Source organism: Perissodus microlepis, chromosome 13 (genome assembly GCF_051167445.1).
Source record: "Perissodus microlepis isolate ML-2025 ecotype Zambia chromosome 13, ASM5116744v1, whole genome shotgun sequence".
Classification (NCBI taxonomy): domain Eukaryota; kingdom Metazoa; phylum Chordata; class Actinopteri; order Cichliformes; family Cichlidae; genus Perissodus; species Perissodus microlepis.
The window spans coordinates 23143650-23271719 of record NC_140473.1 but is presented as its reverse complement, the minus strand read 5'-3'; the positions used below and the strand labels follow the sequence as shown (position 1 = coordinate 23271719).

The following is a 128070-nucleotide window of genomic DNA, read 5'->3' as shown; positions in this document are numbered from 1 at the left end:
GTCAGAAATTGGATGCGGCTGGTCCTTACCATCGGTGACCCTGGCTGCTTAGGACTTTATTTTGGCCTCAAACAGCGCTGCCTTCTTCCTGTTTACCCGACGTCATCGGAGCACGCTCACCCGAGGCTGCTTTATTGGTCGCCATGCCGACGGGATACAAGGGGAGGTGGAGCAAATATGAACAACCTACAAATACTGCCTGCTACCACGGATGGACAGAGAGTTAAATTAGCTCTCTTAAACGCAAGATCTGTATTAAATAAAACTCATGTTCTTCGGGACTTTTTTGGTACTCATAAGCTGGCTGTCATGCTCCTAACTGAGACATGGCTGCGCGCTGGTGAAGTGGCACCCTTGCTGGAACTTTGCCCCACCGATGCCAGCTTCTTCAGCGCCCCCAGGTTGTGTGGGAGGGGAGGCGGGGTAGCCTCTATCATCAAAGACTGTTTTAAATGCAAACAGAAAGTCCTGGTGTTTTTACCTCATTTGAGTCCCAACTTCTGACTTTAGGCTGTCCCGTGGTTCTAATTATAGTCATCTATCGTCCACCTAAATATAATGACTTGTTTATTTCGGAATTTTCAGACTCCTTGACATGTTTTATCACTCACCATGAAAGGATTCTTATAGTGGGGGACTTTAATATTCATCTGTGTTGTGAGGATAAACCCCTGCTCAAAGATTTCTTAAATGTAATTGATTCCTTAAACTTCACACAATTTGTGTCTGGGCCAACACGCAAGGGACACACCCTAGACCTTGTCTTGGGCTACGGGCTGAATATATCAATTACTGCAAATTGTGTTTTACCTATTCTAGACCACTCCACAATTTTATTTGATATTTTAATCCCTAAATCTCCAGCTTCTGTGAGGGGAAAATTCCCCTCAGATCATCTCGTTATATTAGCCCTGAAGCATTGCTTGGAGTTAAATTACATCTACCTGATGTGTTGGACCCTATTTTTACCCAGGAGTTATGTGTGGACACCTGACTGCGAATCTTAATAATGCACTTCTTGAACTACTGGACTCTGTTGCTCCCGTAAGGAAGTTGAAATGTCAAAAAAGGAACCCTATGCCTTGGTTAAATGAGGAGCTCTTGAACTTGAGAAGAAATTGTAGAAAAGCAGAGCATCACTAGAGATCTTCCAGACTAGAAGTATTTCTCCAGGCTTGGAAGGACTCATTGTCTTCTCTTCAATCAGCGATGTCGACAGCGAAAGCAAATTATTTCTCAAATCTCATCATGAGCCATAAACATAACTCAAAACTCCTTTTCAACACACTGTCGCAACTTACAGAGAGTAAGTCAACTCTCTGCTGTTCTAATTTGATAGCTCATGACTTTCTTACATTTTTCAGAGACAGGGCTGAAACACTTAGAAATCATATTACTCCCTCCTCAAGCTGTTCACTAGACTACTCGGCTGCTTTGCCTGTTGGTGCTGATAAACTGTTCCGTGACTTCAAGGTTATTTCTCTGTCTGGATTAACTAAGGTTGTAAAAGCAGCTCGATGTACAACCTGTTCTTTGGATCCTCTACCAGCCTGGGTGTGGCGTGGGTGTGGTCTCAGGCCAGCTGCAGAGGACGGGTGACGCAGTGAGCTCCCGGGGTGGCGCAGGGGCGGGGTGAACAGGTGTGCTGGGATCTGACAGTGATTGTGTCTCTTTATATGTTGGCAGTGACAGTCGGAGGAGGAGAGCGGACGTGACAGCAGAGAGAGAGCGGGAGTGTCTGTGTCCCAGTAAACAAACCACAGTGTCGAATAAAAGTTCTGCTGTCATCATATTCGCTCCAGCGTATGTTTCTCGGGTCCAACATTACACTGGTGCCACGCAGGACCAACAGTTGGCGTTGCTTCGCCTGCAATCGGAGCAGCAGACCGCGGCTCTGGGGCAGCTGCTGGGGAATGATACGAGGGGAGGTGGAGCAAATATGAACAACCTACAAATACTGCCTGCTACCACGGATGGACCGAGAGTTAAATTAGCTCTCTTAAACGCAAGATCTGTATTAAATAAAACTCATGTTCTTCGGGACTTTTTTGGTACTCATAAGCTGGATTTCATGCTCCTAACTGAGACATGGCATGGGAGTGTCTGTGTCCCAGTAAACAAACCACAGTGTCGAATAAAAGTTCTGCTGTCATCATATTCGCTCCAGCGTATGTTTCTCGGGTCCAACATTACACTGGGTTATAAAGGAACTGTGGTCAGTATTAGGACCCTACATTCTGTTTCTTTTAAATACTTCATTGATGACTGGAGTCTTTCCTGAATGTTTTAAATCAGCTGTGGTAGTGCCGATCTTGAAAAAGCCTGGACTGGATGTTGACATGGTCGCAATCTATAGACCCATCTCACATCTGTCTTTTTTATCTAAAATCTTTGAAAAAGTGGTTTTTAAGCAGCTCACTGAGCATTTGTCAACAAGCAATCTGTATGAACCATTTCAGTCTGCTTTTAGACCAAATCACTCCACAGAAACAGCTTTAGTCAAAGTGGTAAATAATCTGCTGGTAAATGCAGACAATGATCGCACTTCAGTTTTATTTTGCTGGATCTAAGTGCTGCGTTTGACACTGTGGATCACTGCATTTTATTGGATAGGCTTGAACATTTTATTGGAATTACAGGAAAAGTTTTATCATGGCTGAGATCTTACCTGCTTGGGAGGTCTCAGACTGTTAGTTTTAAAAATGATCTCTCCGAGACTTGTGCAGTGAGGCATGGGGTCCCTCAGGGCTCCATACTTGGACCATTGCTGTTTTCTATGTACCTGCTGCCTCTTGGTGTTCTTTTACGTTCTTTTAATGTAACCTTTCATTGTTACGCTGATGACCTGCAGCTTTATGTTCCTTTAACCATTGGAAATTGTGCTGAAGTATCCAAAGTAGAATGTTGTTTATCTGCAATTAAGGGCTGGTTATCAGATAATTTCTTGCTCCTAAATACTGATAAGACAGAGTTGATGGTCATTGGGCCATACAAATTTCAGCACTTGTCCCAAAATTTCATCTTGAAAATTGATGACAGGGCCATAAATTGCAGGAACAAGGTAAAAAACTTGGGTGTGTGGTTCGATATGGTGCTCTCCTTTGAATCTCATGTAAAAGAGATAACAAAGACCGCCTTTTATCATTTGAGGAACATAGCCAGAATCAGACAAGTTTTGTCAAGCGACACTGCAGAGGTTCTTGTCCATGCATTTGTGTCTTCCCGTATTGATTATTGCAATGCTCTTCTTTCTGGCCTACCAAAGAAAAGTTTTAGAGGTCTACAGATGGTGAAAAATGCAGCTGCTCGCATTTAAACAAGAACTGGGAAATTTGAGCACATTACTCCTGTTCTGAGATCTCTGCATTGGCTACCTTGTCAGGTTCGAGCAGATTTTAAGGTCCTGCTGCTCACCTACAAGGCTTTAAACGGATTGGCACCTACATACCTCTCCGACCTTTTACACCTTTCTGTTCCATCTTGTGCTCTACGATCTCAGGACTCTGGCCTTCTAAAAGTTCCTAGAGCCAGAAAAAAGACAATTGGAGAGCGTGCTTTTTCTTTTCGTGCCCCGTTTCTGTGGAACAACCTCCCTCAAGATATTCGGCAGGCATGCTCTGTGGAGGTTTTTAAAACTAAGTTGAAGACACATTTGTTCACCTTATCCTTAATTCTATGGCTTTTAGTTTTTAAATTTTTATTGTTTTTTTAACTTGTATTGTGTCTCTTACCTGTATTGCTATGTATCGCTTTTATTTTATTTATCCCTTTAGTTGTACAGCACTTTGTTTGAAAGCGCTTTATAAATAAAGTTGTTGTTATTATTATTATTATTATTATTATTATTATTATTATAAAAACGCTGGTGTAAAGTTAGTGATATTGGTCACATGTATCAGTGTGCCAGGGGTAACTGCTTAGTAAATGCATGATCTATTTAACATTGGATTTATTAGTACTTTTACACACCTGTGGTGTTTATTCACTGACAAAAATGCAAAGAATTTAATGAAGTCGTTTATCTTAAAACTGTGGAATTGTAATTAGAATTTAAAATACAATTACACACACATACATCATTTGAGTATAAAGGTTTCAATTTCTTTTCAGTTTTATGAAAACCAGATTTCAGGCAAATTCTTCTCTGTGATATTATTTGTAAGGTTTATTTTCACAAATCTTTGTAGGAAAATTTCCATCTTTACAAAAAAGATAATTAATTTTATTTCCTTTTTTCACACCTTTATGGAAATGTGCTCACATTAATCCCTTCAGTACAGGTAGCTGCAGAGTTAGCAGCTCTAATATGTCTAATATTAGCAGCTCAATATGCCAATATTCCCAATTCTAGGAAGCAGCACTGTTCTTCCAGTTACAGTCTATTCTTTTTGTTTTACTGGTGGATGCATATATTTAAGTTTCCAATAATCAAGTCAATATATGTGAATCCCTGCAACGCCTAATATCGTTATTTCAGAAACAGCAGCTCCACCCACCTGCTGTTCAACTCTCGGCTTTGAGGGACAGCCAAGTAGAAGAAAGTTTGATAGGTGGAAGGTTTAGTATTATTGTTAGGATTTTGTTGCATTTAAGAATTCAATCAAACGATCTCAAAGACAGCATTCAGATTTATCTTGTGACTCTTTGGTGTGTCTCTATTTGGAGACTAAAGAATTAACTAGAAACCACCTGTACCGGTATAAATATTAGGCTATGTTAGACACTCCACACTGAGGGGATTTTTTTAATAGCATCAGTAAACTTTATGAGTACTGTTTCTTTAGTTTTCTGTGATGACTAATGAAAGGCTTGAGCTGGGTCTGACAGAGAAGAAGTTTCCTCCAGTCTTCCAGTTAGCATTCTGCTTACTTAGATTTTTGGGGATAAATTCAGTTTTGTGGAGGAGTATTGGTGAACTTTATGGTTTCCTTTTTGTCTACAACTGTGATATTGATGTTTTCTAGAATATTTTCCCACCACTTCATAAACCCTGCTCAATTACTTTAGGTGGACACATTAAGACAGACTTAAAAATGCTTCTGGTGACAACGTGCAAAGAGTGATGTCATGAAAGGTTACCTCACACCTGAAGGTGAAAGCTGGAGGTTTTCAGACTGGATGCCTAGAATGAAAACTAGCAGGGTTCCCTGCGCTGCAGAGACACTGTGGTCAAGGCTGTTTTGTGCTACACTAATTAAAAAGGTGGAAAACACAGGAGCAACCACTCCAGATTATCTTCTTATATTATTGTCAGTTACACTTTAACCCATCATGTAGCATCTGCAGGCTCTATGCCATGTATGCACACAAGATGAAAGTGTTTATGCTCACTGGCTCACCTTTGCTGCTGATAAATTCTCATTGGGGTGGGTAAATCAACCTGGTGTCAGTGGTTCCATTTAAAAGTAGATGCTTTCAAGGTCACTGTTTATTTAGTTACAACCTACTGCAATATTTTCTTAAAAGGTTGTGATAATCAGGTCACCTGCTGGCTCTGCCCCTAGATACTATTGGCACCGATGACTGATTGTGTAATACATCTTTTATAAAAAGTGTGTATCTGATGGGTCTTACAAAGGAAACTTTATAATGCAAACACACACGCACCCAAACACATCCAAGAACACCACAATGTTGAGCTCACCTGTATACTTCATAGCTTCAGGTGGTTTTCAGACAACAACATCAGTCAACTCAATTATTGTGCTGTATTCACGCCGCCAAGTTTAAGGTATAAAAATTAAATTACAAAAGATAACTCTAACTTCATTTTGTTTTTATGCCACTTTATTTCTTCAAATGATCACCGTCATTATTATTTGTGTACATTTAAGAAAACTCAGATTAAACATTCAACACAATAAAAATGAATTAAAATACATTTGATTTATCAACAAAGCAGCTGAAAAAAGAAATTACATGGTCAATGTCATCCTGGCAGCAGTTCCCTCACATTAAAGCAAAATCATAAAATAACATGTTTGATAGGATGGAGATGTTCCCTCTTAGACTACTTATTTCTGGGAACAAACTTGAGTTTTACAGGCTGAACTGGCTGAAACTTCCAGTCAAACCGAAGTGGAATCTAAAAAAAAGAAAAGAAATGGATGTAACATCAGTGACAGGACAGCAGAGTACCATGACAGTCTGAATGTGGAGGTTTGCTGCTCTCACCATTGTCTCTTTGCATGTTTCCAAAGTGTACTTCTGCAAGAGACGGACAATAATCATCTTCATGACAAGGAGGGCGTAGCGCATCCCAACGCAGTTACGAGGGCCGAGTCCAAATGGTATGTACGCGTATGGGTTCACCTCCTCCATGTTGTCTTTACTGAACCTGCAGATACAGATCAAACAAACTTGTAGATATGTAAAGTGAAATAATTATTTTTGTATTGAGCCATGATTTTTAGGCAGTCTGTAGACCTACAACGTAAAGAGTACGGGGGCATAGGTCAGGGCAAAAGTATTCTATTACTTCTAAAGCTTTGGTCAGGGATTAGGGACCCATTGGCCAGTCCCCTTACAGCAGGGAAAAACCTATGATCAAAGCAGTACTTAGGTGGAAGCTACACTAGATAAAAAGCATTGAAGAAAACCAGTCCCACAGTGCAGCACTCTCAGTCTCAGGGAACCAGCCAGCTTCCAGAATAATGACTCAAAACAGCTGCAGACAACACTGCAGAGGTTTTGGGATGCGTATCTGGCTGTCACTCAATTGAACCACTGAGAACATCAGTGAAGGGACCTACATATGGCACCTCATTGATCTACCAAAGATAAAGCAAAGCACAATGTCCCAGGTTTCACTAATTACAGGATGACCAGGTTCTTCATAACCTTGTGATGACACACCTACACGTACATTTACCTCTCTGGTCTGAAAAGCTCAGGTGAGTCCCAGTAGCGTGGGTCTTTGTGCAACACCCACGCAGGAATCCCAATTGTGGTTCCTTCAGGGATGGTGAGTCCATTCACTTGCACAGTTTTTTTGCACACCCTGTCAATTCGAGGGGCAGGGGGAATCAGTCGCATTGATTCAAGTATAACTTGGTCCAGGTACTGTAGACCGGTCAGCTCTTCATATGAAATGGGTGCCTAGGCAAAATATAAAGAAGAAGGCAAACATAAAAACAAAATATGCAAATGGTGTCCACCATTGAATCGAGAATGGCAACAAATTATGTGATGAATTACTGTACATCTTTCTTCAGCTTAGCATCAATTTCTTTGTGTAAGGTCTGCAACGCATCAGGGTTGGTGGCCAGATTATAAAGGATGTTAGTTAGAGTGGTACTGGTGGTCTCGTAGCCTCCAAAGATGAAGACCAAGGCCTGGGAAAGGATCTCATGTTCAGTCAAACCTATGGAAAGAACATTTCATGATCTTACTTAAGAGTAATCAGTAGCTAGTACTTATAACTTTCTTGCCCCTGTGGGTGGTCAAGCTCCATCAACCTCGGGTCCTCGTGTGTGTGTGTGTGGGTGGGGTGGGGTGGGGTGGGGGGTCCTACAGGGCTCAGTTCTAGGCCCCCTCCTCTACTCTTTATATCTGCTTCCTCTTGGTTCTATACTGAGAAAGCACGGCATTGCATTCCACTTTTATGCTGATGACTGTCAGATCTATGTCCCTCTAAAGAAAGAAGGCACATACTCCACACAGCCATAACTTCAGTGTCTTGATGACATTAAGGCTTGGATGTCTCTTAACTTTTTAAAATTCAATGATAAAAAGACTGAGGTCATGGTTTTTGGTACCCCCACTGAGACCCCCAATGTGTATTTAGATACCTTGGTCAAGTGTGTTAAACCAGCTGTCACAAACCTGGGGGTCAAAGTGGACTGTGATCTGAAGTTTGACAATTAGATTAAGGCAGTGGTAAAATCTAGCTTCTTTCAGCTTACTTCTGTGGTAAACACATACCTTTACTTGGCTGTTCTTCATCGTTCTTATACGTCTTTTCTGGGATCTCACTCTGGATCAACACCTGCAGGAAGTCTGCTCGAGCCTACATCAGAAAAGACAATATTCAAATGTGCTCACATGTGGATGATTGAGAGTCAACAGCAGAAGAAAATTATCAATAATGTTTGCAGTGTGCATAGACTGTATATAAAAGATGGCAAATGATTTCAGGGTTTGCCCTAAATTATTTTCCCGTAGCTTACAGGGAGCGAGTCCTGTGGTTTCAAAGCTAGATGTATATGGAAAACATATACATCTAGCTTTGTCTCTCATGTCTGTAAACATTTCTGATGAGCTGATGGCCTCTGTGACTAGTTTCATGTCCTTTTCAATCAACGATAGGTTTACTTTTTAAATTATGGTCCCCAATAGAGTTGTAAAGGAGGATAAAGCATGCTCTACTATGTGAATGACAGGTTGCCAGTGAACATGCAGTATCCCAAAAGCTGCTTCTGGCTTTAAAATAATCATGATAGAGACATCAAAAAGACAACAGGACGTGTATGGACACCACAATGTTGATGTTCCTTTATAAATTTAATACTTACAGATTTGTCTTCATGATGCTGGTTTTTAAATTTCTTGAGGAGGTTGTAGAAAAAGTCAACGCTGTCCTTGGGTATGATTTCCATGTTCAGGAACTTTGCCAGACGTCTACCAAACGGAACTGCCACTGAAAGGAGACCAGACCGAATACCGGTAAGCAAAATTTGACATCCTGCAGATACTATTGAGTTTGCTTTCTGAAAACAAAACATTAAATGAGTTTTTAAAAGTCAAAAGAAGGACATACTTATTAAAAAGAAAAGCCACATTTTTAATTTAATGAGCTTCTGCGCTTGAACATTAACTGGATCATTTGGATTGTTTATGGAGTCTGTCTCTACACTGAAAGAAGCACTGGTCACAGTGTCTAAACTGTAAGGAGCCACAAATCTATGAGAGTTGGAAAAGACAAGTGATCAGTGCATTATTTATTTTAGGATGAACAATTTAATATGTTTGCATATTTCTGATTAACAACATACTGTTTGACAGTGATGGGTTCATCCAAATTTGCTTCCTCAAGTTTTGCAACAAGTCGTTCTGCATAGCGAGCAACGAGGGGAAAAACCTTTTTTTTTATATAATGGAGACAAAATAAGAAAATTATGTTATTAATGTTCTCTATATGTTACATGTCTGTCAGAAATGTAGAAAGAAAACAGATCAAAACACACTGAAGATGTTGGTTCATTTTTTGTAAACTCGTTTTCTCTATTTTACAAACTTTAACAATGTCTGTGAAAAAAATAAGAAATTTTTTTTTGTACTTTGTATATAGTTTAATCACATTAGTGGTTATGTCTTGATGCATACTCAATTATCCAGGTAATGAAATCCAGAAAAGTTGATTCTGTTCGTCTGGACGTAGCGTTTTCAGTGGGGGAAATGTTTCATCACCTTTCACCCATTGAAAAAGAAACTTTTTGGGATATAAGTGGTTAATGAACTTAGATATATTAACCTGTTTCAGTCTTCCACTGGTGAAGCATGGAGACACGCTGTTGCGAATTCGTTTCCACCTTTCATCTTTGACTACTAAGACAGCGTCTTCCATAGGTCCAGTGAAAACACCAGTATCCTGTGAAAAGGAAATAATAACTCTCAATGTTTGCTTACATCTCCCTCATCAGTTTGCACATATAATGTAATGTAATTAGTATTTTCTCTGTGTTGGCTCTATGTTGAGTATTCATATAGAACAATCTTTGGATAGATCAACACACATGGGTACATGCAACAGTACAAAGTAAACAAACAACAAATACCAACATCACCATAAATAAGTACTACAGTGCAAAGAGGTTCGAGTAAAATGTAATCATTCACCCGTCATATTTATCCAGGTTTGTTTGATAATATAGATGCGGGGAAATATGTTTTGTTTTTTGTTAAAAATATCTTAACTACTACCAGTGCTTAATGATGATTGATTAAATAACATGTCAGAAAACTGCTTCAAAGTACACCACTCACTAGTACAATGCTGATAATTTATATATTCACCAACTCTTTTTAAACTCAGCTGTACAGGAAGCAGTCCCAGAAACAATAATGTGATGATTTGAATTGGTTTAAATACATAAAACCTTCATAAAATTACCTTTGATTCTGTTATACATAGTGAGATAGATCTTAAACATCTGTTTTTGTTCTCTAGTTTTTATGTGACACAGTGAAGTGTGTTTCCTGGTTTGCTTCATGTTCTTCAGCTGCTGTGTTGGCTGATGTAACCCTTGAGTAATAAAAGTGTAACTCTTTGTGTAAAGCACAGAGAACTACTGCAAGTTCAGCCTGTTGGATTTTAATATGACTTCATTTACATTTCATGTGGTAACAGTCTTTCCCTGTAGTGCTGCTGTTGTTTTCCTAAACACATCGGCCTGACACTATAAACTACAGCATTTCCCAAGTTGCTTTTGAAATCACTGCTAGCAATTTTGTTAAGGTAAAAAAGTGAAAAAGTATTTGTACCTATGTTTTGCTAACATTTTACGTTCTATGGGGAGTGGCAGGACGTCCAAAGGTTTCATGAAATAGAAAGAGGAGCTTCTTACCCTGCGGTTGGTGAACACAGAGTAGCACTCCTTCACCATCACGGTTTTAACAATCTCAGGGTCGGCCACCATTAACAACGGCATTCGTCCATCGTACAACCTGCAAAAAAGAAAACAGCCGTTTACAATAACACAATTCATGGCTAATTGTTTAAGGCATTTTTTTTTTTTTTTTTAGTTGCTTTAGGCCACAGCATTATTGACATGAATGAATTCAGAATTTTTGTATATTTATTCATTTTCTGTGTATGTGTGTGTGTGTGTGGGGGGGGGGGGATTGCATGGCTCACAAACATATTTTAACATGAGTGGACTTCCTGGTTGATGAAGTAAATACTCACCCCCAGACGTCCCCATACTTGGCATGGCACTCTAGGTCAAAACCAGGAAATCCCTGCAAGAAGTAAAATGTTTTTTTAGAGTCAATAAGCCACTGAGTAGGACATGTGTATTCAAAAACACACAGAAAGCTCAGGCAGGTCAGTGATAGTGACAATTGATAAGGACATTAAATATGTCCTTCTCACTTCTTAAATATCAAATCAGTCAGCTCCTCGTATCCCAGTCTCTAAGGTGAGTTTGGTTTCTGTGCGTACCTTTCTTATGCCCAGCATCGTTCCAATATAAGGCAGGGGCCTCGGTCCAGGTATCCCCAGCTTTTTGAAGAACCGATATGGCCATAATCCGTACCTGTGTCACAAAACAGAGAAAATCTGAAATCGTCAGTTGGACATTAAAACAAAAGGAATACAAGAGAAACAAAATTTCACGACGGGTGGCTGGACCGCGACATAAGATAAGGGCTCGATTGTCTTGCAAAACAGTAGTCGAGGAATACTCACAGTAATATCAGCGTGAAAAGCAGGACAAGCAAAGTCCAGGTGGTTGCTGAAAACAGGTGAGGAAGAAGGCTGGAAAATCTGTGTTTTTAAAGCATCTGCCTCTGTGTGGTGGGAGGAGTCTATGAGACAGAAATGTGATTATGTAATAAGCTCCATAAAGGGTCAGAGGCGGGTCAGAAGCTTTTAAACTTTTTTCTTCGCAATCTTACTGTGTTTGCGCAACAACTGAATGAGAAGAACACACACTTTAGCCTTCACACTGAACACCACTGCCTGCAACATATGGCTCTTCTCCAGAAAATCAAGCAAAATAAAACTAAGCTAAAACGTTTAATTTCTTTATTTCGTTTTTTCTTCTTTTTTTGTTTTGCTATTGTTCTTATTAAACGCATTTCTGATCGTTTTTCATCTTGTTGGGTTATAGAAGGTAAACTTGAACACAAAGGTGTGGTTATCGGTGTTATTTGTGCTGTGAGTGTGAAACGAGCCGCTCTCCTTGCTCTATAAATTAGCTTTCGTTTTGAACCATTTTAATATTTCTTCACGGTTATAATAAAGCTGTTAGAATCTGAAGTTCTTCATTATCCCCATAATAGTTATTTTTCCACCTTCCACAGCTGCTACGTGATTTAGTTGGTCCGTGACTGACTTTTGACATAAAAGTCTTGTTATCCGATCCTCTTTTTTTATGACGTTTGTGTGAAACTGTTACATCTGCGCATGCTCTGCAGTTTTGTGTAACCTTTCCCACAATAACAGAGGAAGAGCAAGGAGATAAAAACGCTGATGTAATGTTAGTGATATTGGTCACATGTATCAGTGTGCCAAGGGTAACTGCTTAGTAAATGCACGACCTATGTAACACTGGGTTTATTAGTACTTTTTGTCTTATTTGATTAGATTTAAACTGTGTAAATGTAATTAGAATTTAAAATACAATTACACACACATACATCATTTGAGTATAAAGGTTTCAATTTATTTTCAGTTGTATGAAAACCAGATTTCAGGCAAATTCTTCTCTGTAATATTATTTGTGAGGTTTATTTTCACAAATCAAAAAAGATCATTCATTTTATTTCCTTTTCTCGCACCTTTGTGCACCTTTGTGCGAGAAAAGCTTGGGAATGTTAGGCAGCTGAATAGTGTAGTGGTAAGAAGTGGTAAAACTATGCACCTTTGCACCGATAGTTGCAAGTTTGATTCCCCACCAAGTATCCAGCAAGGGTCCCCCCCATGCTAAAACCAAGCCCTGGGATGGCACTCCTATGTCTGAAGTTCGACTTCTTCAGACACAGCCGAATTTCACTACATGTTGTACTCTGCATAATTGTGTATGTGACAAATAAAGGTTGTTTGTGGAAATGCGCTCACAGTCATTCCTTCAGTACAGGCAGCTGAAGAGTTAGCTGGATTAATATGCCAGCATTCCCAATTCTAGGAAGCAGCACTGTTCTTCCTGTTACAGTCTATTCTTTCTCTTTTACTGGTGGATGCTTATATTTAACAGTTTCAAATAATCAAGTCAATATATGTGAAACCCAACAACGCCTAATAGAGTTATTTCAGAAACAGCAGCTCCACCCACCTGCTGTTCAACTCTCAGCTTTGAGGGACAGCCAAGTAGAAGACAGTTTGATAGGTGGAAGGTTTAGTATTATTGTTAGGATTTTGTTGCATTTAAGAATTCAATCAAAAGATCTCAAAGACAGCATTCAAATTTATCTCGTGACTCTTTGGTGTGTCTCTGTTCAGAGACTAAAGAATTGACTAGAAACCACCTGTACCTGTATAAATATTAGGTTATGTTAGACACTCCACACTGAGGGCCTTTTTTCATTTAATAGTATCAGCAAACTTTGCGAGTACTGTTTCTTTATTTTTCTGTGATGACTAATGAAAGGCTTGAGCTGGGTCTGACAGAAAAAATGTTTCCTCCAGTCTTCCAAGTAGCATTCTGCTTACTTAGATTTTTGAGGATAAATTCAGTTTTGTGCAGCAGTATTGGTGAACTTTATGGTTTCCTTTTTTGTCTACAACTGTGAAATTGATTTTCCCACCACTTTATAAATCATGCTCAATTACTTTGGACCCTTAGGTGGACACATTAAAACAGACTAAAAAATGCTTCTGGTGACAACGTGCAAAGAATAATGTCATTAAAGGTTTGCTCACACCTGAAGGTGGGGGCTGGAGGATGACTGGATGACTGGATGGCTAGAATGAAAACCAGCAGTGTTCCCTGCGCTGCAGAGACACTGTGGTTAAGGCTGTTTTGTGCTACACCAATTAAAAAGGTGGAAAATGGCAGAAACTTCCTGCCGGTTTCCTATTTCAGTGTCCTGCACACTGATATAAACACAGGAGCAACCACTCCAGATTATCTTCTTATATTACTGTCAGTTACACTTTAACCCATTATGTAGCATCTGCAGGCTCTATGCCATGTATGCCATGTGTCTATGCTCACTGTCTCACCTTTACTGCTGATAAATTCTCATTGGGGCAGGTAAATCAACCTGGTGTTAGTAGCTCCATTTAAGGACAAATGCTTTCTAGGTCACAGTTTATTTAGTTACAACCTACTGCAATATTTCCTTAAAAGGTTGTGATAATCAGGTCACCTGCTGGCTCTTCCCCTAGATACTATTGGCACTGATGACTGATTGTGTAATACAAAAGTTTGTTACCAATGGGTCTTAAAAAGCAAACTTTATAATGCAAACACACGCACACAAACACAACCAAGAATACTTTATACAGTTCTTGAGCTCACCTTTATACTTCATAGCTTCAGGTGGTTTTCAGACAACTACATCGGCCAACTCAATTATTGTGCTGTATTCACGTTGCCAAGTTTAAGGTATAAAAATTAAATTACCAAAGATAACTCTAAGTTCATTTTGTTTTTTATCCTTTTATGCCTTCAAATTATCACCATCATCATTATTTTTGTACATTTAATTTGTCAGAGTAGAAAATAGATCACATACAATTTTCACTTGAGTGACATTTTCACTTCATTTGCAAGTTATAATTTTAGACTGGGGAACTTCATTAATTGAAAATCTCAAAAAAGTGACTTCCGCTATTTCCGTTAGTTATCATTGTTAAAATAAATGTGTATAAATATAAATATATGTGACTCTGTTTATGTTGCATGACTGTTTGATTGTTTGGATAAATTAATTAAATGTTTATGATTGATTTTACTCCATTAATATAACTAATGACTCCTCCTGTCTGGAAGCAGAGGACTTATTCAAGATCTAAAACAATAGTACTACATTACGGGAAACGTGCTTATTCGTAGTCTTGCAAGTTACAAGAGAAGATACAACTCTTGTACTCATGGACTTATAAATTTATAAAGTCCTGTTAAAAAAATTGCCGTGCTCTGAAACAACTTAATTATTGTCTGTGTGTAACAGGTTTGTTTCAACCAGAGCTCACAAGAAAAGCATGTGGAACTTGCAAATATAATGTATTCAAATTGCCAACAGAAGCACTGAAGTTCAGGTTTAGGATTTTGTTCTGGAATTTGGTAAAAATAAATAAATAAATAAAATAAAAAGATTCAGTACATCAAGTATAAATTTATAATTCAAGTGTTTGGATTTAAGGACATATTGTAAGATTTCCTTTTGATATAATCAGCAGTGGACAGCTGTCAACGTTTAAAACAAATTATCAGTAGAAGCTGGTTGGCAGCTGTTGACGCTAGGTGGAGACAGATACCACCAATCAGTAGCGGTTTTTGATACGGGCGGTTGCCCGGGGCGGCATCACGGGCATCGGCAAAAAAATAAAATTGCTCGTACTCATGCTGCCCCAACATCATGCCAGCGCATATTGGGAATGGCATAGGCACCGATCGGTTTTCTATCGCCCATTTGCTGGGAGTAAGGGCGCCCTCCGTTTGCGAGGCGCGCCTGCTGCTTGCGGCTCAGGGAGGAGAGGGCGGGGCGGCGGGGGATTCTCTGGCTGGCTGGAGCAGCATCTAATAACCAACTCGCAAAATAAAACAAAATAAAAACAAACCAACAAACACGAAAACACCAGACATTGTGATACAGAATTATAATTTACACCGATGTTTTTTCGAAATTCTATACGCGAAAAGTGAGCGCGAGAGTGCATCTGCTTGCTGCTGAAGTCAAAGTAAACTTTATTGTCATCTCCGCTACATACAGTACAGTATCTAGAGAGACGAGGCTCCAGTTACAGCAGTGCAAGTAAACAAACAATATATATAGGAAGAGTAAGAAAATAAATATACACTTTAGGACCAGGGGTAAAGGGATCAATAACAATTTAAAATTTATAATTTACAGTTTGATGATTTAAAGTCTCACACACAACCCGTCGAAAGGGGAGGGGGCCGGCTGCTTCCAAATAGAGCATATTTCAATCATAATGCTGTAAATCCAAGCCCATTATGTATTCATGATTCGAATCCTGGATTGTGTGAAATCCCAGAAATAAACCCTAGACAAATCGAATCTGTGAACTAAGGTGTAGGTCTGTTAGGTTATGTTGTGGTGATCCTTGTGTTGGGGGATGGGTGTTCATACTGGAGTGCAAAATTAAAACCAATGGAAGATGGACAAGAAAAGTTCAAAGCCATCAGGTGCTCAGTTTATAAAAATGAGAAAAGAAGAGGAGGAGAAACGAGCAAAAGATACAGGTAAGCAGATGTGTCACTGGATAATGGCAGATCATCCTGAAACAATCAGAATCATAATCAGAATACTTTATTAATCCCTAAGGAAATTATGTGGGTTACAGTTGCTCCAAGAAGAAATGATAAAAATAGTAACAGTAACAGACCAAACTCCAAACAATACATTATGTTACAGATTTTAATATTAATTAGTCAGTGTCAATTGTTGATTTGTCGTGTTCTCATGGTATGACGAATTATGATGGCTGTTTGGTAACCGTTTGCATACTATGCATACTTTCTCTCTCTTCATATGTGTGTGTGTGGGGGGGGGGGCGCCAGAGGGAGTGTTCGCCCAGGGTGCCAAACAGGCTAGGACCGCCACTGCCACCAATAATAAGGCTACATGCATCAGGGAGATGTGTGCTCACTGCCAGCAGCTTATTTCATGGCCCTGACAGTCTCAAGACAGACTTTGACAAGACTCTGAAGTCTCTGAATTTCTAGTTGTAACTGTATTTATTGCATCATGAAGCTCATACATGAACGGACACCAATTTCTACCAAACTGACACACAAAAAAGAAACCAAACAAGGAAGAAATGCGACCCATAAAGCAGAAGTGTCAAAAGATAATATGGATGCTTGCACTTTTCAGAAGTCACAAGTCCAAGAATGTCATCAAGAAATTCATGCAATTAACCATAAAAGGAGAAATAGCAAAGGTAGATGTGTTTTTTGAACACAGAAAAGTCAGATTAAACATTCAACACAGTAAAAAAAAAGGGAATTAAAATACATTTGATTCATCAAAATAGCAGCTGAAAAAAGAAATTACATGAACAATGTCATCCTGGCAGCAGTTCCCTCACATTAAAGCAAAATCATAAAATAACATGTTTGATGGGATTTGGAGATGTTCCCTCTTAGATTACTGATTTCTGGGAACAATCTTGAGTTTTACAGGCTGAACTGGCTGAAACTTCCAGTCAAACTGAAGTGGAATCTAAAAAAGAGAAAAGAAATGGATGTAACATCGGGGACAGGACAGAAAAGTAGCATCATAGTCTGAATGTGGAGGAGTGTTGCTCTTACCATGGTCTCTTTGCATGTTTCCAAAGTGTACTTCTGCAAGAGACGGACAATAATCATCTTCATAACGAGGAGGGCGTAGCGCATCCCAACGCAGTTACGAGGGCCGAGTCCAAACGGCATGTACGCGTATGGGTTCACCTCCTCCCCGCTGTCTTTACTGAACCTGCAGATACAGATCAAATAAGCCTTTAAAATCATGGAGTTACTATGTAAAAAGAAAAGGCTCTGCATGCTGTTACAGAGGATGCAGTTAATCTAGCTACTCAAAACAGTAGCAAAAAATCCTCTGTTGAATTCTTTTTTTTTTTTTACATTAATTTCAGGTGTAGTATTCAGTAAGAATATTTGTAGTTTTAACTTCAGTGCTCTAACACAAAAACGAATACTGTTAATGCTCTACAGCACAGCGTGGCCCCTGGACTACAGAACGTTTTTGGGTGTCTATAATGAGATAAGATTCGGCGTCTCCTAAATCACATCCTGATGAAGCTTTAACACAGTCTTAAGACACCACTGGATAAGTCTCTGGCTATCCGTGACTAAAAGTAAAGGGACCTAAAACTTTTCATGAAGTCTGCTCAAGAGGATCTGTCAGGATAAATGGAATGAATGGCCCAAAATCCATGTGTGGAACCTGCTGCCAACGGGCCTGTTGCAAACTATCCAATTAAGAGACCCTGAGTGTTACAAATGAGAGATTCAAGTTTTTGATTTTCATTAAATTTTCAAAAATGTCAAAATATCATCACTTCATTACTTGAAATATTAAGAATAAACTGATGGGAACTATATTTTTTTATATATTTAAATAGAAGGAATTATGCAAATACAGAGAAATCTAAAAAAGATGAAAAGAAATTGAATCTTTTTATAAATGTATTTAAAATAAATCTATAACTAATTTCAATACAGCCTTGCTTTGTCTTGTTGTGATGATTGTGTAGATGTCTTTGAGTCACTTCTTGTCAGAAAACCCAACTGTATTTCAGCATTTATGTCAGATTTGTTTGTAAGGTTTACAAAGACAAAGTGATATGAGTGGCTTAGTCTATAGAAATAAACCTTGTAAAGCACCCTTTCTTTAGTAATAGTTTCCAAGATTTAACCAAGATTGGTTCTTGATAAGATTGCAGATTTACCTCTCTGGTCTGAAAAGCTCAGGTGAGTTCCAGTAGCGTGGGTCTTTGTGCAACAACCACACAGGAATCCCAATTACAGTTCCTTCAGGGATGGTGAGGCCATGCACCTGCACAGTTTTTTTGCATGTCCTGTCGAGCCGAGGGCCAGTGGGAATCAAACGCAACGACTCGAGTATAACATGGTCCAGGTATTGCAGGTCGGTCAGCTCCTCATAAGAAATGGGTGCCTAGGCAAAATATGAAAACACACAATCACAAAAAAGGAAAATGTGATAAGACTGTCTGCTACGGTAACAAGACAAATTATGTGAGAAATTACTGTACATCTTTCTTCAGGTTAGCATCAATTTCTTTGTGTAAGGTCTGCAACGCATCAGGGTTGGTGGCCAGATTATAAAGCATGTAAGTAAGAGTGGTACTGGTGGTCTCATAGCCTCCCAAGATGAAGACCAAGGCCTGGGAAAGGATCTCATGTTCAGTCAAACCTATCAAAAAGAGAAAAATCCTTGTCAGTTTCAGAATCATATTCAAAGCTAGTGTAGTCCTAATGTAATAACTGACTGGTATTGGTTAAACACTGATTTAAAGTCCAACCTTCCTGGTGTACATTTTTGATACTCATAGCCAGCCTGGCTGTCTCTAAATATTTGCAGGGATGTTATAGGGATATAATATCCCTGTTTATGGATTACCTCTCTGGTAAAACATACCTTTATTTGGCTGTTCTTCATCATTCTTATACTCCTTTTCTGGGATCTCACTCTGAATTAGCACCTGCAGGAAGTCTGCTCGGGCCTAGATCAAAAAGACAACATTCATTGACATTGTGTCAGCAACACATGCAAACTTGCTCAAAGTCTATTGACTCAAATATGGGTGACTGAAAGACAACAGCAGAAGAAAATTGAAAATTATATCTGTAGTATGGGTAGACTGTATGTAAAAGATGAACACAGTTTTCAATTGTTGACCAGCTAATAGTCAGGTTATTAAACCTGTGAAAAAAAAACAACACATTTCTCATCTTTAGTTTTGTTTTTTTTTAATACAAATTAAAATAAACCAGAACAAAAATTTGTAGATAAAGGATAGGCAGCTCATTTCCTGTTTTCAAGCTAATATAATGAGCTTGATTGCTGTGCTTCACAGACATTAATCTTTAAATATAATGTAACAAAATAGAAAGCCTTTGATTTTGTGAAATGTTGAACTTCTTTTATACATTTTATTCTTACAGATTCATCTCCACGATGCTGGGTTTTAAATCTCTTAATGATGTTGTAGAAAAAGTCAATGCTGTCTTTCGGCATGATTTCAATCTTCAGGAGCTCCAGCAGATGTTTACCAAAGGGAAAAACCACTGAAAGGAGACAAAAGAGCAATTGAACAAAAATTAAAAACCTAGCAATACTATATGAGCAAATGGAGTTTGAATAAGGGTCAAAAGGAGGTCATACTTAGGAAAAGTATAGGCCAAAATTTGAAGTTAAGGACCTTCTGGACCTGCACATTCACAGGATCATTTGGATTGTTTATGGAGTCTGTCTCCACGCTGAAAGAAGCACTGGTCACAGTGTCTAAACTGTAAGGAGCCACAAACCTGTGAGAATTGGAAAAGACAAGTCAGAGCATTATTTACTATAGGATGAACAATGCAATATGCTGGCATATTAAAGATTAACAACATACTGTTTGACATTGATGGGTTCATCCAAATTTGTTTCCTCAAGTTTAGCAACAAGTTGGTCTGCATAGCGAGCAACAAGGGGATAAACCTTAAAAAGGAGATAAAGTAGGAGAATTATATTATTTATGTTTTGTTTGGAATGCATGTCAGTGGGTTTACAGAGACAAAAAAATGTAGAATGTAGATACTATATACATCAATGTAACTAACGATGTTGGACCAGAAAGACAGAACTTTTCATAAGACATGAGAGAGAATTTCCTTAAGACAGATTAACAAAATTGGAGTTACAACATAACTGATACATGATATCAACCTGTTTCAGTCTTCCACTGGTGAAGCATGGGGACACGGTGTTCCGAATTCTTTTCCACCTTTCGTCTTTGACTACTGAAACTGCATCATCCAGAGGTCCATTCATAAAACCAGAATCCTGTGAAAATTAAATTACACTTAAAGCTTAAATTTAGCTTCCTCCAGCATCTCCATGTCCAACATCAACTTATGAACTTTGCTGAGATAATGTAATGCAACTGTAATGTCTTTACACCTTTATCTCTAGGTTGACTCTATGGTGTGCATATTATTATTATACATAGAAGAAAGTAAAAAAAAAATATTTTAAAATGTACATATAGAATACATATGGAAATGTATATTGTAATTTTTTTGTCAAATATATAACTATACAACAAGCTGCAACTTATCTTAATTTAGCACAAAGATTAATAACAAACTAGAATAACAAGCACTTCTGTTCTGTCTGTAATGCTGTTTTTTAAAATGTGCATAAGTGAGTACAAATGACAAATTTGAAGAAAAAAAATACGTTTCCCATGTTTCATTAGTACCCACCCGGCAAAACCAGGGAGGTTGTCAGGCAGTCAAACTATTCCTGCTACTGAATGACGGCTAAATTAACACATTCATGCAAATAAACCCGCAAAGGTCCCATTGCGTAGGTTTCACTTTGCTATGTGATACAAAGGGTCTCTTACCCTGCGGTTGGTAAACACAGTGTAGCACTCCTTCACAGTGACAGTTTTAATAATCTCAGGGTCAGCCACCATTAAAACCGGTGTTCTTGCATCGTACAACCTGCAAAAAGGAGGCATCTAGTCATTTGAGTTAACATTTTGGATCTTCATGCTTCAACCAAAAGAGATTTGCACTTTTTTAAAACTATTTCAGGTCCAAAGGAGGAACACCTTCATAAAAACAGGAAATATTCCCAATCTTAGTCACGTACAGCTTATTTAAAAGGCACGTAAGTGCAGCTAAGTGTACTTGGATACATGAGTTGAAAACATCTTTCACATGAAGCAACAACTCACCCCCAGATGTCCCCATACTTCGCATGGCACTCTTGGTCAAAAGCAAGAATTCCCTACAAGAAGATGCAGGAAACTGTGTTTTAGAATAGGATGTATGCATTCAAATTAAATAGAGAAGACAGGTACTCATTGTCAGTCATCAGACAGCTCCTTTTTACTGTAAGGTGAGGTGTATAACTATGTTGGTGTTTGGTTTCCTTACCTTTTTAAAGCCAAGTCCTGTTCCAACAAAAGGGAGAGGCGATGGTCCAGGTATCCCCAGCTTTTTGAAAAAACGATATGGCCAAATTCCATACCTGTGTTACAAAAAAAGAAGAAAAACTGAGATCGATATGACATCAGTTATTATAAACAAATAACTATCACAACTAATAACAAAGCTTGACACCCATTTGTTTCCTTCGCAGAATACTCACAGCAAAAGCAGGGTAAACACGATCGCCAGCAACGTCCAGGTGGTTGGTGAAAATAATGTGAAAAACATTTTAGACTTTCTTCCTGAAGGCGCTGGAAAAGGAACTGAGGAAACGCGCTGGGAGCCTGATCTTAAAGCCACTCCGTGATGGGAGGAGACTGACAAATTATCAGCTAGGCTGTAAAAAAAAAAAAAGAAAAGAAAAGAAAAAAAAGAGGTCAGTGGTGGGTCAGTTATCTTTAGTCACCACCTCTGACTCAGCGGGTTTTCCAGAATATCAAACAAAAAATTTGATCAGAAAAAAAGGTTTATATGAATTGAAGCATTTAAATTCACAATAAACAAACAACTTAAATAAAGTAGCAGTTTGGCGCAAAAACTGCTACTTTTTTAACGCTCAGATTCGTAAATTTGCAATGACACGACCTGATAAACAATTTAAATGTCAGAGTATGGTACTTTTTTCTAATGATTTCCTAATTACACATTTAAAAATAGTTTTAAGCCTTTCTTTAAAAACAAACAAACAAACGCGTATTTCGGAAGACTTTTGGGCCTTTTTAGGCCCCATAGTTTGCCCGGAAATACAACCAATGACCCGGGAAGTTAGCTGCGGATGCTAGTTATGCGGCTTGTTTTCTGCCTTTTTTGTTCTTTGTATTATAATCAAATATAGTGAACCTGTCTTCTGGTCAGAGATTCAGCTGCTTTTAACGCAGTCAGAAGGTAAGTTAAAGATTAGATGCGTGGTTTCCCATTGTATGCCTGCTGTGACTCTGAAATGATCCGTTTTTAAACTGTCCTTGTTCTGCAACGTGAAGCACGGTTGACATTAGCTTTCGTTTAGAGCTTCCATTTACAGCTTTGCATTTAAACCACGCTGAGGTATTTGCTTGTTCCATATTTTTAAATATTTTCCCACCTTTATAACAAAAAGGTTAGACTCTTAATACATTTTATGATTTTTTTCTTTTTATAACGGTTTCTGTGTTAAGGGCATTTACTTGTGGGGCGTCAAGTTTGTTTTTAGTCGATGAATCACATACAGCTTAATCTGACCTCAGTAAAACCGTTGGATAAAAACGTACCTTTTCTAAATGTTTGATAGTATAATTAACATTTGATATTGGTTCACGAAGCAGATAATTTAGGGGGCAAATGCAGGTTTTGCTAGAAATTTGTCCCATGCCACTCTATTCATGCACATCACCAGGCTCCTCATTTTGCATTATAACCCTAGTTGTTTCCTGTTATATCATATATAATATGATATTTTATATCCGAGTATCACTACACAATTAACATGACCCTCAAAATGTACTTTAAGGATGTCATTGCAATATTTATAGTGAATGTTGGAAATAATGAATAATTCAGATGTAAGTCAGATTTATTTTAATTAGCAAGAGGATTAGTATAGGATATTCATAGTGTGCATATTTTATTTATTTATTTATTTTTAATAACTCGCCATTAGTTATAATGGCGAGGTTAGACTCTTAGCAAGTTTTATGTCCACTATCCTCCTAATAATTATTTTCCACCTAATAATCCTTACTATATAACTCTGTTGATGTATAACCTAAACATCAAAGATATTTCCCAGATGGAAAAACGATTGCAGATATATTTTAAAAAAGTAAGTTGATGCAAGGTTAGCAGCTCCAAATATTTTGGAGTCCAGTGTAAACATTCCCAAGTCTAGGTAGCTACTCTGTTCTTTCCGTTTGGCCTTTTTAAAAGGAAAATCTGAATGAAGCATGATGGCTTGAATCTGGTCTTTTTATGTTTCATCATTTGCAGCATTTTTTTTTTCTTTTTTTACGGGCTGTGGCTCAGGAGGTAGAGTGGGTTGTCTACCAATCGGAAGGCTGGTGGCTTAATCTCTGGCTCTATTCTGCATGCCGAACTATCCTTGGGCAAGATACTGAACGCTGAATTGCTCCTGACGCATACTGAGTGTGGCTGTTAGATTAAAGTTAAAATAAAGTTTCCCCTAAAATAAAGTTTTATTGGTGAAATAGTGAAGTTTCTCAGTGTACAGTTGGATTCATAGCAGTATGTAGTTCGCATTATGGGAATTGTTTATTGTATGCTTTCTTTTCCTTTTTTTTAACAAAACTTGAAAATGCAAACATCTTAGAAAACTGGTTTGTCAAGCAATTGCCAGTCTGTCCCAACCTTCATTAGATTTAATGGCAGTATAACCTGACAGCTTTCCCTCAATGTACTTTTTATTTTTAGCCCTTTCTCAAAAGAAATCATTTTCATTTAAAATGTTCAAGTTTGTAATCACTTTGTCTTTTGGTTATTTTCTGCCAATTTTGAATGTGTCTCTGAAGCCCCGCTATATTTTCACCAAAGCCCTTTTGCTGTCATAAATTGTCACCACAGCAGTCCCTAATTTCAGCTGTTTTTGTCTTTCACAGAAATAATTTGCCATCATGTTCCTCACCCTCACCCTTCTGCGAAAAGGTATTCCTGGAAAGCAGTGGATCGGAAAGTATCGACGGCCTCGACAGATTACTTGGCAAATGAAACGCAACACACTGAAGCAGCTGGAGCGCGAGGCTGAGAACGAGTACTGGATCAGCCGGCCGTACATGACCCAGGAACAGGAGCACGGGCATGCAGCAGAACGCAGAGCCCAGAACTGGCTCAAGATCAAGGAGGCCAGCTTTGCGAATTTTCCTGAACACAAATGCATCACAGATCACCTGAGTCATCTGAGAATCACTAAGAACTGGTCAAGTTAACGTGTGAAGTGACATGCAAAGACTGTGTTTATAGTATAACAATCTAAAACAGTTAATTTGTCCAAAGAAGCCCTGTTTTTGTTTATTATGGCTTATTATTACTGAGTTTCTTGATGTCAACTGAGAAGCCACTTTGAAGTGTTCCCAAAAGACCGTTCTCACTCCCTCTGTTCGCAGATGTTTTGGGTTCGGCTGAAAATGTGACTGGCATTCTTCCTTTCGATGTAGCTTTCTTTGGATAAAATCCTCTTCAAAAGCCACGTTTTATCTGTGCGTCCTTAATTAAGAGCTTAACAACAAAATACACTTTTAAGTTCAGCCTCCCCACTGGTTACAAAAGCTCTTTAACTGAATGAGCTGCACAAGTGTATTCCATGAGGAAAACTGAGAAATTATATAGATTATCTGGGGCATTTAGGGCGCAATTATGTAACTTTAACAAACAATTGAACACATTTTAATTTGTTGTGACTGTAAAGCCTTTTTGACCCTTTGAAGTTTTATAAGAGTGGGAGGAATATTTTTTTTAATCTAAAGGAAATGCTTTGGTTTTATTCACTGATCCTTTTAAGGTATTGTGTTTGTAGGTAATGAGCCTTATTATTTTATCTACTGCTCTGTAGTCTTGTGATAAGATATGCTTTATGATTCCTGCTATTGCCACAAATCTAAGGCTCTCCAGAGACTCTGGATTATTGGCCCTCATGAAAACTCAGATGCAGCACAACACTGTTGTCTAACAGTGGTTATTGCCATCACATATCAGTAATATTGACAGAACCAATACGTATCTGGAGGAAGAACCTTTTAAGGACATGAAGGAAGGTGTGACCCAAACACAAACTCAAATTACATGCCCTTAAATGGAAACACAGACCTGAGGCAAATTTATCTGTAGTTTACTTTAAGACATCATTCAGCATTTCCAAGCAATAAAGCAGACAATGCATAACACATGCTTTATTGGCCGTGGATATAAGAAATAATTCACTGTATAGTATAAACACTTTTGTTAAAATTGTTTTACACAATGAGGGTTTAAAGAAGTGTCACAAACAATAGTATGAGATGCTGATATAGTTTGTTCTGCATAAATCTGTGTTTTAGTTAATTGATAGCACTAAAGAAGATACTGACTGTCAGTGAGAGCACAACCAATCTGCACACACGCAGCATTACACTGTTGTCTGATAACAGTTATTGCTTTTATGTAATAATTCATAATTATATCACCAGACAGGTGGAAAAGCCAGCAGGTGACCTGATTATTATCCTTTTAAGGAAAGACTGGAGTAAGTTGTGACCAAATAAAAAAAAAAAAGAAAGAAAAGCAAACACTGACTCGGAAATCATCTGCCCTTAAATGGAGCCATCAGGCTCATGTACCCACCCCAATGAGGGTTTATCGTCAATGACGTCCACATGGTGAGCATAAACACTTTGATTTTGTGTGCATAATGCCTGCAGATGCTACATGAGGGGTTAAAGCGTAACTGGCAATAATATAAGAAGATAATGTGCTCTGGTTGCTCCTCTCTTTCTATCAGTGTGTGCAGGACAGTGAAATAGCAAAACAGCAGGAAGATTCTGCCATTTTCCACCTTTTTAATTGGTGTAGCACAAAACAGCGGTAACCAGAGCTTCTCTGCAGCGCAGGCAGGTTGCTGGTTTCCATAGTAGCCATCCAGTCTGATTTAGACTTGCAACAACAGGCGAGCCCAAACTGTGAGGACAGAAAACCTGCAGCCCTCACCTGCAGGTATGAGGAAACCATTCATGACGTCATTCTTTCCACCTAAACTGTTTTAATTTCGATGGAAATGTCACTGCAGGATTTGTTTTCTTAGCCTGTCTTAGTGTGGCCAACTACGAGTCCAAAATAATTGAGCAAGATTTATGAGGTGATGAAAAAAATGTTCTAGAAAGAGCTCACGGCAGTAAACAAAGAGGAAACCACAAAGTTCAGCATTACTGTTCCTACAAATTAACTGACCAGAATTCTCCTGGGGAGATTTTAGGAAGGTTTTTTCTTAATTTAATAACACCTGCAAACTTATAAGAGAGGTTAAACCTCACTGTTTGAGATTTGACTTTTACAGCTAAAAAACCAAAAAAACTGAGGGTCGGGGCCCAACACAGAGACACGACTTAAATTTGAAGGATTGTGTGATGTTTAATGAAGAAGAAAACAGGTGCAAATGTAAGTTCTGCTGCAGAACTTATATCTGAAAATAAATAAAGTGAAGTAAAAAGTACAATTTCCACTGCAAAGTTCCATAGCATCTTGAAAGTATCTTGAATTTTTTTTCTCATGCAGCGGCCTCTTATTGATCTTCGAATAGTCCTTCATATTATTACACAGTTATGTGCTCTTATGAGTATTTTTTAATCACTCTACACATATTTTGGCTTGTTTTATGTCCTGTCGTCTTCCCCCCACTGTCAGAGTAAGGAGTCAAAGTAATTTTCTTTCTTTTTGTCTTTGTAGTGATTTGGAGAAGATTTGTCCTAATTCCCATGGTCTGTTGTTTTAGTCTTTGTAAGATTTTGTGTCTGTTAATGTATGTTTTAGGTATTTTGGTTCGTTTTTGTTTATCGGGGGGGTCCTATTTGGAGGTCATTTTCAGTTCTTTGAGGTTATTTTTGAGTCCCTTTGCAGTTGCCTTGGCCTCTGTGTGGATATTTTATTTATTTTCCAAAGAGAAATATGACTTCAAAACGTCTGTCCTAGGGGTTCCATTTCGCCTTTGGCCATCTGAGTTGTGCTTGTTGGGTTCTTTCATTTGCTAATCCCCGCGTGACTTAAACGCTCTTAGTTCCACAACTGCAGTTTGTTGAGAGCAGGAGCCACTGCGAACTTTCAGTGTACGCATAATTATGTCCAGCAGATGGAGCTCCAGGTCCTGTTAGTAACACCAGTCAATAACAGCTAACCCAGAGTCTCTCCTCTCCTCTCCTGGATGATGAGGTGCGTAAAGAGGCGCCAACGCACCACACCGGGCTTGGGAGGTAGCTAATGAGCACACCAGACAGCCAGCCCCTGTCCAAGAAATCCGCTCAGAGCCGGAGACACCATGAAAACAAACTGCAGATTGCGGAGTAACGATTCACCTGCAAACGACTGAGTGAAGCGGCAGGATGGCGGGGGGTCGGAGGGGACTTGTGGCCCCTCAGAATACTTTTTTGGAGAATATTGTCAGACGGTCGAACGGTAAGGATGATGCGATTTAAACATTAAAAATGAAATCTACTCTGTTTTGGAAAGCTAGACATAATAAATGCCTCGACACAGTCAACTAGTCTAATTAACTAAATAACGAGGAGGGCTAATTAATTAAGAATCCTTTATTGAGATTTTTTAAAGTAACATTTTTGTGATCTTTTTACCAGGAGGGGAAAAACTACTGGGTGTTAAACATTCTGATTAATGTTTCTAGTAGGACTGTCAATATCTCACTCATGTATTTAGAGTAAGCATATTCATCTTTAAAATTATTTCATTTTTTCACTTTCACTTTTTCACTGTGTGCATTACAAGCATTAAATGTACTACTGATTACATAAGACCATTGGAAATGTCCAAGGAAAGATTGTATGGCTCAGAAATGTCTGGCGTGATACTTATTTCTACAGTTTTCACATAAATAGATTATCAGTATAATATACAGAGTGAAAAGTCCTGCTTTTGATAGGATTCACTTTAATTTCCCTTTACAGGTCAGTTTGAAATTTAGCCGTGGGGATTTTATTATCAACATCTGAGGCATTATTATTTATTAAACTAAATCTAAAAATGTATCCAAAAGTAGTTGACATTTGTCCAAACATAATCCTAATAGTTATTTTTATCATGTTCACTTTTCTTCATGGAGTCTGGAAAGCCTTGCACCATGTTCTAACTGGTGCTATGAATCAGTTAATAAAGAGGATTTAGGCTTTCTGTTATACCATTTTGAGTTACATTTCACTGAAAGAAAACACACAGACCAGACTTCTCAGGAAAAACATATGAACTAAAATTAAGATTCTTTCTTTTTTAAACTTATAGAGACAAGTGGGATTTGTTAAGCCAACTGTTCTGGCTTCAGTAAAAACACAGAAAGTAGCTTTTCTGTGTTTTTTAGATCCAACAGGACGTGACAGCACGGACTGGAGAGTTGACAGCTGGCTGTGACAGAGAACCACCTGCGTTTGTTTCCTCTGTCATGAGACACATTTTGGGAAAATTACTGGATACGTACTATCTTTATGGGGGTTTTTTGTTTTTGTTTTTTTTAAATAGGGGTTCACACATGTGAAACCACCATGTTTCTGTGCATGAACTCTCCGCCTCACTGTCAGTCTGCTCCTGCTGCACATATCTACATTTAAATGTGTTATGACAAACAGGGAGCAGCCTGCTCAGAGACAGTGACAGCATCTCTTCACAGTGAGGCTGGCTTTACAGCGTGATGTCTGGATTCCTAAGCTGTATAATATATTTAAGAAAATCCACCCTTTAAAAACAAAAGCAGATACATATGTTTTTCTTATGACCTTAGGCAGCCCATGATGGATTAGTGAGTGGTAAATCTCTCCCAAGCTTGAAACAAAGGAGCCGAGACTATAATCTGCTGGATGCCACTGAGACAGTGGTGGGTGGGCATTCGCAAACAATGAAATATTCCTTTTATGTACCAGTCATTCATTTTTAAATAGCTAGCTTTGTGCTATATTTTGACGACAGTGTTCAAGACAACTTTTTGATTTTCGTGCCCAGCAGTTCACCACCTACTTTGACTTTTAAATTATGCAGATATCTTCTCTCACTATACTTACACTCCCCATTTAAACCTGTCAAACATTTTTCTCAGCACTTGTCTTAAAAGGAAACGAACAGTCACAAAGAACAGCACTGATGGCTCAATTACACATGTCAGTAACTTAAAAAGGTACATATTATGCTCATTTCCACCTCTGTATTTTTATTCTGGGATTCCACTAGATTAGCTTTGCATGTCTCAAAGTTTAAAAAACGTCTTCGATATACCTGTTTTATATGTTGCCCCTGAGTTTGTCCTCTTGTCCAAAACAATCCCTAGATTTCTTTACTAAAGTCTATTTTCCTCTGATCTCGAAGCCTGCCGAGGGGCAGCACTGACAGTTCTACGTGCTGCCCCTGTAGAAGACGACTGTATCGAAACATCACATGGAAAAAACAGACTGAAGCCTGAGATTCTGGCTCACAGAGATTAGAGATCATTGTTTGAAACTTTTTCTCCCAAAATTTGGTTCATAGTAACAACCTGCATACGTCTGTTTACTTGTCTTTTCAAATGACAGTATACTAACAAAAAAGTATAAGATAGGCACGGTTGAAGAAACAGCTGAAACAATGTCAGATTACATTGATATTAGTGTTATATTTAATACTGTAATATAATCTTACCTTGTCTTTTGTAGAACATAGTCATGTTAGCTATACATTTTATTTTGTATTTATGTTTTTCTGTAGCAGTGTTGTAGAAGAGTGTATGTAGTCCAGGCATTTTAAGAGCACTGAGCAACACTGATAATGTTACACTATATTTGCAACTCATCCAGTTATGTGCAAATGCAGTGCTGGCATTACTTTAGGTGCTTTTACGGTTGGTCCCACATAAAATAGGGTAAGGCATAACGGGTCGCTTTTATTTGTTTCGAGTAAAGGTGCCACGAAAGTGTCCTGGAAACCTCGAAAACTGTTACAATGCATCTCAGAAATTAGTATAATTATAACCAATCAACAAAAACAGAATGCTACCAGTTCAGGCCCAGCTGATGATCAGCTGTTAGAATGATTATTCAGCTGCTGGAACACCTGCTGTTGTTTATGGTAGTGCACTGTCAGGTTATGCAGTTGCCATTCTGTTACACATTTGCCACATTTTATCGAATTAAACCAAAATGCTTATTTTTAGGACCTCCATCAAGAGCTGCAGCACATTTGACTCTAACGACCTTACCACATTTAAAGTCACTTAAATTACCTTTCTTTCCCATTTCGATGTTCAGATTGAGCTTTGTCAGGTCATCTTGACCATGGCTGCATTCAAGTTGCTGCCGATTGGCTGATTAGATATTTATGTTAATGAGCAGTTGAACAAGTGTAGCTACTGAGCGGGGCAATGGGTGTATAAGTGAAGCTGATGTTAGCTGAAGAAAGCTGGATCCACTAGCAGCTAAAGTGGCAAATATTTCTCTCAGAAGTTATTAAAGATGAAATCAAAGCTTAAAAAATTGATCACAGGGTTATAAATGTGATTAAGTTTGCATGCTTGTTTCTGTTTTTATCTGCACTCATGTGGCCACTAATGTGTTAACTTAATCAGAATAGTTTTTTTCAGATAGTTGCTTTAAATGTCTATCAGCAGCTATTCAAGTTAAACACAAGCGTGTCTCTGTTTGTTTGACATTCAGTGCATGTTTCTCTCTGTAATCTGTTAACCCTCTTTTCTTTTCAAACATTTCAGTTTGGACACTGTCACATAGGCAGACAGGTACTATGAAGTTTAATTTGGCGTGCTGCTCATATTCCCCCGTCAGTGTCTCTCTTTTTGTAACGTAACACTTAATGTTCTAGACCAAATGCTGTTAATTTACAAAGCTCAGATCTGAAATGTTTGCTGCAACCCATTAGTGAGTTAACAGATGCCTCCTTTTATGCCTCCTTCCTCCCAGGATCCCAACATTAACATGTGTTCACTGCAAAATAACATGTTGGCATGAAATGTTCTGTGCATCGTCCCCATGCTTTTAGTGATTATTCATGTGTTTTTGTGTTTAGATGTGATATATAAACTGTGTTTTGTGACCCAGTGTTTTGAATTCCTTCCCTCCTGCTCCGTTACCTCAGTGTTGTGACATTGTTATAGTCTATGCCTGTATGTTTAGTTTTTCATGTTAGCTAAAATCACTATGTCCACTACTACATAGTATGTTTTATTTTATTATGTTATCCATAAAAATCACCAAAATCTTCCTTTGTTTTTGATCCCTGTAGAACATTGTGTCATTGTGTGAGCTAGCTTGCAGGCATTATATGCGTAATGTTTTGCGCATATTATATATCAAAATGTGCGTGTGCACAAGTTATTTCATTTGTCATTCAAATGCAAATGTTATTTGTAAAAGTGACACATATTCATGTTAAAATTTGTCTGAGTTTTTCAAAGTTTCCCAGAAAAACCGACTGCAGTCATTTGCACAATGTAGTACTTTATCTCGGTTTTTTAAAATGTCCCCTAAAATAAAAAAATAACAAATCTATCTGTTTATTTAATGTATTATGACATAAGTAACAGCTTGAGTATGCTAATTATATAACTGCTGACAGGTTGAAAAAAGGATGGAAGCAAGTACGCATGCGAGTCTGGTTATTTAAGCTTATTAACATTTAGCCACAAAAAAGCCTCTGAATAATTCAAAAATATGCCACATGATAACAAATGTGTTCTATTCTCCATAAAGGGTAGATACAGATATTTACAGTTTTCTATATCTATAAATTAATGGCAAACAAAACTACTTTTTCACACACACACACACACACACACACACATTAAGCAGCCAATTAGGCCTGTTACAAACTCTACATAGGTAAATATAAAAAAGCAATAAAAACCTGTTTTTGCACTGCCAAGAAGCAAGTTAATGAAGCAGATAGTTGGATGCTTTCTGCATAAGCAAAGAGTTTATGTTTGGTTACATTTGTTTACACTTGCCCTGAGTGTTTAATGAGCCGTAGGCGACCGTGGACTCTAATAAAAATCTTTAAACTGCTTTAAGTCACCAATCTTTTTAATGATAGATATTACTAAGATAAACATATGCTTATAAAATAGAAAGAGAGATATAGATATAGATGGATAGTGGTCAATAACTTTTTTACTTTTTCAGTTTAAGATACAGTTAGATACAGGTCTTTTCCCTTACCCTGTAGTTGAAGTATGTTACGCTACAATGCTATTTTTAGGAAATGCTGCGAGTTATTTGCCCTTTTTATTTCCTGTTCACTCTAAAACAGATACCAACTTTGTCCTGGGAAATGCTCAGATAGTGGATTGGCCCATCGTCTACAGCAATGATGGTTTCTGCAAGCTGTCGGGGTATCACAGAGCAGAGGTGATGCAGAAAAGCAGCACCTGCAGGTAGGCAAAAGGGAACTCTATCTATTAATATATTGTACGTTAAAAGCTAAAAACAAGAAACTGTCATACGTATTTACATTTATTAAGAGAATTTCAAGAACACATCACAACATAAACATTAGCTTTGTTCATTTTAACAATTATTTGTTAATTACAGAGAAGTAATGAACTAAAAACTAAAGGTTTAACATAGCCTGGCTCTGGGTTGGCAAAACCTAAAACTACATCATGTAAAAAGGAGGGCTTAACATGTAATTTGGCTATTTTTCAGCACATAATTGGTAGATTAATTAAGAGCTGTCTTCATTCAAAGACATCATTAGAATGAGTGCCAGGGATGTATAAACCAGTCGTAGAAATACGCCAAGAGAGCAGCTCTACACATTAGACTTACTTCAGACTTGATCTATTTGAATGTTATGGGCTACTATAAGTGCAGTTAGGTCCAGCAGTCAAACAACTAAACGTGTGCAAATTCCAGGGATACTTGATACTGTTTGCACTGCTGTGATTTCTTTCTTCTAACGTACAGCTCAAGAAGTTGCACGTAAAAATGTATTCCTTCAGCAGAATGTCTTTTTTTTTTTTTTACACTTACAGTACTGAAAATTCAAAGAATCAGTAAAAAAAATTGGAGCTTACAGACGATTTTAACCCAACACTGAACACGAACCTGGCCTAGAACAAGGTAATGTACTGTATTGTACTGTACTACTGAAAACTTTAAATTTAGACTCAAAATACTTCATTAAGCGCTCAAGCATTTAGTTGTTATGGCACTACCTTAATGTGAACTTTTTTTACAGCTGTTTCTCGTCAATAAATAAATAAGATTGTTCAGTGACACTCTGAGAACATGTTATGGCCGCTGCTGTCTCGATGAGCTCCTGGCAATGCTAAAATATTCACACTTTATGTTTAATCAAGTTCGTTTAAATTTCTCCATTAAAAAGAAATGTGTGGAGCCCTCACTTAGATCCTTTCATCACATAGGTATGGTATTACTTTGGGTCCTGTGATTAAAAGATCTGTATGGGGTTGGCACTGTTTGATCCGACATCAGACAGTTTAATATGTAGTTCTGTCACAATAGGAGCCATTTTTAGTTATGGATGCAGTTGCTGTGAATTCCTTTGTTTTTATGCATTTACACCTTCTACCACCAGGCAGAGCGCGCTGATGTTTTGAGGTGGGAAAGCCTTATTTAAGGAGGATAATGTAATCAGTAGTTGCTTGTGATCTGACAGATCTGCCTTTAATGAATATTTGGAGTTATTTTAATTGAAATGGAAAATATAGCCTATACTGCAAATAGTCCCTACATGCCACAACTGACTATATGTAGTGTTTTCAGATTGAACTTCTTTGCAAATTTGCTTGTTAATTACCAGAATAAGAGGGACATTCACCCATCAGCAGTACATGCAAATGTTTTTTCTGTTATTTGTTTAATGAAATAGCAAGAAGTGCTTCTGGTCAGGTGCAGCGTCTGCAGTAATGGGATTTGTTGTTCAGTACAGTGAAGTTGTACTTGAGGTACATTTACATATTCCAGATCATCTTATCACTTTAATTAAACCAAGATAACCCGAGTAAACACAAAGTGCACACTCTAAATGATATTTTCATTTATTAGGGGGTTAAAAAAAGCTATCCAAACCTGCCTGTGTGAAAATTTAACTGCTCTTTTAATAACTGGTTGTGCCATTTTTGACAACAAGAACTGCAATCAAGTGTTTGTGACTGGCCGTTTTTCACATTGCTTTGGAGAAATTTTTGCACATTGTTCTTTAGAGAATTGTTTTAATTCAGCCACATTGCAGGATTGTCAAGGTGGACTTTCTGGTGTTTTATGGATTATTGTCCTGCTGCATAATTCGAGTGTGCTTGAGCTTCAGAGCATGAACTGATGGCTGGACATTTTTGGCAAATGTGCGGCTCTTTGTTCTTTTTGGTCAGCCTTGGAGCTCTTCCATAGATGCTATTTTTGCCCAGTCTCTTTCTTATTGTTTAATCATGGACACTGATCCTAACTGAGGGTGAGGCCTGCAGTTATTTAGATATTCTGAGTTCTTTTGTGACCTCATGGATGAGTCGTCAGTGGGCTCTTGGAGTAATTTTGGTAGGCTGGTCTCTATGAAGTGTTCTCCAGTTGGGGATAATGGCTCTCACCATGTTTGCTTCCAGTCCCAAATCCTTAGAGATGGCTTTGTAACCCTTTCCAGACCAAGAGATTACAATGACTTTTATATTGAATTCCTTAAATTCTGGCATGATGTGTTGTGTTTTGAGATCTCTTAGTGTACTTCACTTTTAAGTTTTCTTGATTCAACAGGTCTGATAGTAATCAGTGCTGGGTGTTGCTAGTGAAACTGAACTTGTAATAATTTGTTGGATGGTCAGAAACAAAAGTGTGACAAACATGCAAAAACTACTACTGCTGTTCCTCCTGCATTATAATGGTTTTTTTACACACAGCCAGCACTCTACATCCTCTTTACACTGCCACACACTTGCCCAATTGTCAGTGTGACAGGAATGTCTAAACTTTGCCTAAGTGCTTGTCTAGGTGGAGATACATTTTATTTAATCATAAAAAGTATACATAAAGTAATGGACAAACTGACATTGAAGCAATAGTGCTACACAAAAGGTTAAAGGATCACCAGAGTTTATTTATGTTTAATTCGGTAGGCGACATGACCTAACACTCCCAAACATAAATGCCAACTTCAATGACACATTGTAGGAAAAGTCAGGGGATCAGACCAGATTTCATGGCAATATCGGTGGGATATTTCAGTCTGGGCCAAATTTCTGGGCTTGACATGGGATTGATAATGCTGTCTATAAAGCCGCGTCTCTAGCAGGGCTGAAGAGCCGAGTGATCAGTTTTTGATTTATTTGTCACAAATTCAAACCTAAAAATACAATTGTCAGCTTAAACCTAACAATTAAGATGTGGATACACAGTTATTAGTGACACTGTGGGGCTAACTTTGCTATGTCAAAGGCCTGGCTTTATACGAGACCCAACTGACAGGAGAATCAATTCTTTTTGCCAGAGCATCTCACCAGAGGAAGTTCAAATTACACAGACCACTCAATTAGATCTGATATGATATTCCCAGAGTTAAACACAGTCTAGCAGATTGTTTTGGGTTTTTTTGCACCGCCACAGAGCCGGAAACCAGACACAAATCTGTGATGTAATCAGCTTGTAACAGCTGAAACTGCCTTTGCATCACCGACTATAATGGTAAACCTGTAGATATACATAAACATAAAGGAATAAAAGGTTATTGGAGTGAGTAAATCATTTCAGGACTTGTGTTTGTTGTGCCTACAATAAGGATGCTACTAACCACCATATTAATAGGATCCCAGTGAAACAGTTGGTGCTGCCAAATCTGAAAAACGTGGGAGATTTCATCTGTTGCGGGAGATGGTGTTTGTTACAGCCAGCACTGCGGCTATTACTGATTTAGACCCTCGGGTGCCCAAACATAAGCTGCAGAGCACTCGCCAGTACAAATATTGAAGCCAATGTGTAATGGTTTGTTGTGGTTTAATATCAGGTCGGTAAATCAAGTGCAGGCTTCTGTTTGAAAGAGGAAGACAAACAAACTTAAAATCTCCCGAATGTCTTTGATGGAAAGCAGAAAACGAGTGAGGGAGGAAACCTGATAATTAATAAATCACTAATGCGTTATTTCTGCAATAGGTAGTAATGAATTGTAGGAGAACACACTGAGAGATATATTCATCACTAATTACTTAATTATTGTGGTGAAAAGATCATACTGAGCACTTACTATCAAACGGCTCACAAGAGTGAGGATGAGCGTAAAAAGAGGAACCAGTGATTAGTAGTTATCAGTGAACGAATTAATGAAACAAAACATTTCGGTATATAAACTTACATTTCTCTATTTCTGCATTTTATTGGTTATTCCTTTTTCTGTGTAGCTACACTTCTTCACACGTTTATTCCTGTATTTCTTTGTGGGGATTTCTACTATCTTAATTCTAAAGCAGGAGCTTGGTGAACTAAACAGAGGCAAATAATTGCTATTAAATATGTGTGACAAAAGCCAACTGCTGACCTATTAGCAACACCCAATAGGGGCTGTTTATAGGCCTTATAAAATCACAGGGTAAGCATTTTGTGAGGTAGTCTTGCTGTAGGGAGATGTTAGGAAAGCGGCACACACTAGCATCGCCTCCTTTCTTTGAGATTATTTTTTCGGTTATTATTATTTTATAGTTATCAATATTTAATTTATCCCGAGAGAAGGGATTTGAAACCTTGAGTAGTGGTGGAAATTTTGAAAAATATCATCAACTTTAATGCTTTTTTACAGTTTTTTGTGGCACAAACACTATTAGCGTGGGAAAAGGAGGAAGAAGAAGAAGAATAGATTTCCTGGTGCTTCACTGCTTTGTCAGAAGAATCTCTAAAAACGTCTAATTTTATCATGTTAAATGGGGCATTATTCTTACACAAAGAAATACTTTAAAAAGTTACATTAAACACATAGAATTAAGAAAAAAAGGTATTATTAAAAAACAAAAGACTTTCAGGTTGAAACTACAGTTTCTTGCGCCTACCTCTCTTAAATATATATATATATTAACTGGCATTGAAATACATAATTACAATACTCAAGCTGTATAAAAGGCTATTATGACCACAGTAATAAAGTGATTTTCCCATGGCAGTGACTGTGAAAGCAGAAATTTTAATATATCTCAGCCCTCAACATGGTCATAAAGGCTGAATCTGAGCCAAGCAAGAAGCAAAACAAAAATCAGCTATTTCATTAAAACCTGGCAGCGCTGGTGTTACTGCCAGTGTTTAACTGCTTATGGAAGATAACTATACAACACTGTCTTTTTATGCATTGCTGTATGTTAGGAATAGAGTCACTGGCTATACACTCAGCAGCTTACACAGTTCTCATGTTAATAATTCATATATGCTGCATTTCTTTACATGAGTCGATACTCTGGGGGGTTTTGGGTTTTTTTTTTTTAAGCTGTGCCCATTGGTTCTCTACTGGAAGATAACTTTCCAGATCAATTTTATTTTTTAATCTGAACCATTTAAAAAAAACAAAGTAATCCTGTGCCTTATTATGAGCTCATAAAACATTCACATTATGGATTTTTAATGTTTTTGAAGATGACTCAAATATAAGATGTATGCTCATTTCTCCAGAGTCTAATAACGAGCTCTTTTGCGCATCAGTTACATCCTTCTATAAACACACATGATGATGATGATGATGAAGTGATTTGAGGAATTGCTTTTACATATTCTTCTTTGAAGAATGTCATTCTCCTCCCCGCACAGGGGAAAGACGGGAGGTGTGAGATGAGGACATTCGTCACTGATGTTACATCAAGCGCTGGTCTGAAAAGTCTCTGCAGCATCAGAATTTCGTCTCATTAAATTTAGCCTTCCTTTTGTATTTCATAACAGACTATATTTAGATCACGCTGGAGCAGGCTGCTACTGAGGCTGGCACTAATAAGTAAAGTGAGATGAATGTCTCTGTAGTGTGCTTAAAAGTGTTCGTGGTTGCTTAACCCATCTTCAGGTTTAATTTGCATTTGGCCAATTAGCATCCAGGGCTGCATTTGTCTTTTTATGCTTTCAGGATACATTTATATGAATTTTAACCCACTTGATATTTTACACAGCTTGATCTGCTTAGTTTAGATATAATTTTTTATAACTGAGGTGAAACTGAGAGGAAATCCTGACCGAGTCATGATTTAAAGGTAAATGCAGTGACACAAAAAGTTGTCAAAGCAGTGCTTGATTTTAAGCCAACAGAACAAAATCTCACAAGGTAATCTAACACTAAAGATATTTTCCCATTCAAACCTTTCTCGCCACCCTTTTAGTAAAAGAGAGAAAGCTGCTTCTCTTTTAAGATTTGAAATTGTTATTTCCCTTTGTGTTTTCCAGCTTCATGTATGGGGAGCTCACAGACAAGGACACGACGGAAAAAATGCGACTAACATTTGAGAATTATGAGATGAACTCGTTTGAAATACTGATGTACAAGAAGAACAGTGAGTAGCGACTCCACATGCGAGAAAAGAGAAAACTTCCACCGTCTCCTCATCATGCAAATGTATTCAGAGCCTCTGTAACATACAGCAGAGTTCAAAGGCAGCCAAGAACATTTCTACCTCTAGAAATGTGCTAATTGGTTGAGAGCCAGACCAGAGGAGCCTTCCTTAGCAAAATGTGGGGTTGTTTGTTTCCTGTTGCTGGTGTAACATGCAAAGTTTTGAAAGGCCATCAAGATTCCTACTATGCTATATGCACACTCTGATTCTTTCCCTTTATAAGAAGCAGGTGATGAAGCTAAATGTGTGCTGTTCTTTGTACTTTCAGGGACGCCTGTTTGGTTTTTTGTGAAGATTGCTCCCATTCGTAATGAACAAGAAAAAGTGGTCCTGTTTCTCTGCACATTCAGCGACATCACAGCCTTTAAACAGCCTATTGAAGACGATTCTTCCAAAGGTTAGACTCTGGGCAAATTGAATTTGTTTAACTTCACATTTTTATCAGACAGGGTGAGAGGAGGTAAAATAGGGGAAAAAAAGAATGTACATCCATACTTGGGCGCCATATGAGTCTGTAAAATCCTGTTAGATCTATTTTTCCACTACACATGATAGACCCGTATGATCTACTTCTCATTCAGAGGTAGAAGTCAAATCAGTCTGCCTGCTTTCACCATTCACTAGTCAAATGTGCCTCATCTTCATAGTTATCAGTACACAGCACAAAAAAAGTTATTCACTGGACTGTATGAGTGTTAAAGACAGATAAAATAGAACATGAAATAGTGCAAGAGTGCATCCAGTGATAGGGGCAAAAACGGGGTTTGTCGTTAACATGAAACTGAAATTATAGTTCAGGCTTGAGCATCAACAGGTAGGATGAAAAGACATGTATGTTTGTGTTCCCTGCACTGATACTGGAGACTGTAGTAACATACTGCCAAAACAGCGTTTGGAGGGTTGATGGACAAATGCATTTCATCACTATAAAAAATAAATTTATGTGCACTATAGGGCACTAAACTAACTAGCAGTTGCCGGTTTCCACATGTAGCAGAGAGGGAGTGGTATTTTTAATAATTAGGATTCATCCTTTAATTCACCATTTAATTCATTGGACGTAGGTCCAATATTTCCACTCGTCTGTGCTCTATTTTTAGTTTTCACCAACTCTTTAGTGAAATTTATGATTCTGAATCCTCAACAGTGTACACCAGCCAGTGGCTAACTTTGTCTGTCTGCTGCTTGGTGTTCAGTAGGGGACGTGCACTGCTTTTGCTGAAAACAGCAGCCTGCTGTGACCATGAACAACATTAATGAGAGTGAACCAAAGCCACCCACGCAACTTTGTTGACCAAAAGATGCAGAAATCTAAACATTGTGTGATATGATCCATTTTTCGACCTGATAGATTTGTGGAAATAAAAACAAAACACACAATAAGTTGCACTGTGTATGTTTGTGCACAAATATCCCTTCTTAAAAATGTCTATCATGACTCTGATTTTTGTATGAGTACAGTAAGTATACCCTTACTGTTTTCACAGAAATTAAGACGGTGAGTAGCAGCCAGGTGCTGCTAATCAAATTCACTTGATTAATTGATCATCAGTAAGTGTGACCACCTCTATAACAGGAAACATTTTTTCTGGCCCGGAGCATTCAGCTTTGTGTGTACACAATGCCACAATCTTCCCATTAGCAGACGTACCTGCAAATTTACACAAGGTCAGACCGTGTAACGTTAAGAGAAACCTCAACAACCCAAGGGCTTCATCTTAGACTCTACAGGCCTCAGTTAGCATGTTAAATGTTAAACTTAGCGACTGCATAATTAGAAAAAGCCTGAACAAGTACAGGTTGTTTGGAAGTGTTGCCAGGAAAAAGCTTATTCTCTCTAAAAAGACACATGGCAGCACTGCTTAGGTTTTACAAACCTACATCTGAGCAAACTGCAGAAGTTCTCTAACAATGTCCGTTGACCATAATGCAATGTGCTACATTTGGTGAAAGCAAACATAGCATATCAGCATAGATACCTCATACCAAACAAGGTGATGGAGGGGTGATGATTTGGGCTTGTTTTGCAGCCACAGTAGCAGCTTGCTCAACCATGAACTCCTCATTATGCCAAAGTATTCTACTGTCAAATGTGAGAGCGTCTGTCAGACAGTAAAAGCGTAGTCAAAACTGGGTCATGCAACAGCACAGTGATCCCACTCATAGCAGCAAATTTACGACAAAATGCCATAGTCCAGTCGAAGGCCAGATTCAACCTGCCTAAAAAGCTGTGATGGGAACGTAACAGATCTGTGCAAATGCCCACAAACCTCAATGAACCGAAGCAACATTGTAAAGAGAAGTAGGTCAAAATTCCTCCACAAAGATGCGACTGACTGATCATACATTTCAAGTTATTGCTGCTAAAAGTGGTTCTCCAAGCTACTATATGATAATGTATGTTTCTAAGCATATGACAGAAGATATAAACAGACCTATACTCATGATCTCATGAGATCGTATATATGATCAGGTGGTCTGACAATGTCCATGAAGGTAACTTAAAAAATTAAACACAGGACTATAGAAAACCACATCCTGTCAGTGGTTGACTAACATTTTATGATGAACTTTTCTTTAATTCGCCTGGACCAAGAACTTAACAGTTTTTTAAAACCCAGAGGCTGTTATCATGTTCTGTCCTGTTTGGCTTATAAGACTTTTGGTGGGCAGTTTGTATCAGGAGCCTTGAAACCGTGTTTCTTGGCTTGGCCTTCTTCACCTGCACATGAATTTTTGTAAAAGTGAGGAATCATGAATTTATTCAAACTGAAATCTGAAGCTTGTTGAAGTTGTTGATGCCCTGCATACCCAGATAATAATCAAGCTTTAATATGCATACGTAGCAGATGCTGAGCAAATGTTCAATACTGAAAAAAGTGATTTCAGAGCCACAACTCTACAAGCAGCGAAAGCGTGTTGTAGCCCCCGGAAAAATCTGAAGTATCAAGACTCATATTGAAAATTTGCTTTCTGTTCGTGTTTAATGATCAGGCTGGGGAAAGTTCGCCCGGCTGACTCGTGCTCTAACAAGCAGCAGAGGAGTCTTACAACAGCTGCAGCCCACAGTTCACAAAGGAGAGAACGTCCACAAGCACTCCCGCCTCGCTGAGGTAAGGTTCGCTCATTGGATTTAATTTCAGATTTTTTTTTCCACTGTTGAAGTTAAACAGTGTTACATTCTGTAGGAAATAAAATGTCCACAGATGTGAGATGGTGCTTAAATGTCATTAGTAGGTGAAAATCTAATAAAAATATGAATATTGTGTATGAGAGGGAAAACGGAGTAAATGAACAAGGGAGTTTGTTACATAAGAGCTAACTTTGGACACATTTTTCATGAGCAGGTGAACTTCAGTCACTAAAAGGATTAGCAAACCTTAGCTGCAGCATTTTTGGCTCCCCATTGTGGCAATTTACCTGTCTGCGCTGAGCTTCACATATTTACTGGGGTTTTTTGTGCAGGTTCTGCAGCTCGGCTCAGATATCCTACCTCAGTACAAGCAGGAGACTCCCAAAACTCCTCCTCACATCATCCTGCACTACTGCCTCTTCAAGACCACATGGGACTGGGTTATCCTCATCCTCACCTTCTACACCGCCATCATGGTGCCCTACAATGTCTCCTTCAAGATGAAGCAGAACAACGTCACGTGGCTGGTGGTAGACAGCATTGTGGATGTCATTTTTTTGGTGGACATAGTTTTAAACTTCCACACCACATTTGTTGGACCTGCCGGTGAGGTCATCTCAGACCCCAAGCTGATTCGAATGAATTACCTGAAGACTTGGTTTGTTATTGACCTGCTGTCATGCCTGCCATATGATGTCATCAACGCCTTCGAGAATGTAGATGAGGTGAGTGCAGCACTGTGCGTATGGCTCAAATGATTTGTTGATTCAAAACCTGACTCCCAAATAATAGCAGTTGTTGTTTTTCTTTGCTTTGGCTCATAGTAAACAAAACCGTTGGACTGTCTTGACCTGGCAGAAACTGAATGTATTATTTTTAGGTATTTTTAAGTGGTTACTGGCTGTTTCCCCATTTTCTACTAATCAAGGAATATGAATGCATATCATTTTAATTTAATCCTTTAGACTGTTGGTCAGTCTAAATAACGTCTTGAAATACCTTGAAGTAACAAGCAAATTATTCTAAACTCGTGATAAAATAAAAAGCCATCAGCCATATGGACCTTTGGTGGTGTCCGTCATGTCTGGTACCTCAGAGGATGGTGCTTTAAGGGGTTTTGAAGTGATTAGCTTGTCACGCGTCACTTTGTAGGTGACATTTTGTCACTGGTGATCATTCCAGCCTCCGGTTGCCTAGGTAGTAGGCCCCTGATGTGTTTACCATGTGTCATCAGTAAATCAGCAGTATCCTTCGCTGTTGTATCCTTGTCTTAGAGCTGGTCTTTTTGCCCGTTGTTACACTTGAAGTCACTAATTGTCACTGAATTTCTGGCTGCCATGTCGATTCCTCTCTGGATGCCACCTTAGACTCTTTGTAGTGTTCCCCCAAGCTATTCCCGAACAGTGTTTGCTGCTAGAGGAGGACACAGCTGTCAGGGAGTGCCTTTATGCTAGACCTGCAAGAATGTTTTAAGATGGAAACAATCACATGAATGCCAGGATTTAAGGATTCTCAGCAGAATATTGAGTAGTAATGAGATGATGAATGTATCTTACTTCAGCTTTCAGTGGTTTTAATGTTGTGGTTAATTCTGATTCTCTTCAGTCAAACTGAATTCAGCATTTAACAGTGATGTTTGAAATACATGTTATCCACTGTTATTTTATTTTTTTAATTTCACTTTAAACAACATGGAAATACACAAATATATTAACATATTAAAGCATGAAATTAATTTTCCACTGTGTAATAACTGATCTCTAACAAAGTTTTTAAGCTTCCATGTCTTCTTATTAGTAGTTTGACATATGCATCTCTGCAGTAACGATGGGGGAAAGATAACATTGCATGAACCAGGCCTTTGTTTCTTTCCTATAGGGCAGCAAACACAATATAAAACATCTGGATAGGTGTTACTCTGAAATGTGTACACTAAATGGTTTATCGGAGTAGATTAAGCACTGATGCTGGCATGCGCTTCACAGCGACTGCAGCCGCTTATCATGTTCTCTTGCTGCAAACTTCCCACAAGAAGGGACTTAGATTACATACATGGTTCTTAAAGATGAAGGCTTTGCTGGTGATAAGTGCATCACTTTGCATCAGATTACTGCTGCATTCTCTGCTGCTTATTCTCTCATCAGTCACCCTGAGTACAGTGTATGTCGTTGTGCGGATAAACAAATGCTCGAGAATCTTAGTTGGATCTTAGTTATTGGATCTAAATATATCTAAATAAGTTTGTTGCTAAGCGATCATCACTACTCTTCAGCCAATGTAAAGATTTAACAATTAAAATGAACTTTAATCCAAAGTTTGTGAGATGATTGTGATATATTCTTTACGGCATGTGGTGCCAGCTCTATGACCCTCTCTAAAATGTGAAAATGCACTGTAAGCCCTCTAAACCAATCAGGACTTTTCTTACTTTGGTTTCTCAGAGCCATCAACAGCAACTTCACATTAAGATTAAACAACGGAAAAATAATTTTACTGTTAAATGCAAATTAAAATCCTGTAAATAACGATTTGATGGACAGGTTATTAGGTTACCATGCAGCCATTTAACCACATTATCAACTACTCTGTATCAGAACCTGTTCACTGGTTGTTATTTTGGGTAGGAACATTAAAAAACAAGTTTTAATGAACGGCTTAATAATATGCTTGTTTGTGAATAAATGTTCCACTATAGTGATGAGTGTTTGCTGGAGAGCCATCACAGGATCTCGAGATAATTGGCACATTTTAATTTGAGGAAGAAGCGTTAACACTGTTGAACTCGGCCACTCGCCAGTGCTCCACTGTGTCACTGATGCCCTAAAGCCATTAACACCTAATGACAGTTGACTAATCATGGGAAATTGTGCCATTCTACCAGACAAGCACTTTGAGGTAGTCCATTTTTAAGGGATAAATTTCAGTTTCATAATGTGATGAAGGAAGGTTTGCTAAAAGCCTAACTTTGGTTGGTTCTCTGAAGAAAAAAAGGTTATTTGGTCTATTACGTGATACCATTTCTCATCTGCATTTAGAATAAAGAGAAAAAATAACTTGAAGGAAGGTTTACATGTAAAATATTTTACATGTTTAGCTCTCTGTGATTAAAGATGTCCGAGGAGAAACCGCAGCTTCAGAATCTGGCGTAAATGTATCTGGAGATCTCCCCCCCCCCTCAAACAAACGTGTTGATTAGGCACTTTAAAGTCCTGCATTTGCCAGTATTCATTATATTAGTGTATCATTTTGTGTCTCGGTGTGTGTATATGTGCCACATCTCTTGGTGTGTATGTGTGTAAAACACTGTAATAGCAGTTTACGGCGCAGTTTCTCACTGCGCACTGTTGGGTGTCCCACACAGTATAAGATATGCAGTAGTAAAGCTGATTGGTGGACAGACAGCATTTAGTTGTGCTTGCAGATCAGGCATTTCAGCCTTTCTAGTATTTCATCGATTCAGCATTCTAAATGCTGACGAGTTCAGTTGACCGGAGCAGTCAGGGGTCAGTAGAAAGGAAAAGCAGCAACCTTTTTGTAGCTTGAATGCTGATGTTATTTGATCATGTGATGTTCATTAAAGAAAAACTAAACCAACCATGGACTGTCTGAATAGATTTTGTCATTGACAAAATCTTTTGAAAGTATATGAAAGAGCTACAGAGTTCTTCTTAGTTGATTTTTAAAAAAGACAGTTGATTATATAAATTGCTGCCAGGTTAAGTAAATGCATCATTAATTGTAGCTTTAAATTGTGAATATTGGCTGGTTTGACAGTAGATTGAAATGTCATTGGGATCAAATATGGATTGTGTTCTTTCACTGAGCATTGAGTTCAAACATTAGCTGGAGTGTTTGATTGTTTAGGTTTTCTTTGTATTATTATAGCGTCTCTACTGTCCAATATAAAATGCCTTAATGTGACTGCTGTTGTAATTTAGCACTATATAAATAAAATTGAATTGAATTGAATGTGTGTTGTATCCAAAATAAATTGGAGACTCATTTAGGCTGATTATACTCTCCTGAATACAAATGTAGCAGATAGCTCTGGAACTCAGAAGCGACTGTTTTTGGTGCATCAGTCAGAACTTGTGGTCACAGGAAATTGGAGAGCAAGCAGATTTTTGCAAGAGGCCTCTGATGATCAAATTTGCATAACGGAGACCCAAGAGGACCCGACATACTCAGGGAAGTGGAAGCATTGGGGTTATTTTATAACCGATGCACAGCACTACTAGGGATCAGAACTCCCTAGGCTACTAATTCAGCAACTGAACAAACACTGAAGTAATGGTTTTATAGATCCCTTAAAATTCACATGAAATTATCAGTTATTTTATAGTGTGCATTTCATGCAGGTTAATGCAATTTAAAATTCTTTACTGATTACTGAACATAAAGGAAATGATAAAATCATAAATAATACTAAAAACATGTAAAAGCTAATTTTATAGCTAGAAATAAATGTATGAGCCAGGCTACAAAGATGTGCTTTTAGTTTGGTTACATTTTGTCAGTCCTCAGTAACTTTAATAGTCGTCTTTCATGCACACATGTGTTTCAATTTCACCATATGGCATCCAGCAGTATCCAGTTGTCTAAGAAACAGAATCATTGCACAGTATAGTCAGTGCAGTATACTGTAAACGGAGCATGCTCGGTATGCACTTGAAAAGACGTCACTTGCTATTCCATTGACGTAGCTGGAATATTATATGATATGTAGCTTTGACAACTAAACATTGCTTGTCAGGTGTTGCTGGACTTATTCTGTAACATATGTTACTTTTATTTTTCACTCTTTCCATTTTAAAGTGATTATTTGCTTATTATGCTGCCATGGATACAGTGTCGCCTTCTGAAATAATTATCCATTTAGGTGATTGTCATCCATTTATAAGCTGTTTATCAAAACAATATGTCAGATATTCAAAGGTCAGTGGTTTTCTCAGTTGGATATAATTATAATTTTTTCATATAGATTTCAAAGCTAGTAAAAAAAAGAGCTATTTACTTGAACTTTCTTTTGAGATACTATTTTACAGACTTGACATTTACCACTTAATTCATAAAAACATCTGCAGCAGCGAAGATAATTATTTGATGCAGCCTAACACTTATGTATGCATCTGCTGTGAGTAAGAAATGTGATATGGCAATGGAGGTAATGGATGCATTGGCTGTAAACCGACATCAAAGCCATGACCGCAAACTCAGGATCATCTTCCATTGTGTCTCTGCGACAACTCAGTGACTCCAATTTGTTCCAAATTGCTTTGAGGCAATCCATGGCAAAGGTAAATGAGAGTGAGCAAACAATTGCCTGTGTTATTAAACCGGTATGGAAACATCTTGCTGCTGCAGCAGACCTTAACAGCTGACATGAATAACTTTGATGGCTGTTTTCCCCCAACAGGTTTCCGAATAGAAAAGAGAAGATCATTAACGGGGAGCCGCTGTCAAAGTTATTCTTGGCAATTTGAAACACTGACCGATTTGGTTTTTCACTCAGGGATAACCCAAAACTACAATAAATGGACCACCTCATGTTGCAAGTGGTTTGAAATAATAAAGCTTTGAGTGCGTGCTTTGCACTGTAAACACTTTCAAAACACAGATAAGAATGTTCTTTTGTGTTTCCTTTTGTTTGATTATTGAATGTTGATTTTTTTTAAACTGTGTTTATTCATCGCTTACCAATGATCAAGTATGTTTTCTCTTACTTGTGCTTCGTTTTTGTTTTCTTCTTTTTATCCCTCCATTCTGTTTGCATGGCCCCCCCCATCCTCTTCTGCCTGTGTTCATGCATGGAACGTGATGGGAAGAATTGGAACCACCGAGCTGTCACTCAAGTAGGCTTCAGTTTGATTAGAATATCATAGAATGTGTTTTTATTTTACTTGTAGACACACATTCACACATCGATCAGGCCTTAACAATTATAATAGGTGCACAATGTTCTCAACGAGGATATGGCAGTATAAATGCATGAACTGTCAAGATAAGATATGGGATTCTTGTTTTTTTTTTCTCTCTCTGCAAAGCTTTTTAATGCCAGGATTGTCTTATGCAATATTTAAAAATGAGGTTCATTAAAATTGCACAAGAGCAGATTGAGTCCTCACATCAGCAATCATTTATGACAAACTGACTACAGTTAAATTTTCAACAAGAGTCATTCTGGGATTAAAAATGTCTTTTAAGACAGTGTGTTTCTAATATAGAGTGGTATACATTATATAAGAACCACCTCTTGCTGTTAGCTCTCTCTGACGGCTTTCATTACTTAACTGGCTACCTTAGAGTTGAGTTAAAGGGCAAAGTTCTGAAATAGATCCAGTCTGTAGGTTAAGGTGGTCGTTAACCTGCACACTGTTAGGAAGTTAAATAAAAGGCTTTTTACTGAAACTTGCAGAATTATATTACAACAAAAGTTGCTGCAGGAAAATTCAGGAAACGGCAAAAGAGCAAAAGGACAAATACCAAATCTCCTAACAACTCCAGGTCAAGGAAGGCAATGCAGCCAAAAAATTGAGGGAGAGCAAAATATATAACCAGGTTCAGAGGCTAATGAGGCACAGGTGAGCTATGCCAAACTATAACAAGGGTGAGAAAAAAACACAGACAGGAAGTAAGCCACATGAGAAATAACCTTCATAATAAAACATGAAGCAGCTAAAAAGATATAAAACACACAGACACAGGAGACAGAGACACAAAAGACCGGCAGAGAAAGAAACTCCCCCAAAAAACTGAGGACTATGACAGTCAGAAACTAGAATTTTTACCACATATTTTAATATTGAACTTTTTAGTGTTGCTACAGCTGCCAAATTAATGTCATATGAAATTAATTATGTACCTGACATATGTGATGACCAAAACGATGTCAATTAAACGGTTACACGAGATAATAACAGTGTGCCTTTTTTTTTAAATGATAAGCTTAAATTTAAAAACAAAAACGGCTGTTATCTATTGGATAAAATGACATTCTACCATTGTTTTACACGTCTGAGATTTTTTAGAATTTATTATTATTAGTTTTATTAAGAGTAAACTTTATCTATAAAAAGCTTCTTATAAAGAAATTATTAGTGAAAAAAATATCTTATGTTACAGTTAAACTGTAGTGTTCTTGGCTCATCCCAGCAAACAAATTTTACTTTCAAATATTATATTATTAGGATTTTTTTCTTCAGTGATACCTGAACCGTTTGCCTTTATTTTGCATGATTTGGGACAAAGCAATCTCACGGCAATGTCCATTTAGTTTTACATAAAAATGTAAATACCACAGAATCCTAGTTGTGAGAGTAGATTGTATTAAAAAAGTTGCGTGGTTGTCAGGTGTGTAGGAAATTGAAGTATTTCAAATTCAGTTTTCAATTTTCAGACATTAAACTTAATTGAATTTCTAGTTTTTCTACATGATATCTTAAACTAAGCTGCACAACAAGAACCAAGTATACTCTAATCACTCTAATTTACTCAGTGCTATCTCCACTTGCACCAAACTGCAGTAGCATCAGCAACATGAGCATCCAATCACATTGTCCTTCAGCCCCCAGTAGGTTGGTATACATTTTATGAGGCAGTGTAAATCCATCATAAAATGTAATTACTCTGGGTAAAACCACAAATCAAATCTAACTGAAACAAACAAGATATTCTGTGATCATGGATGAGCTCTAATGCTGGCATGTGTGTTTTGGAATAACTGTGGCTCTACTGCCATATTTAGTGCACAGACACGATGATTTAATCTAAGTGCATCTCCACAAAAAGGCAAATAAGCACATCTACCAGCTTGTCCTTTGATTAAATCTCTCTCGTATCTCTTCACTGGCAAAGTTTTCTTCCAACTTGTGCTTGTAGAGTTTGCAGCAGAACTCCGAAGCACGATTGCACTGATAATTAAATCATGGCAGAGCTCAGAGCTGTAAAGTGATTTCAGAGAACCTGAGGTGTCTGGCAGGCAGCTAGATCAGATCAAGTGACAGCGAGCACTGCAGTTGTACTGGCATTGCAGACCACAGCACATTAGCAAAATCAATATCTTTGACTGAACGTGCACACAACACACACACACACTTGCATTATGACACTAGCACTGAACTGCAAAGGAGACTGATGCGATTGCAGTTGTCTGTCTGAATCACTGTGTTGGTGCTTCAGCATACAGTTAAGCTGAATAGACATTTAGCTGCCGGATATGTAAGTGAAGGAAGTTGCAAAATTTAATCTCATTTTACATAAATGTTTTCAAAATCAGCTGAGCAGGTGCTTGCAGTCTTTTGTTATTCCTCGTCTTATTTGTGTATTTTGTGTTTGCTGTTACGTTATGGTTCATAAACACTCATATTTATTCTTTAAAATGCATCTCAGGTTTTGTTTTTCACTCTGTGCATTCTGATATATCATTACATCATTACACAGTAGAACACTGAATCTTATTTCATTTTCGGATTTTGGATTTCCACTGCTACTTTTGCATGTTTGAAAGGATACAGATTAAAATATGTTTGTTAATTAGGATTTATTACCTTATACCACTGATTAACAAACAGTGGGTGGTGCATGCTGTTTGTGGGGAATATAGCCACTACTAGTGTGAAGTAGATGACCAAAGAAAAATATGTGTACATTTGGTGAACTTTTGTAAAGAAATTTTTAAAGAATTTGCTAATGCTATTGCTCTAACTATTATTCTGCTGAAATGTTACATGTTAAATAGCTTTTATAGCAAGCAGGGCTTTGCAGATTGTTTTTTTTTTTTTTTAACAATTTAAGAGTTTAAATAAATTTGGCTAAAACTTATAAATACATTATAATGTAGTTGTATAAATTATATCTCCAAAGTAGCAACAAATATTTAAATTAGATTAACACTTAAAGACAAATTACTTGGTAATTACCTGTTTTTTTTGTAACCACTACACTCTGTGGTACATTACCACCTCCACCTGACACATGTGAAATGTTGTGAGATGAGAGTAACCAAACAGGAACCTGCTCATCAAACCATTGGTTACTTTTTACTCTACAAGGTATCCATGGATGCCAACAAGAACACAGTGTAATATTATGTGTTTTAAATGTTTTTATAAACAGCGTTTCTAAAAGAAAAGCTTTGTATTAGTGCAGAACAATTATTGTAGATAAAGTCAAGTGCTGGATATTATTCACAAGAGCTTGACGTAAAATTATATCAGTTTGAAAGATCTTGAAATATAGTTTCTGATACCTGCCTTTGTTGTGTGTACTTTTCTCCTGTTTTAGGGCATTAGCAGTCTATTCAGCTCACTTAAGGTGGTTCGGCTTCTCCGGCTGGGTCGGGTAGCTCGTAAACTGGATCACTACATTGAGTACGGAGCAGCGGTCCTGGTGCTGCTGGTGTGTGTTTTTGGACTGGCTGCTCACTGGCTGGCCTGTATTTGGTATGTTCAAGTCACTTTATTAATAATAATACAGTTTTGTCTCATACAGTAAAACCAGAATTCTAGTTTAATTGCTAAAATCATCTTAACAGGTAATCATGTGACATTTGAGGTATTACTGTACTTTACTGTAGGTTTGAATTACATAGTATGTTTTGATTTTCTGCCACATTTGCAATAACAGCCCAGCTAATTAATAGAAACAAGGTCACTGATTAAGATAATGAGGTCATTAATTATCAGTTACTTTTTGTCAACATCCTTGTTCTCACACATTTTAAACTGCATGTTCTTCCACACTTTAAAGTCAAGAAAGCGTTATTGTAGTTTCAAGGGAATTCGTTTTTTTTCCCTTTCCATTAATATGCAAATTTATGGAGCAAAGGCCTCCAAAGTCTAATCAGATCTTCTGCTCTACAGGGGGCAAGTGTGGCAGAAGCATTAACTCTCCATTGTGTGTCGTGCTTGATTTATTATGTTTATAAGAATGTCTACACATGCAGAGTGACTGACAGAGCCCATCATGACGAGTTAATGTCCTGCATGCATAAAAACAGAGAATATGTTTGGCAGTTCATGATGAACATTTCTCCTTTGTAGATATTTTCTCATTTTCATAAGAGGTCTCGTGAAAAGCCCTCGTAACTACATTTAATTACACATATTAACATAGAAGATAGAAGATTTCAAACGGAGGCTGTAACCAGTGTCATAAAGATTGTTTTTGGATCCAGACAGTGTAATCAAACTTGATAGGCTGAAGCAGACTATAATACCGGTAAAAATAGCTCCTGTATCGTTTCCCTCCAAATGGTTTCTGTGGTTGCCATGGTCACATGCCGAACCGTGTCGCCGACTTGAGAAAAGTTAAACCATCATCAAGTGAGATGACAGGAGCAACAGCCGTAGCCTCCCTCTCTCCTTGTTGCTGTCACTGTTTTTATAATGAGGGAAAAAAATGGAGGTGGTTGCAGCATGACATGAACACCAAGGCTGTAAATAAGAAAGTCATAATCAGACCATGCAATAAAAACTATTGAGTTTTGCTTCCTCGGGGCTATATAAAAATATATTCAGATGATACAGTCAGACGAGGGGAAATGCATTCTGTAATTCTCCATAGAGAAACCCACAACAGAAAGAAGGAATGAAAACAGCGTTTGTTGCATTACTAGGGTTATTTTTTCATCTCCAGGGCTTTCTGCAAGAAACTAGGTATCTTCGAGCTTTTATATGTAAATAGTGAACTCAGGCAGATGTATTTTAAGCTGTGTGTCTTTTTCACTCAATCTGAAAAATTCAGAGGTCAGTTCCCTGAAATTAAAGTGAATTGGTGGATATTAATTTTTTTTGTCTTAAAACCAAAAAAACAGTCCCCCAATCACTGCCACTTTCCCTAAATAGATTAATAACTGTACATTCACTGGTCGTTTTGTTAGATACACTTGTTTGTTTGCTCATTAATGTAAATATCAAGTCAGTCATGTGGCATGATTGTTGGTGCCAGACAGGCTGGTTTGAGTATTTCAGAAAGTGCTGATCTGCTTGAATATATCGTGCTATGCATCAGCAGCTCAGTCTGGAGGATGTGCAATGGGATATTTTATTTTCACTTACCTCTTCCTCACCGTTTAAACATTGTTTCATAAAGCAGGACAGCAAACTGAAAACAAGTCAGTTTAAATATGTATGTACATTTCATCTCTATAGAAACTTCTGCAGTTGATGACTCATGGTTTGAGTCTTGAGTCTACACTGTTTGTGTGCAATGCATAACCATTAGCAGTCAATAGAAATTTCATTCTATAACTCAGAAGGACCTGTTGACATAGTATTTTTCATGTAGGCTCAGTAGAAAGTACTCGGCAATATTTTTTTATATGGAAAGTCATTGTTTTTATAGATTTTTGGAGCTAGAAAGCACACAGTGACATGGGGTAAGCTAAAAAATCATTATGGGTACCATTAAAAAGTTATAAATGTTACAGGCCCCACTATGATGGGCGCGTAGCCAGATTACGATCCTGTAAAACAGGAGAGAAAGTGAACACAGGAGACACGCTGCCGTTCGCCTGGTCAGTCTTGCCAGAATTTATTCATACAACACAAGCATATCTGCTCCACTCTTTTGTTAACTCAATTTCACAATAACTGCTCATTCCCTCACATGGCTTGTTTTCCACCAGTACATTTCAATATTAGTCCACACTACTGGCATAAAACAACAAAGGGTTTAAATGAATGAAACAAATGACAACTACACCTCTTTTCCCATAAATGAGATAAACAAAATAATTCACATCATCATGGTAGTGTCTCATCATAGAAAGGAAACTCTACTTTCAACATTACTGCACTACTTTCCTTGCCAGCATTTTTGTTGGCCGTACTCTTATTAGCTCTCTCGCTTCATATGTCTTTTTCAGACCAGTTAGATTCTAACACTGAAACAGCAAGTTTACACATGACTTCAGGCGGGCTCAGAACACTTTACACACACGTTATACAAAACATTTGTCATGAACACAAAGCTACAAGTTTATCAGGAACTGTAAACCCAACTGGGTTGGTGCTTCTTATTATTATATGGAGTATTATACGCAGTTGCAACAGCTTGCTAGCGTTACCCAGGCATACAGCCTAGCTATAACATCCTACAGAGCTAAAGTAGCTCACATAGCGACAGTGTAATACATCACATATCACAGACCCGTCTTATGTCATGAAAGTTTAAGTATCACAGTGTCCAGCTGTGTATTTCTTTATGTTTTTATGGTGGCCCCTAGAGACAAAGCACGTACAAACTCCAAAACACTTGCAAACTCCAAAACACATGCAAACTCCAAAACACATGCAAACTCCAAAACACTTGCAAACTCCAAAACACATGCAAACTCCAAAACACTTGCAAACTCCAAAACAGATGCAAACTCCAAAACACTTGCAAACTCCAAAACACATGCAAACTCCAAAACACTTGCAAACTCCAAAACACTTGCAAACTCCAAAACACTTGCAAACTCCAAAACACATGCAAACTCCAAAACACTTGCAAACTCCAAAACACTTGCAAACTCCAAAACACATGCAAACTCCAAAACACATGCAAACTCCAAAACACTTGCAAACTCCAAAACACTTGCAAACTCCAAAACACATGCAAACTCCAAAACACAACGGAAGTGCTCCAGGACGCTAGGGGCAGTGTTGAGCTCGATTTGCAAAATAAACGGCAAGTTTGTCTGTATGGGACGGTCTAGTCTCCATCTCGCTTCCCAGGTTGCCTAGCAACCATGATACTAACCGCTGGAAACGTGTCATACAACTTTGTTTGACAGAAATGAAGGAGAACATATTTTGTTAATTTGTTTGTTTGTTTCTACAAGAGCTTTGTGTGATTTGATAAGTATCTGAGGCTGAGACCACAGGACAGTAAAACATGATTTTTGGGCTTCTGTACTGAACAGTCATTTAAGATTAGTTAGTAAATAACAATTAGCTAATGTTGTTCATGAGACTAAAGTCATATCACTTTGGTAATGTAAATATAATATGGCCAATATTATAGTTATTATATTAATCATTATTAGCTATTACAGCAGTGAACATGAACTCTTTGTCAAATACTGAGCCTCAGTACAGATTCAAGTTGCAGTTATTTATATGTCTTATCACCTTAAATCTTCACTCAAAGACAAGTGTCTTTGACAGTGCATATATAGGTGTATCATATATAAGAGACAAATGTTGTTCCTTCAGTATGTTGGCATTACTAAATTTGGCTCATTGCTTACATATATTTATAAAAAGAAAATGTACAAGCTGTGATAACAGTTTCTGATAAAATGAAGAGTAGACTGATATATTGAATATTCCTTTATTGGGTGAGAAAATCAGACCATGTCATAACTGCTTTAAGTCATACAGAATAGATATCAGAGCCTTAAACAGGCTGACTTCTGCTAAATGGGTCAAACTGGGCAGAAAGTATACAAACACATAACATCCTTATAAAATATGATGTAACACTATAGATCAACTTACCTCAGAATATATAAAGCATATAAACAATTACAGCAATATGATGCAACAAACACAGCAGTGCTACTAATCCAAAATACTCAAAGCTTCATAGAACTGAAACAAACATTTATTTTTAGGTCCATTCTGCTGCTGATACATACTTTAGGTTTCTGAATGTTAAACTTGTTGCTGCCTTTCATAGTGTGTAACCTGAAGGCCCTGAGTACTTTCTCCCACACTGAAAACACTGGGAGGATAAAATTATTTGAACATTACCTGATAAGACTGATTCAGGACAGACAATTAGTGATTCTAAACTTTTCTAGCAGTCCTTCACAAACAGGGAACAGTCTGTCTATTCTCTCCATCTGTCAGCTGCTGCTGGCTCTTCCTCCTCCTCTTCCTCACACACTGCTGAGTTTGTCCTGGTGGATCATCAGAGATGCAAAGCCTCACAGATGATGTGCAGCAGTGGGTCCCTCAGTCTGTCCTCACTCTGGACACTTGCAGTTGTCACACATGGAAATCAAATGTGTGATAAGCTGCAGGATTCAAACACAAGTGTAACTTATAAATACATGTTCATACTTTTATTCCACAATCAGAGAGAAAGACAAAGAGAGAGAGTGCAGGACAGACAGACAGACAGACAGGTGACAGTCTCAGGTGTACACACTGCTACAAAACAGCACAAAAGAAGGAGGATTGTGTTATTACGAAACAAAAAGGAGTTCCAAGATGGTACAGTGGACACATGTGTGACTCCTGTGATTAAAGCATCTTTCTTTCAGCTTAATGAGTGAACCGTCAGCTCGTTCAAACACACGTTAAAGTCCGTTTGGCTCGACACCACCGAACAGAGGCAGCAATATAACATAGCTAACATTAACAGTGCAGTGAATCCTGCTTGTGCCGTGATATTCAGGACTGCAAACCGAGCAGCATCACTGACTTTCAGCTTGTTGTGTTTGTGGATATATGACTGACTTTAATTATCCATAAAATCATCACATTCTCTGTAAGATTAAAGTCAACTATTGAACGGCGTATATTTTGAAGTAAAGGCTTTAAAACCAAGTTAGTACAAACATCGCTAATGTCACATAACTTTCCCGACATGTGGCCAACAGTAATGTTTTAATGTTCTTCATTATAAAAACATTTGCGCATAAATAAGTGACATAATATTCAGTACTTACTTCTGAAAGTTTACTCTTCGGCGGCTCCGCTTCCGCCGTTTTTTTCGGCAAAATTATCCACACCACCGCCGCGCTATGAAATCTGGGATATGTTGGGCCCATCCTTAAAATTCAGGGAAATTAAAGACGCATTTGAGGGCCGCATTTCGAGCAGCCTTTGAATTGGGACAGCCTTCGTCGTGTCGCTGTGACGTAATCGGCCTTAAAATGCGGCCTTTAAGGCTGCAGACCCTGAATTGGGATACAGCCCAAATCCGGTCATTGGTACTTCCTGGCTTGTGTAGTTACTAGGTAACAAAAGCTCAACACTGCCCCTAGCGTCCTGGAGCACTTCCGTTGTGTTTTGGGGTTTGCATGTGTTTTGGGGTTTGGATGTGTTTTGGATTTTGCAAGTGTTTTGGAGTTTGCAAGTGTTTTGGAGTTTGTACGTGCTTTGTCTCTAGGGGCCACCGTATGTTTTTGACCACATTACTGACCTGTAAAACAGGAGAGAAAGTGAACACATGAGACACGCTGCCGTTCGCCTGGCCAGTCTTGCCAGAATGGAAAACTTACGGCAGCTATGCATCCGACTCAGTTCCCAACGCACGCTGCTGCCCCCTATTGTCCAAACTGTTATATACTCTCCTGGCAACAGGGAACTTACATGACATTGTGGATTTAAATTACACCAATAAACCAGCAAAATAAAACATGCATAATAATCTCCATATATCACAACACTTAACTCACAATTGTGATCACATTTCTGTGTGGATCACATAAACAGTGGGAGATTTTTTGAAATTCAAGCTGCTGTCTTGGAGATTTTGCTTTGGAAAGTGTGCCAAAAGAAAAAAAAAATAGACTCATAGTGTGAAGGCTTCTGTGTGTAGCGGTATATCGATAGAAGACGTCTATCTGTTCCATGTGATGGGCATCAGGAAGCATTTCTAGAAGCTTTTTTTTTAGGCCTTGTTTAAGACTCAAATTCTACTGGTAAGTAGATGTAATTATGAACTGAATATTAAGAATGAAATGGAATGTAAAATACATGATTGATTTTTGCACTTTGCAGGTACAGCATTGGTTATTATGAGATTATTGATGAGGAAACCAACATCATTCGGAAGGACAGCTGGCTCTACATCCTGGCTGAGACAGTGGGCACACCATACTACTACAACGACAGCTCAGGGAACTGGGATGGAGGGCCTAATAATGACTCTGTCTACATCACTTCTTTATATTTCACCATGACTAGCCTGACAAGTATAGGCTTTGGTAACATCGCCCCAACGACAGACGGAGAGAAAATCTTTGCTGTGGCCATGATGATGATTGGATGTGAGTAGAGGTGTTTTATCTTCCCTGGAATCTAGCACATACAAGATAAATGATAAGTCCAGCTATGCTCTTTAAAGCCACAATCCTCTGAGGTGGTGAATAAGTGAATTATAAATAGAGTTATTGAAATTCAGAAAATAACACACACGATTAGCTGAGCAGTCTTTCTACTTCTCTTGATACCTTGAATGTGTTGCTGAGGTTGATTATAGTTCACTGCCTGAACTACTGGCAGAATTCTTATTTAATTTACTGTATCATGATCCTGTATTGTATTTGAATGGTGCTTTTGCTGCCTAACGTGCAGTGTATATACAGCTTTGACAAAATGTCACACTATAAAACACTGGTTACATGGGTAATTCCAGTTCTCTAAAAACCATATTGCTAAAGGTTTTCACTCCCTTATCCAAATCATTGAATTTGCTCCAATCACTTCCATGGTCACAGGTGTATAAAATCAAACACCTAGCCACACAGACTGCCTCTAGAAACATTTGTGAAAGAATAGGACGATATTCAGATTTGTATGCATGCAAAGGCAGATGAGCAAATACTTTTGGCAGTATAGTTATAGTATGTGGGTTTTTAAGGTCTAAACATTAGCATCTTGGTCAGCACCATTTTAGTTATTTGGAGCTACAAGTTACAATATATTGGATAAGATGTAAATTTTAATGCTATAAAGCTGGGCATTTAAAAAGTGGCAAGTGGCCATTAGAGGAACTACAGTTATTGGCACTTCCAAACTCGCTTCATTGTTAGTGTGTATATATCAGTCTCCACCTTATTCATAAAGACATTTATCAGTAATGGTGAATTTGTAGTGGTCCATTCATATCCATTCATTTTAAATATGTGGAAACATACAGATGATACAGCCAAACCGAATTGGTCTCCTCTGGAATTATTCCAGTCGTTGTGGACTATTTCACTTTACTTGAGCAAGCTTCTTTTTTAGCCCTGATGAATTTCATTGCCACTTCTGATATGGCCGAGCTGTAATTTGCATAGGTCTTTTTCCAACTACCTGTACAGTTACTTTTTTAAAAAGAGAATTCTGTTGCTTTTTTCATGTGCACAGGAATCTCATTCTCAGTCATAGATGGAGTCAGGTCTCAGTCACACAGAGATAGCAACCAGCTGGTGAGCTGCTAGCAACTTCCAGTCACTTGGCAAAAATATCTATTACCTGACCAATTGTGAGTGGTTTCTGGTTGTTGCCAAGTGAAATTAGTAGAAAAGATTGTGTTGCACAAAAACCTACTTGGGACTGTTTTGGTCAATATCAGATTGCCACAGTAGCCCATAGTTTGCACACAAGACATTAACTTCCACTTTGCTGCATATAATACAACATTCACCTTCAAAGTAAAATTTTAAATAAGTTGCATTTTAGTTTTGCAACAAACACATTTGAAAAGGAGGAACTTTTACTTTATAAGCAATAAGCAAACAGATGTTTTGCGTTGCACTTTTCATAGTTTAACTACTTCTTGGCAAGTAGTTTACAAGTGTTTGCAGACAAGTTGGCATATTTCATGCAAACAGCTGACAATGTGCTCAGTCATAAGGAATATTATTGTAATGCAGCACTGTAAATCACTGTGTCCAATTTCAACCTCGATCAATCACTTGCCAACCAGCTGAGACAGATAGTTCAGAGACAGTCCAGCCAATTGGTCTCCAGGCCTGTGTGACTGAGGTCCAAGAAAAACTGGAAACCATATTACAAATATGATTTCCTTCATTTAAATGATAGATTGGTTTCTCCAGCTCTATGAGACAATATTTATCCACTTTGATATGGATCAATTTTTCATAATTTGCATACTATGAAGCAGTTTTTTGTTGGGTTTGTATTGCTCGTTTGCCAATTATTGAGTGTCTTAGGAAGAATAGTTTTTGGGCCACAGTGCGTCTTGTAACGAATGTGGGAAGTTGCACTAACAAGGTCTGGTCACCATGCCAAAATCACCTCACATTTCTGCTCTGTTCCCGGGTACTTGATCTCAGTCCTTCAGAGCTGTAATTGGCCCAGTTGTCAGTGAATTATGTGAATTGCTGAAAAGAATCAGAGATGTGGACAGGTTGAAATGGGCTTCTGCATGAGTGCTGTAACAGTCTTACACAACAGCTTCTTGTATAAGTAAATCTGAGCAAAACATATTGATACAGTGATTTTTTTAATATATGAGACAATGTAAGGCATATAAACTGAATCCTTTTTTCTTTCATTCCTATCCACACTTCTGTTAGCGTCAAGTGAAACTGTTTTAATGAACTGGCCTACATATATTTCAAGGTCTTGCCTGAGTGAGGCTTGTTACCTCAGTGTGCTATTCAGATGTTCTGAATTATTAAGAATTTCTGGAGCATATTTAAATGCCTTAGGGGGGAAAACCAAAATACATATCTATCTATCTATCTATCTATCTATCTATCTATCTGTATATATGTGTATATATATATATATGTTTTCCCCATCCTCTCTGTCTGACCCTACTTTTCATTACAGAAAACACCTTTACTAATCTCACAGAGCTTACAACCAGATTTGGGTTGCCCCACTCTCATTTCTTCCATTTCCTTCAAACCAGAGACTTTGTCAAATACATACCCTCATTTTCTTAATCATCCACCAGGGTCACTGCTGATTGACTCCTTGCTCACTCAGGAATCTGCTCAGAGACACTCTGTTTCCGTGATATCTAGCCTCATTGTTTCTCCTGATAGTGCTCGGATGGCTCATCCTAAGCGGACCAGGGAGGAGGAAATAGGGGTACTGATACCAGATAGTCAGTGAATCCTAATTTTTCATCCTCCATATGTTTCATGGTTTACTTCAATGTGAGTATTCTTTTTAAAGTACACTACACAAATGCTTGGCTTGCGAAAATTTATCCAACCGCCAGCGACAGTTGCAATAGATGTCAACAGTCTTCAACCAACCATACTCACATGTTTTGGTCCTGTCCAAGCCTCTCTAATTTTTGGAGCCAAATATTTGACACTCTTGCTACAGTGCTGAATGTAGAACTTGACCCCTCCTCAGCTCAATTTGGTATCCCCCCACTTAAACTGACTAATATCCCATCTATAAAGTGTAGTGTACTTTCCTTTTCAGCCCTATTACCCAGGTGTCTCAATCGACTCATAACAGCTGGCTCAGGGAAGTTTTGACTCAAATCAAACTTGAAAAAATTAGATACTCTCTTGCAGGTTCTTGCAAGACATTTAATAAGATCTGGCAACCCTTCTTAGAATATTTAGACAAAACAATTATCTATTCAGAAAGTGATTAGATGCCCCCCAGGTTGCTTACTTTCTTATTTTATGCAGGGTTATTTTTGTTGTCTTGTTAGGAAGGGAGGGGGTACAGCATAACTTAGGCTCTGTAGATATCATCACAAGTTCTGCTAGTTGTTTAGGTTGTTATTGATGTCAACGGATTTCTAGTATTGCAAATATCCCACTGCCTGTTAATCCAAGGACACCAATATGTTCTTTGTTCTGTATGTAAATAAAGAAAAAAAACAATCTTGCCTCTGCATTTTAACAAAACATGTAATATGCTAAATGAGGCAGGTTTTCACAGCATGCCCTTCTTTCCACGTCTCAATATTTATAAGCTATCTCGTGTTTGTGTGGCTCATAAAACACTGTATGCCACAGTGCGGTGCCATTATGTGTGACTGCACGCAGAGAGCAACACCTCGGAGCAATAACTGACACTGCCAGATCAATTTAGCGCAGTGCTCCCTCCGATCCCTCTGCAATCACTCCTCTCCTCCGCTGTACTTTTTTCAGCCACAATCTCAACCCTGAGACTTGGAGGAAGATTCGGCTCCCCCTTACTTTTTGGTTGTGCAGGTTTTATTAATACACTCTCTTGGGAACTGGCAAAACTCATCCGCACTTGTCTGTGTATAAATTTTTCATTGTGAGCTGCATATAATCTTAAAGCACAAATATCTAAAATCAGACAGCCTCGGGAGGATTCAGTAGTAGATGCAATCTAGTGTCGTCCATGGCTGTTCTCTATGAAATATAGATGCCCTGATACTGTTCTATTTTTACCAGCAGCACTGGATCGGTGCTGGCAGAAGAAGATCACAGTGTGACGAGGGATTGCGGGATGGCATGGGGAAAAGAAAGGGGGAGGCAGTGGGGGCACTATACATATGTCCTGTTTCTATAGCAACTGTTGGCCGGGGGCTTGAGTTTCTGACAACTGTCTTTTAACTACCTTCAAACAAGCCAGCTGTTGGACGGCGAGTGTCGTGTGATGAAGTTGCGTACGTCAGCAAGTAAAGAGCTGTTGGGAGCTAGATGAGGCTCCGCTCTGCAGGGATCGATTGAGTTTCCTTTGATACAGCATTCTCTGCTTATCAGAGACATCAGCATTGCCATCTGTGTTCAGGCTCCAGGAAGCAGCTACGCCAAACTTTTACAACTTCAAAAGAAATGGATTCTAAAATCATCATTTTACAAGGAGACGATTGTCATACTGTCTGTATATATACCTCGATGTGCTTCTTGCTTTTCCTATCTTCCTACATAGATTGTGCTTTCTGGTGTGGACTTTGCTTCACCGTAAATCATTGCCTTAGATCAGGGTTGTCAAACATGTGACCTGTGGACCAAAACCTGCCCACCAAAGAGACCAATTTGGTCAACTGGTCAATTGCAAATACACTCTGGATAGGCCGCCCGTCCATCATGGGGAAAATACAGTGAGACAAAAAAATCACTGCCCTAAAGCCAATTTAAAATTACAGATTAATCTAGCATGTATGTCTTTGCAAAAAACCAAAATAAAACATGCAGGAACAAGGAGAATATGAGCATATAGAAAGGCACCAGCTGGCCAGTAGCTTTACTGACACGAGATAACAAAATTAAGAGAATGTAAAGGTATTCCACCGAGTTTTGCTGGTCTGGCCCACTTGATATGACACCTCTGCTTAGACATTTAGCTGTCTGCCTGTAAATGTGCCAACCTATCATAGCCCCTGGCTTTGCCCCTCAATACTTGGATATTAAGCTTTCTTTCTGTCTTTTTGAGACTCATTTTTTGTTAACTTGTCTATCTCTAAATCCTGGTTCCTGAAATTTTTTTAACATACTCATAAAATCTTTCCATTATGTGGCTTCACTTCACGCTGGCAATCAACCAAAACGGTCACATGAAGGTGGTTATCAACCAACCAACTGGGTTAACCCAGGGTTCATCAATTGAGTTTTGCTCGCATAAAAGGGTTGGCCTTGGTAACATATGAACAATTGCAAACATGGCACCAGAGCAGCTCGTTTAACAATAACACACAAATATGAAGAGATTAAACACATAATACAGAGACACAACTGCTATAAAGCAGCAGTGCAAGTGTGTGTGAGAAGAAAAACAATGTAGTATAGTATTAGAAGCGCTACTTGAATGTGCGTACACTTTAAGTGCTGTGGTCAGTAAAGACCAGTTTAGCTAATTTAAGAATAAGAAGTGTCAAAGAGATTTTACACCCTGCTCTTTGAGCTGTAGTCCTGGTAAGGGTTAAGTGTCTGAAAGCAAGTGAAGAAATAATTTCTAATTCAAATGTAAGTTTTGAATTTGTACAAATTGAATACATACAAATAGATACCCCATTTTAGGGTCATATATAACAATACAATTGATGTGAAATTGTTTGGCGCAAAAAGGAAAAAGAAAAGCAAGGAATAAAATTCACTCCACACAGAGAGGTCTCCATCCCTGGAAGGAATACAATTTTTACAGATAGTTGATTAATCAGTAAATGAAGATTTCATACCGGGCATTTGCCCGGTGGGCCGATGGTGATTTTTCATTTTTATGGGCCAATGTTTTTTTTTGTTTGTTTTTTTGCAACAGTATAAACAATGAAAGGTGGTGCATTGGCCAGATGCTGGCAGATGTGTAAAAATAACTCAGTTGTTTGGTGCTGGCTATGGCGGAGCTTCCACAGAGGCCAGCAGGTGGATGAGGGAAAGGGGAGGCAGGAGGAGGAGAGACCCAAGGCGGCCGCCAGTCTGAGTGTCAGGTGAACTGAACTTCAGGTAAGAAGTTATGACCCGCAGTCTATCTGGGTCAGATATAAACCAAGTTTAGGTGTATTTTATTTTCGTTGTGCTGACTTTTTACAGTCGGTTACAATCACTCATACTGCGTACTAGCTAGCATGACAGAGTTTATATTACTGCTGGGTGGGTGCTATGATGTTACTGATAGTAAACTTTATTTTGTTCACAAGGTTAGTTAGTAGAGTTGCCAAAGGTCCCGTAAAAAACGGAATCGTCCCGTATTCAGAGAAAATATTACGTGTTTCGTATTGAGTTGAATAGGAACACAGTTTGTCCCGGACTTCAGCTAGAATGAAAAAGACACAAAGCTGGAGTTATTCTGTCTTTACGCTGCCAGCTGCCTCTTCTTCTCTCATTCTCTCCCCTCCCTCTGCTGTTGCTACTTCAATCATGAAACTGATCAATAATCAGCTGATCGGCTTTTCTCTCTTGCTTGTTTATCGCCCACTTTGCGCCAGAAAGAGGAAACCAGCGGATGTCGCGCTAAACAACAGCAGCACGTTAAAGCTTGATCAGCTGTTATTAGAATTTATTTAATATTAATTTCTAGTATCAGCTGATGTTGGAGCCACAGCTGTAAAAGCTGCTGGTCATGATATCGGTTTGGATGTCTGGTGAGAGGGAAACATGAAGATGAAACCAGGAGATGTCCTTACTGAGTCATCAGAGCTGTGATGGAGAAACAGGTTTACCTTTTAGGCGACATGAATGACTTGAAGGGAAGTTATGAACTGTTTCTGAGAGACAAATAACACCAGGATCCTTTTCTACGTAGCTGACAGCTGGTAACTGTGCAGGGGCGGGTCTAGCAAAGTTTTGCCAGGGGGCCAGGTAGGGCATTAACAGGGAGAGGGGGGCACAAAGAAATACTTTTCTTTCTTATTCACATTTAAAATGTCTAGCTTTTGTTAAATAATTTTTTTTACAACCAAAGTTTTTATCTGACATAAAATGTATAGAAATCATACGTATACCAACAAGACTGTACATCACTGTCACAACAGCATTTGTTTTCATTCAAAGGCTTTATGGCTTTTCCTATAATACCTGGTGGGCCGCTCTCTAGTCAAAGCTGATTTTTTTTTTTTTGTCCTAGTTCAGCCCTGGGCACAACACGCAGTGAATTAATCTAAGATCACATTAACATGTGTTTTAAACAAAATTTTGGGAAGAATTATTTATGCAAGATGGAGACAAAGAGATTAGGAAACTGATTTTTTTACTGATGTTTATGTCTTTAAAAAGCAACACCTATCCAAGGTGTACCTCGCTTCTCTTACTTTGATAAGTTTGATAAGCAGCTAACAAGGTATCAACTATAATGAACAACTGAGTGACAGTAATAAAAAGGTGAAGTTGTGGTTATCCTGAGCCTGAAGGAGTTTTGAATGCTTTTTAATTAGTATTATTCCCTGTGCAGTTTTTCACCCCTTTGATTGTACGCCGTGAAATAAACAAACGTACACAAACAATTGCACAGGTTACTGTCATCATCTGAGGATAATTGAAATGTGTGGCTGGCATGTTTCCTCTCCGTCCCTTCTAGCAGGGCTAATTAGGGCTCCACTGCCAGGAGAACAGTGCACACACTGAGCAGACATCTGATGGCTTTGATCCACACATACACGCCAGCTGTTGCACCAGTTCAACCACCCAACCACCTTGGAGATGCTCTGCACTTCTCTTTCTGTTGCTTTTCATTTAATTCATCTGTTACGAATTATGAAAACCATTATTTAGTGGGATGTAGCTGCATGGGGATGGATGGTTACACACAGTCACAATGAAGCTCTAATTATAGTTTTCCTTTCGGCAAGACTTTTGTTGATTATATTTGGAGGCAGTCATAGGTAGTAACAGTTAATTTCCCATGTGACAAATTCAAGCATAAACCACATAAAACAATATTAAGTCTTAAGGCACATTTGTTCAAAACTGAAATGTAAAAATAATTATAATCCTAAATTAAGCTTTTGGAAATTTTTATGTAATTGACAATGAATTTGTTGATTTGCCGCTTGTCTTCTTAAACCCCAATTGCTACTTTTTTGTCCTTGTAAACCAGGTTTTGGATGCTTTTAAGTCTTTTTATAATATTTTGACACTAACTACCATTTTTGTGTCCTTTTAAACAAGGAGAATTTTTTTAAAATTATTTGTATAAAAATATATTTTGTTACAGGTATATTTTTTGCTTTTTTAAACCAAATCTTAGATTTTTTAAAAAATATATTTTTTTCAGATCTATGAGGCTTTACTTATTTTTATATCCTGAATCTCTACAAATTGAGTTTTTTTAAAATCCAAAAACATATATATATATATTTTTTTACATCATTTTCAATGGCAAATAACTGCCCTCATCATCTTCAAAGCTAAAAACAAAATCTGTTATTTTAGATTTTCTCTTAACATCTTCCTTTGTATTTTCTCTATATTCCCCCAGCCCTTCTTTATGCCACCATTTTTGGTAACGTGACAACGATTTTTCAGCAGATGTACGCCAACACAAATCGTTATCACGAGATGCTCAACAGTGTCCGGGACTTCCTGAAGCTCTACCAAGTTCCCAAGGGCTTAAGTGAAAGAGTAATGGACTACATCGCCTCCACCTGGTCCATGTCACGGGGCATAGACACTGAAAAGGTATGTCAACATGCGCTCGCTGGCTATTTATTTTTTGTTTCTAATTAACAGATGACGTTTATTTGTTCTTGGTTGAAATGCAGAAATTTTAAATAATCTGCAAATAGCATATAGATGTTAAAAGCATAGGAACACAGGGTAAATTATATACTGTAAATAACCAGTGTTTTTGTCTGTGTGTTTTTATATATATATATATATATATATATATATATATATTATTTAGGCAAAATTTATGAGCTTGCTAAAAAGAGACACTGCTGTGGTGCTCATTCAGCCATCCTCCTGAATTAAAATGATGCTAAAACAATCTGAGTGTGTTCAAATTAAGCATTAAAATCTGGAAGCGGAGACACTGAAATAGTGCCACTCTGGTTAATCACGAGCCAAAAAGCATTCATATCACTGCATCCCATTTAAATCCACTTATTATATCATTTCACCTCCAATTAGGCTCATAACTACAATGACACAGGGATTTCATTACAGGGAACACCACCTCAGTGATTTAACTTTAATGATTCTTTTGCTCACTTATTTTGTTGTTCCTATGTTGAGGCTGAACTGCATGTATGGATCATCTATTTGTCTAGCTGAAGGCCACACTAAAGGGTCTAAAAATGGCACATAATCCCTTTCTGCTTGACATTCATCTTCAAAGAGATGTGTTTTAAAGGCAGAACCCTGCAATGGCCTGGCATCCTGTTGATTAGCTGTACTTGGAATGACATGCTGCCACTCAGTGACACTCAGCAGAGAGGTGGCTGGACTCTGCTGGTAGCAGCTTCCATGTTGCCCACATGTGAAACCTGACATATTTAGTGCCATTCGACAGATAAGTTGACCCCTAGTGCAGAAATTAGCTGGACACATATATTGTCTGTTTTATCGCACATCATTAAGAAGGGCCTGCATAATATTTGCTATGGATTTCACATTTAACAATAAGCTAATAAAAGGTTTATTTAAATGTATAACTTACTTTATATGTACTTTACTTTGTGTATATATATATATATATATGTATATATATATATATATATATATATATATATATATATATATATATATATATATATATATATATATATATATATGTATATATGTGTGTGTGTGTGTGTGTATATATATATATATATGTATATATATATATATATATATATGTATATATATATATATATATATATATATATATGTATATATGTGTGTGTGTGTGTGTGTTTATTTCTCTTTATGAATATGAAAAAGCTTCAGTCTTAAGGTACTTTACTTTTTTCAACTCCCATGAAATCTGCTGCACAGATATAAGACATCTGTTTATATACAGTTAACCACTGACCACCATTATAGATGGGTACATCTGTTTCTGATTTTAGTGTGTGCAATCTGTCTACATGAAAAACAGTTTGCTCATTAATGGATATTGAACAATTGCAGAATAGTTTAAAAATTCACATTTTAGTGGACTCAATTAAAACATATATGTATAGTATAATAAATACTCTGGTTTTTGCTGGAAGAAAATCGACAAAAATACCAGCCCACCTACACATTACATCTGCAAGAGCTGCTCAGCCATGGAAACCTGTGCCCTGAGGCTCCTGCTGCACAGTTTTGAGCAGTTCAGTTTTATTTATATTGCACCAAATCCTAACAGTCATCTCAAGGTGCTTTATACTGTAAGGTAAAGGCCCTAAAATAATACAGAGAATATACAAATAATCACACAAGCCCCCACGAGCAAGCACTTGGCAACAGTGGGAAGGTAAAAACTCCCTTTTAACAGGAAGAAACCTCCAGTAGAACCAGGCTGAGAGCAAGGGCTGCCTGCTGACATAACTGATGAATTATAACTGATGATTAAATGGTGTGAAAATGCATAGGGAGGGAAAAGTCGAATCTTAGAGGTAGAAAGGGTGTCTGTTTTGTGAATCCAAACTGGGAGCTGGTTCCATCAAAGACTGGCCCTGAAAGCTGAAGGCTCCGCCTCCCATTCTACATTTAAACACTGTATGAGCCATAAGTAAACCAACAGTCTGATGCTGAAGTGATAGAGTACTATGAGGTCTTTAAGATAAGATGTGGTCTGATTATTCAAGACCTAGTATGTGAAGGGAAGGGTTTTAAAATTCTGGATTTAGACGGGTAGCGAATGAAGAGAAGTCACAGTTCTTTTATCTAGTTTGATAAAAGTTTGACTACCACAATTTTGTAAAAAAGGAGGATAATAGGTGCTTTTCTGTCCACATCTGTTAACAAGGTAAAGCAACATGGGAAATTATCCTTTATATAATTTTAGTTATGCAGTCGCCACCTACTCTGTCAGGACCAAATGAATCACTGCCTCATATATAAGCCCACATGTAACAACCTTAATCACTTACTGATGATTAATGGTTTCAAATACCCTTTATGCATCAAGCCAGATAAACACCTGTATGTACGTCACACTAGTGAAATGAGGCAAGCTGTGACGGTGGTCTGTGTAATGTGCATTATAAGGTATTTTCTTTTATTTGTTTCCAGGTGCTACAGATTTGTCCGAAGGACATGAGAGCTGATATTTGTGTTCACCTCAATCGCAAAGTTTTTAAAGAGCATCCGGCTTTCCGACTGGCCAGTGATGGGTGTCTCCGAGCACTGGCCATGGAGTTTCAGACTATCCACTGCGCCCCTGGCGACCTGATCTATCACGCTGGTGAAAGTGTGGACAGCCTCTGTTTTGTGGTGTCAGGGTCACTGGAGGTCATTCAGGATGATGAGGTTGTTGCCATTTTAGGTGAGTAAAGCTCCTTTGTTTTACTTTAAAGAGAACTATGTGTAATTCCTAATTTTTACATTAGATTTGAATTGATCTTATTTTATTTTTTAAAATAAAATAAATGTCAGGTACTTATTTTTCATTACATTCTAAATTAACCAGATAACAGGAAATTGACCTAATTTTTAACCTTCTCTCTAATGTCCCTCATAGCTGTTTTGGGCTTTTTTTTCACTGCTCATACCGAGGCTGCTGCCTTGTGGCTAGCTCTGCACTCTAGCTAGCTTCAAATTTATCTACTTTTTCTTTATTAGCTTCATCAAACTAGGCATGTTTAGCTGGGTAAAGGTGACTCAAGTGTATCATTAGATTTGTTGTTACAAAGTAATCATGGTGATTCACCCATGGTTTACTTTGTCAAATGTTTTGTCTTTCTTTTCTCACTAATGCCTACAGCCACAAGCTAATGACATGTTCGAGTATGGCTGTGAGTGCCTGAGTGATTATTTGTCTTCACCATTGTGCACGTGTTGCGCATGCATGAAACAGACTGGCTCATAATTGGAAAAATGTGACTGACCAGCCGGTCACCGCTCCAGGCCGAGCATGCTGAAATTTCATTCTCTGATGAACTGATCAGTGCATTTCTACAAAAATAAAAACGTAGAAATTAGTAAAAAGTAATCTACCTCTAAAGAAACCTCATTCTATAATAATGGTAAATTTGCATCATGCTGAAAATATACAACATGTATAGTATAAATTTTCAGGCCATTTGAAGAAATATACTACTACTACATGCTTGATGAGGAAATTTGCATTTCCTCCATTGGAGAAGCATTATACCTCTTCATTTCCCCAGCTGTCGAAGGACCTGCTGCTGATCTCCTCGGTTGTTTCACAATATAAAGTTTTAGATTACTTAAACTGTGTGACTCAGATGCATTGACAATAGTGTCTCTAATCTGAATGTATTGTCTTGGAGGCACTTCAACACCAAAACACTGGTTGATAGCATAAAGGCTTTTAAGTCTAAGTGGCCTCTAGCTCTCTCTGAACATCATAGCAAGAAAATAATTTTGTTCGAGGACTTACTTAAATCCTCCCTTTTCTTTTTTGCCTAGCAGCACTTTGCAAACTGTCCCTGTCTGCAGTGTCAGCTGAGCTGTTTGGGGATCATTTTCTGCTGAGTGATGGATTCAGGATTTGGACGAGAATTTGTTTGTCAGTCCTCTCAGCAACAGTAAAGTCTGGTATTTTCAGTTTTATCTGAATCACATTAAGCCAGCTCACCTACTTTGGGCGCATATTGTAATAATCTCTAGTACATCAAATTTACTGCATTTTATTGGCTGTCCCCTTAAATATTGTCTGAGATCAATTAAAGATTTTAGCATTTTAAACAGTTGGAATGATAAAGATTTGCGGTGCTGTGAACAAACATTTTTTAAACTTCAGTTTTGCCTGTACGAATTCATCTGCGTGAACTCCAAGGGTATAAGTGAATTAAAATTTAAAAAAAGTTGTCGCCTCCCAGCTTCACTTACACCTCAATAGCCATAATCTCTATGAACAATTTCAATCTGGCTTTGTTAAGGATTACCAATGACCTTCTGATGGCAGCTGATTCTGGTCTCCTATCCATCCTCATCCTTCTTGATCTTAGTGCGGCGTTTGATACCATTTCTCACAATATTCTCCTGAACCGGTTAACATCCATTGGCATTAGTCATACCCCCCTTACCCAGTTCACCTCCTATCTCTCAGACCGCACTCAGTTTATCCAATTTAAATCCCATTCTTCAACTCTCCATCCTGTTTCTGCTGGTGTGCCCCAGGGTTCAGTATTAGGGCCTCTTTTATTCATTATTTACATGCTCCCTCTCGGTCATATATTCTGAAAATATAATATAAATTTTCACTGTTATGCCGATGACACCCAGCTCTACATTTCTTCTAAACCCAATTCATCCCTCCCACCTACCTCCCTCTCAAATTGTCTCCTCCAATTTTCTTAAACTAAACAGTAATAAAACAGAAGTTTTACTTGTTGGTACACCATCTATCTTATCCAAATCCCACAGTTTTTCCATTAACATTGAACGTTCTCCCACCCTTCCCTCCGCTCAGGTTAAGAGTTTGGGTGTCATACTTGATAATACTCGCTCATTCCAGCCCCACATTAATTACGTAACCCGGTCTGCTTACTTCCCCTTACGTAATATTAACCGACTCCGCCCCTTCCTTACTCCCCATGCTGCTGCCATCCTTGTCCATAGTCTTATTACGTCCCGCATTGATTACTGCAATTCCCTCTTATTTGGTCTCCCTAAAAGGTCCCTTCATAAACTCCAACTTCTTCAAAATTCCGCAGCTCGGGTCATAACTCATACTCCGTCAAGAGCTCATATTACGCCAGTTCTTCAGCAGCTTCACTGGTTGCCCATAGAATCCAGGATAAACTTTAAAATCTTACTTCTCACATACAAGTGTATCCATAAATCTGCTCCTTCCTATTTGTGTGACCTGCTCCATATCACCACTGTCTCCCGCCCTCTCCGATCATCATCTGCTATTCATCTTACTGTTCCATCCGCACGTCTTACCACTATGGGGAACAGAGCCTTCAGTCACTCTGCTTCTCGGCTCTGGAACTCTCTTCCTCCAGCCATAAGAAATATAGACTCTCTTCCCGCATTTAAGTCACAGCTCAAGACACATCTGTTCAAACTGGCGTATTCGCTTTAGTGCTGATTTTACCTGTTGTCAAGTTCTGCTTTGCAATTTTAACTTATTTTATGTATTTTATGACTATTGCTTCTTTTATTAATTTTGTTCTTTTGTAAGTTGACCTTGGGTTTTTGAAAGGCGCCCTCAAATAAAATGTACTATTATTATTATCATTATTATTATTATTATTATTATTATTATAAAATTAGTGTAAAAACATATTCTACATACCTGAAAAATCACCTAAAAGTATATTATTTAGTGTAAAACTGCCTAGAATAAGCTTTTGTGGTTAATAAGTGTCTTGGGATTTACTCTCAATTCTTTTGTTCAAATTTGTCAATCTAACCAGTCTGTGGTGTCTGTGAAACTATGTTCAGTGCTGTATTCATTTAAGTCAAATGAAAATAGTTGAAACTAACCTAACTGAAAATAAGCATTTTAAAATAAATAATAATTAAAAGTATTATAACTCAGGACTGAACAGAAAATCACAACGCAACACTTGCGATCTTTTGGCCTTCAAAGGTTACAATCAATACCTGTGCCACAGGTTCATTTCAAGCAAACATGTAATATGGTTGCCTGGATTGATTTTTCACTGATTTATTGAAAAGGCAATGAAACTGAACAACATAACGGACGAAATAAACCAATATTATTTTTAAATACCTAGTTAGCTTCCATTATTTCTTAGGATTTTATTATGAGCTAATTTGAAAAAGCTTTAGTTATAATTGCATCTTTCACAATCTGTAGCCAATGACGCAACAGTCAGAAGATAATAACTATCTAACAAATGGCTATGTTGAGCAATTTATAATAAACCCGTAAAGAAATATTACCTGAATCTGCACATGATTAGCAGTGCATCTACAACTTTATTGGTTGGCTTTACACCAGCTCAACTAACTTGTGACTATAGTAGAGACTTTTCTGGAGATTTAGCTCTTTAAGACCTACATACTTCACTTAGGAGTTAGTAGAAACAAAAAAACAGGTTAAAAAGTTCACACTTGCTCATAAGGGATTGCTGGATTGTTTGAATTCTCTCTATAATGTTATAATAATTCATATTAAGCATACTGGGATAAATAACGGTGAGCATAATGGAAAACCTGAGGGGTTGGTAGAAATCAAAGGCGGTGCTAAAAGGGGGTAAATATCATTACATCTGCAGTCTGCTTGCTCATAAGTGATTTATTAGCGAACACACTATTACAAAGGCCACTAATTTTCTAAAGTATTTTTTCCCACAGTGGTTATGATAGATGTATTGACCTGAGACCTGTGCCAGCAAATGAGGCCATACTTGACCAGATTAAAGTAAGCACAGTATCAGCATCTGTAATGACTACGCCATCTAAGCCTAATGAATATTGATAAGGACCTACTCCTAACTACTGGGATACTTCCCATGTTAGTGACCCTAGTTTGTCTTCCAATGCATCTAGATTTGATCTTATTTTAAAAAATGAAGTAGAAAACGGTTCACAGCAGAATGTTTTGTTGTTAAAACATCATCATTTAACGTGCTTTGAGTAATTTAATGAATAACGGATGCCATGCTCTGGTAGGAAATGTTACAGTGCCTTGGCTGGTTTCTGTCAATATCCTTCTATTGTTTTCTCTTGGCATAAATCAATATACTGTCAACATGAAACCAATGAACCGGAAGGCAACTATAGTGATGAATAAATAGCTTCTTTGTATTGAATTCCTTATGAGACTAATAACAATGTAAAAAGACCCGGCATGTAAAGTAAATCAGCAAACAAGACAGGGCATCTGGTTTAATGTTATATACCTATGTGGTATGTGACTTTTGTTGCCATGATGCCAGGTCTCTCTTGGAAATGAGATTTTTAATCTCAATGAGATTTTTTACCTGGATAAATAAAGGATTAATAAAAAATAATCAGCTACTGCTATTTTTACCACTGTACCACATACTGCTTTATACAGGGAGTGCAGAATTATTAGGCAAGTTGTATTTTTGAGGAATAATTTTATTATTGAACAACAACCATGTTCTCAATGAACCCAAAAAACTCATTAATATCAAAGCTGAATGTTTTTGGAAGTAGTTTTTAGTTTGTTTTTAGTTTTAGCTATTTTAGGGGGATATCTGTGTGTGCAGGTGACTATTACTGTGCATAATTATTAGGCAACTTAACAAAAAACAAATATATACACATTTCAATCATTTATTTTTACCAGTGAAACCAATATAACATCTCCACATTCAAAAACAAAACAAAAACAAATCAGCGACCAATATAGCCACCTTTCTTTGCAAGGACACTCAAAAGCCTGCCATCCATGGATTCTGTCAGTGTTTTGATCTGTTCACCATCAACATTGCGTGCAGCAGCAACCACAGCCTCCCAGACACTGTTCAGAGAGGTGTACTGTTTTCCCTCCTTGTAAATCTCACATTTGATGATGGACCACAGGTTCTCAATGGGGTTCAGATCAGGTGAACAAGGAGGCCATGTCATTAGTTTTTCTTCTTTTATACCCTTTCTTGCCAGCCACGCTGTGGAGTACTTGGACGCGTGTGATGGAGCATTGTCCTGCATGAAAATCATGTTTTTCTTGAAGGATGCAGACTTCTTCCTGTACCACTGCTTGAAGAAGGTGTCTTCCAGAAACTGGCAGTAGGACTGGGAGTTGAGCTTGACTCCATCCTCAACCCGAAAAGGCCCCACAAGCTCATCTTTGATGATACCAGCCCAAACCAGTACTCCACCTCCACCTTGCTGGCGTCTGAGTCGGACTGGAGCTCTCTGCCCTTTACCAATCCAGCCACGGGCCCATCCATCTGGCCCATCAAGACTCACTCTCATTTCATCAGTCCATAAAACCTTAGAAAAACCAGTCTTGAGATATTTCTTGGCCCAGTCTTGACGTTTCAGCTTGTGTGTCTTGTTCAGTGGTGGTCGTCTTTCAGCCTTTCTTACCTTGGCCATGTCTCTGAGTATTGCACACCTTGTGCTTTTGGGCACTCCAGTGATGTTGCAGCTCTATATGGCCAAACTGGTGGCAAGTGGCATCTTGGCAACTGCACGCTTGACTTTTCTCAGTTCATGGGCAGTTATTTTGCACCTTGGTTTTTCCACACGCTTCTTGTGACCCTGTTGACTATTTTGAATGAAACGCTTGATTGTTCGATGATCACGCTTCAGAAGCTTTGCAATTTTGAGACTGCTGCATCCCTCTGCAAGATATCTCACTATTTTTGACTTTTCTGAGCCTGTCAAGTCCTTCTTTTGACCCATTTTGCCAAAGGAAAGGAATTTGCCTAATAATTATGCACACCTGATATAGGGTGTTGATGTCATTAGACCACACCCCTTCTCATTACAGAGATGCACATCACCTAATATGCTTAATTGGTAGTAGGCTTTCGAGCCTATACAGCTTGGAGTAAGACAACATGCATGAAGAGGATGATGTGGACAAAATACTCATTTGCCTAATAATTCTGCACTCCCTGTATTAATGCTTTTGCCACATATAAGGTTTATTTTCATCCACTGCGTGTGTTTCGTCATGTCATCATGTGAAGAAATAACAAGGTGTTTTAAGTCAAGACATCTAAAAAAAAAGAAAAAAAAGTTCATGATAAGCTGTTGATTATACTGAGTCATAGTACTCCTTTGTTCAGGGTAGTTTATGGTAATACTGGGCTTCTCAAACTGAAAAAAAGTGCTGTGCATGAGTCACAAATGACAGACCTTATAAATTACTGAGTTGGTCTAATGAGCTTTAGATTATGAAGGTAATTTAACACTCTTTATAAAGGTTTGAAAGCTATATTTCTTATATGTATTAATAGTTAATACATCAGTTGTAAGCCATTACCTCGAACAGCAGAAAATCCTCATCTAGCTTTGTCTTCAGTTTTAAATATACATAAAAGTCTCCTCAAAAGAACAAAGGGATTTAGTTCCAGCTGTTCAGCAGCATCTGTCATGCTGGAGGGGGACTTTCCAAGACCTCCCAACCCAAAATGTGTTCTTGACTCATAAATGATCCACATTCCATAACTGTATTATTTATAACCAACCTAAAACAAGTAACTGCTGCTTTCATTCAATATATAGAGGGACTTTTCACAAGTAAAAGACTCACCGTCCACTTTATTTGGTTTCTACTGGATCTGGATGGACGTGGTCAGTAACAATACTTAGGCAGTCTGTGGTGCTCAAACAATGCTCAAACAGTCCTCTTGTGTGCCAAAAAATATCCCCCAAATTATTACACCTCTACTGGCAGCCTGAACTCAAGGCAGGACAGTCCTGCTTTTATGTTGCTTACGTGAAAATCTGACCCTGCCATCCAAACGTCAGATCAGAAAGCTCTGCTATGCTACTTTCTTAAGTAACCCTATAGATGGCTGTGTGGAAAAATCGGTTTGTGAAATACTTTGACCTACTTAGATCTGAGATCTAGCACCAACAACTATACCCAGTTGAAATCACCTTTCTTCTCTATTCTGATGCTCGGTTTGAACTTCAGAACTTTGAATGCCTAAATGTACTTTACAGTTTCTGCCATGGGATTAGCTGATTTGAAATTTGCATTAACAAGCATTTGAACAGGTGTACCTTACAAAGTGTCCATTTAGTGTAAACCTGTGTGTAGCACTTAATACTGTGTGTTAAATTACAGGTACTGAGATTTTCACTAATCAACGATAACTGATATATAAAAACATTATTAAAGCTGTTTTTGCAAGCCTGTTTTTGTCTCTTACTGTTTTCTTTTACCTGGAAGATCAGATCTTGTTGCTGAACTAACATGGAACTAAAATTGTGCGCTCTCTCATGCAGGAAAGGGAGACGTATTTGGGGACGTTTTCTGGAAAGAGGTGACTCTGGCTCAGTCCTGCGCCAATGTGCGAGCTCTGACCTACTGCGACCTCCACGTTATTAAACGCGACGCTCTGCAGAAGGTGCTGGAGTTCTACACGGCATTTTCCAACCACTTCTCTCGAAACCTGCTGCTCACTTATAACCTGCGTAAGAGGGTGAGTGACTGTTCAGATGCCAGATACAGTTGACTGCATTTTCATTTAGGATTTACACAGAAGTTTTCATCTGCAAAGACTTCAGCCTTGTGCACAGTGGTACATGAAAAAAAAAATATATTAACAAAATAAAACAAACATTTTAGAATATATTTACAAATTCCAATAAGATTTTTCTGCAAAGATCTGTAAAGATAGTGTTGATATTACCAGTACCAGACAGTAAGCAGTAAGTAAAGCAAAAGCTGAAGATTGCAACCTTTAAGAAGAGAGGTTTTTTTGCAATCCAAGTTGAGATTGCATTAAATTCAACAAGATGAAAGCCTGGAGGATTTATTAAATCAATCAATCAATTAATCAATATTGAACCTATATATGTTTAGTCATGTCAATACATTTCACAGCAGAAGACAGCCTGCCTTTCATGATCTGGAGCTGCTTTAACTTGCCTTATGTGAACCATACTGACAATCACAAGTGTTCACACACATCAATTCTTGTTAAATAGGTGCCAGAAACTCCCACTCTGGGAAAAGGTAACCACAGAAAACCTTATATTCAGTCTAAAGGACATGTGCACCTACTGCCTTCAGTCACACAGCACTGCATAGAAAAACAGAGCTCCATTAAACAACCACTATATACTAAAGCCGCTCTCACATCCTTCATTCAGAAATGAACAGCTGTGATCAACAATAGCGTAAGAGTAGCTACCAATCACTGCTTCATTCTTAATGAGGTTAGCCTGCCCGGGAGAGTGCAAGTGAGATTGGATTGCTTGCATTTGAAGAGGCAATCTCATCTTCTGCATTAAAGTTACTATTCACCAGGGTCCCACGTCCTGAATGTATGCAGCAGGGAAATCCCGATATGGGTTGACTAAAGGAGCCTAATGTTGCCTTCAAATGGAGCTGCTCAGATTGTGTTTTTGACTGAGTGATCCAGCAGAGCAGACAATGTGCATTTAAGCGGTCTAAGTTGTGAAAACTTTATTGCTACAAGACAGAGAAGGAAGCTGATGCTGTCTTACCATTTCAAATGTGATGAGTGACTTTCTGCGTGTTGCAAATAAAATGCCCAGACTTTCTGAGTTAAAACTGCCACATAAGCTATTTTAATCAGATACTTTCCATTTGAAAGTATTTAGTGCAGCAGAAGAATATTGTTAGAGCTCATTGTTGCTTCTAAATATGTTAGAAACTGGGGTGATTAGCCTGTAAGTGGACAATAGGTGGTAAAATTGCAGGTAGCGATGCAAGGCAGCAGTGGCATTGACATGTCAGAGGGAGAGAGAGAGATAGATTTATTTAATTTATCTCTCCCTAGAGAGATAGATTTGCAGATTAAATAAATGACCAAATTGGGAGGATGTTTTTGTTACAGCGTGAGGACAGTAAAGAATTAACCAGCACAGCTTCAGATGAGTTCCCTGCACTAGCTTTACTAGACTAGATTCTTCAGTTAAATACAGCTATATATATATATATATATATATATATAAACCCTGATAAACAATCATTAGGTAAAACGTAATGTCTCAAAGACATTACATTCATGCAAATTAACTGCATGTAGTCAAATGTTTGTACATGTTGGAGGTATTTTCCCCCTTTGTTGTGTTACATATAGAACACTTTTCTTAAGAGTAATGCAGTACTCTGCTTAATTACTCCCAGGACAAAGTAAATCGTTATTCTACTCGTTATATTGCTTTCTTTTTACTATGTAAAATGGCCTGAAACACACGGTCTTGTAATTACCATTTAACACCATTTAACAATGTAAACCTATATGCTACAGCCCCACACACATAACACAAATCCCTGAGGACACACCTATGATCTTTCTCTCAATATTTATATATGAACATAAAGCCAACACCAAACATAAAGCAAGGATAAAAACCTGCAACAAAGAGACACTAAACTAATCGCCATAGTAATTCTACTGTAGAAACATGAACAGATAGAAATGAAAGCTGCAGACTGACTGCTCATCAGGTTGTGGCTGGCTCAGCTTTTCACTCTGGGTTCTTGGCTAGCTTAGCCTTAGCGTGGTGTCTGTGCAGATGCTTGCAAATAGCTGAAGTTGTGTTAGCAACATCATGCAGCTGTTTTTGCCCTGGATGCAGTTTGCACTTTATTATTGTATTCTTATCCTTGTGTGCAATAAAAATAAAAGAACTGTCCGTACCCACACCCACACATTGAATGTTAGAGTGTGACGTTGATGAAGGTTAATAAAGTATTCCTGAACATGTGAATACAGAATGTGTATTTGTGTTTTTTAATTATTACTTTTAATTAATATTAATCCCTAATTAATGAGACAAGTGAATTACTGGATTGGGAGACTGGGATTGGGACATTTTAAAGCACAGAAATAAAGATACAAAGCTAAAAACTGAAAATACAAAATGCCTAAAAATATAGTTGTCCATTAGCATCATCTGGGTGGTAAACTGACAGTGTGCCTTCACGCGCTGAAGCCAGAGGCTTGATATGAACTTTCCCTGTACGCCATGGGAATTAGCCTTTTTAAAGTGACATTTGCAAAGAACACACATTTTGACATATTGGCAATCTTTCACACACAAATTCTACAATCAATAAGAGAGATGGTGAAAATGATGTTGATCTGCTTTTGTACTACTTCAGGAGACTAAACTGACATGGGTGTGAGAGTGGTTTGGGTATAATTTTGCTTGTGTGCTGTCAAAATCTGAAACTTTTGGTCATTAAACTTTGTGGGGGGGGGGTTTAATGATGGTCTTTTAGTCATAAGAACTTTAAATTCTCTTTCAGATCGTTTTTCGAAAGATCAGTGATGTGAAACGGGAAGAGGAGGAGAGACGGAACCGTAAAAATGAAGCCCCTCTGAATTTGCCACCAGATCACCCAGTACGAAAACTTTTCCAGCGCTTTCGACAGCAGAAGGAGGCCCGCATGGCGACTGGGAAACCAGAAACAGACGAACAAGACATTGAGAAGGGTCCTCTCTATGTGGACATCCCCAAAAATAAATCAGCTATTACAAGTACCAGCATTGTCACTGTAACAGAAAGCCCAGCTACACCTTCATCTTCAACTCCTCAATCGCCATCACCTCTCAACTGTACAGTCACAGATAAGGCAAAACTGCAAGTGCCATCGTCCATTTCTTTGGTTGGTGGCCGCTCTGCTGAACCACCCAAACTGAAAGGCTGGGGTCGCTTTAAGGAGTCGATGGCCAAAGCTGACAACTGGAACACAGTGTCTAAAGCTGAATCCATGGAGACTTTACCTGAACGAACCAAGGTGCAAGAATCTCCAATCTCTCTAAAGAAGACGGACTCATGTGACAGCGGCATTACCAAAAGTGAGTTACGCCTGGACAAAGTGGGTGACTTCCGCTTGACGCCTCAGGACCGCAGTCCTGCCCAGCCTCCAGAAATGAGGCATTTCTTCTACCCCATCCCGGAGCAAACACTTCAGGCTTCACTGCAGGAGCTCAAGCTAGAGCTAAAGGATGACCTTAAGAACCTAAATGTTCGAATGTCAGGCCTAGAAATGCAACTCACAGAAGTGCTAAAACTCCTGAAAGCCAGCCATTCAAGCTCTGGCTCTCCACAGCATCTTTTTGACATTTCTAGACCTGCTTCACCAGAAGTGGACAAAGAGGATATCTTCTCTTGAAGAATGAAAGAGTCATCCAGCAACAGTTGACCTTAAATTCAGCTGAATCCAGTAATATGCAGATTACTCGGATAGCTGAGACCGCACTGGGTATACCATTTAGATTAGGCAGCAGTGTAGTAAGATGCACCAGCCTTCATCCTAGGGTGTACCTACCTGGTAGCAAGGTAACGTCATGCTGACAAGTTGAGGTCGTAACCTAGATTTTCATGTCTTGGAATCGAATATCTGAAGGTTACACAAAAACTGACAGCTCTCTGTTTGTACATACGTATGATGGAAAAATACTTTGAGGGGTGGCATTTTATGAAAAGTCTGTTCAGATTTTGGGGGAGGTAGGAGAAGGAGGTATCTCCATTGGAAGGTTCCAATGGAAGCAGCATGACCCACTGGTTTGTTAGCATTCGTAAAAGATTCTTTGCATGTCACATAAAGTAGACGTCTGCCTCAAATAGCAGTTGGCGCATATTTGATTAATTGAGGCCGCACGCCGATCCATTTGCATTATTTCACATTGACAGGGAAAGAGGACAGTTTTTGCAGATGCTGAATCAATCTTAATGTAATTTCCTCAAACAGTTATGTTATTATATCAGATGCCAGAATCATTATGAATTAAACAACAGATAACTCTGCCCGACCAATCTGATTTTCAAAAACATGTTTGAGCGGAGATCCTAATTTCAATAAACCACAAATAGATGTGCTTCATGGAAAATTGAATGAAATGCTAACTAGTGAGGCAGCAATTGGCAAGTTATCCCTCTTTCCTGATATCTAGGTTTACTATGTTACAGCTTTAGTGATACATACAGTAATTTTATAGGTACCGACTGTGGCCAAAACTCTTACAAATATAGAAAGTAATGGCGATTTGCACAATATTTGTAAACTAAAATTTGTGTACAATAAAACAGGCTGTCAGAAAGTGGACTGAGATCACCAGACCATTTTTGACTTTAATGGTCCCTTAAGTATATTTTTACATTTTAATCCTGTTAACATGCATGATTTAACATTTCTGTTTGTCCTCATTTTTACTTGAGAAAGCAAACAAACAAAAAAGCTATTATTAGGAGGTCTTTTCGGAGCACATGTTCAGGGTGAGTGTGTGAAATGCAGATGATCTTGAACTGTTTTAAATGTATTAACTTGCTTCTGGCTTTGAAAAATTGAAGAGTTTCCTTCAGAGTGGGAAAAATCTTTAACCCCTTTTTAATATGATGCAGTCAATACAAAAAAAATGTGTTGCAGACATTCAAATGTTTTTTAAAATGACACACTTGGTGCAGTAATGCCTGAATTATGCTTCAGCGGGAAATCTACGGCATAACTTACAAGATAACCGGAAACCTCTTTTTTAACCGTACACCTTCCACATAACCTGATGTGCCCCTCCCAAGAAATATAACTACGGGTCGGGTCGACATAGCCCACGACGACTGAATGCCGTGGAAGGTCCAGTGTAGGGTTAAAAGGGGTGACCGGTTACATCGTCCATATCACGCATAGCTGTTGTAGGAGTGTTTCATATAGATGGTGTATGTTTATGTTAATATATATTATTTAATTGTTACAATATACACTTTCATTTCATCAGGTACACCTTGCTAGTACTGGGTTGGACCCACTTTTGCCTCTAGAACTGGCTTATTTCTTCATGACATACATGTAGATTCAATAAGATGCTGAAAATTGCTCAGAAATTTTGGTCCATATTGATGTGATAGCATCATGCAGTTGCTGCACATGTGTTGGCTGTACATTTATGAAGCAAATCTTCAGCTGCACCACATCCCAAAGGTGCTCTTTTGGATTAAGATCTGGTAACTTCAGAGGGCATTTGATTACAACGAACTTATTCACATTTTTAAGAAAACAGTCTGAGATGATATAATTTTGTGACATGGGACTTTATTCTGCTAGAAGCAGGCATCAGACTAGCTGACATTTTTCCAATCTTACTACTGTCCAATTTTGATGAACCTGTGTGAATTGTAGCCTCAGTTTCTCGTGGCACCTGGTATGGTATTCTGCTGCTACATTCGGTGATGCCCTTCTGCATATCTTGGTTGTAACTAGTAGTTATTTGAGTTTCTGTTGCCCGCCTTCTCTGCTTTCTGGAATCAAGAAGGTATTTTCACCCAAATCCAGTTTTCCTTTTTCAGACCATTCTCTGTAAACCCTAGAGGTGGTTACGTGGGAAAATTCCAGTAGGTCAGCAGTTTCTGAAACACCCAGAGCAGCCTGTCTAGCATCAAAAACCATGCCACTTTCAAAGCCACTTAAATCATCTCTCTTCACTGGATATCTGCATGCCTAGATGCATTGAGCTGCTGCCATGTGATTTGCTGATTAGATATTTTTGTTAAGCAGTCAAACAGGTGTACCTAATGAAATGGCTGGTAAGAGTATAGATTTAATGTGATTATTTTTTAATTTTTTAAATGAAACATCTTTATTTTATTTTACTGTGAACATGCTATTATTTCTTTTTAATATCAAAAGACTTGTTTTTCCCCAATTCCACATAATCTTCAGTAGTTGTAGCGTCTAACTGGCCAAGAAGAGCTGCATTTGTATCATACAGACATTTAGTTTATACTGATGAGCAACTTGCTTTACGTAACACGATGACTACTGTAGACTCTGAGGGTAGAAATTTAATGTTGACATAGAATGCTGTATTTTTATCAAGTCCCAAAATGTATTTATTTATTTATTTTTTGTATTGAACACCAGCATCAGGCAGATTCCTCCAATCATTATAAATAAAATGTACAATAACAGGAACAATCTCTACAATTTCATTTTTCTCTTTAACTCTTGTTAAATAGGGATTAACTCAGATTGCAATAATTCCTGCATGATAAATACTAAAAGTTTACATATATGCCAATTATTATCATCAAATTTGTCCTTCGACTTTAAATTTTATTGACCAAAACAAATTGACGCACTATCACGTTTCCGAAAGCAAACAAAAAAAAAATACAATAGACAATCAATGTGATCAATGTGGATAGGCTGACTGAGTGGAACCTAAATGAGAAAAATATGCATGAAACAAAGTAAAGCAGAGCAATGCACTCTGGTATTAAGCAATAAAAAAGGCACAGTTAGCTTTTACAGTACAATTTAGTTCTAAGATATCTGTCACCGCACTTGAGAAACAATGAATAATGGAAGAAAGTTTCATAATACTCTGCAAATGTGAGTCATTTTTTAAACAATCAGACTGCAGGTAATGAAGCCCGGAAAGTGGTTGCAATCAGCTGAAATAAAGTTTTATATCACTGAAATTAACGCTTGTATTTCTAAAACAAATAATATGACTTTTTGTTCGTCTTTGGAAAAAGTAGGAGCTTTACTGAATTTATCCAATAAAAGCACTTCTTTTCATGAGAAAAAAATAACCATTTTTCTTTATTATTCATCACTCATGGATAATTTATGTTCCCTGCGCGCTTTCTCCGTCACAAAAGACAAGCTGGGACGGACACAGCTGAGAGGAAAAAGATGCTGAGGTTTTTACTCCAACACTCATGTTCCATCAAAAATTCAGCCTGCTAAAAATAAATGGGCATGTCATCACAGAAGTGAGAACTCATTAGGTTTATTGCCAGTGTCTGGGGGTCTGCTTCTCCAAGAATTGTGATCTCAAAACCAAAGAAAAGGCACTAAAAATCACCATGGCCTCTCGATCACAGATTATTCATGAAGCTGCTGCGCAAGAGTTCACAAATCAAAGGGAGAGGAAAAGAGGTCAGATGGCATCGCTGAGGAATTCAGTCACTGTAATGAAAGAAGGATCTAAAGATTATGTAACTCAAGACAAAGTCTTTATCTTAGCAGCAAAATAAACCATCAGATGTTTTTAAACGCTTTGAAAGTGCAAACAGATGTGACAAAAACGTATTTATTATCTATGAATAGATGAGATGAGGATGATTATCTCATCTAGTCATTATGTTTGAAGCCAACAGAGTTCAACGCAGACTCTGATAATTGACAAATCTCTGGCTGTGAGCCTGCAACTTTTTTCCTTTTCAGATCTGTTTTTGTAAGTGACTATTTTAATGTTCAATTTCAAGTTATCTGGAAAAAAAAAAGAAAAGAAATGATAGGGTTTAGTTTAATACCTGTTACTGCGGCTTTCACAATTTAGCATATAAAGCATGGCTACTTGAACAAAACTCATTCCCAACACCGTAGGATAAATCCAGTAAAGTTACTGTGCTATTTTAAGAAAAAGCAGACCTACTTTGGCGGTTTTGAGGCTACATTTGGCAAATGCTAAGTCAGGTTTACATCAATAGCATGCAAAATTCTTGAAACAACATTAAAGTATAATTTAACAATATCTATGTTTGTGACAAGTTGTGAGAAGATTTAAACCACACTCATGTCTGTGCAATAACTGCAGAATAATGGGCCGCTCACATAAACATACTTAGAGAGTGATAGGATGCTTTGTGCAGCCCGCTGAGCACCCGAGATTTAAACTCCACTTTATGCAAATGATCCAACAACCACACAAGAACCAGTTACACCCATTTTAGTGTGCACTGAAAACTAAGCGGTTTAGTACTCTACTCCACCAAGGGTAGGGAAATTGCTTCAGCGCAGACATACGGCTGTAATCATTATCAGTCTCGTTGGTTTTGTATAATAACAGATTCAACAGTGGTTTAAAAACTGTGTAATAGGGAAATGAAGTGTGCTGTATGGCAGCAGCATGCCCCCCCCCCCCCCCCCTCCTCCTTCATCCATCTCTCTTGCTGTCTCCTAAGAGACAGACAGAAAACCCAGAACTCATTAAGGCAAAAAACTGAAATAGTTGCAATTGTTACCTTGATTAAATTGGATTTTAACTCAGTTCTTTTTCCACCAACAATGAAAAACTCAACGAATACCAGTAATGTAATTTATATGTAATCCATATGTGATTACAGGAGGCTTTTAGAAAGAAACATTTCTAGGGCTAACAATGGATTTGTAGTCATGTAGATGTCAACACTTTAAATCTTCGTGTCAAACAGAAGATTAAATTAAAACACCTGCACTGATTTTTTTGTGAAAAATGGCACATTAAAGTGGATCTATTATGCTTTTTCTTGTTACAGTTTTAGAGGCTTTCATTAAATATGGTGAAAGATTTAAAAAAGTAAGGTTAGTACATGTGCGACTAATTCCTTTTAACCAAATGCTCAGGTTTAAGAGTTTTTCTTGTTTTTATTTTGTTTTTTAACACTGGTTGATGTCAGAGAAAACAGATATTCCTAATATGGTCATCTAACAGAAGCTCCTCCCACCTGTTAAAATCTGTGAGAGGCAACCAATCACCAATCAATATCAAAACAACCTTAAAACAACTTGATTCAGACAGTGGATGAACTGAGGGGCTGCACCAAGGCCTAACAAAGTTTAAACGTTTATTTTGAACTGCGAATCATACAAATCTATTCTAGTAGAGTCCAAGAATAACAATGTGAAGCTGGAAATGAGTGTAACTGGTCCCCTTTAAGATATAATATTTTCACTGAAGCCACAATAAATTGTTGTTTCACTTTATCAATGACAGAGCTGGTAATATTCATATATTTAAACTTTTATTATGAATGACACAACCTATGACTATCATTTGGTATGTACCTTATTCCATCATTGTGATCGGTTTTATTCATATTGTAAATTTACTGTTATATTACTTTTACATTTGTTCCATTAAGGCATAAAACCAAGTGAAATGAAAATAGTAAAAAACATCAAATCTGATTCATGCAGCTCAGTAACAAAGATATGGCCCGTGCAGGGTACTCTCACTTAGGCCTGTGGCAAGGCCATAAATATACAATCCTAAAAGGGATGCACTCTAAAATGCTTGAAAGCAATATGTAGTTCTTTGCTTTAACATTTGTAAAAAACAAAAAACTGATCCAAAAAACAACGCAAATATAGAAAACATTAAGTTACCAAGTACAGCACCACGGTTTCATAACATCAACATTTACATATTAAAGTCGTTACCTTTGATTGCTACTGAGAAGCATGCAACACTGTGCCTTCATGATATTGCCCCATTCTCCTTTTCCAAGCAGCATTAAATACCCAAATTACTGTTGCTCCTTTGAGAAGATTTACACTGATCTATTTTTGTGGTCAGCTATGGAAAGCTGCCTAGTTAGCAAACTCTACACTGAGATATAGAAATAGATATATAGAGAGATATGCACAAGTTGTACTGCAACGTTTGGATTCTTAAGAAAGAGCAGAATTTGAATTTTATGTATGGTTTATGTATTATGCACATGCCTCTATGTTCACGTCATGTGATGAGAAATGTATTTTAAGCACAATGGAAACTCCGTGTTATGAACTGTGACATACTGTGCTATTCATAATAAATATTTTATACATGCTGCACGCTGTCAGATCTCTTCAGGCAATGGTTCATGGGTGTCTTTCGTGTTGTTGCGTTATAGCTCCTCTGCTAACGATTAGGACGCGTCTCTAAGAAGGTGTAACCCAGCAGGTGTATTCTGCTGCTGATCTTCTTATGTCAGATAAGCCTCACACTTTTGTGCTAATTTAAGAGGATTCTTCACTGCCCCCACTGATCCTCCTTAGTGCCACAGATGTGATTATCCCAATGAAAGACATCAACTAATGGAAAGACCTGAGCCTTATCAGAACAGCAGAGTCCAGATTACAATGTACTTCTGTTACTTAAGGGCAGACAAGCTTGTGTCATACAAGTGTTTATACACCAAATTGCAGACCAGTGCAGGTTAAGCAATTTAAACTTTGGGGACAGTCAGTTGCTGTGGCATGATCATGTGAAACTCAGGACCCTGAGGCAAGGTAATAGCTTTCAGTTATGACACATCTGACTAAAAATTCATTAATTCCTAACCTAATTCCTAATTCCTAACCTTCTTGAATCCGTACCCCGAAGCTGTTTACTTTCATTATTGTGCACTGTGAATAGCAAGAAGCCCAGACTGTTTTGCCACATTGCATGAAAAGCACAGATTACTTAAGTACTTAAACATAAAGTTTAAAAAATGTTGACAAACCCCTGAAAGGTAAAGAGCAGATGCAAATCCCTTGGAGTTGGTAGCCTTGGTTGCCAAAAACTGTGCTGTGGCTCACTGGTCAAACTTTAAAATGTAAAATTTACTCTTAATGAATTACATGTTCCAGGCTTTCATAACCGATTAATGTGAAGATTTCTTTCTCTTCTACCAACGTGACTGAATAATGAGGTAAATTAATCGTAATTTCTGTTGAATGGCTTATGGTTATTTGATTAGTTTTCATGCATTTTCACATTCAACTCTCCATAGTTTGGTTTGCCATGCGACAAAAAATTTTCAACCTCTCTTTAAGGATCAGTCTGGAAAACAAAAGGTAACAAACAGTTTCAGTAGAGCTGATCTCACCAATTATTACACTGATGTGTCATATACTATCACTTTTGTCAAAACCTTTTTCAAAATTTCATCAAAGAGCCACAGTGTTGGACTGATTGTAATCGATGTACCTAATCCCTGTCCTAAAATATGTAGTAAACACTAATCTGCTGTTACAAGAACATTTAATAATGTATTTTAAAAAATATTAGTAAATAACCAGGCTCAACGGGACACAGTGGGTGACTCAGAAAAACATTAAGAAGATAAATTGTTTTATGTTTTGGCACGTTCAGATGTTTCTTTCTTTTGGCAACTAGCTTTACACACCACATTTTGCATACATTATAGTCATCAACCTTAGAAAAAAGCTGTTTTTGCATGATGATTTATGGAAGGCTTAAGGAGTTCCTCGGTCTAGAATATGAAAATTTAAAGCCTGTAACATACTGGCATACTGACATTTTTAATGGATTAAAATTGAAGCTGAGGCAGAAGTAGTAGGTGCTGGCACCCACAAAATATCTGGCTACAACAGAGTATTCAAAAAGTGTCAGCTTCTCTAATGAAATACTAAGTCATTACATTTTTTTTTCCACCACTCATTATGATGTCAGTTAAATTCACAATCTCCCCTCCATATAATGAAAAAACTTAATAGATATTAACTATCAAACACATGTCAAAAAGACATATGTTTGGAGCAATGCCTCGGTGACTCTCTGTGCCTGAAGATGATTTCCCTATCGTTATTACTGAAGAGGTTTCAGAGATCCCTCTCATCCTCTGTGTCATTTCTTCACTTGCTTTTAAAAATGGGGCAATTGTGCAGGAGTAAAAATTCACCATCAGCGTCATTAGTTACACCTTGCTAGTTCCTCATCGGACTCCCTTTTGCCTTTTTCAGAACTGCCTTAATAAAACGAGGTGCTGGAAACAGTCATCAGAGACTGTTGAAGAGAGAAGTTGAAGATTTGTCATCTTCGCATCCATGTTGTGACTCTCCCATTCCACCACATCCCAAAGGCGCTCTATTGGATTGAGATCTGGTGACTCTGGAGGCCATTTGAGTACATTGAACCTATTGCCAGGGTGGAGAAACCAGTTTCAGATAATCTAACCTTTATGACAGGGTGCATTAAGGCAGCGGTCCCCAACCTTTTTTGCACCACGGACCGGTTTATGCCCGACAATATTTTTATGGACCGGCCTTTAAGGTGTCGCGGATAAATACAACAAAATAAAACTAGTACCGGTACCGAAAAAAAGAAAATTTATTCATAACACACGTGAAAAGACCAAGAAAAACCGAGTAAACGATAAAAACGATAACAAAATAACGCTGAAAACCGATAAAACCCCTGAAAACTATACATTTCACACCTGAGCCTCAACTCTCGCGGCCCGGTACCAAACGACTCACGGACCGGTACCGGTCCGAGGCCCGGAGGTTGGGGACCGCTGCATTAAGGGGCCCAAATTATGCTCTTCAAACCATTACACCACCACCACTGGCCTGAACTGCTAATAAGTGCAGGATGGATTCATGCTTTCATGTCATTTATTTCAAATTTTGACTTAACCATCCAAATGTGACAGCAGAAATCAAGACTCATCAGAGCAGGCAAGATTGTTCTAACCTCCTATTGACCTGTGTGAATTGTGATGCCTCAGTTTCCATTTTTAGCCGATAGGAGCTGCACCTGGTGTGGTATTCCACTGCTGTAACCCATCTGCGCTGACGTGGTGTGCACTCAGAGATGCTCTTCTGCGTGACTTAGTTATTTGAGTTACTGTTGCCTTTCCATCAATTCAAAGTAGTTAGCTATTTTCCTCTGACTTCTGGGATCAATGAGGCATTTCTCCCAGAGAACTGCTGCTCACTGGGTAATTTCTCTTTTTTGGACCACTCACTGTAAACCTTAGAGACAGTTTTTTGGGAAAATCCCAGTAGATCAACAGTTTCTGAAATACCCTGATGAGCCTGTCTGGCATCAACAACCATGCTATGTCCAAAGTCGCTTAAATCCCCTTTTTCCACCATGTCTACATGCTAAAATGCAATGAGTTCCTGCCATGTGATTAGCTGATTAGATATTTACATTACGATCCTTAGCAATGTTGAACAGTTGAACAACACTGATTAACACGGAGTGTATATAAGGCTATATTATATTTATTCTTAATATGTACAGTATAATACCTGTTTTTGAAGTAAATGGAGTGAATATTGAGTAATATACATTGACATTTAATCTGGCAGTGTAACTTTGAACATACAATTCGAAAGTGCCTTAAATACCCCCCCCCCACACACACACACAACAACATCTATCAGCTCTAATGCACATTATTCAGCAGTGTCACTCTGACATGTGTAATCAGCCTATGACTTGCAAAACCCCCTTGAAACAAAAGCTTTACAGTAAACCACAAATGGATTGGACTCTGCTGTTTCATAACCCTCAGTGTTAATCACATTGCTTTGACTGAGCAGGCACATTCTGACAGTCCTTGATGACCAAGTACTTGACAGATTTGGACAGATGGCAGATGAGTTTTGCAACAAAATGAGATTTTACTTTTGTCTAAATTTAGTTGTTATGTTGACATTTTGGAAATGAAAGGTGATTTAGTGTGTAACAACAAATAAGCCAAAAACAGCTTGTCATTTATTACATCCCAGATGTAATAAACTGATAATCAACAGGATTAGTGTTTTGAATCAAAAGCTGCAGTTGGATATGCTTTTTTTTTGTCAACCGTCTACATCTGATTGTTTTTTGTGGAGAGCTACAGGAAGACGGTACTTTCTTCAGCTTCCTGCAACTCCGAGCAATACCTTGTCAAAGTCATATAACCAAGAGAGAGATTCAGAGTCCACATTTTCTTTTACAGTTTCTTAGAATAGCAGTGATTTCATCTAGCTTACTGCCTCAGAGCTGCTATTACAGACTGCCCTAAATTTTCAGCATTTTATTACAGTTTGGGTGCACTTACATTTCACCCAAAGTTCAGAAAACTTTCTCTGTAAGTATCAGCTTACAGACAAATTTTGTGCAGACCTGCGGGTTTTGGAAAGTGGCTGCTCAGCCGTAGTTCAGCCAGGTTTGGACAGGTTGTGTGGCTATGAGCCAGGTCCACCACAGTGAGACTCTGGCTGGTGAGAGCAAGGCAGTGGAATCAGCAGGTTGTTGTATCTGTCCAGTAGCAGGGATTCGCAGTCACTGCTCTTAAGTCAAGGTGACTCACGGTGGGTGAGGAGTCCACTCAAGTCCAATCTGAGCATAGCAGTAGAGGAAAGCTAGCATTGGTGGGGCCATGGTAGACCAGCCTGAAACAAAAAGAAAGCAAATATATTTGCATGTTTTTCGATTTACAAACTATCTGGATAATGCAGTCTATGTGTTGTTGTCAGTTATTTAATTATGAATGAAGCTTAAACGCAGCTTAAAAGTATATGCTAAGTGAGTAGGTTTGCTCATTTCCCTGTGCCATACTGCATCATGTTACGTTTTTTCCCTCCTTTTTCTATATTTAGCTGTTTCTCCGAGGGTCGTGTAGGCAGGTAAGGACAGCTGTCTGCACCTCCTCCCCAACTGGCCTGCCTCCAGATTATCTCAGTAACCTGCACCTGCACCCACAATGCTTTTCAATGGTCTATTCTTTTCTATTCATGCCAAAATCTAATTCACGTACACACTGGCTGCTTTATGCACAGCTGTACTGTCAGTTTTCTGTCTGCGTAAAAAAAAGGTTACATGAGCTGAGGCCAGAAAAGCTTTATTATGATGCAAAATATTTTAATGGCGCATGGAGGATAAGTTTTGTGTTGTGTAGTATGCATAGTGCGTTTCTGTCTGATTGCAACCATCTTTAAGAAAAGCCTTGATGTTTTAGTAAATATGAACTAATTATTAATCACATTGGGTATAACCATTTTCACATAAGCTATCATTATATGAAGCCTTTCTCACCTGTTTATTCATTATTTAAAGCCCTCTAGCCTACATGTACATTGTGAGCCAAGACATCCCAGTGTTTTGCCTTTGCAGGTATCTGCATTTCATTAACACCCTCAGTGTGAAATATGTTCTCCAGTCAGTTATCCAATCTTTAATGTGGCCAACAACTAACATAGTAGAAAGGCAAAGTTGAAAGAAACACTATTAGCCAAATGTAACTTCAGAAATATGTTGGAACTGATTGTATTTTTTAAAAATGTATTCGGTGTTTTCGTTTCTTCTTGATTATTCGCAATGTTTTTTGCAGGCAACTAAAATCTAAAAACAAAATAAAACCAACTGATGACCAGAACAACTTTTCAGATAAAAGAAGAAACTTAAAAATTGTAGGTTAGCTCTTTTTTTCACCTCTTTGTTTATATAATATCACTAGAAAGGCAGAAGTAGAGGAAAATGTGATTGTTTTCCTACCACTGACAGTCACTCAGTCGTTTTTCTATGGACTCTGTCCCATTTCTTATCACTGGATTATGGATTCACCCAGCTAACAAAGCTAACTAGCCACTGCTAGCTTAGCAACTCTATGGTCTTATCCCAATCACAGTGATGACTGCTTTAAAATAAACAAAGAAAAGAAAGTCAAATCAGACAAGGGTTCCACCTATATTTTATACACAAGATGTGTTTAGTGCTACTTACTGAATGTTAGCATGCTTGCACACTAAAAAACTAGCTTCTGAAACGCTAATACTATGACTTAACAGTGTAGTGGTTAACAACCTGGCCTAACACACAAAAGATTTCTGCTTCAAGATTTGGAGGAGATATAAATCCTTGGAAGGGTTGAAATAAGAAGGACAGCTGGTGTAAAAGTCTATGGTAAAATGAAATGCAGGGAGTCATCTGCTAAGCCGACCACAGTGGGTAGCACCGCATGTTTGCTTTGGCAGGATTTTTATGTTGGATGTCCCTCCTGACGCAACCCCAGAAGGGACTTGTGTCTCTTCCCAGAAAGTACTATTATTATTTAGACAAAAAATAATGTGCTAGAATTGGGAACAACACACGTTTGTTGCCTAAAGTAAATATATAGCAATTCTACCAATGTTAGGTAAATGTTCTAAGGGGAAATATTGCCGTTTTTAGGACTTCATGTGCCTTAAATTGAGCTTTAAGGAATCTTTGCAGTTAAAAATGAAACACAAAAAGTACTCCTTGGGTAACAGTGAAGATGTCATCAGCACATTTGTGCGTGCAATAAACAAACAAACAAAAAAACCCACACATAACAGTGCAGTGGTACTTTTTGCTGTGTTTGTGTGCTCTTGAATTAAAACTTGGTCTGTCTCTTAGTTGTAACTTTAGAGTACATGGGGGCTTTCAGGTGCAAGACTCAAGGGGACACTGTTAACACAAACAACTTAAGACACACAGTGTGTTCAGAAAATTGTTTGTTGTACATTTTGCCAGAAAGGTCAGGGAGCAATTACACTACTGCCTGCACCACTCACAATCCCAGACACTCATGTTAATGAAACCACAGCTCCCTCTCTGCAGTTTCCTGTGAGGACACACGCAGACACAAGTAACTGCCTCAGGCGTTTCTGCTGGAACCATTATATCTCAATTTAAAGTGCAAAAACACATGTAATCAGTGAAAGAACAGAGCTTATTAAGTGATTTGTTAAATCATGTATTTCTAATTTTCCAGTCTTTATTTTTAGCATTTCAATGATCTTAATAAATCCCCATAAAAGCAAACTGAGATTCTCAGCTATTGCGTAGCTCTTGCTCTGAATAATTCACAACTGAAATGGTATTTTCAAACACCATGCACTTATTTTTAGGTTCCTCTTAACTTATTTACACCGAGACTACAGTCTTGTGAGCACGAAGGAGGTCAGGAGTGCTAGAGGAGGTGTAAAGTTACGCACCATTTGCTGCCTTCAACAAAATTTTAAGTGGTGACTGGAAAATACCCTGTCAGACTGCTTAGGGTTGACTTTAAGATCCCACAGACTGTGGTATAAACAGAAATGCTAAAATAATAAATAGTGTTAAAGAAAAGGAATAAAGAAGTGCTTTAGTTTGTGGATTTACACTCACTGCACAACATGAACTAAAATCAGCATGAGATAGAAAGACGGTCTTTTGCCCTTTATCTGTTACCTGAGTTTACCTCGTGCCATGGCATTCGTGGGTGATATTACACAACCTTTAAATCTAACAGTAAACCATTCACATCAATACTAGTGATCTTCACATCAATATATATGTATTTTTTAAATGAATGAAAACAACAATCTGTCATTGTTAAAAAAAACGCCCCTGGCACTACATAGATCAGCTTAGTAACAACTTTCATCTCTTCAAGTTCCTTTTAAAATCCTATTTTAAACAGCAGGCAACTGTTTTCAGCTCTCATGAGCACAGTGTAAACCATAGTTTCAGCACCAAACATAAGCACACTGGCGCAGTCTGGGACTCGCTGGTAAATGCATTTAGCAGCTAAAGATTCACTTATTTCCCTCAGGAGTTAGTAGAGTCAAAGAAAGAGCTGGAAAGAAAGAAAGAGAGAGAATGAAGCAATTAAGCAGCTGTTTCCTAACATCCAACACTTGTACAAACTTTACAGGGTAGAAATGTTGTTGTTGTACAGCTTCCACTGCTGCTCATAAGTGGATAAATGTCATGTTTTGGTTCAAGCTATTGCTTGTTTTATTTTGTAATCACTGCTTCTCGTCTGTTTTACTTCCTGCGGTAATTTTATTTCTATTTGCCACTGCCTTATTAGTTTTTCTTGTGTCGTCTTCCACACCTGTTCCCCGTTTCTCTCCCGTGTTAAATCAGCGACTCACCCAACGGTTTTTATATAGATACACTCGTCAGTTTCCACAGATCTCTGCCAGATTATCTTATTCCTTCTTATCTTTTTGTGTTTGTCTCCTTTGTGACTGACAATTGGATTTAATGTTTGCCTGCTCTTCTTCTGGATCCTTTGCAGGGCTGCTTGCTTTACTGTCTTTGACCTCTGCCGGCTTTGAATAAAAATTTACATTTTGGACTTTTAATCAGCCTCTATGTTTGCCACATTTTAACGATATAAATGAGTAAACTCATATTCAACTCAATTAAAATTCCACATTAAAGTTTTGGTTAATATACAATATTGATGATGTGACATTCCACTGATGGGCTTTTTTGTACCGACTGTGCTCCCAGCCCAGCAGCGAGTGCAGCTCAGACTGCTTATCGTAACTAGACAGGCTTCAAGAGGCGCTGCCATCTTTCTTTAGGTATCCAATGAGCCAAAAAAAGAGACACTGGGAGAAAAATAGGTCCTGGCACAACCACGTAAGCAGATGTCTCTTTATTCGCCTGTGCAGATTAATTAAATTAGAAAAACTGTTAAATACACAAACCTACAGAGAAGCAAAATTTTTAATGATTCCTTATATTTTATTTCCGATTTTATTTTCTAGTACATACTGGCTGGCTTCGCTCTGTTGCTTTAGGAAAAACAATATTTAGCTGCTCTCATCGCTGAGGGCAAACGTGATGACCTACAATGCAACTCAGCTGTCAAATTAAAAGGAGCACATGGCTGATAATCCACACAGGAGAATGTACAAATGCCAGCTGAAACAATCCTGCAAAATAAAGCCACACGCAATTCCCACTGAGTGAATGTTGTGGAAAGCAATTTACCGTGAATGAAGACACGCTTCCAGAAGATTCTGCCAACATGTATTCCCCCAAGGAACACCAGATTAGAAAGGATGAGCATAGCAGTGGAGAAGGCAAAGACAAGGGCGATGCATCGCCTTTTCATCGCCGCAGAGAAATTCTGCTCCTGGGAAATCAGAAAAATAAATACTAAGAGGCGAACCACAAGACATTTCTATTGTACATGGCAGAAGGAACAGAGAGGCACCTGGCACAAATGAACTGTGTGACTATAAACTAGGTGGATTTCACGGTGTGCCATCAGATATGAGCACTATATTGAGAACATGAACCATCTCCCAAGGCTATGACCAAAGAAGCAATTGGGAACAGGCTTTTACTAACATGAATATTTGAGGTTAACTTAGATGTGACAAGATCCAGCCAGTTTGTCTCCAGTCTGTAATTAGTGTACCCTCTCTAGGCATCATCTCTCACTAAATAACATAATATGACCTCTTTATTTCTGACTGCAGGAGAGATTTTTATTACATCCACACATCTTAAATGAAAGTCAAAGGAGCTTGCAAAGAAAAGCGTCTGGACTTCTTTAAGTTTACTTGAAGACGTTTCACCTCTCATCCGAGAAGCTTCTTCAGTTCTAAGGTCAAATGGTGGAGAGTCCCAGATATAAACCTAGTGGGAGTATCCCCCCACAGAGGGACAAAAGGACCCCCTGATGATCTTCTAATCGCCTGAGCCAAGGTGTGAAACTGGGTGTGGGTCCCAATCAGCCAGAGTTTCGGGTGTGTTCATTGTGAAACCTGGCCCCACCTTATCATGCGAATTCCTGAGGTCAGATGGCCCAGGATGTGAGTGGGCGTTAAGGCGTCTGGGAAGGGATCTCAAAACTGGATTATAGATGGCAGAGAGTTGGTGTCGTAAACCCCCGCCTCTGTTCAAAGATGGTCGCTCACAGTGGACATAGATGGCTTCTTTCACTCCTCTTTCAAACCATCTGTCCTCTCTGTCCAAAATGTGAACATTGGCATCCTCGAAAGAGTGTCCTTTATCCTTAAGATGCAGATGGACTGCTGAGTCTTGTCCTGTGGAGGTGGTTCTTCTGTGTTGTGCCATGCGCTTGTGAAGTGGCTGTTTGGTCTCTCCAATGTAGAGGTCTGGGCATTCCTCGCTGCACTGTACAGCATACACCACATTGTTAAGTCTGTGTTTTGGCGTTTTGTCTTTCGGGTGAACCAGTTTTTGTCTGAGCGTGTTGCTGGGTCTGAAATGCACCGGGATGTCATGCTTGGAGAAAACTCTCCTAAGTTTTTCTGATACACCGGCTACATAGGGGATGACAATGTTGTTGCGTCTGTCCTTCTTATCCTCCCTCGTTGGTGTCTGGTCTTCTTTTCTGTGCCTCTTTGCTGACTTTAGTCTAAAGTCCAGACGCTTTTCTTTGCAAGCTCCTTTGACTACGATGACCTGGATGACTGAGAACCTTCACAGACATATCTTAAATGAAAGACTTAGTAGGTAATTTAAACCTCCTAATGTTTTAGCACCGTCAATGGATTTCAAACTTACAACTACGGAGTGAATAAAGGTCGAGGCAAAGAGAGACTTCACAGAATTTTCCACCAGAACTCCAGCCCAATTCATCAGGGCCCAGTACTGTAAGAAGTCATGTCCACCGTGCCAGAGGCAGACGAATCCGAACGCAACACCAGTGGAAAACATTTTGCAAAGAGGACCATGGCGTGAACCTCCCAGTGGAACATAGATGTATCTGAAACACGAGTACATGGCATAAAAATAACAGCAATCCAGTGTCAACAGAATAAATAAAAAAGGGGATTCTAACCTGTGTAAAGACTAACCAGTGCAAAACATTGCAATAGCACCACAATGCAAAGATGGATTAATCAGAACCAGAAAAAACTGCGTTGTCATGCTGATTTTACTTTTAAACGTGGCTTTGACGTCTAGTTGCAAAAATAGAGGCAAACCAGAGAATATTAATCAACCTATTAACAACTCTGGAGGAGGGTTAATGTTTTTAAGTGTTTTTTTATGATTCACACACATTTAACCCACTGTCAAACTCACAAATTCTGTATTATTCAACACTTTAGCGCACTTTTGCTCCTGGTTCTGACTTCAGTATATCAGTTAATAAACTGTGAGTATACACAGTTAAATAAAAGAGCGACAATTCTCATGAGGTAATTCATCAAACAGTAAAGCTATAGCACAGCTCCTGCAGTTCATTTTTGTGGTTTAGATTAGATTACGTTCCATGTGGTATAAAAATAGCACCTCATGTGATAACACACTCGATGTGAATAGCGTCCAGTCGTTATCAAATGCAGAGCATGTTGTGAAGAAAAATTGCCTCAGATACTGCGAGAACCTTGTCTGTCCCAGAGGTACTGACAAGAGTCTGAACATGCTATATCACTCCAACACACTTAACAAACAAATCATTGTGTGCAGTGTTGCTGAGCTGGGAACTCATTATCTCAGCCACCCTGTGGCTAATCAATGTTCCTGAAAGATGAGCCAGCATTTTCTAAGCCTGAAATAGAGTGGCCAGCTCGGCCATATTGAGGATGAAAGTAGGTGCGAAAACAGATGGAAAGGTACCAGATTGTCAGAGCCAGAGGAAACTGAATACCTAAACATGCAGAGTATCTATCCATCTAATACATTCATTTGGATGTAGATGGATTCTAAACAGATGTTTTTCAAAATATGATAATATCATGCTGTACATTAATCTCTGATTAATCAATGTGTTATGTAACACCTGATTAATCCAAGCAGGTGGTGCAGACTACGACATGCTCACAGGTTTTATCGACTGTCATTAAGAATTATAGAGTGTAGTATATATTATTGTTGTTGTGTAGGCATGCAGCTTCCTTAATCGGTTTTGCTTTAAATGCACTAAAAACCGAAGTTAATTTCTAACCTTGCACCATACCCAACCTATTCCCCCACTTACATATTTGCAACCAATATTTACTAAGGTGTGAGATCAAATGCTTCTGCTCGTGTGTAGCTGCAATAATTCAATCAATAACCCAGTGAGAGCTCTTTTGTTGGGCAATAACTAAATGCGAGTGAAATGGAGAACCTGAGAGACGGTGGCACACAGACAGGAAAAGCGCAATGGAATGGCGAAGAATGAGCCACTTAGCTGCCCAGGGAGACGGGGTGTCAGTGAGTCATGTAGAGTACATCATTTAACACCTACGCACTCATCTAACACTCTTCAGACAATTTCAACTGAATTTCAGAACTGCATTAAAACCTCTTTAAAAGCACTTTTGCAAGAAGGAACGTCGGGGGCATTGTGTCATGGGTATCATTTTGCATCTGCGGTAGGATAATTGCAACTGATGCCATTAAGCAGGAGAAAACAATTTCCAATGGGCACAAATTAAAATGGAAACTTGCATTTGCAATTTAAATTCTGGGATCTCTAGCAAATTAATTGGAGCCATTTTAAATCTCTAATATGCATTCTTTCATAAAAGTAGATGTACACATGCACCGTCATACTGTACCCGTCACACAACTGAGAAAAAAAATAAAACCCTAATTAGCAAATAATAACCAAGACAGGGGAACATTTCCACTGTGTTTTCTGACAACCATGCAACTGTAGCGTTGCCTTAATGTAGCAACCTGCCTCCACCAAGCAAACCATAAACTCCCAATAGGCTGCATTCAGCCAAGTGTGCATCATTAAAAGCGAACAAACCAATAATGTGTGTTGTCCAAAGTACAAGTGTGCAAATTACAAATGCACATATTAAACAAGGAGGCATTTCTCCAGGGTGCACGGGCAGCGCCACAATAGAGGAACTGTTCACCAACAACATGCAACCTCATAATCATGAGAAAGCCTACATGCAAATGCAGCATCCTTATCCATTGTGATGAAAAATGTGGGCAGGCAGCAGGAGAATGGCATGTTTTTTTTAAGGTTATTCAGCTGACAAGTTCAATGCCCCACAGGAAATAAGCTCTTTAACTGCATAATAGATAACAGTTGCGATACAAAAGTATTCCAAATATTAGATAAGACAGACATAGATAAAGACAGACAAATAAATGGATGCAGATAGGTAGATATTCTTGAGGCATTACTTGATTTAGATGACATTTCTCATTTTAAGTATGCATTAACATTGGAATTAGTCAGTCCATCGCTGAAGTGCCTCTTACCTGATGAGCCATCGATACAGCCCCTCATCAAAGTGCCTAAGAGTGAAAAAAATACATTGAGTCACAAATTTACATAATAATAATATATCATTGAGTAAGAACCAGCTGAGCACTGGGCTTCATATAAACTGAGACCTGTGCAATAAGTATGTTTACACATTTGTGTTTATGTGCTTCCTCTTTGTCATTAAGAAGATTAGATTTGGCTCAGTCTATAACTGGAGTTGTTTCATCAGCAATGTTGATGGATAGCTTTATGCAATCCATCAGTGAATTCGACCAGTGCACACACACAGGCTCGATTGGAGTGCATCAGTGTCAGCACACTGGTCCGTTTATCCTACAGCTGGGTTTTTTTCATTTTTTTTTTACTGTAATACCAACACACAGCCTTCTAGCTCAGCTTTTTGTACTCTAAATATGGGGAATTTCTCACTGTTAATTACATTTGGGAACAAGACTGATTGTACTGGGAGAAAGTGACAAACTGCTGGGATACTCTGGTAATTTATAACCAGGATCTAAACCCAATTTGAGTCGCTCCTTTTGTTGCAGACGGCAATATGTTCAAGGTTTGCACTTAATGGTATTTTTGTTCTGTTTAAAAACTGCCCACTGCTATAATAAGCTGCTAGTTTATACGCCAAGCTAAAATGGTCCTGCAGTAAAGCGTCCCTTGATGCAGGATATAAGCTCTTGTAGAGAGATGTTAATTCAACTTCATTGTGATGATGATTATTACTTTGGAGGATTTATTTTTAAGATATGAAGAGTTGTTTCAACTGTCTACCCTTAACCTTAACCCATAAAAATGAAATAAAACCTGCCATCATCATACACATGAAACCTGATCATAGGGGTGAATCATTTAAGAGCTAAACAACAAATAACTGCACTGTATAAGCTTGTAATAGATAAGATGAAATGAATGTATATTTTGCACTATATAAATACATAAAGAGATTTTCTGAAGTGGCAAAGGCTAAATACTAACAGCACTCTAGCACAAATGTTCATCCTTATTTATATACTTATACACAGTGTGTTATTGTTTTTGTTAATGAAATACCTGCTGAATAAGATTCCTTGTCCCTTGTAACAAGCGTTTTCCTTTGCATGTTCATTAACTTGAGCAATTGTGACCCCTTCAGTATAAACTAGGAATAGATCTATTAGACTAGTTTTCATTTTAATTGAAAAAATAAGTGAAAAGACAAGTTATTATTTTTTCCGCTCATTGTGACAGAAATAATTCAATACGAGCACATTCTAAACCACAAAACAGAAAAAAATCAAAGCATCTTTCCTGTTTCTTACAATTACACAGCACTGCGTAAAATAATAATAAACCGGAAATATCCAGGTTCCTTTAACTGACACACAAGTAAAATTGAATTATTAAAGCTTTTGGTTTTACTCTACAAGGTTTCAGTTTGTTTCATAATTTACTTGCTGTCTAAGCAACACTGCAACAAACCTGCTAATTATGAATTAAAGAAAACAAATTGGCCTAAAAATAATAGCTTAACATGTGCTTATCATTATGATGAGTCTGATGATCTTCAGGTGATCTTGTGTAGGATAACCTGTTGTTCTTACTATTAACAACATAAAATGAAACTATTTTCTGCGCCCACTTTGAAACTTGACAATAAATGACTTTGTTTTAATTTAAGGACATGAGGAAAGGTAGCTTTTCTAGTAAAGGGAATATTTAGCAAAGCTGTAAGACCAGTATAGTACTATGTTTGTTATTCTATCACTGTGGTTTCCCAGAATTGATTCCACTGTCTTACCTCCACATGCCTGTGAAACTGTACATGATGCTGACACAACGGGGAAGCTTGGGGGGAACCAGCTCATCCAAAGTAGCGAGCATGGATGGAAGGCCAAACAGTACCAGATACTTCACATAGAAGAACTGGACGACAGCTAGAGCAAGACCACCTGTGACAAAAATGAAAGTAGGTGGTGAAATCAAAAGTTCTTATTGTAAAAAAGTTCTATATAATCCTCAAACGTATGTTAGGCCAGTGTTATATTTATAGTAAAAACTCAAAAGATATATGGGAAAGGAGGATTAGATGTGATTTGTTTGTTCCACAGGTTTTCCAGTCATCTTATTGTCCAAAGGTCTTGATCTAAACTTCATTTCTTCCTATTTTCTTTTTTTTTTTTTTTAATTATTATTATTTATCATCTGCATGGTATATCCAGTTTTATTTTGCAACACAGTATAAACTCTCTTAGGTAAGCTTTCTTGTCATTTCTTTAAGTTGTCTTCAGAAATAGTTCTCCAGGATTCCAAAGCTCTTCTTTGGATGTTGCCTGTCGATCCCTGACTGATGTTTTCTAATGTGTGGTTTTCTATCCAGGCTTGTTTTACTGCATTAGCAGTATGTTTGGGATCAGCACGGTGGATCAAAATCTGATATACTTTTCTTCACAATTCCATCAACTTTGCCCAAATCCCTGACAACACTGGCTGAAATGCAGCCCCAAACCATGACAGAGCCTCCACTTGTACCTCTCTCCTGACCTCCTCTCTACATATTTATAACGATTTAAACCAAAAATTTCAAATTTGGATTAATTACTCAATAAGATCTAAAAGATAAGATCAGTGATTTTTAGTCCAGTTTTTGTATAATTTGGCATACATAATGGCCACTCTTCCACTAAGACCATATCTGATGAAGCTCTGGCAAAGAACACACGAACCAACTGCGGGTCCAGAAGCATCTCTTAGGTCCTTTGCTGGATTTTGTTTCCAATTTCTTAAGGATATGACCTTTTTGTTCATCTGCAGTATCGTGATTTTAGGCCACTTGTCCAATTTCTTCAAATTTTCAGATATGCCAATTGTCTAGCGAACAGCTTTTTAGGAATCTCCTTGTTGCAGAAATAATATTTTGTGTGTGTCAAACTTGGCATTTTTCATATAGTGAACGAAGAAAATTGGAACAAATTATGTTTTTGCAACAGGCTAATAGTAACAAAGTATTTCAGACCTTCAGAAAGCCTCAAGACATTTGCTTTAAAATACCACTTACAAGAAAGTGTGGCTTCTTGGAAGCAAAATATAAAGAAATGAAGGTTTAGATGGCACCAGTTCGCTTGTGTCAATAAGCAAACTGTGCTCAGATTGCAACAACACGACTGCCCAGACGTTTGTGGTATAAACCAGATGTAGTGCAGGTTTAACATATAACCAGTAACCTTGGATTACTCAAGTGTGTTTTTTTCTCTATTATATCATCTTCGACATAAGCTCATAATCCAAGAGGTGTTTTAAAATTCATGTTACCAATTTTTGCTTAACATTCAAAAAAATTATGAAAGACATTTTAGACAACCACCTGCATAAACTGTATATCTGACTCTATGTGCATGTCAGAGACCAGCTTTGCTAATTTAGAGTGGGCTGATATTTAATTTAAGTGCAAATAAACTATTATATCAAAAACAAACAAATACACACATATATGAGAACGTTTTAAAACTTACATAATCCTGTGGTGGTAGCATGTAGTAGGTAAATGTAAAGTTTCAATTTTAAGAAAGCTGTGCTGTTGGTGGAAAAAAACAGAGTATCAAGACTTGCCTAAGGCCCAAGGAGGAAGAATTTCTATGTAGGTCTCATTAGACTGGATGGAGTGCATGTACATGACGTGGATCATGTATTCTGCAATACACCACCACAAAATGATCCGTCCTAATCTGAGCACCAAGTAACTAAGGGCAGATTCATCCCTGTTATTTTCCTCCGCAGACTTCTGCATCTGTCAGTGGAGCAAGAGAGCATGTTGTTAAGGACTGCCAGGTGAATCTTTATTCACACAACCCCCTCCACCCAAAAAAAATCTCAGGGTTGTAATAAAAGAGCCAACACATAATGTAAGGATAAGTACAAAACTACAACAAAAAAGATAAGCTGATTAAAAAAATAAGTGAACATGTGATGTTACTGCTCTTTTGTACTGTAAAAGGGAAATCTGCTCTCAGGAGCACCAATCAGCTTCAGTCTCTTGCAGATAAAAAAAAAAAAAAAACAAAGAGGAAAATTTGATTCTCAGTTTAATCTAGAAGAATGCTTTGATGTCTCTTACCTGCTCAATGTAGTTTTTGTAGGTTATAATGGGTCCATTATAGAAAAAAGGATGATAGAAGGTATACGAAAACAGCCAGCAAAGCTGCACAACACTGCATTGGTCTTCAGGGCTCCAGCAGTGCTCCAGGCTGAAGCTGATGAAGCGCAGACCACAAACAGCAACGCTGAAGAGCAGCAGATAGTGCTCCTCATCACTCTCATACCAGCCTCTCTGTGTAATACAGTGGGAAGACCAATTACATATTACGCATTCCATCAAAATCCTTGCATTAGTAGTAACAGCACTAAGATAGACACTAAATATATATTCTATTTATTTATACAGTATAAGTGGACTATAGTGAAATGGTTAAGTAACATTAAAAAATGAATCTAAATGTTTGCATTGTATCTGAAATTATTTCTATTTATCATTTATCATGGAGGAAATTGATCTGTTAGATAAATATACTCAAAATAAATTCACCCTAACCATGTGATGTGGATATTCTGTAGAAAGGAGGCAAGTGACCAAATGGTTCCCTTAGTATTTTGCGCCCTCTTGTGTTCTTGGCAAATATGACATTTAGTAACAATCACAAGGATAAAGGAAGTTTTCAAATTGTAACTGGATATCATGCTGCTATAGAATAACAAAAGGTTTTTACAAAAAAACTAGTTTAACATTATTATTTATAGATTTTATAAAGCCCTGTGATGGGCTGGTAAACTGTCCAGCATATACCCTGCCTTTTGCCCCATGACAGCTGGGATAGCAGTTAAAAAAAAGATTTTTTTTCATGTTTTAAAGGACATGTAATCTCCTGGAAATAAGAACTGCTGTGTTTTTACCATCTTACAATGATCTCTTCATATCTACAGATGGATTAGTCTGCCACTGTTTCTACAGTGGGACACAGTAGAAACGGATGGGACAAAAAAAACACTCACTGGCAGATACCACTAAATCCTACACAAGCCCCTTGTGTAGGATTTAGTGGCTTTGTGTTTGTCTGCAAATACCAATGTAGAAATAAAACAGTTGTTGCAGAACAGTCTGTGGTTTGTTGTTGATGCAGTCAAAGTTACTATTTTTGTGTTAGTTTTTGAACTAGGTGTTGCTTTGTAGGTGTTCAGAACACCTACAAGCGTACAGGAAAAGATTTATTGTAGGAGTTAAAGCCAAGTCAACCCACCTGGATGTCTTGAAGTTCGTTGATATGAGGTGTGTAGAGCAGCAGCAGGTTACATGCCCACGACAGAGCGGGCTTTCGCAGCTGGGCCATAGAAAAGGACAAGCCCAGATGTACCAGCAGCACACTCACACCTTTAATCCCCAAAACACTGCTGGCTGCTAAGAAGCCATATATCGCAAGTGCTGGCACTCTAAGCTGATGGAAAAACACATAAAAATGTGTGGGATTAAACTGTTTGCCACCTATATTATATTTAAAGATTACTGTAGCAACAGCTTCATACCTTGGGGTAAAAGATGCTGGTTAATCTTGATAAGACAGCATGACCAATCAGAGTCCACAGTAAAGAGTGCTTAGCCCAGTCAGTCCAGAAATTCCACTCAAAATCTAAAGGGTCCTGATAACAAAACAATGCACTTATAACACCTGAAACCTGTTCAAAAGCAGCTTTAAACAATGTAAATCTGTTAAGGTATTTTATTTCTATGCATCGATTAAATTGAAATTATTATTTTGTTATTCTAAATTTAAAATTAACTGGAAATTACCACAAACCTTTAGTACACTGTGAAGTCTTAAAATCTAGTCTGTTGGTTCAGACATGGCTTTCAATCAATAAATTCAGCACTGAACTTACCCTTTTAAAACCCTTAACAAGGCCCTTTTCCAACTGGAATTCTCTCTCTAATCCCACTTCATACTCTGGGCCAAAAACAGGATATAACAGCTTTATTATTTTTTTCTCATTTTATCCAACTAATATTTCAGTACTCATCTTTCTACTATACCTTTGCTGAACCTGTGAAGTTGATAGAAAGAGTAGAGATGAGAGCCCAAGGAAAGCACCCAATAGACAAGGACCTCTGTCCTTGGCAAGGGAGCCAACTGGGCTTTAGATATGGATGCCATCAATGAAAGTCAATCCGCTATAGTATACCTAAAAAAAATTAAAATGACCACAGACCAAGATTACACTCAGCATAATTCCTAGTAGAGTTATGTTTGGAAACTATCTGCTGTAGTTCTGACTCACTTCATGTGGTAAAAAAATTAATAATTTAGAAAAAAAATCTTGCTTTCACATGTTATAAATAGTTAAACAATGCAGTACTGCTTATACAAGTTTATTTTACCAATTTAATGCAGGAAACCACGAAAAATGGCAATAAGACACTGTAAATAGTTCAGTAGTGATACCTCTTAATAATTCTCATAATCAATACACTGTTTGGGTGTGCATATACAACACAAAGAGAAGATAACAAGAAGACTACAAAGGTGGGAGAACTTTCTTTAGTTTACTTTTAAAACTGATTTTCACACATAACCTATATTAAATGCACACTTCAATATACCCTGAGATGTATCCTTTAGTTGAAACACAGCAGAAGCTTGTGTGGAGGGAAATTACGTGTTTTTTGTTTTTTCTTTCATTCTACTGACTGAAGGACGCACAGCGACGGCAGTGCTTGTCAGTGCTAATCTGTTGGCTAGCACTGCCGTCGCTAGGTAACACTGTCCAGAGGTTGCTGGCCATGACGTATCGACCCTCTCAGCTGCCTAAACAAGTTAACCTTACTCTATACCAGAAGCCGTCTCGGTATTTCAACTTAAAAAGAGCCCACTGACATAAAGTCGGTGCATGTATGTTTCAACATGCAAATTTGGGCATTAATTTGCGAGGTTTCCTGGGAAATTCCGTAAGCCATCCCACCAAAATACATATTTAGCTAAGCTAGCTCATCGGTTGAAGACTTCGTAATGTTACCTAGTAATACTGGGCTGGTGTCCATTGCGTTGTTGTAGATTGCAGACTTTACTGTATAATAGTGCTTGGACAGTAGATTCCCCCGGTATCCAACATTCAAAGGTATGGCATTCTTCTTTTTGCTTTTCCTTGGCTAGAACTTTTTGGAACATGACTGCCCCCAATTGTGCGGGAGTTGCTTAGCTGGAAAAGTACTATTAATAGAAACGTACTTTAGTCGTGATTTCATTTTTAGTGTTGGAAGTTCAGCCGAACTCATAGCAGTTACTCACGATTTCTTATTTTGTTTTTACTTTAAGCTACCAGGTATTTGCCAGACTTTCGGGAATTTTCAGATAATACTGTAGACATCAGTGTGTATGTGTTTTGTTGTTGTTGTTGTTGTTTATATTACTCTCCATTTCTTGAATGAAAAATTAGAAGAGTAATTAAATACAGAACTGTTAAACTGCGTAAACTAGCTTAAATGTCCCAGTTCCCATTAATGTTTCAGCACACATGACATTTGCCAAGTGAGTACACAATATGACATGGGCATGATGAGGATGATCTTTTTTTGTTTTGTTCACTTCTTCCCCCCCCCCCCCCCAGACATCCAAATAGTTAATAACATTTCTGAAATTTACATTGTACATACAAATACTGTATATTTCAAGAATTCATTCAGAGTGCACTAAATTATTTACAGTGTTACAGTTTATTGTGGAGAAACTGTGTTGTGTTGTTTTGTTTGGTTAAGGGATCAGCAACAGCATGCATATTGAGTTAAACAAGTTTTTAGGTTTTTATAGCGCAGCAAATCATCAGACATTTGTAACAACAAAAAAAGACAATGTTGAGCGATAACAGTTATGGTAACAAGTTCAGACAGCCTGCACAATAGTGACTTAGCATTCATCACCTATTCATCATATATGATTCATTCCTCAATGGGACAATCTGCAATTTTTCACCTACAACAGCAAACTTTCAGACAAATTAGAGGACTGCTTGGCTCAACTTATAAATTTATCAAATAGACATTTGATGTTTCATCTCCCCATAACAAATAAAACTTGTCGCTTTACAACCAAATACAGAGCATGTTAAGATCAGGACCTCATTTTGTTTGTACGCTTTTAACTGTCCACACTGGGAGATTCAAATTCATTAGTGTAATAGTTAATTGTAAGCTCAACTATTGTGTGTGCATGCTATGGTGTATGCATGCAGTTACTCTTGTGTGTGAGTATGTGCATAGTAATCACTATTAATATGCTTTCACAGCTCGTCGGTCTCTCCATCAAAGGGCACAGCATCCGTCTCCATGTGAATGCTGCTGGGCTCACTGCTGCCCACCCAGCCAATAGGAGTGCGATTGAATGAAGGCCGGCAGCTAATGTCATGATGGTACACCACTGCAGGTTCAGGCTCTTCTTTGGCTGCCTCAGCTTCTGGCAGCTGAAATTTCAGAAACTGATTGGCCTTTTCAAAACCGCCGTAGGGCATGGCACTCCTGTCAAACCAAGGTGAAAGGTTAATTAAAGCTCCTTTTTTTCACAAATCTTCTACATATCAGACCTCAAGGGAACTACCTGTTGAAACACTTGTACTGGAGTAATTCCTTTTTGGCATTGGGATGTGGCATATTGGTTTTTAGAGTGGCTAACAGACCTTCATCACCCTTCATGGCCTTCTCCCATGGAGACACGTAGGTTTTCACATGAATTTGCTGCTTAGTACCGCCATGTTTTCCACCTCCTGTAAAGAAAGTCATCCACATGTGCTGGTAACTAAAACTTAAAAATAAAGGTTGTGGCATGATTGAAATGCCCCTCTTATGCAGGTATTGCTGCTAGAAATTGAAAGATTGTGGCAAAATAAACCAGCACAATTTATCTGCAGACAGACAGCTTTTATTTTAGCTTTTTCTAAATTTAGTTGTGCTTTTGTTTTATGCAACAATGTGAGGGGTAGGAGCAGCTAAAAAGATCTAATTTTTTTCACTTATAAAACTACCAGAACTGGTGGTTCAATAAAGGATATTTATTTGTATTTTGGTATCAGAATACTGACTGTTTGCTTCAAAGGTGAATCCATTCGATGAAACACCATTACTAGCCCAAAAAGACCAGCAGCTGACCATTCAACTTGTCCAGCATACTTTTTTAACTGGCCCTAGGCTATTGTTGAACTGCAATGTGCCAGAAACTGCGACTTCCTGCAGTGCTGTCTTGATAACCTCATATTGGAACCTGTTTGGGTTTTTTTCACTATGGCTTGTGTATAGATTAAACGCACAAAGTACCTCATATCAAATAATGAAGTTTAGAGTTGCTCATTATCAGTTTTCTCCAGACTTTAAGCCAAGCTTAGCTAACTAACCAGCTGGTCATGGTGGTTTTAGTACTTTTAGCAAGAAAGCAAATACAAATATTCAACACATTTTTGAATAGTTCAGTGTATAATAGATATATGTAATTTGGTTAAAAAAAAAAGAAATAAAAAAATAAAAATAAAACAAATATATATATTGTGTACACTGTTATTTTTTTTTATTAATTTATGAAGTTGTCCTTCTAGATGTATTTCTCAAGATGTAAACACACTTTGTTAATGCATTTTAAATAATTTTTGGAGAAATGGCCCTCTGTACATAAAACAGAATTGCACTACAAATGGCCAAAAGAAAAAGAAATTAGACAAACCTTTTAGTGGAGACCACTCACTACTACCTTCTCCTTTTCCACCTTTCTCGCCCACACCAATTTCTCCTGCACTTCCTGCTCCACTTGCACCTCCCGTTCCTCTTGCTCCTTTGCTTCCAGGCTTTGGGGGAGGCACAGGGGCCCCTCCTCCTGTTTGTAGCCCTATAAAATTCAGACGTCCAGACTCCTTGCTAACAAAATGCCCACCGAGGTTTATTATTTGACCTCCCACTTGACCTCCCAGGGAGGGAACAAACTTCTGCAGGTTGTCCTGAAAGAAAGGGTAAATGGACTGGTTGTTATATAGCACTTTTCTACTGTACCTGAGCACTCAAAGCTGTTTATACAACTTGCCTCATTCACACAACCATTTTTTTCTATGCATAAATGCTATCTATCTAACATTCACACACATTCATGCAGCTTGGGTTTAGTGTTCTGCTCAAGGATATTTGGTATGCAAAGTGGGAGCAGCCAGGGATCAAACCACCAACCTTGCGATTAGCAGATGACCTGCTCTACCTCCTGACCTTCAGCCACCCCATATAGAGCAAAGTATCACCATTATAATCAATCATACACCATACAATGCTTTGATTTGTATTTACTGAATAATAATGATCAGGACTTGAGCATTATGGTTAAGTTAGAATTATGATTGTGTGGTCTTTATCTGCTTCAAGACCAAAAAAACCCTCTTATATCACTGTTAAAATTGATCAGTATGATTATAATTAAAGCCCAGGTGACTTAACATTTAAATAATCACCATCTGCATGCTGGTGCTAGGTTTCTTTCAAATATTTATATCAACAAAAGCAAAATTGTAAAGGTAAGGATACAGTTCTTCAGGTGTTACCTTTCTGCATGAGATTCAAAGCTATTTCAAGATTTATTTGCCTCAAATTTGCTTGGATTTGTCAACCTAGTGTCAATAAATTTGCATTGCAGTGACAAACAAGACTTTGTTTTGTTTATGAACTAGGCTCTCACCATGGACTCACTACTGAAGATGTCAGGGTTGTTCTCATAGATGAATTTCTCCACTCTCTGCTGTCTCATCTTGAACATCTTGGATCCTCGGTTCTTCAGCAGGGAAAGCTCCTCCAGCATGATGTCTTTAGGAGTTCTGATCTTTGTTCCCAAGTCAAACTCCGATGCCTCTGGCTCTGACTCATATTCTACGTAAGTGAGAGCCAAACAATGGCCCTAACATTGGTAAATGAGGTTGAAAGTAGTACTAACTCATAAACATTGTTTCATTAAAGAACGGTGTCCTTTATTAGTAAAGTAGATTGACTTAATTGTACTGCAAATAAGCAGCTAGTTCTCTAATACTTGTACCCCTTTTTTGTTTTACCACCGTGTATTCCTGTGTACTGTGTTTATATGAAAGAGCTCTACTGAGCAGTGGTAATTTGGTTTCATAGTCACGTCATTTTATGTAAGCCTTACCATCCTGAGGGATATGTGATAGGTCAGTTATGATCTTGGAGGGCTTTTTCCGCTTGGTTAGGGGAGCAGGTGTACCCAGAGGCATGACTTGAGGGCCAGGGGAGAACACAGAACATTACCTTTGGTTAGAAAAATGTAGAACAAGTGATGATTCTAACCTGAACACATACTTAAGCAATGAAACCCTTATGTTCAAGACTCAAAAGTTAATTAATGTTAAGTAATATCAAAACTTCTCCAGAAAAAAAAAAGCTCCTTAAAGGGATTAAGTCTAGATAAATAACATAGAAAACTTTAGGAGGTTTAGTATGAAAAAAACATAAATTAACAAAATAGAAACCAAATAAGAGAAAGTAATTAATACCTTCAGTTGTAGTTTTCTATTTCACACTACACATCCATATTCAAAGGAATTCATAAATCATAATTTGACTGTAAAGCTTTAATTGCACTGAAAGGGGTGTTGTTGCTTCAGTGTTACCATTGATTTGCACCATAGTCACAAAATAACTCTCAACCATCAACACTTTACCACCACGCCTGAAAGTGAATCTCCGGGACCTGAATGTATCAGACAGACTGACAGCAAGGGCCCTCCTCATTTTTCAAGTTCAAACGGGATGTCAGTGCCCTCAGATTTCTTACATTCTCTAGTGAAACAGATGTCTGCCTCGAAGGAAACGTATAGCTCAATATGTGTTTCAGTTTTGTTTGGAGACACAAGATTTGTACACAGTCTGTGCCAATGTAAACAGAACCATGTTATGGTTGAGACAGAAGCCTCGGGCTTATTAAAAATGATGGAATTATTCATAATATTTTATCACAGTCTCTTGCATGGAAACATAAAGGTGGGAAAACTTCCCTCTATCTCATAGGCTAAGCTATCCATTGTGAAAGACGTGCATCTGGTTTACATGTAATTATATGCGTGCGTTACATAGTTTCTTGTCTTTCTGAACAGATATCAACACTTTCAGCTCTCACCAGTTTCTTTAAGGCCTAGTCAAGTGGCAAAACATCACATCACATCTATTGGCTGTAATTCAACCCACTGAAGCTATTTTTAAAAGCCATTTCCAGCCAAGACATTCTAGCGACATGGAATGGCGTCATTCGGCTATCAAATGGGCTCAACATAACCCTTAAGAACACACCTCCACAAAACAATTCGGACTATATATTTGGCCATCTCTCAAAACAGGTGTACAAACTGGTTTAGTTAATGGATGTTAACGAGGAGGATTTTCAACGCTGTCTTTTAATTCCCTTAAATAATTAAAGGCTCAGACAAGTCTGTTCTCAGATTTACCAACCCCTCTCAGGGTTTGGCAGCGCCATATAAAACATATGCAACACCCACCGAGTGAGATGATCAGCACATTTAACCACTCCTTTGATAATTTTAAAAACTGCAAAGGAACTTTTATAGCTATGTTGCATCTGCAATTAATTATTTGTCATAAAATTAAACTGCTAACTGATCATTTTCATTTATTGAACTTTTGAGGTCTTGCATTAGTTTCTCCTTAAGATCAGCTGCAGAAATATGAGTGGGACCACATTGCATGTTAAATCCCTCTCACAGCTTTTGCACTATGCAAAACTGAAATCCTCCCAGTTATCAGCTGTCAGTTGATTGGTAGAACAAATGGACACAGTGATTTGTGGGATGTAGATCCACTCACCGAGTTTTTGTTGTTGTCCTGGCAAGAAAGACAGACCTATAAATACCAAACAGTGAAGAGGAGACCGAGGGACCAATGTTGGTGATCTCGATCACAAGTTTACAAATCCCTCAGTGCCTCTGACCCTACGTTCGCCTGGACCCAGGTCCCGGGAAGTGCAAAACCCAACCAACACTCAGATGGCAGCTCTTTCAGGGGGTTGGGGCTGTTGGTGTTCGTATCAAGACGGGAGGAGGAGGTTGAGGTTGGGTGTATGAATAGGGATTGAGGAGGGGGCAGGGGGGCATTAAAGTCAGGGGAGAAGTCTCTGTTGGCCAGCTGAAACTGCTGATGGTGATATTAAGGGAACAAAATCATTCTCACAGATGGCTCAGAAGCCTATATTTAGTAGCAAAGAGTGAGGGGGACAGAACCCAACTATAATATAACCTCAGAGGACTCTGGGGTGTGTTTAGGGTACACAGAAAGACTTTTCAGTTTCCCTGAACTACTGAATGTGATGGACATGCAGACAATGAGGTGACAGATATTTAAAACATTTTGTGCAAACCATCTGAATGTGGTGGAGTGCAAACCCCAAAACCCAAAACTACCAAAGATATGTCCCTAGTATCCTTACTGGTAACTGTATATCTTCCATTTTAAAGAAAACACAAATTTTTGTTTTCTTGTGTGCAAATACACAACCTGCCTTTGACATCACAACTTTCCCCAGGGCTTAAAAAGTCTTCAGTAAATATATGTACTTATATTGTCATAACAACAGAGTTATCCTTTAGGTGAGGGTCTAACATTATTATGATTTTTTCTACATTATTATAGTGATGATAATAGCATGCAATACAGGCATATGATCATGTGAAAAAGAAAGTTTTCACAGGGTCTATGCAATCCTGTGAAAAACTAAGTACATTCAGTAGCTTGTAGAACCAACTTTAGCACCAATAACTTTAAAGCATTTTTTTTCTGTGTAACTTTATTAGTCTCTTACATTGTTGTGGAAGAATTTTGGTCCACTCTTCTTTACAACACTGCTTCAGTTCATTGAGGTTTGTGGGCATTCATTTATGCACAGCCCTCTCAAGATCTCACCATAGTATTTCAGCTGGGTTGAGGTTTGGCCTTTGACTGGGTCATTTCAGCACTCTTTTCTTTTGTTTTTCAGCTTTTCCATTGTAGATTTGCTGCTGTGCTTATCCTGTTTCATGACATGCTTGAACTGCCAGGCAGATGGCCTCACATCTGACTATAGAATGCTTTTGTAAAAAGAGGTGGTGGACTCTGTAATTGCAAGGTGTCTAGATCTTGTGGCTGCAAAAACAAACCCAAATCCCCATAATATCTCTGAGCATTGCAAGGTTTGACCTTGGAATTAAATTTGCTGGGATATCCACTACTGGGAAGCTTGTGACATTGTGCCAACGCAACTGAATGCTTCAATCCAGCAAACTGTTTTGCTGGATTGAAGCCTAATGAGTGTTTGATTATTAGCACCTGGCTGCTACTTACCCCTTAATTCCTATGCTAGCAGTAAAAGAGTACTTAATTTTTCACAGGACTATACAGTCCTGTGATACCTTTCTTTTTCATATGACTGCATAAACATGTATGTAACTCTATAACTCTCCTTAGTGTGAATTTTTTCTTTTTTGTGCAAATTTTAAAAAGGTAAATATACAGGTATATACAGGTATCATATGTACAAATTGACACAATATGAATGTGTCATTTTTAAATATTACTGTTACAATTCATATACATTTATAAAAACAGGATTGTTAGTTGGCAAAATAATCCCAGGGGTCCTGAGTGAATGTCAGATTTTATGTGCTTAATTTGATCTAGAAAACTTTGACTCTGAAGCACTAACTAAATCTGCAGTAACGTTCTCTGAAAGTCAGTTAACTTTGTATTGTTCTAGTGTTCTTGAGCACACAATCAAAGTAGAAAATGCAACTGGTAACTTTGTGGCTCTGTTTGGATGTTTGACTGTATTCAAGTACAATTGATCTATATGGAGAAAAAAAAGAGAAAAAAGAAAGAAAAAAAAAAGCAAAAAAAAAACAAAAACCATTAAACAGCTTACAAAACAGAACCCCTCCACTCTCAAGTGCACAACTGGAGCCACAATTGAATTACAAAAAAACAAAACAAAAAAAAACAAAAACAAAAAAAACAAAAAAACAATTGATCTATATGCTATGTGCAACATTGTTCTTAAGTTAAACTTCAATTCCAAGTAAGATGTATCTTATTTTACTTTATATATTCTAAGATATTTTATGATGCATGATTCTGAAATGTAGGAAAGCCATCAGACATTGGGTTTTTGTCATCAATACAAATGCCCAATATTGTTAGTTTCCTTTATTTCTTAGAGTTAACTTCCTTAAATATTACCCAGGTCAGCTTTATTTCAAAAAGGTTGTTCAGGCTCTTCTTCATAAAGTCTTGATTTCTCATAAATTTTTGGCTCATCTCTGGCCTCCGAAATCTAAAGAAAATTATCTATTTTTATCAAAATGATCACTGCAGAGAAGTGCTTGTAACAAGTGACATGTTTTCAGTCTTTCTTCAAACCAACTGAGGTCTTATATTTAAATAACAATGGTGACACTGTTTAAAATTTGTGTTTTATTTTTATACATACCTCTGCATACATTTCATTATTTCATATGAAATGTAGAAATATCCATGTCCCTTTTCTGATCAATTCAAATGACAATTCAACGAAGTATTAAATGGAAAGCACTAAGATATGCTGCAGATGTTTTATTTCTAGTACATCCCATGGAAAACACTCCACGGGATGTTTTCTGCACATCTTGAAATAGAAACTTTCCATAGGCCCCTTTTTTAATGTATCTTTTTTTAAGTAGGTAAATTAAGAAGCAACTCTTAATTACAGTAGGGACCTGGCAACAATTTATTTTCTTTATAAATAAAGAGTATTATGTTTGGATATTAGCAGCTCTATATATAGCCTCCCATGTGAGTGTGGGGCTTGGCCATTTTTAATGCACTGTCAGTGTACACTGATGCCCCACAGCACCACTTAGTGGCAAGTGTTCATGTAGGCAAAAAAAGAAAGAAAGAAAAATACACTGACACACAGTACAACCATATAACATTATTACATTACATTATAGTCAAAATGTATACATGAATATACATTTTGAGTTCCAGATATAGAATCACACATTCTGTGTGTTGGGAAATGAATAGATGGCATTAAACAACAAGTTTCCAACGATAATGCACTTTTTGAGTATTAATTTTTAATCTTACTAACAGAAAAAAAGTGAAAATAGTATTTTTTTTTTATACACCAAACCACCCCCGCCCATTTTATATATGTATAATGTCCAGATTTAGCTCACTCCTAGAGTCTTTACTGAAAAGTAAGAAAGTAAGACAAAGATTAGTCAAAAAGATGACTCTTGGAACTGCAGAAGTAATAAACACTGAATCTTTACAATTTAGCACTAAGAAATATGTCAAAAAGAAGCTAACTCAATCTCAAACAACCGCTTCAACATTTGTGTTTAAAATGAGAAAAAAAAACATTAGAAAATACAAAAAAGGACATTTTGTATGCTATAAATTGTACTGACCAGGTATCTCTCCAATATGATGATATGATACTTAAAACTTTACCCCATACTGTAGTTTTTGAAGTTTCCTCCTGTGAAATATAGGATGAAACATCCAAGGTTTCAATGCTCATGTCTGTTAGTCTGTCACATTAAATTGATGGAGTTTTGCTACTCTAGGATATATCCCATAATATAGATCCTCAGAGCTGTTTATAGAAAAAAAAGAAAGAAATTACACTTTGGCTTTAAATTGTCACATTTGGAGGGGTTGTGCATTTGATCTACCTACAATTTTTAACAATACTTAAATGTATTTTCCAGCCCTGAAAATTTAATGTGGCTAGCTCCAATGTTAGTATTTTGATCTTTATCTATACTTTAAGAACTCACAAAATATTCATTGAAGGTAGAATTTTTCATGGCTTTATTAAATGTGATAAAGTTGTTGTACAAACAAAAATGAGCTGAGTCTAATCAAGCTAGACACACTCACTGATTTTTTTCATAGAATGACCCAATAGGTTCCTTATGTGAAAATATAATTCATATTCTATTATATTATCTGAGTTACTATTTTTATTAACGAGCTACAAACCTATGTAATTTATAAAATTAGTCTGAAGTTAAAAAACAAACAAACTCTGCACTGGTAATAATTTTTATCTTTTAATCCTTTTTTAATGTTTAAACTACTATACAGTTACATTTACTTCATTGTTCAGTTACAAGTTGCATTTTTGCATGCTTTTTGTCATACATTAAAAGACTAACCAACAGAGGGCAGTATAAAATCAGACATGTCAGACAGCTCGAGAGCCTTGAAGTCCAATTTTATTCCTCTAAAAATATCTTGTCATCTGTCAGTATAAACTTCTACTCAGCATTAATAACAAACATTTTTCACACTCATTATTTAATCCATGTACTTTCAGAAACTCACACTGTACACCTCAGCATATCTATATCTAAGATCTAGTTTTCTAATGACATAATGAAAACAAGAACAAGCTTGAAGAGAAACTGTATTTTAAAAAGGGTAAAAAATCAAAAAAAAAAAAAAATCTACCAAGAGTACCACAAATATAACACAACAGTCTTTCTATGTTTCTTACTTGTTCCTTTAACATATTCAGTCTTTGGAAGCACATATTCATCAAACATATTTCTCCTTACTTTTTAACAGCACCCATTGTTATTTAGAACACAACAGCTAAACCTCTGTGCTTCTGTCCAACAAACTTCATGGCTCAAACTTTCCTGGTCATTCTAATTTAATTTCTAGAGGCTGTGAGGTATCAAACCAACAGACAGAAGTCTGACTTTGATTGTGACCACTTCAGTGAAATGGCAACACCAGAACTGTGACCCCATTACTCCTAAATATGTCCTCGTTCCACAGCCGCTCTCTTTTCATGAACCCTTTCAGAAGGGCCAGTGCTTCTCTGTCTATCTACTTCCCCATGCATTCCCTCTGAATAAATTACAACTTTACAAAACAAAATACACATTTCTTCATCTGTGTTATTTGTTTAATAAAAGTTACGAATTTACATATAGTTGCAAAGTGCACGCTGATTCTAAGGAGACTCTGGTGTGTCTAGGTGGTAAATAGAAGCAGTGATATCCAGTAACAAGTGTTCATTCAGTGACAGCCCAGGCACTTGTTGTATGTGACCTGGGCTAAAAAGATAGCATTTCTCTCTAGTTATAGTGAGTGGAGGTATCTGACTCGTTGCAAGAGCAAACCTTGCCTTCACTTATAGACCCTAGTGAGCTGAGGTGTTTAAAAAACAGCATAATTTAAACACCCATGAGTGTACATGACTGAATAGGGCGAGTACTGTGAATTACATGTTATAAGATCCACCTACTCCAGTCTACATCACACAACATATATTTTTAGTGGTTTGAGCTTTGCTCATAATGGCATTCGTTCATTCATTGTTCACTTTTCAGACATTTCAAGTTTCAAAGAATAATTCAGTACAGGCTCTGTTTAGATGGGTTTTCCGCTAAATTAGTAGAAGAGATCTCCAGAAGCCTTACACAAACCTCCCCCAGGACAGGCATATGGTGGGCTATACAGTGTATGGCAATATCGTTTAAAACTAGTGTGACTCATTTAATCTGTTAGCAGCAAAATAAATGTGATAAGCAGCATTTTGAGCAAAAAAAAAAAAAAAAAAATCTTTTGTTCTCATTTAACTTAACTCACCTGTTTTTTATATTTCAATTTCATACTCAATTGCCATTTTATGTTACTTCATCAGCTAATTTTTGCATATGAGTCCTGATCTTTGCCCATCAGTTTCCCAAAGCATAAAACATCTTTAACTCCATGTTTTTTCTATCAACCAATTAACAAAATTGTCAGATATATTTCTGTCCATGATTAATTAGCCTTTTCATGAATATGAATATGTCCAAGCACGGTACTGACTGCTTCATTGCCCTCAGATTGCCCCTGGCCTCCAGACACGGGGCTGAACACCTCCCTTGGTGGCCACAAATCGTGGTTTAGGTGCCTGTACTGGGTTGGACTTGAGTGGAGGCAGAGAGGCAAGGATGCTGAGCTCAGGAGCACTCTGGAACTGTTTGGCTGACTGGAGCCCAGTGGTATATGACACTGGAGCATAAGGTGTTGGGACTGCAGGGGGCACTGGGTTTGGAATGGGAGTGGCAGAAAATTTTGGAAGGTTGGGTGGTCCAGTTGGTTGGGACAGAGGTGCAGCTGGGGTTGGTATACTGTCTGGTGCTGTTGTCAAGGCAGAGACTGGAGTTGGAGTGAAGGTTTCAGGAGGTGGGGAGGTCATGCCAGAGTGAGTCAAACGTTCTCCAAGGCAAGTGGCTGAGCGTGGTGCGAGGACTTTAGGAGCGAGAGATGGACCAGACATAGGTGTAGGTGTGGAGAATCGCTTGACCTCATAGACACGGGCTGTTTTGACGGGGATCTGCCTTGGTGAGGTCAAGGAGCTTCCCACCATTGGTGGTATGTAGTCACGCTGCTGGGCTTGGTAAGAAGGCATAGCTGCTAGATTAGCAGCGCTGCCCCCATAGTTAAACATGGCAGAATTGAGCTGATAGGGTTGCCTTCTCATGAAATCCAGTGCTTTGATGCCCTCTCTTGGAGAGCTTCCTCTACCCCTGTTGTCTGGCTTGTTTGTTTCTCTCTGAGGCCCAGTAGGGATAGATGGGGCCAAAAGTGGGTTGTACCCAATTGGGGGCGGTGCACGGACATTTGGGGAGTATTTCCATTGAGAAGGAAGTGAAGGATTGAGGGAGGAACCAAGGGGTTGTGCTGCACTGTGCATTGTCCCTTCCTTCTGGTAAGTAGTCTCGGGTGGAGTGTCCACTACATACATACCCATACGGCTCTGCCTTTTGGCAAACAGTTGGGCCCCCTTACCTCCTGCTTGGAGAATCTGTGGAGCTTCGTGAACAACTCGTGGCTTGGGTGCCACTGGAGGAGGCACCTTTCCTATGCCAGCCTCATCACTTCTAATTTCCTCAGAATCATCATAGATATTCTCGTCGGGTGGTTGGCCATAGTTGTATCGGCTGGATCTGTCATCCAGATTCTGCACCATAGACAACAGTTCAGGATTGGGGGATTTCTTTTTAACATCTGGCACATTGAACATTGGTTTGGGTTTCCCACTACGCCTTCGAGCCTCAAGCAAGATTCCTGTGCGACTTGTTGGACCAGGAACTGGGGTTGGAGCTACAGTTTCAGACTGGGAGACCACTGACACTTGAGACAAAGGTGCAATTGAAGATTGCAGTCGTAGCTGAGCAACTGGTGTTTGAAGTGGAGACACTGGGATAACTTGGTCAGCTGACACAGGAATTTGGGATGTAGGTGGACCGGGGGCTAGAATCACTGGTACATGTGGTGCTGGTGGTGCTGATGGAATAGAGGCTAGAGTCACAATTGGAAATGGAGCCTGCTGAACAGTAGTAATTGGTGGTGTTGACTGCACACAAGTAGAAAGGGATGGAGGGTGATAGGTAACAGGAGCTTCTGGCTTTGAGACCAAGGAACTTTGAAGTATGGAAGATTGTGGCGAGATCACTGATGAAGTACCAGGGGATAGCTGTGAAGTTCCTGCTGTATTGTTAATGTCTAGTTCATATGTAGTGGAAAATGGTGGCGGCACAACAGCTGTTGAGGCAGGACGCTGGGTTGTCTTTGTGACAGGTGGCCGGAACGTCACAGGGGCAGTTGCAGCCCGAATGCTGATAAAGCCAGGGGTAAAAGGACGTGCTGTCCTGTTGAGAACATTACTCACAGGTAGTTCTGGCAATGGTGTTTCGGCTGGTTGACCAGGACTGGTCAGAATGGTAACTGAGGCAGTAGCTGGTTTGGGTGCCACTAGTGGAGATGACTCCTCCATGCTAGCTGTGCTGACTGCAGAGTAGGATAGGTCTCCATTAGTCATTCCACGGGATGCAACACGAACTGGACCTGGGGCTTGTGATAGGATTGGTTGTGTGGATATAGTTCCAGGTAGTGTTATGTGCTGAGGTTGTAAGTTTGTTTCTACTTGTGGCTCTACTTCTTGTTGTGACTGAAACATCTGGAGTATCTGAGGTTCCTCATGGACTTGGGATTGTGGAGGTACTTGAGGTTTTGCTGCTTCTGTCTTCTTGGCATGCTCAGCAACCCTTTTTCTCTGTTGCTCAAATAACTGGGCACCCTTGCCCACAGTGTCACTCAAACCTGGACTCGGAGCATCCTCTGCTCCATCCCCACGACCTTCAGTACCTGCTGTTGCCCTCTTTTCCAGCATATCCAGATAGTCACTGTCCCAAGTCGGGTCAGGAACTGATGAAAAACCTTCCTCATCAAACTCAGATTCACTGCCAGGAAGTACCCCATCCTCCTCTTGTGAGTCCTGACACCTGTCCTCATCAACACTACCAAAGCTAGTGAGTGTGTACTTCTTGGAGCGCTGCCTTCTCTTCTTGAACATTAGCACACCTTTTGAGTGAGGATTAGGAGCATCTGTCAGAAGAGAGGCGATTGTTCTACACTTGCTTTTGGCTTCCTTTACTTGTTTGTCTTGCTGTGTATCCCCTCGGTTAAGTTCTGCAGGATATGAAAGTCAAAACTATTAGAAGTTGTTATGCAGTGGCATAATGTAAAGTAAATCTTAGGGTCAGAATTTCAAAAGGAAAAGATTTAGCCTTTGAAAGAATGAACTCTGACATAAGCTTCTAAACCTGTCCTGTCTGCCTGTCCAACAGGCATCCATCTCTTAACTTGCCACAGTAGCACTTCCAGGAAAATTCCACAGAAGCTTTGAGCTTATCACATTAGCTAAGGTGAAGGATAAATTTGCACATTGTTAGGGTCATGTACTCTGACATCTAACTTTAATGAAAGTATTTGCAGGCTAATGGAAACTTTGATGTCATAGGTGACTGGAAGGAGAACTTCAAAAGGCATACATAACATATCCTTTAACTTGTTATGGTATTAAACAGATTATCATAGGCAATCTAATTCTATTACCCTGGTATAAATGCCACATGAAGCGGAATTTTAATTTGTTTAGGACATGGTTCTTAAGTAGGACATTCGAATGTCAGTGATGGCAAGGAGGAATTCCAAGAATCAATTAAGGATGATAGACAGAATGACAAATTTTAGGAAAGAATGCTTAGTCGTTTTCTGTGCTTTCATCACTATCACGTTTTTTTAACCTCTCTTCAAAGATTGTGAAACTATTAAGTCAAGGTTAATGTAAGCACATCATTTTAATTGATGCATTTTGAAAAGCATAAAAATGCATTTGCAATTTTAATAAGAACCAAAGTACATCATATTGAGTATTACAGAACAAATCACATATTATTGTTCTTTCAATATACAGTAAGAAAGAAAAAGTAAGAAAAGAGTAAAGGGGATGAGAGCAGCAAGAGATATTATCCTCGGTTTGCCACCTGATATCAAAAAGCAGTTGTTTTTGGGCTCCTAGGTTGATTGCTGTGGTTTTTACATAACTGGAGGAAAATACGGTAAACTATATGACCATGCCCTGTTTAACAGATTTGACACCCACCCACTTTGAGCTACAAACTTCAAAAAACACTTATGTGTGGCTAGTTTTGGTAATTGTCATATTAAACAAATCAAACTGGACACGTTAGTCTTTTTGATTAAGCTTGAGTAAGCTTCATATCACACTATTCCGACAGTATTGGTACAATTAATTTTGGTATCAGTGATGTTTCCAGAGTATCAACGGATATAAATAGCTAATGACCAGCTTTAAAACTCGGCTGGTGACTCTAGGATAATTATAAACAGGTACCGTATATAGATAAATACTGTAGTTCCAAAACTGATCTGTTTTAGCTTCCTAAAGCGTTGTTTTAAATCAATAACTGACCTCTCTTGACGCACTGTTTAGAAAAAGGTAAGGCGATAGATGAGCGTATTTGTTTGATTTTTAATTTTTGGATTATTTGTATCATAATCATAAACTCCCCCCAAATCATAATAGGATATTTATTTAATTTTTACATGTGAGGCACAAGTTGATCCCAGTGGCCTTCTCCAGGTGTACTTACTGGCTTGCTTGGCCTTTTCCATGTAGGTTGTTGTAAGCTCATCATCAATGGGTTTATTCACAGGACCCACCATGGGCACGAGCTGGTTACGGGAGCCAAGCATCAGAGCCTCCTTTGCCCTCTCAGGGGATACCAGTGGCACATTGGCAGGCTCTAAAAAGCCACTATCCTCCTCTTGCCCTGCATCCCGTGGCCCTTGGTCATCTGCTGAGGATATGATAGAGGAAGTCTCTGTTGATGTCTGGGAAGACCACATTCCGGGACCAGGAGGTTGGTAAATCACTTCCCTTCTAGCCACCCCTGGCAGACCTCCCCCATTTCCCTCTCCACCATCCAATAAACGGGGGTAAACATGTGCATCTGGAGCGCTGTCATAGCCACTCATTTCTGATGTCTCCCCACCCTCAGGAGAGGTTCGTCCTGTGGGTTTCCCAGGGTTGGAGTTGCTGGGGCTTCGGCGTTTCTGCCTGCGTTGTCTCTCGTAGCCTGCCACATCTGCATCACTATCAGTCTCGCCATAGTAAGCCTCGCTCCCAGGTGGCGATGTCAAGCCGCTGGTTAGGGTGGAGCGGCTACGATGGACTTCACGGACAGGTGCATGGTGAGGGTGATTTGGTGACATAGCTCGCAGAGCAGCACGGTACTCTTTGTCTATTCGGGGAGATGGGGCTCGGGTCACAAGCACCACAGACTGAAAACCAGCAGGTGCCCTGAAAACAAGTGCAAAGGTTAAAATAGTATTAATGTCAATGAGTACCTTTGAATGTGATATCATAACTTCATTTTTTATATTTAGTATACGCTGTCTTCTTGTTTTTTAATTCATTTTAAATGCAGGGCAGCAAGTATGAAGTCAGTGCATTTTACACTTTTCTTTATCCATTACAATGAGCTGCTGATGCTTTAAGATTAGGAAGAGTTTACTTTCTCTTGTTCTTCTGACCTTTTGACCCGGATGTGTAATATCCCAGGGGAACTGTCGATGAGGTTCATGGCCTGGGCATGGGAGAGCGTTGCACATGGCTGCTCATTGATGGAGACCAGCTCATCAGCCTCCCGCAACCCAGCCCTGCATGCCTTGCTGCGTTTGCGCACCTGCATATAGGCAAAACAAGTTAAAAGCTGAAATACTAAAAATAACTGAAAATCTGAGTTTCTGACTCGTTGTATGAAGAAATATTGTTTCAGTCATTTGGTACAAGTCCCTGATAACCTACAAGAAGAGACATCCAGGACTATTTAGAATAGAATAGAATAGAATAGAATAGAATAGAATAGAATAGAATAGCCCTTTATTGTCATTGTACATGTACAATAAAATTTTATGTCTTAAATCAGGTATAAAGGCCTTGCAAGCAGAAGTTTTTAATACTAAAAGAATGAGAATAGACTTCCTCAGTAAACCTTCCTTAGTAAAAGGAAGTAAACTTCCTTTCTCTGTTTTAAATTAATAGCGATTACATGCTACCAAAACAAAATACCTTTACTGTGAAATAGCTTTTAAATATTTAGAGTGTGCAACTGTTCATATCCTGCTGAATGATGTCAGATTTTATTGTTACAGGATTTTATCAAACTAAACATAACTCGAGGCCAAGTCTCAGCCCTGCCACCTTACTTTAAAGGGCTGTACAAGTTGTATAGTACAGAGTTGTGATAATATTTTCCCAGAGAATGATCAGGGAAAGACCAGCTTTTGTAACGCTTTTGATTGGAAAATTTAAAAAAACAACAGAGCTATGCTGCTGTCTTGGATTGGTTTGTGATAATGACTGACAAAGACAGAGACCAGATTCTGCACTGACAGCTCGATCTTGCTGCAGACATATGCCACATATTACAGCTCGAGTGGAGCTCTCATACACACTTTAACAAGGAAATGCCAGCCAGAAGCCATCTTCATTTGGTGCTTTGCTATTTGTGCCCAAGGTCTGTCAGGACCGTGGCGTTTTGCCCACTCTAAACTGCCTCAGGTCTGTGCAAGTTATGTCGACATGTCACATAGTAAATCTAAAACAGAGGCCTGAAGATGTTCCTATTTTTTAAGCTAACAGTGCAGTTTTGATTACGCTCTACGAAGGCATATATGAAAGAAATTTTTAATATTAGAATTAGTAGATGGAGAAGCATTGCTTTGGTTACCTTAACTAGTTTTCTTTCCAGCTATTCTAGTTTGTCTGTAATTAAATCCCATGTCCCCATTTAGCTAAGCCTTTTAAAATGGTCCGTGCTTACTTGTGGCAGAGGATGTCTGTTATTCATTCACGCAGTCACTTTGTGGCCACAAATCATAACAGTTATAATAGCCTTACATGCGTGCACACATTCACCACATGGGGAAGTACAAAAATACACTTAAAGTCATATAAATAAACATAGAAGCATGCACATGCTGTCTCAACGGCACAGACCCAGGACTGACACACCAGCTCTTTTCAGTGCAGCCACACACTGCTCCACCTGTTTGGGATGATATAGTGTGAGACCTGACAAGATTACAGCTTCCTCCTCTCAGGGGTGAAGGAGCACATTGTTTTAGATGATCAGACAGAACCAGCTGTCCACCTTCGTAAAGGTGACTTGGTGTCCCGAGGCCAGCTTGTCTACATGTTACTCTTCATAACTCAACAACGTAGAATCACTCTTGAAAAAATATTAAAAGTTTACTTAGACAATCTAAGCCAGTAACATTTTCCAAAGGATAATTATTTTGCCAGTGCAAATATTATCAAATATCAGTGCATTATACAAATAAGGATTCATTGCGCAGAAGAACTGGCTATACTAACATTTGAAATTATATCCTGTGAAAAAGCAGGATATAATACAATTTCCCTGACCTACTGTGCCAAGTAGATAGATTCCTGTATTTTGTAATATGGAGATCATTTTTAAAGGGGGGGCAGCTTCATTTGAATTAACACCACGCCATATGTGATGTCAGAACAGCAACAATCCGGAGTAACAGATGTCAAACGATTAGTAATTCTTTTTGATGTAAACCTACAAGGAAGTGACGATTAGCATCAAGACGATTAGTGCATGTTCAGAAATAGTGTATGAGGCTAATTTTTAAATACTGAGCTGAAACATACACCTTGGCTGACCTAGAGACCTGATGCTTCTCAGCTATAAATAGCCACCTTCAAAAGTACTTCTGCTCAGTCAACAATTATGGAAAGTATGTGTGGATGAATCTATTTTTCATATTATGCTAATATACATTCATAAAGTGTGTGCAATACAATGTGTTCAATACAAGCAAATGTACATATTAAGTCAGAAAATAAAAAGAGAAGCTTATATCAGAGGTGCTATTTTTTATATACTTGGGAGCCAAATTAATCCTTTTATCCAGTATATGTTCCCCATCTCATATCATGCCACAGTCTGAAATCCTAAATGGAGATCAAGACTGAAATTCGGACTGCTTCATTTCTGCCAAGTGTTGGTACCAAATTATTGCCCATGAAGAATTTGCTTTTGGAGAGTAAAATGAGCTGAGTGACTCCATGTGAGAATTCGAAGGTTAAATATTTCCTTTACCTTCAGTGGACTCAAGGAAATATGAATATTTAACTAGTCTGCAATTCTCAAAAATGTAATAAAGATTTTTTTAACATTATAAATATCATTGTGGCTTTAATATGGCATACACCACACTGATTTCAAGAAATAACCTGAGGTCACTACATTTTGCTTACTTGTATGTTTTTCACTCTTGTAATTTTACTTTACAATAAAAAACCAACTGAATGGATCCTTCAAGATTACCGGGTGTGGCCAGGTTAATTGAAGCGTTTCTTGAATGAAATTATGATGTTGTTCAGAGGTGTAGGGCGCACTGTGGCCAGCAACAGAAAAAAATATTTTCTGCAAATGTTACTTGATTTCTGGGTTACTATCATTTGCTTTAATGCTGAGCTTAACAGGCAAAGCAGTCAGAGGAAGATATGCAACAGGGTGGCCTAGCATTCCCACCTATCTGTACTTGAAGTTTAAAGTTCACCCAATCAATCATCAGTACAACTCTACATAAAAAAAGTTCTCAAACAAGATGATGACTCATATTCAGGCCCCAAACCAACATTGAACACTGCCAATGTTCCTTTAAGCTTTGTTCACAGCTCTACACAATAAAACTCTGTTGCTGTTTCCCTTCTGCTTGGTGACGCTATTGACTTTAACACTGTTTTGTTCTTTTCACTGTTTTCTTAGCAAACTGTGAAATGCTGGCTTCTGTCCAACATGCTGAGTGACTCGCCTTACCTTCGCTACCTGGAGTGGTTTCTGGTGTTCCACGCCTCCCTGGAGACGAAACCCCCATGGCGCTCCACCAGACAATGTAATTATCACTTCCTCTACAACCATTGTTCTTCTCTCTGGATCTTCTTTTTTATCTTTTCTTCTTTTTTGTAGTTATTTTCTTTTCTTCTGAGGTTTTTAATCATTCATCTGAGGACCCCCCTCAGTGCTTTGGCCCTAGTCAGGGCCCCATCGAAGAGCTCTGGCCTGCTCTCGCCTAGCACACTGTCCGGGTGCTGACTTCCCTCTGAGCTCACACTCACACCTGAACACACAAACATGCAAGCACACACACGCACACACACTTCTGTGTGCCCACCCATACTCCGTGTGAGCCAACTACCATCGCCAAAGGAAAAAGAGAGGGAGAAGGAGAGAGAAATATGATGGGAGGGGGTCTGTGTCTGCTTACACAGAGGAATGCCTGCCCCAAATGAGGGAGGGGAGGGTCCAGCTCAACACTTGTCCTGTCACTCAGACCTGTGCCACTGGGTGCTGTCCTATTTTTGAAATTGGAAGGCACCGCCACCTTCAATGTCTTGCCTGCTCC

General features: G+C 38.3%; 7 protein-coding genes and 1 long non-coding RNA gene across 13 annotated transcripts; 2 read left to right on the top strand and 6 right to left on the bottom strand.

Moving 5' to 3' along the window:
• Positions 1–5775: 5775 nt before the first annotated feature.
• LOC146375175 (cytochrome P450 3A30-like) lies at positions 5776–11484 on the bottom strand. The gene is made up of 13 exons (XM_084949593.1): positions 11408–11484; positions 11162–11255; positions 10907–10959; positions 10566–10665; positions 9473–9589; positions 8994–9079; positions 8759–8901; positions 8514–8638; positions 7924–8008; positions 7203–7363; positions 6872–7098; positions 6175–6337; positions 5776–6085 (listed from the first exon to the last, which is right to left on the bottom strand). The coding sequence occupies exons 2-13, from the start codon at positions 11177–11179 to the stop codon at positions 6011–6013; spliced, it is 1353 nt and encodes a 450-aa protein (XP_084805719.1). The 5' UTR covers positions 11180–11255; positions 11408–11484; the 3' UTR covers positions 5776–6010.
• Positions 11485–16562: 5078 nt separating this feature from the next.
• LOC146375174 (cytochrome P450 3A40-like) lies at positions 16563–21907 on the bottom strand. Its single transcript, XM_084949214.1, has 13 exons — positions 21742–21907; positions 21528–21621; positions 21326–21378; positions 20990–21089; positions 20308–20424; positions 19994–20079; positions 19762–19904; positions 19540–19664; positions 19015–19099; positions 18629–18789; positions 18305–18531; positions 17166–17328; positions 16563–17076 (listed from the first exon to the last, which is right to left on the bottom strand). Exons 1-13 carry the CDS (start codon positions 21807–21809, stop codon positions 17002–17004), a joined length of 1497 nt encoding a protein of 498 aa, XP_084805340.1. The 5' UTR covers positions 21810–21907; the 3' UTR covers positions 16563–17001.
• A 403-nt stretch (positions 21908–22310) lies between these two features.
• Positions 22311–24756, top strand: mrpl57 (mitochondrial ribosomal protein L57). Of its 2 annotated transcripts, none has more exons than XM_084949550.1 (2): positions 22311–22466; positions 24170–24756. In XM_084949550.1, the coding sequence occupies exon 2, from the start codon at positions 24185–24187 to the stop codon at positions 24494–24496; it is 312 nt and encodes a 103-aa protein (XP_084805676.1). In that variant the 5' UTR covers positions 22311–22466; positions 24170–24184; the 3' UTR covers positions 24497–24756. The 2 variants fall into 2 exon arrangements, with proteins under 2 accessions (XP_084805676.1, XP_084805677.1); XM_084949551.1 differs by lacking the exon at positions 22311–22466 and adding an exon at positions 22508–22625.
• A 2677-nt stretch (positions 24757–27433) lies between these two features.
• kcnh1a (potassium voltage-gated channel, subfamily H (eag-related), member 1a) lies at positions 27434–87297 on the top strand. Of its 4 annotated transcripts, XM_084949543.1 has the most exons (14): positions 27434–27707; positions 30988–31014; positions 32541–32664; positions 38642–38748; positions 39077–39205; positions 41803–41921; positions 42274–42666; positions 47767–47793; positions 51224–51381; positions 57661–57929; positions 66475–66674; positions 69201–69453; positions 77004–77200; positions 80005–87297. In XM_084949543.1, exons 1-14 carry the CDS (start codon positions 27635–27637, stop codon positions 80872–80874), a joined length of 2946 nt encoding a protein of 981 aa, XP_084805669.1. In that variant the 5' UTR covers positions 27434–27634; the 3' UTR covers positions 80875–87297. The 4 variants fall into 4 exon arrangements, with proteins under 4 accessions (XP_084805669.1, XP_084805670.1, XP_084805671.1 ...); XM_084949544.1 differs by lacking the exon at positions 30988–31014 and having other exon boundaries at positions 27436–27707; XM_084949545.1 differs by lacking the exon at positions 47767–47793 and having other exon boundaries at positions 27436–27707.
• LOC146375172 (uncharacterized) lies at positions 55245–57041 on the bottom strand. The gene is made up of 2 exons (XR_014802106.1): positions 56604–57041; positions 55245–55946 (listed from the first exon to the last, which is right to left on the bottom strand). It is a non-coding gene; the product is annotated as an uncharacterized LOC146375172 (long non-coding RNA).
• Positions 86297–107328, bottom strand: hhat (hedgehog acyltransferase). The gene is made up of 12 exons (XM_084949547.1): positions 107214–107328; positions 106234–106382; positions 106083–106147; positions 105729–105842; positions 105446–105640; positions 104269–104481; positions 103764–103941; positions 101956–102106; positions 100160–100195; positions 97511–97712; positions 95963–96107; positions 86297–91623 (listed from the first exon to the last, which is right to left on the bottom strand). Exons 2-12 carry the CDS (start codon positions 106352–106354, stop codon positions 91538–91540), a joined length of 1506 nt encoding a protein of 501 aa, XP_084805673.1. The 5' UTR covers positions 106355–106382; positions 107214–107328; the 3' UTR covers positions 86297–91537.
• Positions 107329–107882: 554 nt separating this feature from the next.
• myoz1a (myozenin 1a) lies at positions 107883–113251 on the bottom strand. 2 transcript variants are annotated; one of them, XM_084949549.1, is made up of 6 exons: positions 113044–113251; positions 111356–111474; positions 110894–111081; positions 109901–110171; positions 108788–108953; positions 107883–108708 (listed from the first exon to the last, which is right to left on the bottom strand). In XM_084949549.1, exons 2-6 carry the CDS (start codon positions 111438–111440, stop codon positions 108474–108476), a joined length of 945 nt encoding a protein of 314 aa, XP_084805675.1. In that variant the 5' UTR covers positions 111441–111474; positions 113044–113251; the 3' UTR covers positions 107883–108473. The 2 variants fall into 2 exon arrangements, with proteins under 2 accessions (XP_084805675.1, XP_084805674.1); XM_084949548.1 differs by having other exon boundaries at positions 111356–111442; positions 113044–113249.
• A 4197-nt stretch (positions 113252–117448) lies between these two features.
• Positions 117449–127823, bottom strand: synpo2la (synaptopodin 2-like a). Its single transcript, XM_084949422.1, has 4 exons — positions 127485–127823; positions 124159–124310; positions 123216–123925; positions 117449–121728 (listed from the first exon to the last, which is right to left on the bottom strand). Exons 1-4 carry the CDS (start codon positions 127584–127586, stop codon positions 119093–119095), a joined length of 3600 nt encoding a protein of 1199 aa, XP_084805548.1. The 5' UTR covers positions 127587–127823; the 3' UTR covers positions 117449–119092.
• Between the last annotated feature and the right edge of the window lie 247 nt (positions 127824–128070).

What these genes read in the sequence shown, in the direction of transcription:
- hhat (XM_084949547.1), bottom strand. Translation starts at nt 106,354, where the DNA reads ATGGCATCCATATCTAAAGCCCAGTTGGCTCCCTTGCCAAGGACAGAG. An exon ending in TCTTCCTCCTTGGGCCTTAG is followed by an intron (nt 102,107 to 103,763) that starts GCAAGTCTTGAT and finishes TTTTTGTCACAG; the next exon opens with GTGGTCTTGCTCTAGCTGTC. An exon ending in AGTTTCACAGGCATGTGGAG is followed by an intron (nt 100,196 to 101,955) that starts GTAAGACAGTGG and finishes TTTCACTCTTAG; the next exon opens with GCACTTTGATGAGGGGCTGT.
- synpo2la (XM_084949422.1), bottom strand. Translation starts at nt 127,586, where the DNA reads ATGGTTGTAGAGGAAGTGATAATTACATTGTCTGGTGGAGCGCCATGG. An exon ending in AACCACTCCAGGTAGCGAAG is followed by an intron (nt 124,311 to 127,484) that starts GTAAGGCGAGTC and finishes GCCTATATGCAG; the next exon opens with GTGCGCAAACGCAGCAAGGC. An exon ending in TTACACATCCGGGTCAAAAG is followed by an intron (nt 123,926 to 124,158) that starts GTCAGAAGAACA and finishes ACTTGTTTTCAG; the next exon opens with GGCACCTGCTGGTTTTCAGT.
- kcnh1a (XM_084949543.1), top strand. Translation starts at nt 27,635, where the DNA reads ATGGCGGGGGGTCGGAGGGGACTTGTGGCCCCTCAGAATACTTTTTTG. An exon ending in CAGAAAAGCAGCACCTGCAG is followed by an intron (nt 32,665 to 38,641) that starts GTAGGCAAAAGG and finishes TGTGTTTTCCAG; the next exon opens with CTTCATGTATGGGGAGCTCA. An exon ending in GGCCATGATGATGATTGGAT is followed by an intron (nt 57,930 to 66,474) that starts GTGAGTAGAGGT and finishes ATATTCCCCCAG; the next exon opens with CCCTTCTTTATGCCACCATT.
- LOC146375175 (XM_084949593.1), bottom strand. An exon ending in GTGGCTTTTCTTTTTAATAA is followed by an intron (nt 8,639 to 8,758) that starts GTATGTCCTTCT and finishes GTCTCCTTTCAG; the next exon opens with TGGCAGTTCCGTTTGGTAGA. An exon ending in AGCATCATGAAGACAAATCT is followed by an intron (nt 8,009 to 8,513) that starts GTAAGTATTAAA and finishes TTTCTGATGTAG; the next exon opens with GCTCGAGCAGACTTCCTGCA.
- LOC146375174 (XM_084949214.1), bottom strand. Translation starts at nt 21,809, where the DNA reads ATGTTTTTCACATTATTTTCACCAACCACCTGGACGTTGCTGGCGATC. An exon ending in CAGGACTTGGCTTTAAAAAG is followed by an intron (nt 21,379 to 21,527) that starts GTAAGGAAACCA and finishes ATCTTCTTGTAG; the next exon opens with GGAATTCTTGCTTTTGACCA. An exon ending in GAGCTTTTCAGACCAGAGAG is followed by an intron (nt 17,329 to 18,304) that starts GTAAATCTGCAA and finishes CTGTATCTGCAG; the next exon opens with GTTCAGTAAAGACAGCGGGG.
- mrpl57 (XM_084949550.1), top strand. Translation starts at nt 24,185, where the DNA reads ATGTTCCTCACCCTCACCCTTCTGCGAAAAGGTATTCCTGGAAAGCAG.
- myoz1a (XM_084949549.1), bottom strand. Translation starts at nt 111,440, where the DNA reads ATGCCTCTGGGTACACCTGCTCCCCTAACCAAGCGGAAAAAGCCCTCC. An exon ending in TGAGTGGTCTCCACTAAAAG is followed by an intron (nt 108,954 to 109,900) that starts GTTTGTCTAATT and finishes CTTTCTTTACAG; the next exon opens with GAGGTGGAAAACATGGCGGT. An exon ending in CAGTACAAGTGTTTCAACAG is followed by an intron (nt 108,709 to 108,787) that starts GTAGTTCCCTTG and finishes TTGGTTTGACAG; the next exon opens with GAGTGCCATGCCCTACGGCG.